We start from the raw sequence: 144,179 nt of genomic DNA on the forward strand, positions 1-144,179 counted from the left end.
TATCTGTTTCTCAAAGGTTGACATTGTTAGCACCAGGGAATGTAGGCACCAAAGTCTGTAAGTGGTGGCAAATCCTTGCCTCCTCAGGAGAAAGAATTCCACCAAGTGACATAAGACAGGGGGAGAGAAGCAAGTTTTAGAGCAGAAGTGAAAGTTTTATTAAAGTTTTAGAGCAGAAACAAAAGTAAAAGCACATGGCTGGGTGTGGTGGCTCGCACCTGTAATCCCAGTGAGAAGTGAAGCCAGCTGGACTTCCTGGGTCCAGTGGGGACTTGGGGAACTTTCCTGTCTTACAGGAGGATTGTAAAATGCACCAATCAGTACTCTGTAAAACACACCAATCAGCAGGATTCTAAAGGTAGGCAATCTGCGGGGAGGATTGAAAAAAGGACACTCTGATAGGACAGAAATGGAACATAGAGTGTGGTGGGGCGGAGGGTGACAATAAGGGAATAAAACCTGGCCACGCCCCAGCCAGCAGTGGCAACCCATTCGGGTCTCCTTCCACACTGTGGCAGCTTTGTCCTTTTGCTCTTCACAAGAAACCTTGCTACTGCTCACTCTTTGGGTCTGTGCCATCTTCAGGAGCTGTAACACTCACCTGCAAAGGTCCCCAGCTGCATTCTTATAAAGTCAGTGAGACCACGAACCAACTCTGGACACACCAGCACTTTGAGAGGCCAAGGCAGGTGGATCATCTGAGGTCAGGAGTTCAAGACCAGCCTGGCCAATGTGGTGAAACCCCATGGCTACTAAAAATACAAAAATTAGGTGGTGGTGCATGCCTGTAATTCCAGCTATTTGGGAGGCTGAGGCAGGGGAATCACTTGAACCTGGGAGGTGAAAGTTGCAATGAGCAGAGGTCGCACCACTGCACTGCAGTTTGGGTGACAAAGACTCTCACAAAATAAATAAATAAATAAATAAAATAAAAAGTTTTAGAGCAGGAACAAAATTAAAAGTACACTTGGAAGAGGGCCAACTGGGTGATTTGAGAGATTCAAGTGCACGGTTTGGCCTTTGACTTGGAATCTTATAAGCTGGCAAGCTTGGAGGGTGTGTGGGGTGGTTGTATCCCTTCTCCCCTGATTCTTCCCTTGGGGTGGCCTGCCAGCACTTGGGAGGGGCCCCTGGCACAGTGTGTTTACTGAAGTGGTGTGCATGCTCACAAGGTATTTTTCTCTTACCAGTTGAGTGTTCCTAAGGGAGGAGACCACCCCTCATATTGTCTTATGTCCAATTTCTGCCTCCAAAGAGAGAAAAAGTAAAAACTAAACAGCAGAAATGAAATCCACAAGCAGACAGCCCAGTGCCACACCCTGGGCCTGGAAGTTAAAGATTGACCCCTGACCTAATCGGTTATGTTATCTATAGATTACAGACATTGTATAGAAAAGCACTGTGAAAATCCCTATCCTGTTTTGTTCCCATCTAATTACCAGTGCATGCAGCCCCTAGTCACGTACCCCCTGCTTGCTCAATCAATCATGACTCTCTCACACACACCCTCTTAGAGTTGTGAGCCCTTAAAAGGGACAAGAATTGCTCACTCGGGGAGCTTGGCTCTGGAGACAGGAGGCTTGCCGATGCTCCTGGCCAAATAAACCCCTTCCTTCTTTAACTCATTGTCTGAGGAGTTTTGTCTGTGGCTCATCCTGCTACATTTCTTGGTTCCCTGACCGGGAAGCAAGGTGATTGGCGAATGGTTGAGGCAGCTCCTTAGGCTTGAGCCTGCCCTCTGGAACATTCCTGCAGGGGACTCCGACCAGCCCTAGCGATGCGGATCCTGAGAGCGCTCCCAGGTAGGCATTTGCCCCAGTGGTACGCCTCACCAGAGCAGTGTGTGGCAGGCCCCTGTGGAGGATCAACACAGTGGCTGAACACTGGAAAGGAACTGGTACTTGGAGTCTGGACATCTGAAACTTGGCAAGACTAGTCTTTGGAACTTGCCCACTCCGTTTGAGTGGAAGCGTGGTCTGATCACGCACGGTGTGCCTTTATTGGCACTTTGGTTTTGGTTTTGGTTTTGACTTGGTTTGAACTGCTTGACAGGTCTGGTCTTGGGAACTTACCTAATTCATTTGAGTGGAAGCGTGGCCTGATCACCCATGGTGTGACTGTACCGGCACTTTGGTTTTTGTTTTTGACTTGGATTTCTTGATACTTTGGTTTTGGTTTTGACCTGGCTTGGATTTCTGGATACTCTGGTTTTGGTTTTGATTTTGCTTTGGTGTAAACTACAAAAGCGTGTGTGTGCCCTTTTTACCTATTCTTTGTTTTGTGGTGTGCATGTGGTGTGAGTGTGGTGTTTTGTCTTGAAGAAACATAGGTGAGGCACAAAGTAAGCCCACACCACTAGGAACTATGTTGAAAATTTTCAAAAAAGGATTTAAGGGAGACTATGGAATACTATGACACTGGGAAAACTTAAAACTTTGTGTGAGATAGACTGGCCAGCATTAGAGGTAAGTTGGCCATTAGAAGGAAGCCTGGACAGGTCCCTTGTTTCAAAGGTATGGCACAAGGTAACCTGTAAGCCAGGGAACCCAGACCAGTTCCTGTACATAGACACTTGGTTACAGCTGGTTTTAGACCTCTCGCCCCCAACACACAGTGGTTGAGAGAACAGCAGCATAAGTGAAAAAGGCAAGAAAAGACCAGCAGAGAGAGAGAAAAGAAAGAGACAGAGAGGAAAAGAGGCAAAGAGAAAGAGGAAGAGACAGCGAGAAAGAGAGAGACAAAGAGGGAGTCAAGGAGAAAGAGAGAGAAAGAAAGAGAGAGGCAGACAGAGAGAGGAAGAGACAGAGGCAAAAGGAAAGTCAAAGAGAGGGAAAGTCAAAGAGAAAGAAAGAGAGAAAGAGATATACAAGTAGTTAAGAAAAAAAGCCGGCCGGGCGCGGTGGCTCAAGCCTGTAATCCCAGCACTTTGGGAGGCCGAGGCGGGTGGATCACGAGGTCAGGAGATCGAGACTATCCTGGCTAACATGGTGAAACCCCGTCTCTACTAAAAATACAAAAAACTAGCCGGGCATGGTGGCGGGCGCCTGTAGTCTCAGCTACTTGGGAGGCTGAGGCAGGAGAATGGCGTGAACCCGGGAGGCGGAGCTTGCAGTGAGCCGAGATCACGCCACTGCACTCCAGCCTGGGAGACACAGCGAGACTCCGTCTCAAAAAAAAAAAAAAAAAAAAGAAAAAAAGCCATCTATACCAATTCTAATTTGGACAAAACAAGGTCTTACTAATAGCAAAGGATAATTAAAATCCCAAACTTACAAGGTTTTCAAGAAAAGTAAAGTTTGCTAAAAGTTAAGAGTGTAACATGTATTATAGTAGCTTCTATTCTTTTGGCCTCAGACAATCTAGTCCACAGACATAAAAACAGGTTTGCTTTAGAAAAGAATGATTATCATCTTTGGGGGAAAAAAAAAGGAATAAAAAGGAAAACAAGGGGGGTGGTGCGGAATTTATATAAAAAGAGTGTTATATGGTAAATTCTTGTCCTGAAATATATTAACTGGTTGTTTAAAGAAACAAATGTTTGTAATAAGTCAGAAAGTTAAGGCATGTTGAAAAATTGCCTGTAAAATTTGTAGAAAAAAAGTTATTTAAAAAAATGTGTGTTAATAAAAGAATTTATGCAAAAAATGTTGTATAATTTAAAACTAACTAGGCCTCCTGAATGTAAAACTATTGGAAAAAAAAAACAGGCCGGGCGCGGTGGCTCAAGCCTGTAATCCCAGCACTTTGGGAGGCCGAGATGGGCGGATCACAAGGTCAGGAGATCGAGACCATCCTGGCTAACATGGTGAAACCCCGTCTCTACTAAAAATACAAAAAACTAGCCAGGCGAGGTGGCGGGCGCCTGTAGTCCCAGCTACTCGGGAGGCTGAGGCAGGAGAATGGCGTAAACCCGGGAAGCGGAGCTTGCAGTGAGCTGAGATCCAGCCACTGCACTCCAGCCTGGGCGACAGAGCGAGACTCCGTCTCAAAAAAAAAAAAACAAAACACAGTTTATGTGCAAGGTGTATAAAAAAAGTAAAATATACCTTTAGTAAAAGGATTATAAGGAAGCATAAGAATGTACATTTTTACCTACATTAAAAAGTTAAAAAAATTATTGTTTTGAAGGTTTAAGCAAGTTCTAAAACGTTAATTGTAAAGAGAATTCTGTGTGTAAACATATTAGCTAAAGTTAAAGAAGTATTATCCAGTTTTTCTGTGAACTAGACGTTAAAGTAAAAGCATAACAGCTTTTTCTTAAAGTACCAACCTGCTCTTTAGCAAAAATTATAAAAGGTTAAAAAGAGTCTATAAAATCTTACCTTATAATCAAACACTAAAAATTAGATAAATGTGTCTACAAAGTTTTATTAAAATTAGGTTTAACATTAATAACACACTAATATAAAGATAAAATTTAGCTTATCTGGTATAAAAATCATACAAAAAGCATTATTAAATATAAAATAGTGTTTAGCTTTCTTTGGTCTAAAAATGAACAAAAATAGGTGCTAAAGGAAATTTCTCAGTAAAAAAGCACTAAGGACTATAAAGTCCACTGCCAAGGTCCCCACATTTAAAACAAAAGGTCAATTTCTTAGAAATTATATACTTGGTTTATCTTCCACTTTCTTTTTTCTCAAAAACTAAAAGTCTTTTAGCACATGTACCACACCTAGAATTTCCGGTAAACCAGCACTAGCCTGAAGATCACGTTCTCATCAAAGGGTGGAAAGAAGAAAAACTCGAGCCAGCCTGGGAAGGACCCTATTTGTGCTGTTAACCACCAAGACTGCTGTTAGTACAGCAAAAAAGGATGGACTCATCACACCCAAGTCAAGAAAGTGCCACCCGCTCCAGAGTTGCAGGCCACAGTCCCAGGGGAAGACCCTACCAAACTAAAGCTAAGAAAAATCTAACTTTTTTCATCTATTCTGTTACTCTTTCTTCTTTCCGTGCTCTATTGCTGACCATCTAGTTATTAACATAACCAAGTCAATTTTGCCTCGAACTATTGCATTTAATGCTTTTCTTGTTATACCCTGTGGGGACTTGCCAAGTCAAAGACAGTTTTCTACTTCAGAAAAGTACTTCTGTCCCTCCTGACTTTCCTCAGACTGGGCATTAGTAAACTAGGACCATTTAATCTGGGGAGATTTCAATAAAGACCCCATTGCCAAGGAGGAGTCTTGCCCCACGATGTAGAGCTTTCATGCCATAGTTGGTCCAACGTTCTGTGGACCACTAAAGAGCAAGGATGGACTGCCCCAACCAATTTTTGTAATTTCCTAAAACCATACATTCATTTTACTAGAGGATCATAGAAGTCAAAGACTTACAACAAACTTAAGCAATTAAGACAGGATACCAAGATGCAAATGCCTGGTTAAAATGGATCAAATATTCCATCTGCACATTAAACAAAAGCAATTATTATGCTTGTGCACATGGCAGGCCAGAGGCCCAGACTGTCCCCCTTCCACTAAGGTGGTCCTCCAGTTGACCATGCATAGGCTGCATAGTTGCTCTTTTCCAGAATTCTACAGCCTAGAGTAATAAGTCATTCCAAACTCTCTCTGCTATTTCCCGAAGTCCAGCACCTTGCGGGTCAGCTTCTGAGGGCCATCTAGCTTCTGTCTCCCAACACTAAGTTCACTTCGTGTCTCTCACAACAGGGAGGAAACTTAGCATTCCTTAGAGACCTGAAGGGATGTGATGAGCTTAAGAATTTTCAAGAGCTTATCAATCAGTCAGCCCTTGTTCATCCCTGAGTGGATGTGTGGTGGTATTGTGGTGGACCTTTACTGGGCACTCTGCCTAATAACTGGAGTGGCACTTGTACTTTAGTCCAATTGGCTATCCCTTTCACCCTGGCATTTCATCAACCAGAAGGAAAAAAAATGAGACATTGTAAAGCAAGAGAAGCCCCTTATGGGTCTTTCGACTCTTATGTCTATTTAGACGCAATTGGAGTCCCACGAGGAATACCAGATCAATTTAAAGCTTGAAATCAAATAACTGCAGGATTTAAGCCAATATTTTAGTAGGTGACAGTTAATAAAAATGTAAATTAGATAAACTACATCTATTACAACCAACAGCAACGAAGTTTTCATGAGTTAAAAGAAAAACTCATGTTGGACCCAGTCCTGAGGCTACCTGCCCTGACAAAACTCTTCACACTCTATGTGTCAGAAAGAGAAAAAAACGGCAGTTGGAGTTTTAACCCAGACTGTGGGGCCCTGGCCAAGACCAGTGGCCTATCTCTTAAAACAACTAGACAGGGTTTCCAAAGGCTGACCCCCAGGTCTAAGGGCCCTAGCAGCAATGGCCCTGTTAGCACAAGAAGCAAATAAACTAACCCTTAAGCCATATAAACTAACCTAAAGGCTCCCTATGCTGTGGTAACTTTAATAAATACCAAAGGACATTATTAGTTAACAAATGCTAGATTAACCAAGTACCAAAGCTTGCTATGTGAAAATCCCCACATAACCACTGAAGTTTGCAACACCCTAAACCCCACCACCTTTCTCCCGGTATCAGAGAACCCAGTTGAACATAACTGTGTAGAGGTGTTGGACTCAGTTTATTCTAGCAGGGCTAACCTCTGAGACCATCCTTGAACATCAGTAGACTGTGAGCAGTACACGGATGGGAGCAGCTTCGCTAACCCCTGCAAAGTGACTCTGAAGAAGACAACAAGCCCTGCTCCAGTCATACCTGGAAACTGACTGGTCCACGCACAGCCAAAGCATGAGGAAACTCATTGTGGGACTCATTTTCCTTAAAATTTGGACTTGCACAGTAGGGACTTCAACTGACCTTCCTCAGACTGAGGGCTGTTCCTAGTGTATACATCAAGTCACTGAGGTAGGACAAAAGGTTGCTACGGTCCTATTATTTTACAGTTATTATAAGTGTACTGGAAATCTAAAAAGAACTTGTTTGTATAATGTCAGTCTATACAAGGTATGTAGCCCAGGAAATGACCAACCTGATGTGTGTTATGACCCATCTGAGCCTCCCATGACCACAGTTTTTAAAATAAGATTAAGGACTGAGGACTGGTAGGGGCTTATAAACGATACGAGTAAAGTGTTAGCCAAAACAGAAAAAAGAAAGGGTGCTCAAACAAGTCACCTTAAAATTTGATGCCTGTGCTGTCATTAATAGTAATGTTAGGAATAAGGTGTAGTTCTCTTAATTAGAAAAGAGGCTATATGGCAGAAAATAAGTACATCTGTCATAAATTAGGACTGTGTGGAAATAAATGTAACTACTGGTCTTGTGCCATTTAGGCCACTTAGATAAAAAAAAAAAAAAAAAGAAAAGGATCCAGTCCACCTTCAGAAAGAAAAAAATGGCCCTTCCTGTACCAAAGGACAATGTAACCCCTTAGAGCTAGTAATAACCAATCCCCTGATCCTTGCTGGAAAAAAAGGGGAACGTGTAACCCTAAAAATTAATGGAGCCAGACTAGATCTTCAAGTAAATATTGTGGTTTCAGAAAAAGTTTATAAATGCTCTCCTGAGCCAGTATTTCAAACCTTCTATGATAAACTAAAAGTGTCAGTACCGGAAATTCCAGGAAAAACAAGAAATTTGTTTTTGCAATTAGCCGAGCATGTAGCCAAGTCTCTCAATGTCACATGCTATATATGTGAAGGAACTGTAATAAGAGATCAATGGCCATAGGAAGCCCGATAATTAGTACCTACAGACCCAGTTCCTGATGAATTCCTGGCCCAAAAGAATCACCCTGATCACTTCTAGGTCCTAAAAGCCTCAATCATTAGACAATACTGTATAGCAACAGTGGAGAAGGACTTCACCCTTCCTGCAGGAAGACAACATGGTGGAGTTCAAACCACACAGAGAAAAATCCATTCAGTAAATTTCCAAAGTTGCAGACCGTTTAGGCCCACCCAGAATCCCACCAGGACTGGACGGCCCCCACTGGGCTATACTGGATATGTGGACATAGAGCCTATGCTAAGCTGCCTGACCAGTGGACAAGTAGTTGTGTTATTGGCACTGTTAAACCATCTTTCTTCCTACTGCCCATAAAAACAGGTGAACTCCTGGGCTTCCCTGTCTATGCTTCCCGTGAAAAGAGAAGCATAGCTATAGGAAATTGAAAAAATGATAAATGGCCCCCTGAGAGAATCATACAATATTGTAGGCCGGCTACTCAGGCACAAGATGGCTCGTAGTGATACCAGACCTCCATTTACATGATCAACCGAATCACACAGTTATAAGCTGTCTTAAAAATAATCACTAATAAAACTGGCAGAGCCTTGACTATTCTGGCCTGGCAAGAAACTCAGATGAGAAATGCTCTCTATCAAAATAGATTAGCTCTCGACTACTTGCCAGCAGCTGAAGGAGAGGTCTGTAGGAAATTTAACTTTACTAATTGCTGCCTACATGTAGATAAGCAAGGGTAAGTAGCTAAAGACATAAAGATATGACAAAACTGGCACATGTGCCTGTGCAAGTGTGGCATGGATTTGATCCTGGGGCCATGTTTAGAAAATGGTTCCCAGCGCTAGGAGGATTTAAAACTCTTATAAGAGTTATAATAGTAATAGGAAACTACTTACCGTTCCTTGTTTGCTACCTGTACTTCTTCAAATGATAAAAAGCTTCATTGCTACCTTAGTTCACCAAAATGCTTCAGCACAAGTGTGCTATATAAATCACTATTGATCTGTCTTGCAAGAAGACATAGGTAGTAAAAATGAAAGTGAGAACTCCCACTATTGAGTGAGAGTCTCAAAGGGGGGAATAAGGGAGAAGACCACCCCTCATATTGTCTTATGCCCAATTTCTGCCTCCAAAGAGAGAAAAAGTACAAACTAAAAGGCAGAAATGAAATCCACAAGCAGACAGTCTGGCACCACACCCTGGGCCTGATAGTTAAAGATCGACCCCTGACCTAATTGGTTATGTTATCTATAGATTATAGACATTGTATGGAAAAGTACTGTGCAAATCCCTATCCTGTTTTGTTCTGATCTAATTACCAGTGCATGCAGCCCCCAGTCACGTACCCACTGCTTGCTCAGTCAATCGCAACCCTCTCACGCACACCTCCTTAGAGTTGTGAGCCCTTAAAAGGGACAAGAATTGCTCACTCAGGGAACTCGGCTCTCGAGACAGGAGGCTTGCCTATGCTCCTGGCCGAATAAACCCCTTCCTTCTTTAACTCATTGTCTGAGGAGTTTTGTCTGTGGCTGATCCTGCTACATTCCCAGAGAGAACTCATATGCCAGTTAAACTCCACCATTTTGTCTCTTAGGTCACATGCTTGAGCCTACTCGCCCAACTCCTGAGATCTAATTGGGAAGCTGATCACCAGTTTTGGGTTTTTCTATCTGTTGGGGAGACTGCCTTTCTCTGGCGCTGGGTGTGATCAATTACTATTTTAGACAGCTTAACAGCCTCCTGACCATCACCTGATGGTCTTCTGATATTCCTGGGTTTGGAGGTGGGGGCTCTCCTGACCTGCTCATGTCTGCTGCTACCCACTGTAACAACACTGCCAGGCAGGCTCTGCATCAGGAGACCCACTGTGGCTTCTGGACAACATGAGATAAAACCCAGGTTGCCGGGACCTTTTGCTTGTCAACTGGCCAGGAGTCGTGTAGCTTTCTTACTTGTGCCTCCTAAATCCCTTTCTGGGAAGGAGAGATGGAGGGGTACCGGTATTGTCCTCATTTTACCAAACCTCACGCCTAGTGCCCTTTCCACCATCCCTGGGGCCTTCCAGTAGAATCTCTGTGCTTGGAGAGAAAGGAGTACACAGTCTGAGGTTGGGTAGGGGATGCAAACATCCATTCATTCAACTATTTCTTGGGAACTGGGGCTGCCTGGGACAGGGAGACCTGGGACACTGTCCTAACGGAAGCCAAGACCTGGGGAAGCCCAAGTCGAACGCAGTTAATTATAATTGCAATTACAACTTCGTACTTGAGTGCTTTCAAGGGTTGCCGAGGAGGCGAGAAGGGAAAGAAGGGGCCACAGGTCTGTGGGTGTTGGGTTTGCTGTGTTAATCAGTTTCAGCTGGATGAACACTGCGAGCATGGGAGAAAGGGCGCAGAGAGAATGGCAGGAACCGTGTAGCCGGCAGGCCTAGCTCCCCACCGCGGGTTTGCGCCCACACCCTCTTCCTGGGGCTGCGCAGGCCTCACCTCCAAGGTACTCCACAGGGGAAGGCTCGGAGGTGCGGGTGTTCATGTCCTTGGGGCTGCCACGGCTGCGGTTGCTAAGCCCTTTTGGACTCACAAGCCTCAGATAAGTAGCTCAAAACCCAGGTTGGGGCAGGTGGCCTAATCTGCCGCGGCTCCCGGGTCCCGGGAGGCCCCAGCACCACGCGGATGATAACTGACAGCGGAGCCGACGCGATCTAGAGCGGGCCCTGGCTCAGCGCCCCCGCGCCCGCTTTCGGAGCCAGGACCGTCCCGCAGAGCAGCCGGGCCACTGACATGGCCGGGAAGGTCCCCTGCGCAACAAAGGCAGCCCAGGCGGCCCCAAGGGTAATGCCCGGGGTGACCCCAGTGCAAAGGGGAGTTCTGGGGGAGAAGCAGTCCGAGGCACCCGCCCCCAACTCCGGGGGCATTTATTTGAAATGTTAATGTTTTGAAGCCTCCCCTGGGCCCAGATCCGTCTCCTAGAAAGCAGGCAGAAGCCGCTGTGGGATTACTAAACTAACCGCCTCTGGCTCGGGTGCGAACCCGGTAAACATGTGTTGGTGTAAGCTAGAGAGGCCAGTGTACACAGATGAACCGGGTAAATTATTACACACCCCGACCCCTCGCCTTAAAGTATCCTTGGTGCACCAATTCCAGGAGTTGAAGTTTCTCCGGGCCACAGACCTTTATTTGCTCTTGTCCTTTACACCCTCCGCCCCCGCACAGGAACCGCGGAATCCAGGTCACAGGTGGGGGCAGGGAGGCCCGGGCGGGGTGGCTGCTGCGCAGCTCTGACAGAGCCCAACCCTGGCCCCGCCCGGGCCGCAGGCCTCGCCCAGGTCCTGCTGGGTGGCAGCCCGGCCTGCACTCAGCCGCCAAGTCTCCGCCACGCCTCGGGACGTCCTTGGGTAGCCCGGACCACGCGAGGTCGGGTGTCGCTGGCCCGGAGGCCGCCGGGCCTGGGGAGGACACAGAGGGTGTCACAACGGGAGCTTTTTAGAAACCTTGGAATGCGTTTCACTGTCCACATTCGATAGTTTGTCGAGTTATTGCCAAAATTATCTAGTCAGATCCTTTTCCCAGCTCAGCTGCTGGCGATGGTAATCATACCCGCACACACTTTGGGCGCGCTGAGACTCTGCCGGGCGCTGTTCCAAGTTCTTCTTATGGATTAACCTGTGATGAGGCGACCAAAGTCAGTCATCTGGCTTCTTTCGAGAACTGGCAGGTCACCTGCCCTCCACTCGACTGGTGGGGTGAGAGTAAATTGGGGCGTGCTCCCCTGTTGGATATGGGGCCCGAGCTGCGCAGACATGATTGCCAAGGGCCCGGGGCTCCCGTGCTGGAGAGGGGCTAGGTAGGGCGTCAGGCACCGTCTTGATTCTGGAAGATTTTTTAGGCCCCGCTATAGTTCTCCAACTTCAACATTCTCTAATCCACGAACTCCTCCAAGCTGCCTGAGCTTCCAAAAGCTTTCGCCTCAAGCTGGGAGAGCCCAATAGAGTGATCATTTTTCAACCAAGGGAGCCAACACTCATACATAATGAAGCGAGTTACACAAAGGACAGAATTCTTTCCCACTCTCCTGGGAGAGGCCCCTCAGCTCAGGGAATATGCAGGGCTGCCCAAACGACCCAAACTATGGGCCAGGTTAGGGGCGCATCAGAGGAATGGGGGCAAGCCGAAGAGCTCCTCTGCCCACTCAGAGGCTGGAGTTCCTCACACGAAGAAACCTCCACCCAGGTTATTCCTGAGCACTTCTCAGAAAGCACAATTCCTCCCTTTTCTTTGCCCCAAAGGCCAGTTGCAGAGCCCATGACCCAGCCGTGGGACAGGACGCTGTGAAGGGAGGAAGAGCCGCTTATGGTGGAGGAGCTCCCTTCAGGCCCCAGCAATACATCTGGATGCTGTCAAGAACCAAGAGGGCAGGGCAAGAAGAGACATGGGCTGGTTAAGACAAGACACTGTGACCTTGACTTCAACAACCTGGCCTGTTAGATCTCTGTCTGCCACCCTACCTTTGCTGCTCACAAATACCTGATCTCTCCCCAGGTCAAAGCTTCTCTACCTACAATTCCTCACTCCTCCTTGAATTTGGCTTCTTCTTCTAAACAGCTTTGAGTTATTGATCTTGATCCTCACTCCTCCTGGCTTGAGCCTCTGGCTTGAAATGACAACAGAAGGATGGGGTTCCTCTACCTGGCTTGATATTCAGGGCCCAGGACAGCACATGCTTCATGCCTGGAACCTTTGGAGAAAGATAGTTTTGGTTTAAAACCCTGGCTCTGTCACATTAATCAGTTGGGTGACCTTAGGCAAGTCATTTACCATTGTACAGTATTCCTTAAGAGTCCTATCAGAGAAGTGGTAGGATAATGCAGCTCTGATAAGGAGATGAGACATCAATGACAATGTAAATAACAATGTAAATTACAATGCAGGGAAATCTGCACTGTGGCTGGCAAAAAATAGGACTCAGTAAATGGTAGCCTTCTCCCTAGGTAAGAGTAGAGCAACTCAGCACCTAGGAGGCTGCTTGCCGTTGTTCTTTTATTTTAAAAAGTTCTTTTAGAGACAGGGCCTTGCTCTGTAACTCAGGTGGGAGTGCAGTGGCATGATCATAGCTCACTGCAACCTTGAACTCGGCTTACGAGATCCTCCTGTCTCAGCCTCCTGAGTAGCTGGAGCTTGCCTTTGTTCTCACACTCTCTCCCAAGGCTCCACAATATGGAGGTAGAGACCATGACATCAGTAATGTTGCTGCCACCTCCACCTCCACTCAGTCATGCCCTGGAAGTTAAATACCTGAAACTGTATGGCCATGGCATCCTCGCTTGGGCAAGCAGCATTCAGAGGCAGATTGGCTTTCAGAGCAGGTGACACCCCAGAGGCCTCTCTCCTGACGTCATTGTGGGCAAGCAGTCAGGGAGCAGGGCCTCACTGCTGGGATCTTGCTCCTAACTGGGTGTCCTGCTGCCTCTCACCCAGGAAGTGAGCCCAAGTAGATTTTCCCTGACATTCAATAGCCTTGTTCTGCTTCCACTGTTTCCATCTCAAGGTTATTAATTCCTCGCCCACTCATGGCTATCATAATTCTTTTTCAACATTTCCAAGATTAATATATAGACCACCCCCCCCCTTTTTTTTTCTTTTTGAGATGGAGTTTCACTCTTGTTGCCCAGGCTGGAGTACAGTGGAGCCATCTCCACTCACTGCAACCTCCGCCTCCCAGGTTCAAGCGATTCTCCTGCCTCAGCCTCCCAAGTATCTGGAATTACAGGCGCCAGCCACCACACCCAGCTAATTTTTGTATTTTTAGTAGAGATGAGGTTTCGCCACCTTGGCCAGGCTGGTCTCAAACTCCTGACCTCAGGTGATCCGCCCGCCTTGGCCTCCCAAAGTGTTGGGATTACAGGTGTGAGTCACTGCACCTGGCCCATATCCATCTTCTAAATTCTTACTAGAAAGAAGCACGAAAATGACAAAAACATATGTCTGCTTTGCTGTATCTTCTTTTATTTTTTTTAAACCTTTTTTGAGATAGATAGGGTCTAGCTCTGTTGCCCAGGCTGGAGTGCAGTGGCACAATCATAGCTCACTGTAACCTTGAACTCCTGGGCTCAAGTGATCTCCCACTTCAGCGTCCCAAGTAGCTGGTGTTAACAGAAACATGTTAACGGTAGAGTGTCCATGTTCTTGGTGTCTTGAACAAAGAATTGGACAAAAAGCACTAACACAGCAAGGAAGGAATGAAAGGATTTATTGATAATCAAAGTACACTCCACAGTGTGGGAGTCGGCCAGAGCATGAGGCTCAAAGACCCCATTACAGAATTTCTGGGAGTTTATATACTCCTTAGAGGATTCCACTGGTTACTTCGGGTACACCCTATGTAAATGGAGAGGATGAAGTAAAGTTACAAAGTCATTTACGGCGTATGCCCTATGGAGAGAATATTTCCTGTTATAGCTAAAGTATGAATTGGCCTTATGTTCCCTGCCTCCAGACCCTATCTTCCTGCCTCATTGTGACTATAGGAACATGCCACCACACCTGGCTACTTTTTTTGTTTTTTTTTTTTTGAGACAGAGTCTTACTCTGTTGCCCAGGCTGAAGTGCAGTGTCACAATCTCGGCTCACTGCAACCTCTGTCTCCCAGGTTCAAGCAATTCTCCTGCCTCAGCCCTCTAAGTAGCTAGGACTACAGGTGCGCACTACCATACCCGGCTAATTTTTTTGCATTTTTGTAGAGACGGGGTTTTATCATGTTGATCAGTCTGGTCTCGAACTCCTGACCTCAAATGATCCACCTACTTCTGCCTCCCAAAGTGTGGGATTACAGGCATGAGCCACTGCACCTGGCCTAATTTTTTTTTTTTTTTTTTGAGACAGAGTCTCACTCTATCGCCCAGGCTGGAATGCGGTGGAGGGATCTTGGCTCACTGCAAGGTCTGCCTCCTGGGTTCATGCCATTCTCCTGTCTCAGCCTCCTGAGTAGCTGGAACTACAGGCACCCACTACCATACCTAGCTAATTTTGTTTTTGTATTTTTAGTAGAGATGGAGTTTCACCGTGTTAGCCAGGATGGTCTCAATCTCCTGACCTCGTGATCCGCCCGCCTCAGCTTCCCAAAGTGCTGGGATTACAGGTGTGAGCCACCGCACCTGGCTCTAATTTTTAAATTTTTAGTAGAGACAGGTCTCACTATGTTGACCAGGCTGGTCTGGAACTCCTGGCCTTAAGCGATCCTCCCAACTTGGCCTCCCAAAGTGCTGGGTTACAGGCATGAGCTATGGCACCTGGCCCGTATCTTCTTTTAACATAGAACTGGTGGAACCAAGGACTAGAGGATGACTGATTCATTTATGTGAGGCTCCACAAGTGCAGAGGGAAAGGGAAGTTCTAGACAGAGAGGACTGCATGAGCTGGGCATGGAGTCAAGTAGTCTGGCCCAGCTAGTCAGGAGAGGAGGGAAAGAGAGGTATGGCAGGGTAGAACATAACCATAAATGCCAATGCAAATTACTTATGCCTATGGGATATGAACTTATTTCCCATAGATAGTGGGGAGCAAAATATTTTCTTCTTTTAGGAGAGGGAAGTGATTTCTCAAATGTATGTTTTAGAAATATCATTCTGGGGACTGTGCAAGAAGAGTACATTCATTTTTAAAAAATAGACTTTTTTAGAACAATTTTAGGCTCGTAGAAAAACTGTGCACATAGTACAGAGTTCCCATATACCTCCCTCCCCAATCCCCTTCCCCAGTTTCCTCTATTATTTATTTATTTATTTTGAGATGGAGTCTTGCTCTGTCACCCAGGCTGGAGTGCAGTGGCACTATCTTGGCTCACTGCAACCTTCACCTTCCAGGTTCAAGTGATTCTCCTGACTCAACCTCCCAAGTAGCTGGGACTACAGCCGTGTGCTACCATGCCCAGCTAATTTTTTGCATTTTTAGTAGAGATGGGATTTCGCCATGTTGACCAGGCTGGTCTCGAACTCCTGACCTCAGGTAATCTGCCCGCCTTAGCCTCCCAAAGTGCTGGGATTACAGGTGTGCGCCACCATGCCTGGCCAGTTTCCTCTATTATTAAAATCTTGCATTAGTGTGGTATATTTGTTAAAATACTGATACATCATTAACTTAATTTACATCAGAATTCATTCTTTGTGTTATATAGTTCTATGGGTTTTGGCAAATCTATAATGCCATGCATCCACTGATACAGTATTACAGGTTTTTTTTTTTTTTTTTGAGATGGAGTCTCACTCTGTTGCGCAGACTGGAATGCAGTGGCGTGACCTCAGCTCACTGCAACCTCCAACTCCCAGATTCAAGCAATTCTCCTGCCTCAGCCTCCCAAGTAGCTGGGATTACAGGTATGCACCACCATGCCTGACTAATTTTTGTATTTTTAGTAGAGACGGAGTTTCGCTATGTTGGCCAGGCTGGTCTTGAACTCCTGACCTCAGGTGATCTGCCCACTTCGGCTTCCCAAAGTGCTGAGATTACAGGCATGAGTCAGCGTGCCTGGAGTATAACAGAATTATTTCACCACTCCCTAAGTCCCCTGTGCTTCAGGTATCCATCTCTCTTCTCCCCTCCTCCTGAACCCCTAGCAACCACTGATCTTTTTACTCTCTCCATTGTTTTGCCTTTTCCAGACATCATATACAGTAATTGGAATCATATCGTATGTAGTCTTTTCAGACTGGCTTTTTTCACTCAGCAATATACATTTAAGGTTCCATATCTTTTCATAGCCTGATAGCTCATTTCTTTTGGTAAATTCATTTTTAATATTTTTCTTCAACAAATATTTACTCAGCCTTTTTTTTTTTTTTTTTTTTTGAGACAGGGGCTTGCTCTGTCACCCGGGTTAGAGTGCAGTGGCGCAATCATGGCTCTCTGCAGCCTCAATCTCCCAGGCTCAAGCGACCTTCCCACCTCAGCCTCCTGAGTAGCTAAGACTACAGGCATGTGCCAACACACCTGGTTAATTTTTGTAGAGACAGGGTCTCACCATCTTGCCCAGGCTGGTCTTGAACTCATGGGCTGAAGCCATCCATCCCGCCTCGGGCTCCCAAAGTGCTGGGATTATAGGTATAAGCCACTGTGCCCAGCTACTGAACTTTGATATCAGGGCTGCCAATATAAATATAATGCAAGTCACAAAGGTAACTTAATTTTTTCTAGTACCCACATTAAATAAAGGTAAAAAGAAACAGGTGATATTAACTTTAATAACATAATCTATTTAACTTGATATAAAAAATCATTTCAACATTTAATCAGTGTAAAAAGTATTGAGATACTTTATTTTCTTTTTTTGTAGGAAGTCTTTGAAATCCAGTGTGTGTTCTACATTGTCAGGATTTCTCAACTTGGACTAACTATATTTCAAGTGCTCAGTGAACGCACAGCTCATGGCTACCACATTGGACTGTACAGCCTGTTCTTGGTGCTGCGCATACAGCAGAGAGCAGAATGGACAAGATCTCTGCCTTTACACAGTTGACATTCTAACGTGGAAGATAGATAATACAGAACTAGACTGGGCGTGGTGGCTCACACCTGCAATCCCAGCACGTTGAGGGGCCGAGGCGGTAGACCATTTGAAGTCAGGAGTTCAAGAACAGCCTGGCCAACGTGGTGAAACCGTCTCTACTAAAAATAGAAAAATTAGCCGGGCAGTAGTGGCACAAGCCTGTAATCCCAGCTACTCAGGAGACCGAGGCAGGAAAATCACTTGAGCCTGGGAAGCAGAGGTTGCGGTAAGCCGAGATTGTGCCACTGCACTCCAGTCTGGGTGACAGAGTAAGACCCTGTCTCAAAAACAAACAAACAAAGAAGTACGCAGGCTGGGTGTGGTGGCTCACAACTGCAATCCCAGCACTTTAGGAGGCCCTGGAGGATTGCTTGAGGTCAGAAGTTCAAGACCAGCCTGGGCAATGTAGTGAGACCCCCCCGATCTCTAAAAAAAATCAAACATTCATTTTTTGAATTTTTCCCTAGGTGTCACTCTTGCCTGTAGTTCCAGTTACTCAGGAGGCTGAGCCTGGGAGGGCAAGGCTGCAGTGAGCCATGTGTGTCTGCACCACTGCACTCCAGCCTAAGTGACAGAGGGAGACCTTATTTGGAAAAAAAAAAAAAAAAGAGAGATAATTTGGGAGAGTGGTATGTGTTAATAATACACCAGTGTTATGATAAAGACTGGGAAGCTGCTTCAGATTGCCTAGTCAGGAAAGTCTTTTGGAGGCTGAGACTCCAAAAAAGGAGGCATTATCAATGGGAAAATCGCTAGTTGTTATCCATTATTTATTGTCACAATGCTGTATAACAAACCACTCTAAAATTCAGAAGCTTAATATAATAAGTAGCTATTATTACTCATGAGCCTCCAGGTCATCAGGACAGTTCTAGTCCCAGGTGGGCTCACATCTACATCTTTGGGTGGCTGCAGGTCAGGTGGGTTGCCATGCTGCTCCTGGCTGGGCTTACATGTTTGGGGTCTGCTGGCTGTTCATAGGTCAGGGAAGACTTCAGCTCTTTTCCATGTGGCTTCTCATCTTCCATCAAACTAGCCCAGGCCTGTTCTCATGGCAGAAGCAGGGATCCCAGAGAGAACGTGGAAGCATTCAAGGTTTCTTTAGGCTCAGACTCAGGACTTTATCACTTCTGTCATTTTCTTTAGGCCAAGGTGAGTTAAAATCTAGCTGAGATTCTGGGAGAAGCTGCCAAGTCACATTGCAAAAGGTGTGGCTATGGGGAGGAGTGAGTGGAAAATTCAGGCAATTTTTGCAATTAATCTCCCATATTACTTTAAAAGTTTTCAATTCTACCGGGAAGCGATAGCAATTCTAACTTGTACAGTATGTGCCCAATAAAATAGCCTCAAAATGCAGAAAGAAAAATAGAACTACAGGGAGAAATGAAAAAGATTACTCCTATAGTGGGAGGTTTTCATGCATGTTTTGCCATTATTTATAGGTCGAGCAGACAAAAAAAATTATTAAAGATATAGAAGAGCTGAACACTATTATTATTTTTGAGAAAAAGTTTTGCTCTTGTTGTTCAGGCTGGAGTGCAATGGTGTGATCTTGGCTCACTGCAACCTCCACCTCCTGGGTTCAAGTGATCCTCCTGCCTCAGCCTCCCAAGTAGCTAGGATTACAGGTGCCTGCCACCTGCCTGGCTAATTTTTGTATTTTAGTAGAGATGGGGTTTCATCATGTTGGCCAGGCTGGTCTTGAACTCCTGACTTCAGATGATTCGCCGCCCGCTTTCACCTCCCAAAGCGCTGAGATTACATGTGTTAAGCTGTACACAATTTTTTTTTTTTTTTTTTTTTTTGAGACGGAGTCTCGCTGTCGCCCAGGCTGGATTCCAGTGGCGCGATCTCAGCTCATTGCAAGCTCTGCCTCCCAGGTTCACGCCATTCTCCTGCCTCAGCCTCCCGAGTAGCTGGGACTACAGGCACCCGCCACCACGCCCAGGTAATTTTTTTTTGTATTTTTAGTAGAGATGGGGTTTCACCGTGTTAGCCAGGATGGTCTCAATCACCTGACCTCATGATCCGCCCGCCTTGGCCTCCCAAGGTGCTGGGATTACAGGCATGAGCCACTGTGCCCGGCTGCTGAACACAATTTAAAGCTTGAATTAATTCAGGTATTCCGTCAACAAATATTTATAGCACACTTTCTGTGTGTGAGGCACTATTCAAGGTGTGCTTGGCATATAAAGTGAACAAGTCAGTCATCTGCGTCCTCATGGAGTTTATATTCTTGTGAAAGGAAATAGATAATAACCAAGTTCATACACAAAGCAAACGTAATGACTATGTTATGGAGAAAAGCAGCAGGGAAAAGGAGATACAGGGTGCTGGATGACCTTAAATAGCATGGCCAGGGAAGACACTACTGAGAGAGACACTTGAGCAAAGACCTGAAAGCATGGAGGGAATGAGTCATGTATGTCTCTTGAGGACTAACAGAGGGAACAAGTATGAAGAGGGCCCGCAGGCAGGAGCTGGTTTGGCATGTTCTAGTAGTAGTCAGAGGCAGGCCTGGCAAGGTGGGAAGGGATAGGAGTATTCAGGGGCCAGATCATGCAGGGCCTTTTTGCCGTAAGAATTTTGGATTTTAGTCTTAGTGATAGGAGGACCCTTCAGGGTCTTTGACTAGGGGGGTATCATACAGTATTAGGGGTGAGGATCCTGGATAAAAAAGGGCTGTTTCCAAGACAAGGGTCACGAAGCCAGACTTCTTCAAGGTTGCTCATACCAGTCCTTGTCAGGCAATGTGCTCCTAGAGAATTTCCTTTGCTTTGTGTTTCATCTACCTAGACAGCAGTGTATTCCCCAAAGGATGTCACTATCTCCAGAGAACATATTCCAATTATCCTGGGAAATAAGATAACTGAGATTATAAGAGTACTCATTTTCTCAATTTTCAGAATGAAAACCTATCCAAGGCAAGAACTAAAGGTCTCCAGAAAGTACTCCCTTCCCCATTGTGATATCCCAGTTAACACTTTATTAGAGCTACCAGGTTATGTGAAACTGTTGATAGTTTTGCCACTTTCAAGATATAGGCAGGGGCAGTGGCTCAAGCCTGTAATCCCAGGACTTTGGGAGGCCAAAGTAGGTGGATGGCTTGAGCCCGTCAGTGCAAGACCAGCCTGGGCAACAAGGTGAAACCCTATCTCTACCAAAAATACAAAAATTAGCAGGGCATGGTAGCATGGACATGTAGTCCCAGCTACTTGGGAGGCTGAGGTGGGAGGATGGCTTGAACCCTGGAGGTGGAGGTTGCAGTGATTGGAGATCGTGCCACTACACTCCAGCCTGGGCGACTGAGCGAGACTCTGTCACAAAAAAAAAAAAAAAAAAAAAAAATGCAGCCAGGCATGGTAGCTCACACCTGTAACCCCAGCACTTTGGGAGGCTGAGCCGGGCAGATCACAAGGTCAGGAGGAAAAAATAAGCTGGTTGTGGTGGTGCGTGTCTGTAGTCCCAGCTACTGGGGAGGCTAAAGCAGGGGAATCGCTTGAACCTGGGAGGCAGAGATTGCAGTGAGCCGAGATTGTGCCACTGTACTCCAGCCTGGTGACAGAGCGAGACTCAGTCTAAAAAAAAAAAAAAATGTGTGTGTGTATATATATATGTATATAATCTTACACGAAAGAAGGAAATAAATGGGTGCTTTTATTCAACAAGTATTTATTGAGCACCTACTCTGTGGCAGGCAGTCTTCTAGGTGGTAGGGTTGTAGCAGAAAACAAGACAGGCAGAGATCCCTGCTCTCAGAGGGAGCACAACATGTAAGATAAACATGCAGAACACCTGGTATGTTAGATGCGAAGATAAATGCCCTTAAGGAAAGTAAAGCAGGGACAGTGACATTTAGGAGTGAGGATGTTGCAACAATTTAAAATAGGTTGGTCAGGGGAGATTCATTGAAAAGTCCCATCTGAGTCAAAACCTAGAGGAGAGGAATTGAAGCAGGCTGGCATCTGGGGGAGTTGTGGGCAGAGGAAATAGGAAATACAAAGGCCCTAAGGTGGGGAAATAGCAAGGACTCAGGTGTGGGCAGAGCAGAAAGTAGGGGCTGCATGAGCAAAGGGCAGGGCCTGGCCCACACCTTGTAGAGCTTTGTAACATAACCACAACATGCAAGTGTACAATTTAACATTTTATTCCACATCTTATGGCAAAGAAAAATTGACTGCTACCAATATGGTAGTTTCTGACCTCTAGTTCCCTAAATAGAATTCTGTAAGTTGTAATACACTTTACTACACATTATCAGAAAAAGACTAAAAGTTCTATTTAGTAACTCCAATTCTGACAGTTCTCATGTCTGGGCTAGAACAAGCGCGTGGCAATGGCAGAACAGATGTCTTCTATTTTCTTTGCAGGATTTTCTTTTTTCAGAGGAAAGTACAGGTATGGGCCCACTCAAGTGGGGCTCCAGGTAGTAGGGGGTTCTGTCCTCACCCAGGCAGCAAACAGGAGGGCAGAAGCCCCTCCAAGGGTACTACAAACTTGGCTCCGATCCATGATTTCAGTTTCTGACAATTAACAACTTTCAGTGGGGGAAAGAAAATCAGGTATCTGAGAGCTTGCACAGAGGCATTCTAGCAAAACCAAAAGCATCTACTGGCCACTTGATGTTAGTGTGAAGATTCTCATGAAATGGAGACAACCATTCTAGGGGTTGAGGGTGGCCAGGGGGATGGGCAGAGGGTGAATCCTGAGCTGAGAGAACTAAGAAAACAAAAACAATACAACAAAAAGCTGCTCAGCCATGTGTTACCCATACTGGAGTCCTGTTTGCTTATTCTGGTGTGGAACCCAGGGCCCTGGTAAGGGAATGAGGTGACTCCAGGGCATTTGCTGCCTCAGTGGAAGCAGGGAGGTAAGGGGTTAAGGTGGTAGTACAGCCTGCAGGGCCAGGGGTCTGAACTCCCTCCAGGAGGGACCCAAGAGGTGTCTTTAGCCTGAGCCACACAAGGAAGGGTACAGAGCCCAGAAGAGCTCTGCTTAATATTCATATAGTAAGTTTCCACAGACTAAATACACACACACACACACACACACACTTGTTTACTTCTCAAATCATGTACCACTTTCTACCAGATTCAAGAACATCCATAAGTACTAATGGGTACCCAACCATTAAGAAAAAGTTTGACTCCCTCACTAGTTGTAATATACAAGTCTTCCCATTTCCTTACCTGTAAGATAAGGAAACAGCCTAGCAACTTACCTGATGCATAGGAGGTTCTTAATCATCTCCCTTCCTCTCCCTCATCCTAACGAAAAATACTAGATTGCTGTCAAATGCTATGGGTATACTTTAAATCGGTGCTTGTCAAACTTTAATGTGCAGCCCAATCAGCTGGGGGAATCCTGTTAAAATGCAGGTTCTGATTCAGTGGAGCTGGGGTGAGGATAGGAATTATGCGTTCTTCACAGGCTTCCAGGTTATGCTACACTGCTGATTGGGGATCCTTCTTTGAATGGCAAGAATTTGACACTACTAAGTTCCATTACTTAACACAACCATCTCACAAAAGCCCTCAAAAGGCACCACACAGTCTAAACAATGAGCCCTTCCACTTCAGCTTCATGCAGGCACTGACCCTGCCAGTGTCCAGCACTAGAGAGGCCAGGCATAATACATATATCCTTTGGTCTTGGGAGGTTCACAACACCCTCCTACAGGAAGATCTTGCAATTGTCTCCTTACCTCTTCTGGTTTTTTGATCTTATCTTTTCCCTCTGATGATAATTACCCTTTAATTACCATCCACTACCTTGTCATCTAAATAATTATAGTAAGTGCAGCCTGCACCTCTGCCAGAGATCTTTAAACAGAATAAAAACAAGTTCCTAAATTGCCAATTAAAAAAAAGAGACAAAACTGACCCAAATAAAACAGTCATGTGCATCCCACCCACAGTGGAAGATATGGACTTGTTATTCATATAAACTACAGAAGAAGTTGGTTTATTTTGAAACAAGAAAAAATACTGACTCAGTATTTGGGAAATTGTAAATGTCAGAATATAAATTCTGCAGTCAGGTAGGCAAAACAATCCAACCACACTAAAATCCACCTCAAATTCCTCTTGGGAAAGGCTGCAGGGTCTCTGAACTATTTTTCCTTTATTTGGAGTTTCCCCGATTATACCGGAGGGAGCTGGATAACTTCTGGGTGCATTAAAAGCAAATTATCCATTTGTGGAAGAAGGGCGGGCTTCTCACTGAAAGCAATTAGTAGTTTTCTAATTTCCCAGGTGGGTCTCCATTAACCGCCTAACAAACATCAAGGCTGTCCGAGTCCGACGAATCATGCACCTCTCTTAGGGAGAACTGGTTGTGCTATTCTTTAGAATGCTGTTTTCTCATAGTAGCCTTTAAAAAAAAAACTTACCAATTTTCTGAATTAGGTAACACATTAAATGGGGAAAACCTAAGACAGCACAAAAAGGCGCACAGCGAAAAATTAAGACTCCTTCCTCCCTTGCATCCGCCACCTCACTGTTCTCCCTTGAGGCAATCACTGGCTTACTTCTCTAAACTTTTTATTATGGAAAATTTAATATACACAAGTAGAGAGATTGTATGATGAGCGCATGTGCTTGCATCACGCAGCATCAACGATGAAAAACGTCCTGCCAGCTTGTTTTATTCCTCTCCCCCAGTTTTCACAGGCGTATTTTACACTCCTGACACCAGATCACTCTACCTGTCAACATATCAGTAGGTCTTAAAAAAAAAACAAAACTATAACCACATTACCGTTACCACACCCAACAAGGTTAATGATATTTGCTCAATACCATCCAATATTCTCGGGGCCACTTTCAATCGGTGACGGGCAGACGGAGTTAGAGGGAGGACTGCAGGACAGGAGGGGCGCGAAAAAGCGCGGGGCAACGCTGCTGGCGGCCTCGGGTGTCCGGCGCCTCGCAGTCCCGCCGTCGTCACCTACGCCGGGCCAGGACCTGCCAGGCCAGGTCGAGGGCGGCTCTGGACCACGCGCTCCCTGCCTCCGCGCTCCCGGGCGGCGGCCCCGGCAGGCCCAGCGCAGCTGCACAGCCCGCGGTCCCCAGACACCGGCGGGTCCCTGGAGGGGAAGCGATTGATACAGCTGCCTGCACTGCGCCACCCGCTCGGCCGCCCATCCCCGTGGCACCTGCGTCTCCCGGCGGGGCCGGGAGCTAGAAGTGGCTGCCGAGACCAGGAGGGCCAGGCCAGCCGCCCGCTCCCGCGCCCGCTCCCGCGCCTGGTCCTGGGCAACGCGACCTCGCGGACCTGGACTACAACTCCCGTCGGGCCCCGCGGTCAGGCCAATGGCGGGCGCCGGAGCATGCGGAGCGCAGCGCCTGCGCGGCGGTTTGAGTAAGCGGCTGCGTGATTGGCTGCGGGGTCGGGCGGCCGCGCGGGGACTGTGGGAAGCGGAGTGACGGAGCGAGCGGCTGTTGGAGGAAGGAGGTGGGGGCCGGGAGCGCAAATGGCGTTGAGATGGTTCAGGGCCCTGTTCAAACTCCAGCGCTGACCATTCACCGGCGGAAGCGGCGGCGCAGGAGGCGGCGGCGGCCCAGCAGGGGCACGTAGCGGGCTCTGGCACCAGCTCCGGCGGCGGCGGCCAGCGAGAGCTAGGCCCGAGCCCGGCCGGCGGCGCTCGAGGCGGGGAGGGAAGTTGCGGGGCCGCCGCTCCTCCCCCCCCCCCACCGGGCTTCCTATTTACCGAAAGCGGAGCCCCTCGCCTCTCTCGGCTCTCACCAGCCGGCCCTGCTCTCCCGCGCGGGGGTTCCGCGCCCGCCCGCGGGCCGTAGGGAGCGGGAGAGGCGGAGGCGGCCCGTGGCCAAAGCACCCGCCAGGCGCCGAGGGTAAGTGAGGTGTCGGGCGGCCGCCTAGGCCGGGAGGGAGCCGGGAGGGTGGGGGAGGCAGAGGCTGGGAGCGGGCGGTGGAAGTCTAACTGCCTCGCCCACCGGGCCGCTGAGGAAGTTGAGCAGGGGAATGACCTGAAGAACTCTCTTTTTCCCCTTTTATTTTCCTTTTTCGGAGTTCTTTTTCGGGCGACTGCTGATTGACTTAGGTCCCCAAACCCAGTCAAGTGTGTTGATTTCAGCCCCGAGTCCTTTCCCGTGGTTTCATCCGCCCCTGGCTGCCACTGGGGCCTTGCACTGCCCTAGGGATTTGGTGGCAGAGGCTTCCGGGGCGTCGAAAGCGACCTCCCTTTCCTGGGCGGCGCGGGTTGGGAGGAGAAAAGTTGCGTGAGTGTCCAGTCCGAGGGGTCCACCGCGCCCACTGCCCGTGGCGCCCCGGCTGTCCCCAGGTGAGGATTTCTCGATAGTCAGGTTTGTCCCGTCCGCTTTCCATCCTTAATGGAAGCCCCTAAAGCCTTTGGGGATCGGGAAGACGCTAGATTAGGGTGGGAGTGAAAAATAAAGGCTTTTTTTTTTTTGGTTTTCTTTAATCAGCGCAGTTCCCTGAAAATTCGACCTGATTTTGGGCTAGGGCAAAAGCCCAACAACCGAAAAGATTTAGTCGTGAATCATTCTTTCGTTTTTAGTTAGGACAGTCTTTGGAGTTTAAAGGTTGAGCAGGATCGTGTACTTGAAACACTTAAAATTTAATTTCAAAGACGTCTGCACACTTATTTTGGAATCTAGTGCTTTATGCTTACATGCCATTGCAACAGTCTGCAGACTTAAAGACATTTTATTGTGGGAAACGATAAAGGCAATCAGGAAGAGATACTATATAATGAACTCCTCTGTACCCATCGCTTGGATTCAGCAGTTAATATACAAAGTTATTTCATCTGTACACTTCTCATTCTTTAATGTTGGAAAATCGCTGACGTTATTTCATCAGTATTTCACTATGTATTTGCAAAAAACGTGGTCTTTTGGCACGAAATTATTATTATTATTTTTGAGATGGAGTTTCGCTCTTGTTTCCCAGGCTGGAGTGCAGTGACGTGATCTCAGCTCACCGCAACCTCCGCCTCCCGGGTTCAATTGATTCTCCTGCCGCAGCCTCCCGAGTAGCTGGGATTACAGGCATGCGCCACCACGACCGGCTAATTTTCTATTTTAGTAGACACGCAGTTTCTCCATGTTGGTCAGGCTGGTCTCGAACTCCCAGCCTCAGGTGATCTGCCTGTCTCGTCTTCCCAGAGTGCTGGGTTTACAGGCGTGAGCTACCGCGCCCAGCCAGCACAAAATTATTTTTTATCACATAAAATAATTAAGTCCTTAGTGTCAGATATTCATCTGCAGACTTTAAACTTTCAACAGTGAATGCCTTGGGGTTCTAGAACCATTTTAACAGTGAGTTTTTCTGATGTTGACATAAAGGAACTCAAGTCTAGATTTTTGGTTTGGCCTTTGGTTAGTATTTTTAGATGATTAGCACATAAGCGTATCGAAAACATTTCAACTTTGTTGGTGTATATATGTAAGCACACTTACAGACCTGCAGGATCTCAGCTTTACATTCTTGAAAGAATCAAGAGAATCGACTTTTAGTTTGTTGTCCGTGGTAGTTGCCCAGTATCCTGTTGTGTTTAGGCTGTACTTAACAAGAAAGGGAGTAAGACTTCTTAGTGTTAGAGCTGCAGTAGAAGATGAAATAGATCTCCTTCAGGAACACTGTTTTCTCTTAACACAGATATATATGATGACTAAATTATTATTTTGTTAAATTAAAATTGTCTTCTCACCAAACATCGGGGGATCTACTACAGAATATATATAAAACTCAGACAGTGACTCATTGTAAGTTGTAATAATTTAAGTTAAGGGAAAACACAAGTGTAGCTCAAAACATATTCAAAAGTATAGGTCAAATATAATTTCAGTTCTTGTAGTTTTCAAAGTAAGAAGATTTTTCATCCCTTAGGCCCTTGTTCACTTTTTAAAGTTATATTCGATGTATTGATGTTTGAACTGTAGAAAGGTCAAAGTGTAGACAAACGGATAAGGATTGATCATGTTTAAAAAGTACTGTACCTTTTTTTAATAGGCACAGAACCAATGCAAGTAACTTGTTTTAAAAAATGTTTGACTCTTGATTTTCTGCCCTAAAGATTTTTTTTTTGTCCTGTGAAGTAGATAAATCAGGTAAATCGATTTGCCATTTATAAATCGAAGAGAAAAATAAAGGTTATATGTTTCTATTCCTGTATTAATCCATGAAACAGTGTAATATGCTGGAGCTCACTAGCTCCAGAAAATGTAACTCAGCAAATGAGCACAGCACTATCGGGACAAGGCAGATAGGATAAGGATAGTTTCTTTCCCTTAGGGAAATGACCATCTAAGGAACATTTTTTAAGTCACAGCCCGAATTACATTACACCAAGAAGCAGAATCTTCAGGATTGGGTTAAAAGCTGCAGGTTGTAAAACATGAGAAAAAGCACCATTTTGGGGACCTTTTTTCTCCTATGAATTAGTGCCATGAAATTTCAAAGAACTAAATTTAATCAAGTATTGGATATTTCTGAGGCCCTGAAAAAAATTAACATTCTGTGCTTAAGATTTTATATAGGTAATTACCCTATATAGATTATTATAACATCACTGCAACCTCCATCTCCTGAGTTCAAGCAGTTCTCCTGCCCCAGCCTCTCAAGTAGCTGGCATTACAAGCGTGTGCCACCACTCGCAGCTAATTTTTTTATTTTTAGTAGAGACAGGGTTTCACCATGGTGGCCAGGCTGGTCTCAAACTCCTGGCCTCAAGTGATTTGCCTGCCTCGACCTCCCAGCCTCTATACAGATTATTTTTTAAGGTAAAAATGATGTTTATAAGAATAGCAAGTTGATTCATTTGGAGCTTAATACGTTTCAAGTTAGCTTTGTGGATATCGTATTATAAGTTGGTTAATCATTAAGTTTTTTTACTTTGTAAGTAGCATAAGAATATGTACTCATTGTAGAGGAAAATTGACATGGAAGCATGTAGAGTAATAAATCAGCCTTTCTTTATACCCCTTCCTCATATTTGTTTGTTTAAAAGTCTGTGGTGATGTCAAAAGTCATGAGGGAATAATCCCTAGGTTTTTATTTTTATAGCACTGTTTAACACTTGTTGAGTATTTGATGATTATATGTTTTCTTAAATTTTTTTTCACAGAATATGAAACTGGTGTCAAAATGACATCCAGATTTGGGAAAACATACAGTAGGAAAGGTGGAAATGGCAGTTCAAAATTTGATGAAGTCTTTTCCAACAAACGGACCACCCTTAGCACAAAATGGGGAGAGACTACATTTATGGCTAAATTAGGGCAGAAGAGGCCCAATTTCAAACCAGATATCCAAGAAATTCCGAAGAAACCTAAAGTGGAAGAAGAAAGTACTGGAGATCCTTTTGGATTTGATAGTGATGATGAGTCTCTACCAGTTTCTTCAAAGAATTTAGCCCAGGGTAAGGGTTCCTCTTACTCAGAATCTAGTGAAGCTGCTCAGCTGGAAGAGGTCACTTCAGTACTTGAAGCTAATAGCAAAATTAGTCATGTGGTGGTTGAAGACACTGTTATATCTGATAAATGCTTCCCTTTGGAGGACACTTTGCTTGGGAAAGAAAAGAGCACAAACCGAATTGTAGAAGATGATGCAAGCATAAGTAGCTGTAACAAATTAATAACTTCAGGTAAGTTTTGATTTTCTTTATTCTCAGCCAAGAGGGCTTCATGCAAGCAACTTTTAAAAATGATTTAACTTCTAAAATACATACTGTGTTTTCTTTCTGCACTTAGGATAAATGGGGACTATTGATAGTTTTGTAAAAGACATTTAAGAACTTTAAAGAAACCAGTTGGAGGTTGAAATAATAAAACAACTTGGATATTAATGTTTATAGACTGTTGCTCAGGGTACATTTTGGGAACAGTCATACGTTTCTAACCCCGATTCCAATAAGAAATATCTCTTTTTGTTGTGTTAGGATCACGGAGTATCTCATTTCTATTACTGTGGAGGATTTGGATGGTTATTGTTAATGAAAATGAGATGAGTACTTAAAATGAGGATTAGTTAACAATGGTAGACTCTCTGCCAAAACTAGCTCAGAAAGATTAAGGAGGTATTGAGTGGAGACATTAAAGAATTGAACTTGATTCCAAATTGAGATTAGTTTGGGGCCAGTAGCAGCTTGTATTGATAGATTTATTTATTTTGAGACGGAGTCTTGCTCTGTCGCCCACGCTGGAGAGCGGTGGTGCCATCTCGGCTCACTGCGCGCTCTGCCTGCCAGGTTCATGCCTTTCTCCTGCCTCAGCCTCCCAGGTAGCTGGGACTACAGGGGCCCACCACCACGCCCGGCTAATTTTTGTATTTTTAGTGGAGACAGAGTTTCACTGTGTTAGCCAGGTTGGTCCCGATCTCCTGACCTTGTGATCCGCCTGCCTCGACCTCCCAAAGTGCTGGGATTACAGGCGTGAGCCACCGTGCCCCGCCGTATTGATAGATTTTAAACCACAAAACTGGTTGTATTTTAAAAATGTTAATTTGTAAATAGAGCATCTAGTACTCTCTCCTAAAACGATACATTTTGTTCTGTCTCCTGTAAGGGATTTGAGATTTATAATAAGTGAAAAAGGTACAATTAACTAAAAGACTGAAGAGCTAATATTGAGGGTGGCAGGGAAGAGGTGGGGTAGAGAAGTGGGAGCACTCTATCAGCATTAGGATAAGGGTGGCACTATACTGTAATTGAAAAGAAACCTTAGTTCTTGACATCTTGGCAAAGTTTAGCAATAATGAAAGGTTATAAAAATCTTCCTTTGAAAGGAAGTAAACACAAACACAAAACTTTGCTGTACTGAATTCTTTTTTTTTTTTTTTTTTTGAGACGGAGTCTTGCTCTGTCGCCCAGGCTGGAGCGCAGTGACCAGATCTCGGCTCACTGCAAGCTCCGCCTCCCGGGTTCCCGCCATTCTCCTGCCTCAGCCTCCCGAGTAGCTGGGACTACAGGCGCCCGCCACCTCGCCCGGCTAGTTTTTTGTATTTTTCAGTAGAGACGGGGTTTCACCGTGTTAGCCAGGATGGTCTCGATCTCCTGACCTCGTGATCCACCCGTCTCGGCCTCCCAAAGTGCTGGGATTACAGGCTTGAGCCACCGTGCCCGGCCTGTACTGAATTCTTAAGGGGAATTTGTCCTTTGAAGGTTAAGGCACATGAAACAGTACAATGTACTGGGCTTTGCATAGTTTTACTAAAAATGTTGAGCATTTTTTCACTCTTTCTCTCACTCTTGGATGAGACGATGAGCCAGCTGTTACTGTCATTCCTTTGATCCTCCGGGTTAATTCTAATTTGGCTGTCCTTACTGCTTTGCCCACATTTCTCCTCAGGCGTTGTTGGCAAGTTTAGGTTAAATTTCCATTAAAAAGACGGCATAAAGGGCCTGTGCAGTGGCTCATGCCTGTAATCCCAGGACTTTGGGAGGCCAAGGCGGGTATATCACCTGAGCTCAGGAGTTCAAGAGCAGCCTGGCCAACGTGGTGAAACCCCATCTATATTAAAAATACAAAAAATTAGCTGGGCGTGGTGGTGGGTGCCTCTAATTCCACCTAATAGGGAGGTTGAGGTGGGAGAATCACTTGAACCCAGGAGACAGAGGTTGCAGTGAGCCAAGATTGTGCCCCTGCACTCCAGCCTGGGCAACAAAGCAAGATGCCATCTCAAAAAAATAAATAAATAAATAGCATAAACAGCATGAAAACTGTTTTCAGGTCAGCTTCTAAAAATACATAAATGTATGTTAAAATCATCAAACTTTGACACAGAGTCTCACTGTGTTGCCCAGACTGGAGTACAATGGCGCCATCTTGCCTCACTGTAGCCTCTGCCTCCTGGGTTAAAGTGATTCTCCCACCTCAGCCTCCGCAGTAACTGGGATTATAGGCACCTGCCATCATGTCTCGATAATTTTTATATATATATATATATATTTTTTTTTTTTTTTTTTGAGACAGAGTCTTGCTCTGTCGCCCAGGCTGGGGTGCAGTGGCCGGATCTCAGCTCACTGCAAGCTCCGCCTCCCGGGTTTAGACCATTCTCCTGCCTCAGCCTCCCGAGTAGCTGGGACTACAGGCGCCCGCCACCTCGCCCGGCTAGTTTTTTGTATTTTTTAGTAGAGACGGGGTTTCACCGTGTTAGCCAGGATGGTCTCGATCTCCTGACCTCGTGATCCGCCCGTCTCAGCCTCCCAAAGTGCTGGGATTACAGGCTTGAGCCACCGCGCCTGGCCAATTTTTATATTTTTGTAGAGACAGATTTTCACCATGTTGGCCAGGCTGGTCTTGAACTGACCTCAAGTGATCCGCCCACCTAGGCCTCCCAAAGTGCTGGCATTGCAAGCGTGGGCCATCGCGCCTGGCCCCTCAAACTCTTTTTGAACTAAAATGAATTTTAACTGAGCTCTCATTTTATATATGAAGCTCAAAGAGGTTAAGTCACTGTCCAAGGTCAGCTAGTGGCAGAACTGGAATGAGATTTGTTTATTATCAACATATTGAGCACCTACTGTTTGTCAAACCACTGTGCTAGGCTCTGCGAATGCTATTCTGCTTGTGTTTGTTGTTCAACTGACATTTCTTTTTTTTTTTTTTTTTTTTGAGAGAAGTCTTGCTCTTTTCCCCTAGGCTGGAGTGTGATGGCACTGTCTTGGCTCACTGCAACCTCTGCCTCCTGGGTTCAAGCAATTCTCCTGCCTTGGTACCCCCGAGTAGCTGGGATTATAGGCACCTGCCACCATGCCTGGCTAATTTTTGTATTTTTAGTAGAGACGAGGTTTCACCATGTTGGCCAGACTGGTCTAGAACTCCTGACCGCATGTGATCTACCCATCTCGGCCTCCCAAAGTGCTAGGATTATAGACATGAGCCACTGTGCCCGGCCTGACATTTCTTGATGTTTTCAGATAAACCAAAACGTGGGGTGGGTGGGCTGGAGGAAGGAAGATGACACTGTACAAGTGGTGAAAGTCCTCAAGGCTAACTCCAGCTTCCTTAAGTGTGTGGTCTTTTGAGGGATGGCGCATCACTGGCAGGCAGGGACCCTGATGGCAGAGCGTATTAATAAAGATGAACGTTTAGGTAAGGGGGAAAGGAATGTGAAAGTATTCAGAAGTAATTGTTTCTGTAGCTTTGCGGACAATATATCTTTGTGTTAAATCTGTTGTTGGAAGTAGGTTGGAGAGACCAACCAGCTAAGTGGGATAATTGCTTCCCAGTCTATGTAGCTAAATTGTAGTTCTAATGCTGATACTGTGACTGACTCTGAGTTCAAATTCCATTTTAATTGGTTTGTGAGGGGAAAATACATACTAAAATACAGGCAAATAGATGTTCAGGAACATCTTGTCCATCTTCCTCCTTCACAAAGGGTCTTTTAGTGGTCAGGGAATGGTATAGCACTATGAATATTTCTTTTTTTCTCCTCTCCCTTCGTCATCCAGAGTTGCAACAACCTTGGCAGCTCCTTGTAGGATAAGAAGTGAATTTGAGGGAGTGCATTTAATTTTTATGGTAGTCTTCTCCTGTCTCTAATGTGTGCGAGTTAGTTGTTGTTATAAACCATTTATAAGTTTGTATGTTTGTAAGTTTGTTATAGTTGTGGGGATGCTTTTGCACTTCGTGACCTTTCCTTTGTCTCTCCCCTCTAAACTGGTCATTTCTCTTGTGCCTAGACTGTTTTCTTGCATTATGTCTATCAATTTTTGTTGCCTTTACTCTCACTCAGAAAACCTTGTAATTTTAATTGAAATTTAGAAACCGAAACCTAAATTTTTGATAAAAGAGGCCTCTGTAAATCTCAAGGGGTTCCTAACCTTTTTTGCATTAGAGACCCTTCTGAGAATGAGTTTCGAATTCTTTTCTCCAGATGCAAGTACTCATATACCTACTTGGGTCTCAGAAATCTTAGCAGTCTTTTGCAGATCATGGTTAGGCATTTTATTTAAGAACCTGTTGCAAATTTTTTTTTTTTTTTTTTTGAGACGGATTGTCGCTCTGTAGCCCAGGCTGGAGTGCAGTGGCGCGATCTTGGCTCACTACAAGCTCTGCCTCCCGGGTTCAAGCAATTCTTCTGCCTCAGCCTGGCAAGTAGCTGGAACCACAGGCATGCACCACAACGCCCAGCTAATTTTTGTATTTTTTTTAGTAGAGACGGAGTTTCACCATGTTGGCCAGGCTGGTCTCGAACTCCTGACCTCAGGTGATCTGCCCGCCTCAGCCTCCCAAAGTGCTGGGATTACAGGCGTGAACCACCGCGCCCGGCCACCTGTTGCAAATTTTAACAACTCGTTCAAAGTGCACAGATGAAGTTCCATCATATCTTTCCAATGGAGTGTTGAGTGTCCCTGCTCGTTCATCTTATTTTTTTGCTGTAGAATTATATCACATTAGTGAAAAGGGCTAACCCAGGCTCAGAATTATTATGTCATTTGACCTGGCATTACGTTTTTAAGTGCATCTCTATCTATAGGGGAGTATATGGTTGATTTTTTTTTGACACTGTTAAAATTCTTTAAGTACTTTTATAAAAATGGATAGTACTTTTAAAAATTGTGTTGCGGGTGCGGCAGCCCATGCCTGTAATTCCAGCACTTTGGGAGGCCGAGGCAGGCAGATCAGGAGGTCAGGAGTTCGAGACCAGCCTAACCAACATGGTGAAACCCTGTCTTTACTAAAAAAAATACAAAAATTAACCAGGTGTGTTGGTGCATGCCTGTAATCCCAGCTTCTCAGGAAGCTAAGGCAGGAGAACTGCTTGAACCCAGGAGGCAGAGGTTGCAGTGAGCAGAGATTGTGCCACTGCTCTCCAGCCTGGGTGACAGAGTCAAACTCTGACTCAAAAAAAAAAAAAAAAATTGTGTTTCACTTGAAGAGGAAACATAGGATGAGGTCACTATGAAACATACAATAGCCTGGCGCAGTGGCTCACGCCTGTAATCTAGCACTTTGGGAGGCTGAGAGGAGTGGATTGCTTGAGGTCAGGAGTTCGAGACCAGCCTGGCCAACATGGTGAAACCCCATCTCTACTAAAAATACAAAAAAAGCCGGAAATTGCTTGAACTGGGGAGGTGGAGGTTGCAGTGAGCCGAGATCGTGCCACTGCACCCCAGCTTGGGCAACAGAGGGAGACTCCATCTCAAAAAACAAAAACAAAAAACAACCCACAAAATCTACAATGGTTCCCATTTTCCAGACAGATGCTTGATGGGTAAGGGAACCAGAAACAAGATTACAAACTGAATAGGTACTTCAGGGAAGAGTCGTGTTGCTAAAATATCCTATTCCTTGAACAAGAAGAAAATGTTTATTATGAAACTTTTCAGGCACGCAAAAATAGAATGGTAAAAAAACCCTCATGTACTTGATTGTCCACCTCCAATATTTAGTATCTGGCAGATCTTGTTTCATCTGTTTTGCACACTACTCTCTCCACTTCCCATCCTTTACTCCCTGGATTTTAAAGCTAATTTCAGATTTCTGTTTCTATCTGCAAATATTTCTGTGTCTAATCTTTAATTTTGAAAACAGAAATTTCTGATTACGGTTGCTATTAAAGCCAGTCAGTTCTCAGCCAGGTGTGCCCATTAAAAATGACTGTTAGCAGGAGCTAAAGGTTCACCCTTCTAAGAGATCTCCAGGTAATCCTTAATGGTTTGAATCAGTGCTGTCTGTAGTAGAGGCAAAAAAAAGGTCTTCTTTTGCCTTTTATGCAAGGCTACTTCCATTTCTCCTCTTTGTTCTGTCTGCTACAGGTTTTTAATCTGGACTCTAAAGTGTGCAAAGACTTATATTTCGGCTTGGCACACTTTCCTTGCCAGTCAGCTGGGATTCAGTCTACATATCCTGCCAAATACTGAGAAAACTACAGCATAGGCTCTTAATTTGCCTGACTGGTTTTGTAGCCAATAAAATTTTTTAATTTGTTTAAAGCTGTAATGAGTATTTGTGTAAGTTAGAGGGATGGTATTGTCAGGAGATTTTTAACTTAGATTTAGAACTGAAGGTGATTTTTTAGAAAGGGAAATGAATTATTACTGAAAGTTTAGAGTAGTCCACGAACTTGTGACCTGAGATGAGATTGTCATTGGATAAACTATAGATGATTAATGAGGATTATTATTATCTTTTAAGTCCTGAAAGGATAGTATCAGCAAGAGTTACCTACCTTTATTTATTGCATGTATTTGTTGTGTAGAATATATTTAAATCATATCTAAAATCAGCTTCTTTTTAAGAGAAGTAGATAAGACTTATTATTTCTTTTTTTCTTTTTATTTTTTGGAGACAGGGTCTTACTCTGTCATCCAGGCTGGAGTGCATGGCTCATCGCAGCTTCTACCTCCTGGGCTGAAGCCACCTTCCCTCCTTGGCCTCCCCAGCAGTTGGGAGTATGGGGTGCACCACCACACTGGGCCAATTTCTAAATTTTTTTGTGGAGACAGTGTCTCAGTATGTTGCCCAGCCTTGTCCTGAACTCCTGGACTTGAGTGATCCTCCCACCTCCACCTCCCAAAATGTTGGGATTACAGGAGTGAGCCACTGTGCCCAGCCCTGTTATTTCTTAAATTCCTACTTTTACATATTAATTGATCCTTAATCACAACTGTATAAGGGAGGCTTTGTTTCCATTGTATTGAGGGTAAGGCACAGTTCAGAGGTTGAATAACTTGAACTGTTAAGTGGAAGATCTGGGAAACATCCAAAGTGTTCTTTTCATACAGTGCTGTTGTATTCTGATGTGAATGAGATTAATTTTGTCATCTTCAAAGCTGTACGTTTAGAAGAGACTGTCACTGTAAGAACAGTTTTATCTTGATGTTGGAAATAAAGTTGTTTTGCGAGGGCCAAATTATGGATTCCCTCTTGTCTCTGTTCAAGTAATTTTCTGCTTTTTTTTAATATTAAAGATCTGATTTTTTTTAAAGAGGTGGGATCTTGCTATCTTGCCCTGGCTGGCCTCAAATTCCTGGGCTCAAGCGATGCTCCCACCTCAGCCTCCTGCCTCAGCCTTCTGAGAGGCTGGGATTACAGGCATGCTACCTGGCTTAAATAATTTTCTTTTTTATAAGAATGATGGGCCAGGCATGGTGGCTCATATCTGTAACACCAGCACGTGGGGATACCAAAGTGGGAGGATGGTTTGAGCCCAGGAGTTCAAAACCAGCCTGGTCAACATAGTGACATCCCATTTCTTCAGAAGAAGAAAAATTAGCCCGATGTGTCGGGGTACACCCGTAGTTCCAGCTTCTTGGGAGACTGAGTTGAGGATCACTTGAACCCAGGAGTTCAAGGCTGCAGTGAGCCATGATTGGGTCACAACCTGGGCGACACAGCAAGATACCATCTCAAAAACAAAACGAGAATGATGACCAAACTATTTTTAATACTTACTGAATAAAGTTTTTGACTTGATTTTTATAGATATTTTCTATTTCTTATTTTCATATGTGTGTATACAAATGGAAATTCGACACTATGTAAATTATGAAAGAGGCATTATAATTTTAAGTAAATTCATTTTGTTCTAAAGCAGAACTTTTGTTTCTTACTCAGATATTCTGAGTAAAATGAGTATTATTCTCAAGGTTTGTGTATTAACAAAAGCATGGGAGACCACTTAACAAATTTCTTCTCAGATCTAGTTTGAATACCAGCTATGGGGTAAAATAAGAAATTTATAAACATAGCCTCTGTACTTTAGAGTTATTGACTTCTGCTGGTCATGATAAAGAACTAACATGATGACAACACTTTTATATAATACATTGTGCTTTTCTGAGCATTTTCCCTAAGTATTCTATGCTTTTAGAACTTGAAGCCAGACAGCCAGGCACGGTGGCTACGCCTGTAATCCCAGCACTTTGGGTGGTCAAGGCAGGTGGGTCAGGAGGTCAGGAGTTCGAAACCAGTCTGACCAACATGGTGAAACTCCGTCTCTACTAAAAATACAAAAATTAGCCAGGCGTGGTGGTGTGCGCCTATAATCCCAGCTGCTCAGGAGGCTGAGGCAGGAGAATCACTTGAACCCGGTAGGCAGAGGTTACTGTGAGCCAAGATCACGCCCTTGCACTCCAGCCTAGGTGACAGAGTGAGACTCTGTCTCCATAAAAAAAAAAAGTAATCCCATCCCTTTGGGAGGCCGAGGTGAGCAGATCACGAGGTCAGCAGTTCGAGACCAGCCTGGCCGACATGGTGAAACCCTGTCTCTACTAAAAATACAAAAATTAGCCAGGCATGGTCCGGGCGCCTGTATTCCCAGCTACTCTGGAGGCTGAGGTAGGAGAATCACTTGAACCCAAGAGGCGGGGGTTGCAGTGAGCCGAGACCGCGCTATTGCACTCCAGCCTGGGCGTGCAGGGTAACTTGGGGGGTTTAAGGGAGCTGGAAAGAGTTCAGATAGATGTTACTTAAAGTGGGAGAGTGAGCTGTCTAGAGACAAAGTAGAATTCCTGGACATTATTGAGGCCTTAGTTGAAGTTGGTGTTACTGAAAACACATGGTCACTAATCTACCTAGTGTGTGAGTATGTTTTTTCTCTCTCCTTTAGTAGGCCCCATTACCTGGAACCTGGACAGAATACAGAATATTGGATAGGGTTATTAGAATTATCCTCAATAGACATTCTGTCAGTCAGCATGTGGAATGAAGAGAGAGAAGCAAGGGAATTTAGGATATTATTGCCCAGAGAGTGATTGAGAAGATTAGACTGTGGAATTTAAAATGCTGAGTGCCTGGACAGGGCTAATGAATAGGAGAAAGAGGAGAAAAAGGGTAGTATACTGAGAATCTGCTTAAGTAAAAATGAAGAATGGGAGTACTGGCACAAGCAAGTTGGATGGTTGGTAGGTTATGATTAAAAAAAAGTGGGTTGCCGGGCGCGGTGGCTCAAGCCTGTAATCCCAGCACTTTGGGAGGCCGAGGCGGGCGGATCACAAGGTCAGGAGATCGAGACCACAGTGAAACCCCGTCTCTACTAAAAATACAAAAAATTAGCCGGGCGCGGTGGCGGGCGCCTGTAGTCCCAGCTACTCAGGAGGCTGAGGCAGGAGAATGGCGGGAACCCGGGAGGCGGAGCTTGCAGTGAGCTGAGATCGCGCCACTGCACTCCAGCCTGGGCAACAGCGTGAGACTCCGTCTCAAAAAAAAAAAAAAAAAAAGAAAAAAAGTGGGCTATCTGATTTTAATGTTTAAGAAGTAAAGCATTTTAGGATGTACAGCAAGCTTCTGGATGAAACTGGTGGCTGAGATGGAATGCGGGAGATTGTTGATGATGAGATAGGTTAAGAAACTGGGAAGTCAGGGTTGGAATTTGGTGGAATTCAGTGTGATAGCAAAATTGGGATGGAGTAGATTATAAATATGGTGTAAAATCCTTAAATACATGAACAGTGAATAAGAGGTTGAATAAGAGGTTGTTAGATGACAGGTATTAGGAAGATTGGAGGGTAACTAGCACAGCCTCAAAAGAAGGGGCTTTGCTTTATTTATTTATTTATTTTTTGAGACTGAGTCTCGTTGTTGCCCAGGCGGGAGTGCAGTGGTGCAATCTTGGCTCACTGCAACCTCTGCCTCTCGGGTTCAAATGATTCTCCTGCCTCATCCTTCCGAGTAGCTGGGATTACAGGCGCCTGTCACCACACCTGCCTAATTCGTGTATTTTTAGTAGAGACTGGGTTTCACTATTTTGGTTAGGGTGGTCTTGAACTCCTGACCTCAGGTGATCCACCTGCCTCGGCCTCCCAAAGTACTGGGATTACAGGTGTGAGCCACCGTACCCGGCCACTACTTTTTTTTTTTTCTTAAATCTTTCCTTGTTTATTTTTGTTGTCTTTTTATTATTATTATTATTATTATTTGTTTAGTCTTACACAGGAAAATCAAAGAAGCCAAGAAGGGGCTTTTATATAACAGGGTGGAGGAGTAATCATTTTATAAAGAGGCTCTGGAGAGTCAGCATATCAGTGTCCCCAAACTGTCCTGCCCTGAAATAGCAGGGAGGGCTGCAGGAGAAGAGGCACCCTTAGTCAAGTGTAGGGCAAGGAAGTGGTAGAAAGGATGAACCCCAGGTATCCTTTTAATTTTTTTTTTTAGAAGCAAGGTCTTTCTCTGTTGCCCAGTCTGGAGTGCAGTGGTGTGATCATTGCTCACTGCAACCTTAAACTCCTGGGTTTAAGTGATCCTACTGCCCCCACTTCCTGAGTAGCTAGGACTATAGAAACGTGCCACCACGCCCGGCTGCTTTTCAAAAGTTTTTTTTGTAGAGACAGTCTTACTCTGTTATCTAGGCTGGTCTCTGACTCCTGGATGTAAGTGATCCCCCTGCTTTGCTCCCCCCAAGTGCTGGGATTATAGGCGTGAGCCACCACACGTGGCCAATATTGACATTTTAAAATATAACATGCAGTTTAGGTGTCAATAGTGATTTTCTTTAACTTTTTTAAGTTGTAAAATAAAACATACAGAAAACCGCACAAAAGAGGTCTAGCTTAATTAATTATTAGAAGAGGAACACTCCTGTAACCATTACCTAGGTTAAGAAATAGAATTGTGCCAGCCACTCTAGAAGCTCTTCCATGCATCACTTCCTCACCCTCAAAGTATTTATTTTTTTTTTGGAGACAGGGTCTCACTCTGTTGCCCAGGCTGGAGTGCAGTAATGCAATCATATTTCTCTGCAGCCTCAATCTTCTGGGCACAGGTAATCCTGCCTCAGCCTCCTGAGAAGCTGGGACCACAGGTGTGCACCCTCACAGTCAGCTAATTTTTTTGATTTTAGTAGAGAAGAGGTCTCGAACTCCTGAGCTCAAGCAGTCCTCACACCTTGGCCTCCCAAAGTGTTGGGATTCCTGTCATGAACCACTGCTTCTGGCCCATAATTATTTTCTTGCTTGCAAATACCATAATTACCTGCTGTTCGTTCTCTTTTTAAAAATTTTTCTTTAATAATTTTTCTTTCTTACAAGTCCCCATTATGTCCCAGAAACTGTTCACTTTTGTATGTTTTAAAAAATACAAGAACATGCTCTTTAATAGCTAGAATATAGTGTTCCTTGTTCTTTTTGAAATTGTATTTCTATCCTACTTCCCCTTCAGAATTTTATCCTAATGATTATGGTATTTATGTTTAGTCTTTTAGTGGTCATCTTTTTCATAATTCTTGGTACAAAAATATGTATATGCATTTAAATTCAAATTATTTATGTATTTATTTTTCTTTTTTTGAGACGGAGTCTCACTCTGTCGCCCAGGCTCGAGTGCAGTGGCGCGATCTCGGCTCACTGCAAGCTCTGCTTCCCTGGTTCATGCCATTCTCCTGCCTCAGCCTCCTGGGTAGCTGGGACCACAGGCGCCCACCACCACACCTGGCTAATTTTTTTGTATTTTTAGTAGAGACAGGGTTTCACCGTGTTTGCTAGGACGGTCTTGATCTCCTGACCTCGTGATCCGCCCGCCTCAGCCTCCCAAAGTGGGAGAGGATTACAGGCATGAGCCACCACACCTGGCCTAAATTCAAATTTTTAAGAGCTGCAGTCGGGCCTGGTGGCTCATGCCTGTAATCCTAGCACTTTGGGAGGCTGAGGTAGGCAGATCACTTGAGGTAAGGAGTTTGAGACCAGCCTCGTCAACATGTTGAAACCCCATCTCTGCTAAAAATAAAAAAATTAGCTGGGAATGGTGACTTGCGCCTGTAGTCCCAGCTACTCAGGAGGTTGAGACAGGAGAATCACTTGAACGTGGGAGGTGGAGACTGTGCCACTGCCTCATTGACAGACCAAGACTCTGTCTCCAAAAAAAAAAAAAAAAAAAAGTTGGACGCTGTGGCTGAAGCTTGTAATCACAGTACTTTGGGAGGCTGAGATGGGAGGATCACCCAAGTCTAGGAGTTTGAGACCAGCCTTGGCAACATAGAGAGACCCTGTCTCTACAAAAAAAAAAAAACAAAAACTCCACAGCTTTTAGGAATTTTATGTGACTGTAATGCTGTAAACTGTTTTAAAAATGATTCTGTACTACATCATGATCACAGTTACCAGTGCTTACTTTTTTTTTAATCAAATGCTCTCTCTCTGTTAGCAGAATATTTGATCAAACTTAAATGCTGTAATTTATGAAACTTGAATGCTGTATAAATTAAGGGTAAAATTTACTGGAAATGTATCTTTTTAAGAGATGACTGGGCTTTTTTCAGTTAGTTTATATATATATGAATGAGTATTATTGCTAAAGTATATAAAGGTTTTGGACAAAAAAGTTTTTTGGTATCAATTTTATTCCTATTTTTTGTTGTTTGTTGTTGTTGAGATGGAGCCTCGTTGTGTTGCTCAGGCTGGAGTGTGTGGCTACTCACAGGTGTGATCATAACACAGCAGCCTCAAATGAACTGCTGGCCGCAGTACCCTGGGTAGCTCTAGGTGGGACTACAAGCACGTACTACTATGTCCCTATTATTCCTATTTCAAATTTTTTTTTTGTTTTTGAGACTGAGTCTTGCTGTGTTGCCCGGGCTCACTGCAACCTCTGCCTCCCAGGTTCAAGCGATTCTCCTGCCTCAGCCTCCCAAGTAGCTTGGACTACAGATATGTGCTACCACACCCGGCTAATTTTTTGTATTTTTTAGTAGAGATGGGGCTTCACCGTGTTAGCCGAGATGGTCTCCATCTCCTGACCTTGTGATCGCCTGCCTCTGCTTCCCAAAATGCTGGGATTACAGGCGTGAGCCCCCGCACCTGGCATCCTATTTCAATTTTTTAATATGCGTAAATGTTGAGAAGCCATAAATTCATAAAATAAAGATAAGAATGGTAAGAATTTTGTTATAGCAGATTCTATTATTTGAATTCTTGCATGCCACAAAGCATGTGGTAATCATAGAAATTCATTGTAATAATGAATCAGGTCTTTTCAATTCTGTGAAATGCAATTAATTTAGGAAACTACCTGACATGAAAAGGATTTGTTACCCACACATGAAAGTTTTACTTAATTGTGAAGTACAGAAACCAACAGTCTATCACGTTATCAACAATCTATCACATTATTTCTTTATAGTTCATGTCAAGAGTTGGAGAAATGTACCATATAAGATTAGGGATAGGTGAGCGATACGCTGTTATTAATACTTGTAATGTGGGAGAAGAGTGATTGGTTAATGCCAGGTGGGTTGGCAAATCAGTTTTTGGAACAGTATACACCTGGAGGTTGGGGATTTAGAAGTGAATTTCCTTAAAACGCCATTGTACCTATATTTGGAAAGCCCTTGTATAGGCTTTCCACAGGCTGTGTTAGTGGGAGTTAAGGGAAGGTTGCGATAACCTGGACTGTTCTGTGTGGTGGGCCAAGCTGAGTAGTACTTTTGAAATTGTTTTTAGTTTAGTGTTTTTTCTTTAAAATTGCATGTAAATTTTGTATTTTATAGGTATGCCTTACAAAATATAAAATGTTTTGGATTACCAATTGTAACGCTTTACCGTTTTTTTGTTTTTTGTTTTTCCCCAAGACGGAGTCTCACTTTGTTGCTCAGGCTGGAATGCAGTGGCGGATCTTGGCTCACTCCAACCTCTGCCTCCTGAGTTGAAGTGATTCAACCAGCCTCAGCCTCCTCAGTAGCTGGGATTGTGCAGCACCACTCATGGCAATTTTTTGTATTTTTAGTAGACATGGGGTTTCACCATGTTGGCCAGGCTGGTCTCAAACTACTGACCTCAAGTGATCCACCCGCCTTGGCCTCCCAAAGTGCTGAGATTACAGGTGTGAGCCACAGCGCCTGGCCTTAACTATTTTAAAAAATAATTTTTATCTTTCAAATCTTTGAGTAAAGATTTGCTCACTTAGGAAGATGTGCCGTGTTTTTCCTGTGGCCTTTCAGGTGCCTCTGGTGATCAGCCACATGACCATATTAACAGTGAAAAGTGAATTCCCTTCCACTGAACCAGTGCTGTTAACGGTCTGTTACACAGTCTTTAGTAGGTACAGCATGTGTGTCTATATTTGTGTTCTTAAAAACACACACAAATGGGAGCATATATGCATATATATATTTAGTGTATTATGCCTTTAAAAACACTTAATCTTTTAAGATGTTTATTGTAACATAAGGCAGATCTATAAATATTAATAAGATTATAATTAAAATTATAATCTTATTTTAATTATACTCTGATATAGATTATTATAGATTTATTTATACATTGTTACAATCTTACTGATATTTATAGATCTGCCTTGGGTTTTTTAAAGCAGTTTCATAGTTTTCCGTTGTAGTTTCCATAGTACTATAACTGGTTTTAGTTTCCATTGTAGTTTCCATAGTACTATAACTATAGTTTCCATAGTACTATAACTGGTGTCTTACAGATAGTTTGGCTGTTTCTCGTGTTTTGCTATTACACATAATGCTACACAATATTATTATATACACATAAATGCTACACAGTATTACATACACATGTGTATTAATATATTAATATATTAGTATAATACACATGTATAATTATATTAATATATTAATACATGTGTAGTGTATTAATACACGTGTATTATATACACATAAATGCTACACAGTATTACACATAAATGCCACTTCAGTTTTCTCTGGAACGACCATTCATTGTTATTTGCTTTAACCTTTCTGATATGTTTTGTGCACATACAAGCAATACAGGCAGTTCCACATATCTTTGTGTACATGTGTGCCTGTGTATTTTAAGCCACAAAATTAAAATCCACGAAATGATAATTTGCTGCTGTTTTGTACCTTACTCTTTCTCATGTAATATCTGGGTGATAATACCATATCAGTTTTCTTTTTGGCCCTCTCCCTACCCTTTGAAAAAATACTGTTGCATGTTGTCAATTTCTGTATGTGCTATAAATTACACACGAATATGTCTTTGACCATTATGTCCCATGTCTGAATATAAGGGTAGGAGATGTTTCTTAAGTGGCATTGAAAGGGCTTATATTTATTTATCTTTGAGATGGAGTCTCGCTCTGTTGTCCAGGCTGGAGTGCACTGGCGTGATCTCGGCTCACTGCAACCTCTGCCTCCCAGGTTCAAGCAATTCTCATGCCTTTGGAATTACTGCGTGAGCCACCACGCCCAGCCCCTGCCCTACTTTTATTTTTAAAACAGTTTATGGCTGGGCTCGGTTTCTCATGCCTGTAATCCTAGCAGTTTCGGAGGCTGAGGTGGGTGGATTGTCTGAGGTCAGGAGTTTGAGACTAGCCTGGCCCATGTGGTGAAACCCCGTCTCTACTGAAAATACAAAAATTAGCTGGGCATGGTGGAGGGTGCCTGTAATCCCAGCTACTTGGGAGACTGAGGCAGCTTGAACCTGGGAGGCAGAGGTTGCAGTGAGCAGAGATCGTGCCACTGCACTCCAGCCTGGGAGACAGAGTGAGACTCCGCTGCAAAACAAACAAAAAACCCAAAAACACACAAAAATACCTTTTATTTGCACATGGTTCAATATGGTGTTGGTTAACAACTTCCCTCCTAGCACATTTCCTTAGCCACCTCAGTTTTCTCTGGAACAACCATTCATTGTTATTTGTTTTAACCTTTCTGATATGTTTTGTGTATATACGAGCAATACTGGCAGTTTCGCATATCTGTATGTACATGTGTGCCTGCGTATTTTAATCCACAAAATTAAAATCCACAAAATGATGATTTGCTGCTGTTTTGTACCTTACTCTTTCTCATGTAATAGCTTGGGGATAATACCATATCAGTTTTCTTTTTGGCTCTCCCCCTACCCTTTGAGAAAATACTGTTGCATGTTGTCAATTTCTGTATGTGCTATACATTACTTAGCCAATTCCTTATTAATGTCAGACTTTCAAGTTGCTTCCAATTTTTTTTAATAAGTTGCCTTATTTTTCAGAGAGTAAATACCACTCAATAGCCATGTAATCAACAACTAGTAATGTAAGCCCATTGTCCTTTATCTGTGGAATGAGATAGAGGTTCACATTTCGTTATCTGAAATCGTTGGGGCCAGATGTGTCTTAGAATTTAGAATTATTTTGGATTTTGGAAAGTTTATATTAACTCCCCTATCAGGATCTAAGGTGGTGTTCTCTATTCAAATATAGTGTTTCTTCAGAGGAGAAAATACCTTCCCTAAGTAGGGTAAATACTATAAACAGCCTCCCTTTGGTTGGGGTCGGGTTTTGCTTCCAAGTGTGCTGTGAGAAAACTTTTTACTTTTTAGAGCTTTTTGGATGTTGGAATTGTGGGAAAGGGATTATGAATATGGCAGTAGTACCTACCTGATGGTTGCTTTGAGATAAATTAATGGAAAGTATTTAGAATAGTACCAGGCGTATACTGAGGGCTTATATAAATATAGTTCAGCTTTGTTTTACTTTGAGTTTTGTGAGTGAAATTGAGTATCCTTCATAAGTTATTTAATTCATTATATGTATTTTAATGAATTGCTTCTTTGTGTTCCTAGCTTCTGATTTATTTATTTTTGAGGCAGAGTCTTGCCTTGTTGCCCAGGCTGGAGTGCAGTGGTTCTATCTCAGCTCACTGGAACCTCCTCTGCCTCCTGGGTTCAAACAATTCTTGTGCCTCAGCCTCTCAAGTAGCTAGGACTTGGGAGTGGGTGGCAGGTGCCACCACGCCTAGCTATTTTTTTTTTGTCTTTTTAGTGGAGACAGGGTTTCGCCATGTTGGCCACGCTGATCTCGAACTTCTGGTCTCAAGTGATCTGTCCACTTCGGCCTCCCAAAGAGCCAGGATTACAGGCCTGAGCCATTGTGCCTGGCCCCTAGCTTCATTTTGTACTGGGACATTGGATTTACTGATATGTAACGATTCTTAGTATATTAAGGAGTTTACCTTTTGTGTTTCCCTAGCAACTCATGATAAGCATTTTTCATGTGTATATTCTTGATGTCATTATAATTTCATTGGTGACAGCTGCTCAAATTTTTTTTTTTGAGACAGTCTTGCTTGTCACCCAGGTTGGAATGCAATCTATAGTGGCCTGATTATGTCACACTGCAGCCTTGACCTCCTACTCGGTAATTCTCCCACCTCAGCCTCCTGAGTAGCTGGGACTAGGCATGCCTCACCACGCCAGGCTAATTTTTGATTTTTTTGAAGAGACAGGGTTTCGCTAAATTTCCCAGGCTGGTCTGGGACTCCTGCGCTCAAGTGATCTTCCTGCCTCAGCCTCCAACAGTGCTGAGATTTACTGGCATGAGCCACTGTGCTCGGCTCTGAAGCTGCAGTGAGCCATGATCACACCACTGTATTCCAGTGTGGGTAACAGAGTGAGGTCCTGTCTTGAGGGGAGGAAAACCTATTGGGTAGCATTAAACATTTTATAGTGAATCTGTCCATGTAAAGCATCCCTCTCACCTGTATTTGATGATACTAATTGAGATTTGTAAATAGATTTTCTTAAATGTAGATATATTTTGTAGAAGTAATTTTATTGTTTGTCATAGAGTATACATTTTGCCAGTGTTTTTCTACAAGTAAGTGTTGAGGGAATTAATAATAATACCAGTTGGAATCATATTTGTATCTCATTTGGAAAGGTTATAAAAATGTTCCAATAGTAAAAATTGAAGGCAACAAAAATGAATTCTCCACATATAAGATGAAGAGGCAGGCCAAGGATTTGTTACTGGCTGATATGCATAAATAGCCACTATTAGCCATTTAACTAACACACCAGAACTACTGCTAAAAATTCCTTGAGGTTATATGGCTTTTAGGATTAGAAGAAAGAACAGAAATAGCTAGAGAAACCTGATCCTATGGGCAGGCTTCTAGATAGAACTAGCATACCTTATGGGCAGCCCTATCCCAAATAAATAAAAACATTGGTAGAAGGTTTTTCGGTTGGTTTAGATTTTACTGAATAATTTTTAATTTAAGCATCTTTATTTGAAAAGCCCTTAATACCCCTAAGAAGGTTTGGCTGAGTCATTTGCATGTCATTCTGAATGGATTCCGTTGCTTAACCCTGCTGAAATTTCTTGTGAGTTGATAATTTTAAGGGACTTGATTGCCTGAGGAAAGGTCAATAGAAGACATGAGAGCTATATACTGAAAAGATAGGAGAGAAAATGTCTGATATGTAAACGTTAATTTCTTCACAACCTAAAATTGTTTGCAGTTCTTTCGAGATTGATCATATACTATTGATTAACCACATGTCTGTTGTTTATTAACTTTTATATTGATACCACTCATGTTTTTATCCTTTGACTTATTTTTACAGATAAAGTGGAGAATTTTCATGAAGAACGTGAGAAGAATAGTCACCATATTCACAAAAATGCTGACGACAGTACTAAGAAACCCAATGCAGAAACTACAGTGGCTTCTGAAATCAAGGAAACAAACGATACTTGGAACTCCCAGTTTGGGAAGAGGCCAGAATCACCATCAGAAATATCTCCAATCAAGGGATCTGTAAGAACTGGTTTGTATGAATGGGATAATGATTTTGAAGATATCAGATCAGAAGACTGTATTTTAAGTTTGGATAGTGATCCCCTTTTGGAGATGAAGGATGACGATTTTAAAAATCGATTGGAAAATCTGAATGAAGCCATTGAGGAAGATATTGTACAAAGTGTTCTTAGGCCAACCAACTGTAGGACGTACTGTAGGGCCAATAAAGCGAAATCCTCCCAAGGAGCGTCAAATTTTGATAAGCTGATGGATGGCACCAGTCAGGCCTTAGCCAAAGCAAACAGTGAATCGAGTAAAGATGGCCTGAATCAGGCAAAGAAAGGCGGTGTAAGTTGTGGGACCAGTTTTAGAGGGACAGTTGGACGGACTAGAGATTACACTGTTTTACATCCATCTTGCTTGTCAGTTTGTAATGTTACCATACAGGATACTATGGAACGCAGCATGGATGAGTTCACTGCATCCACTCCTGCAGATTTGGGAGAAGCTGGTCGTCTCAGAAAAAAGGCAGACATTGCAACTTCTAAGACCACTACTAGATTTCGACCTAGTAATACTAAATCCAAAAAGGATGTTAAACTTGAATTTTTTGGTTTTGAAGATCATGAGACAGGAGGTGATGAAGGGGGTTCTGGAAGTTCTAATTACAAAATTAAGTATTTTGGCTTTGATGATCTCAGTGAAAGCGAAGATGATGAAGATGATGACTGTCAAGTGGAAAGAAAGACAAGCAAAAAAAGAACTAAAACAGCTCCATCACCCTCCTTGCAGCCTCCCCCAGAAAGCAATGATAATTCCCAGGACAGTCAGTCTGGTACTAACAATGCAGGTAAGAATTTAAAAAAATATATATAGTAAGTACAGTAGTCCCCCCCTTACCTGCAGTTTCACTTTCTATGGTTTCAATTACCCAAGGTCAACCACATTCTGAAAAGAGGTGAGTACAGTATGATAAGATAAAGACCCCATTCACATAACTTTTATTATAGCATATTGTTATTCTGTTTTATTCTTAGTCATTGCTAATCTCTTACTGTGCTTGATTTATAAATTAAACTTTATCATAGGTATGTATATGCAAAAACATAGTATATACAGGTTTTGGTGTACTATCCATGGTTTCAGGCATCCACTAGGAACTGGCATGTATCCCCTATTGATGGCGGGGGGACTACTATAAATGTGTTTTTCAGGCTTAAATCAACACCTACATAGTTTCTTCCTAGATATTCAATTTTAACTTGTTGTATTTATTAAAAGTACCTATTTAGAACTATCTAAAGGTACAGCATTTTAAGTGTTAATGATCAAGTCCCAAGTTTTAAGGAACCAATTTGTAGATTGGAGAGTCGTCATACTTTGAGTGTTAATTTAAGCTTTAGCACTTGAGAATTTTAAAGCATGTATGTATATGGGGCAGGGACACCAAATATCATGATGTTTCCACTTGACAAATGCAAATGCAGTGAAGACATAGATTAGATTTTGGACCTTTGGAACTATACTGATAACAAATGGTTATAATGAGGGAAATACCAGAAGATTAGAATTTAAAAACTCTTTGTGGTTGGCTGAAAACTAATAAACATTCAAAACACTCTCAAACCATCTTAAGTTGGTTCAATAAAATTGAAAAGTACCAGGTAACTATGCATTCACTCTTAACTGTGGAAATTTAATTTGTGTGGAGATTGTAGACCCGGTAATGACTAAAGGTCCTCAAGGAGTTCAGTCTCCACTGTGAGAGACAAACAAATGAAGTAGGTTAGCTCTGCTATAATTAAGTCATTACCTGACAAGGGCTTTGTGAGGTGGATTGACTGTCTAGTGAGGAAGAATTTGTGAAAGCTTCTGGGATACATGGTTTCTTAACCAAATATAGTTTTTCTGGATTGCTTTACATATTAAATCTTTTTTTCCTGGTAGGGCCACAGAAGTGTCATTATGGTAAATTAGAATTACAATAGTATTTTAAAATACAGATTCTCTTATAGAATATAAGTCATTCTTGAGATTACCTGCCATTTTGCTTTATTTGGCCTAAAAATAGTTTTGCTTAATTTATTCTTCAAAACTAGACATACACAGGAGTACCCCTAGAGGCTCACCCCTACCTTCTCCGAAAAAAAAGAAAAAATACATCCAGTGTCGTCTTTGAATCTTTTCTGGAGAATGGAAGTTTGCCGCAGCCTTACTATAGTCACTTAAGATCTGGCTGGGCAGAACAGCTAGGCATTTGCTTCCTCAGTAGAATGATAAATACTGCTATACAGTACCAGTGCCCTTGTCCTGCTGCAGTTTACTTATAAGCTTTTATTCTAATCTGGATAGCAAGTTATCCCCTGCAATTGAAAATCTGTGACTGAAATTTACATCTTGGGTAATAAAACTTTTAAAGATTTAAAATGTGAAATTAGACTCCCTTTGAGAAACTTGAAGTAGATGCTAAATAACATTTGACAATTAGAGGCCATTTGGTTTATCCACCCAAAGTTGAAATTTGAGTCTTCATACCATATGTGAAACAGCAAAAAATTTTAAGCATTGGGATACAGAAAAGTCTTCCTATTTTTCCTATTTTGTTTAGCTTAGAAAAAGATACCTATTTTTAACCAGTTGGGAAATAAACTGATTTTTTGGTTTGTTGTGTTTGAAGACCAACAAATCATTAAACTTTCTTGTATTAGGTCATTTTAAATCTCTTGCCAAGGATAACTGTCCTCCTTATCTGGTGTTTTAAATGTGGCTTTTGTAGTTGCCAGCAGGCATTCTTTGAAGGCCAACGTGATTTAGTGGATTTAAAGTTCTGAAAAATGTTACAGGTAGATACCGCATCGTGTTTTGTATATGTATAAACTATACCATTCCAGTGGCAGTATCCATAGATATCCAGCAGTTATGTGACCTCTCGGAAGTAAGAAAATTATTTGGGAAAAGATTTGGTTTTTCCATTTAACATAAAATAAGACCAGAACACATACACAGCAACCAGGTTTATGATTTCTCTCGGGAGGGGCAAGCAGGAAGGGAAAATGGCAGAATGAAACTTCTTATTCTAGGGAGTATTTTGTCAACTCTGTGGTGCTCTGATTCCTTTATTCTTTTCTTCCCATTTTCATTGATTCATATATATATAATCTTGATAGGTTTTCCGGTAGGTAATTTGAAATATTAGTAAGCTAGATAGTTTTGATTACTATTTCAGAAAACTTGGATTTTACAGAGGACTTGCCTGGTGTGCCTGAAAGTGTGAAGAAACCCATAAATAAACAAGGAGATAAATCAAAGGAAAATACCAGAAAGATTTTTAGTGGCCCCAAACGGGTAAGTAAAGCACTATCAGTGATTTTTATTATTTATTTGTTACTGGAGGGCTCAACTCTTTATTTTTTATTTGAAAGTTACTAATAAACATAGCAACTGTCTTTCAAAGGATATATGGAAGTCCTTTTTTCAGATGTAACCATTTTTTAAAAATTGTAAAATATACATATTTTTTGAACCATTCTCAAGTGTATAAATCAGTGGCATTACTTTCACGGTGTTATGTAACCATCACAATTATCTATACCCAAAACCTTTTTATCATATCCAACAAAAACTCTGTACCCATTAACCAATAACTTCCTCCCCCACCCCATGCCTAGTCAATAGTATTCCACTCTGCTCTAGGAATGTGCTTTATCTAAGTATCTTATATAAATAGAATCATACAATATTCATCATAAAGCAGATACAAAAGGACAAACATTGTATGAATCTGGTTTATTTCACTAAGCCTGATTTGTCTAAGGTACATCTGTCTTTTACTGTATGTCAAAATTTCATTCCTTTTTATGGCTGAATAAAATTCCATTGTATGTGAGATATATATGTGTGTGTGTATATATATATAAAAGAATAATATTCCATTGTGTGTGAGACAAACATACCACCACCACACCCCCACACCTTCCACGTTTTGTTTATCTATTCATCTGTTGATGGACACTTGGATTGTTTTTACCTTTTGGCTACTGTGAATAATGCTGCTGTGAAGGGTGGCACACAGCTATATTTGTTTGAGTTTCTGCTTTTAGTACTTTTGGATATATACCTAGGAGTGGATTTCCTGGGTCAATATGGTAGGCCTGTAACTTTCTGAGGAACTGCCAAACTGTTCTCTGTGATGTCTGCACCATTTTACATTGCTACCAGCAATGTATGCTACCAGCAGTGTATGAGGGCCCTAGTTTCTTTTTTTTTTTTTTTTTTTTGAGACGGAGTCTCGCTCTGTCGCCCAGCCCAGGCTGGAGTGCAGTGGCGCTATCTCGGCTCACTGCAAGCTCCGCCTCCCGGGTTCACGCCATTCTCCTGCCTCAGCCTCCTGAGTAGCTGGGACTACAGGCGCCCACAACCGCGCCCGGCTAATTTTTTGTATTTTTAGTAGAGACGGGGTTTCACCGTGGTCTCGATCTCCTGACCTTGTGATCCGCCTGCCTCGGCCTCCCAAAGTGCTGGGATTACAGGCGTGAGCCACCGCGCCTGGCCTATGGGCCCTAGTTTCTTCATATCCTTATCAGCACTTCTATTTTCTGTTTTTTGATAATAGCCTAATGGGTGTGAAGTGGTATCTCATAGTGGTTTGATTTGCACTTCACTAATGACTAGTGATGTTGAGCATTTTTTATATGCTTACTGGCTACTTTTGTATCTTTGAAGAAATGTCTAAGTCCTTTGCCCAGTTTTTGCTTCTTTGTTTTAGATGGAGTTTCGCTCTTGTTGCCCAGGCTGGAGTGCAATAGCACAATCTTGGCTCACTGCAACCTCCGCCTCCTGGGTTCAAGCGATTTTCGTGCCTCAGCCTCCCAAGTAGCTGGGATTACAGGCATGTGACACCATGCATGGCTAATTTTGTATTTTTAATAATGGGGTTTCATCATGTTTGTCAGGCTGGTCCCTAACTCCTGACCTGAGGTGATCCACCTGCCTCGGTGTCCCAAAGTGCTGGGATTCCAGGCGTGAGCCACTGTGCCTGGCCCCTTGCCCATTTTATAATTGAGTTTTTTGTTTTTATTGAGTTGTAGTAGTATGTTAATCCTTATCAGTAATAGGATTTACAGATACTTTCTTCTATTTCATTAGTTGTTTTTCACCATATTGATATTGTCCTTTGATGCAAAAAAGTTTTTAATTTTGATGTTCAATTTATCCTTTTGTTGTCTGTGCATCTGGTGTCATATCCAAGAAATTGTTGCCAGATCCAGTGTTACGTACCTTTTCATTTATGTTTTTTTCCTATAGTTTATAGTTTCAGGTCTTTACGTTTAGATCTTTGTTCTGTTTAAGTTAATTTTTGTATATGGTATAAGGTTAGGGCCAACTTTATTCCTCCTCCTCTTTTTTTTTTTTTTTGAGATGGTCTCACACTTACCCAGGCTGGAGTGCAGTGGTGTGATCACTGTTCAGTGCAGCCTTGACATCCTCGGGCTTAGGTGATCCTCCCACCTCAGACTCCTGAATAGCTGGGACTATAGGCGTGTATTTTGATACCTGGCTAATTTTTGTATTTTTTGTAGAGATGTGGTTTCACTTTGTTGCCCATGCTGGTCTTGAACTCCTAGGCTCAGGCTCTCTGCCTACCTTGGCCTCCCAAAATGTAATATGGTCCAGCATAGGTATTGAGAATAATTTGATTTCACCTTTTTTGTAAAAAAATTCTTTAAATAGCTTGTTAATAGTATTCTGTTATTTAAAGTTAAAATTAGAGATTGTCAGTACCTTTTATTCTTGTAGATTGAATTGCTTTTAAGTAACAAATGAGTGTGTTCAATTTTTATGGCCTTATTTTTCCTATTTTACCTAAAGAGCCCATTTGGGGATCTTTTCAATGTAATTGTGCTATGGTTTTGCACTCCCAGGTGCTTAGGTGAGACTTTGGATTTCTAGAAAACTGTATGACTTCACAGTGATACATGTAGTTGTATTTTAACAACCTTTTTGAGTAATTTTGGATATTCTTCTACAGTACTACCCCAAAACTCAATAAATGGGAGTCTCTTGATGATTAGTTGCAACTTGGAATCTGAAACCATGCCAGTAACCTTTCATACCACTGCATTAAAATCTGCTGCTTTGTCTTGCATTTTGAATGGGCATTTACCCATACATGCTTTATAACATCATGTACTGGTCACTTGCAAAATACTGGTTACGATGAATTATGCAAATCTTTCAAATGATGACACATTTCATTATACAGTATCAAAATACCACTGTCAAACTCAGAAAAGTTTGTAAGTACTGAGAACCTGTCAAGTTCACAGTGGTAGATACAAGTTCTTTAATTTTTTTTTGTTGTTGTTGTTGGAAGCAAAGGAAAACAACTGATGGTAACAGATTTACTCTTTGTTTTCGAGAAAATGCCTGCCACATTCCCATGTTTGAATCAGCACAGTTTGTCGATCTTTCCAGTAAAGAATGATGTTTGAGAAAAAAGTAGCTAGTTTGGCTTGCAACTTAAACAGTGGTAGTTTTTTCTCCATACAACCACTGTACTTTACATGCAGCAGAAGTGTTTTATGCATACTTGTTTTGTCACAGAGATTATTAGTATATTCAGGGATAGAGATTTAATAAAATTAACCATCTTTATTCCTTCATTAAGGGCTTTAAGTGAAACTGGCATTTTACTTTTTGACTGCTACATAGTATGTAGCAGTTCAGAAGTCCTACCTTTATTGGTGCTAAGGCACCAGCAGTTTTACCCACCATTGCTTTTGCACCATCCATACAAATGTCAATCCAGTAAAAAAAGCCAGATAACATCTTTATAAAATTTTTTTTGAGGTGGAATTTTGGCTCTGTTTTCTAGGCTGGAGTGCAGTGGCACGATCTCAGCTTACTATAGCCTCTGCCTCCCAGGCACAAGCAATTCTCCTGCCTCAGCCTCCTGAGTAGCTGGGACTACAGGCAAGTGCCACCATGCCTGGCTAATTTTTTGTATTTTTAGTAGAGATGGGATCTCATCATGTTGGCCAGGCTGGTCTCGAACTCCTGGCCTCAGGTGATCCACCTGCTTCGGCCTCCCAAAGTGCTGCAATTACAGGCGTGAGCCAATGCACCTGGCCCCATCTTTAAAAAAAAAAAAAAAGAAAAAAAAGAAAGGAAAAAATGTAGTTGGGCATAGTGGCTCCCAGCTACTTGGGAGGCTGAGGCAGGAAGATCACTTGAACCCAGGAGTTCAAGGCTGCAGTGAGCTATGATCACATCACTTCACTTCAGCCTGGACAACAGAGTGAGACCCTGTCTCTTAAAAATAAATAAGTTAAATAAATAAACTAAAATTTGAAATATACAGAAAATGTGAAAGAGCAGTAAGATGAATACCCATATCCCTCTGCCTAGATTGATTTCCAATTAGCATTTAACCATAATTGTACATGGTCCCTTCCCTTTCTCGCTCTCTATAATACGTATTTACTGTATAATATATAATATTTATATTAAATATAGATAGTCTTATTTGCAAGTTTATTATATTAAATATATATAAGGTCTATTTGAAAGTAAGTTGCCTGCATTTCTTAAGAGAAAGGTCTTATACCTGTGGTTATATAACACTTAAGTCAATTCCTAATAATTCTTTGATATAATCTGATAATCACTGTGTATTCAGTTTTCCCCATCTTCAAAATGTCTTTTCATATTTTTTTTTTCCAAACCATAATCATTTAGTTATGTCTCTTTTAGTTTTGAACAGTACCCTCCTTTGAAAAAAATTCCCGTTGGCCCTGATGTTTTTTCTTTTCTTTTTGTTTTTTTTTTTTTTTGAGACGGAGTCCCACTCTGTCACCCAGGCTGGGGTACAGTGGCGCCGTCTCTGCTCACTGCAAGCTCTGCCTCCTGGATTCACGCTATTCTCCCGCCTCAGCCTTGTGAGTAGCTGGGACTACAGGTGCCTGCCACCACGCCTGGCTAATTTCGTTTTTGTATTTTTAGTAGAGACCTGGTTTCACCGTGTTAGCCAGGATGGTCTCGATCTCCTGACCTCGTGATCCGCCTGCCTCAGCCTCCCAAAGTGCTGGGATTACAGGCATGAGCCACTGCTCTCGGCTGGCCCTGATGGTTTTTTAAGAGCCTAGGCTATTTGTCTTACAGAAAGTTCTACATTCAGAATTTATCTGATTGTTTCCTACTGATGTCATTTAACTTGTTACATCACTGCATTAAAGTACCAGAATTTAAGTCTGGAAGTTTGATTAAATTCAGGTTAGACTTTGTGTGTGTGTGGGAGGGGGGAGAGACTATTTCACCGGTTGCATCATGTATGATGCTTTACATCAGAAGTCTCATGACATCTGGTTACTCCACTCTTAGCATTGTTTGATCACCAGCTCTCTCCAGAATATAAGTACATTTCTGCTTTTATAATTTAGTTAGGAAACTTCAGAATGCTAGTCTGGTACCACATGCATGCCTATTCCCCATTGTTGTCTTACCTCATCATTTTTGTATCCATTGTTGAGCTTTGCCTACATCATTTATTGCTCGAGTTACAGAATGATGAATTTTCTAATCATTATTTCTTACACATTTAATAGCTGGAATTTTGTAAAGAGGAACCTTCATCTCTCTTCCTTCTTCCCGTCTCCTTCCCACTGTCTCCATCACTATAAATTCAGTAATTTCTGCTTATTGGATAACATTTTTAGTTACGTTATGCTAAGTGAAGTAACTCAGACACAAAGAATATTAAAAATGGCATGATTTTACTTGTGTGTCAAACTAAAAATAGTTGAATATGTAGAAACAGAATAGAATGGTGGTTACCAGGGATGAGGAGGGGGAGGAAATAGGGCAGTGTTGGTCAGACAGTACATACTTGCAGTTACATAGGATGAATAAATGTAGCTATCTGATGTATAGTAGCAGACCTGTAGTTAATAACATAGGATATTTGCTAAGAGAGTAGATTGTAGGTGCTCTTAACACACACATAGGGTAACTGGAAAGTGATGGATGCTTGTAGTAATCACTGTGTATATTAAAGCATTATCTTGTGTGTGAAATATATGCAATAAAAATAAATACTAATTACTAAATGTTTTATAGTTGATTTTGCTTTTTTTTTTTTTTAAGTTGAAGTTGTTTTAGATTTGGCCAATGTGAACCATTTCAAGCTGTCTCTTGTATCCTTTTGAAATAACCTGTCATCTTTGAGCACTTCCCTTGCCTTCTGTACGATAAGATGGCTCAGGCTCATCTTGTAGATTCCCTGTTAAGTCATGGAATCACGTGTTTTTCTAGAAACTTGGTTCTGTTTGTGGATATTAGTACTCAGAAACCGAGATCTGAGTGCTGAATGTGTTCATCACATCAAGGGCCTTTGTTTGGACAGAGTTACGAGATACGTTGAAAAATGAACCATGAGTTTATGTTATTGATAGTTTTTTTTTTTTTTTCAAATTTATTTATTATTTTATTTTTTTTTGAGACAGAGTCTTGCTCTGTCACCCAGGCTGGAGTGCGGTGGCATGATCTGGGTTCACTGCAACCTCCGCCTCCCGGGTTCAAGTGCTTCTCCTGCCTCAGCCTCCCGAGTAGCTGGGATTACAGGCATGCACCACCATGCCCGGCTAATTTTATTCGTATTTTTAGTAGAGATGGGGTTATTCCATGTTGGTCAGGTTGGTCTCGAACTCCCGACCTCAGGTGATCCACCCGCCTCAGCCTCCCAAAGTGCTGGGGATTATAGGCGTGAGCCACTGCGCCTGGCCTTCAAATTTAACATCACAGAATTGTATACTTATTTGCTTTATCCTACAGCATACATATATATAAAAATAATTCCAGCGACATGAGCAATAAATATACTGAGTGAATTTTAATTTCTTTGCAATTTGTTTTGTCCTTAGATTATAGTTTACTTAGGATGAACAGTTACGGTAGTGTGTTAAAATTTGTTGAAATGATTTTATTTTGTCTGCTTATGGTTAATTCTATATTCAGTTGAGGTCGTTTGTACCTATTTGTGTTCTGTTTTTTTAACTTAGTTTTGAACTTAATGTTGGAGTAATTTCTTTGCTACGAACATAGCTTAGAAGGCAGCAGTGTACATGTACTTGACCTGATTACGAAGGAATCTATCTGGCCTAAAGTAAATCAGGTCATGGCAACTGAGTCAGCAGCAGACCTATTTACTGTTAATGGATGCAACGTGATAGTGTCAGAAAATTAAGAAAATTATTGCTAATTTATAAAACAAAAAGAGCTATGGGACTGAGCTTATTTGAAAAATGTAATATGAGTAAAATTGTGTATGTGTTTTTTTTGTTTGTTTGTTTTTGTTTTTTGAGATGGAGTCTCACTGTGTCGCCCAGGCTGGAGTGTGGTGGCACGATCTCGCTCACTGCAACCTCTGCCTCCTAGGTACAAGCAATTCTCCTGCCTCTGCCTCCCAAGTAGCTGGGATTACAGACATGCACCACCATGCCTGGCTAATTTTTGTCTTTTTAGTAGAGATGGGGTTTCACCTGTTTGCCAGGCTGATCTTGAACTGCTGACCTCAAGCAATCGGCCCACCTTGGCCTCCCAAAGTCCCAAAGTGGGCCTCCCACCGCGCCCAACCAAAGCTGTGTCTTAACAAGCTGTGTCTTAACATAGTAGCGCCCCCCCTTTTTTTTTTTCAAGGCAAAGCCTTTATTCATTTTAATGTTGCACAAGTGTAAGGAACATATAATCTGGATTTATTAACTTTAGGTAACAGTAATTTAAAAGATAGAGAAAGGTCTCATATTACAGAAATTTAAAAATTGACTACAATAAATGGTGAAGAAAACTAACAATAGAACAGGACAACGTTCAAATAGGTCATACAATTAACAAATGGGGCCAAGAGATCAACGTATATCCCATGACATCTTTCATGCAATGTTTCAGCTTTTTTTTCCCCCAAACATAGAGGCCAATTAATTCAAATTAGCCCTATTAAGAATATTAGTTTGTTTCCTTCTGAAATTAATATTTGAGTGGAAAATGTATTAACTCATGGTTTCCTACTGAAGTTTAAGATTCCACCAGATGTTGCTCAGATTTAGACAGTGCTAGAATAAGATACTACTGGGTGATTATTTCGAAGTATGAACTACAGGTAAAATCTGAAAGGACATCATAAACATTATTTTCTAATTTAAAAGACATAATAAATATAAATGAATTAACTCACATAACCTTCTTACAAACAAAACTAGAAGAAACACAGCTTTTAGGAGCCAACTGCAGTTGATTTCATGACTTAACAGGAGCAAGATCTTAGATGTAGCCCTGACGTTTTATTCCCAGAAGAGCCTTACTTAAGTAAATGCCACAGATTTCTTTATGTATGAGAAATTAGGATTTATGGAAAGCTCAGTTCTCCAGGGAAGTTTTACATAAGTTACCTCACGTGTACCGGGAGAAAAAAAAGGACGGGACGAGATAGGTGGGTATAGGAAATGTTCTCAGCAGTCATTCCAGTCTCTCTTTTCTTTTTGTTGTTGTTGTTTTTTGAGACATGGTCTTGCTTTGTTGCCTAGGCTGGAGTGCAGTGGCATGATCATGGCTCATTGCAACCTCAGCCTTTGGAGGGTAGCTAGTGCCTGTAGCTGTGACTACAGGCATATGACACCACATTTGCTAATTTCTGTATTTTTTGTACAGATGGGGTCTCATGTTGCCCAGGCTGGTCTTGAACTCCTGGGCTCAAGTGATTGCTCTCTTTGGCCTCCTAAAGTGCTGGAATTACAGGCATAAGCCAATGTGCCTGGCCCATTCTCTGTTATAATAGAAGCACCCTTGTGTAGTTGGTAGGCCAGTGGGAATATCTGGATTTTCTGGCTCTCTAATCTGATTAGATTTAAGAATACCAGTGGCCCCATTTCCAGGTGGTAAAGAGGTAGTCTATGACTTGTAGTGGCAAGAGTTTTCCTCCTGCTCTATCACACTTTTTCAGCCTAAGCACTATTGATATTTTGTACTGAATAATTCCTGGTTTGGAGGCTGGCCCTGTACATTGGAGGATATTCAGCAACATCCCTGGCCTCTATCCACTCGTTGTCAGTAGCATCCCCCTCTTGCCTAGTTGTTAAACCCAAAATGTCTTTAGACATTGCCAGATGTTTCCTGGGGAGTGAAATGCATCCTCCCATTGATGTATATGTATGTGTTTGTGACTTGATAGTAATTTCAGATGTGATGCCACTTACTCCTAAATACCTAGTTTGTACTTTCTAAAAACAAAAGCACTTTACTGTACTGCCACAGAATACCCATCAAAACCAGAGTTAACATTGATGTAATCCATTGTCTAATCCACAGATCCCATTCAAATTTCAGCAATTGTCCCAGTAATGTTCTTTACAGCAGAACAACTAAACCACATCCCCATGTCTCCTCAACAAAGAACCCATGATCTAATCCAGAATCACATGTTTTTTTTTTTTTTTTTTTTTGAGACGGAGTCTTGCTCTGTCACCCGGGCTGGAGTGCAGTGGCCGGATCTCAGCTCACTGCAAGCTCCGCCTCCCGGGTTCACGCCATTCTCCTGCCTCAGCCTCCCGAGTAGCTGGGACTACAGGCGCCCGCCACCTCGCCCGGCTAGCTTTTTGTATTTTTTAGTAGAGACGGGGTTTCACCGTGTTCGCCAGGATGGTCTCGATCTCCTGACCTTGTGATCCGCCCGTCTCAGCCTCCCAAAGTGCTGGGATTACAGGCTTGAGCCACCGCGCCCGGCTTAGAATCACATGTTAAATGTAGTTGTCACAAGTCTCTACTCTCCTTCAGTCGGCCATGGGATCTGTGTTTCCTGGTCTTTTCATGGTTTTTACATCTTTGGGGGAGTTAAGGCCAGTTATTTTGTCGAATGTCCCTCAGTTTGTGTTTGATGCCTTCTCATGATTAGACTCAGGTTAGATAGTTTTGATGGCAATACAGAGGAGATGCCATTTTCTTGCTGCATCACATCAGGTAGTACTTAATGTCAGTTTGTACCATTACTATTGATGTTAACTGATCACTTGGTTAAGATGGTATTTATCAGGTTCGTCACCTTTCCTCATTAGACTTTCACCCACTAGTTTTAGCATTGATTCTTGCCTGAGTCAGTTTTTACAACATTGGTTGCCAAATGTGATTTCCTAATTATAGTATTTGTTCTACAGTTATTAGTATTTGGCCTTCTAGTGTAAGGTAGATATTTTCTTCCCCTCCATGTAGGTTAGAATGTATGCATGTATTTTTGTATGTATTCATTCAATTATTACAGTATGAACGTGGATTTCTACTTTATTCAGTCATTTTTTACTGTATTTATTTAAATCATACTTCTGTCATTAGTTTGATCTTCTTAGATTTGGTTGGTGAATGTTCCTTCAAGCTGACTTTGATGTGTCCCACTATTTTGCATTTCCTTACTTACTGACATTCTGTTTTCTTTAATTTTAACGCTTCATGAATTTGTGTGTCATCCTTGTGCAGGGGTCTTGCTAATCTTCTTGATATCGTTCCAGTTTTTGTATATGTGCTGCTGAAGCAAGCACCTTACTGACATTCTAAGATGTTCCAGGCTCATCCTATACTTTCCCAGTCCTGGAGTCAGCCATTTCTTCAAGGATTCCTGTTTGCAGTTCATGGAGAATGGTATTTAGAAATAAATATTTGTTCACTAGGTATGATTATTTCTTCTGAAGTGTCATTGCTGCTAGGGTCTCTTTGAGTAGACAGCTAGGAAACATGTAAAAATATGCATATACTCTTTCATATACAGACACATGCCTATTTCATGGTCATTCTGTGTATGTTCAGAACCATGAATTCATACTAATATTTCTGATACCACGTTTTATTCTAGACTTCTCATTTTCCATATTTTAATTCCCTTCACCGAGAGAAATCTGGTTTCCATTATCCTCCATATGTGTTCTTATTTTCACAATCCTCATGTATGTAACCAGTTTCTTGACTATGCCGGCCATCTTCCTCACCTTAGTTCTGCTGACATAGTCTGGCCAAGAGGTCCCCCTTCCCTTTACCTACCCCTCTACCCTGTGTTAGAAAGCATTAACTCTTAAGCATACTTGTCTGTGAGAATTTTCTTTAACGTCTCCCAGGAATATAGAGGAGTTGTTAATATCAAGATTGAGGGCTGACTGTAGGAATACATGCCTCAGAAGATGAGGAGGGTGAAGAAGAAAACTTGTAGTAAAAACATAGTTGAGACAATGATTCAGAAAAGTTGTCACTTGCTGGTGAGAAAAGGAAAGATAGGATTTGATAGATTGGGTTGAAACATACATGGATTTAAGTACCTATTGTTTCTAGGTAAGGTTTTGATCATTGAGCAGTTCTTGGTGCTTTCGTTCATGAAATGTCATCCAGTTTCTGATTTCTGGCTGTAGCTTCCCTACATGCCATTATTTGTAGCTGTCATATGTGTGCTGATATACTTAGATTATTTCTTCTGCTTGCCCTGCTTGTGGTTTGATTTCTACCTTTTCATTTAGCTGCTGCGTGTCATCCCTGCTTGTAAGCATTCATTGTCTGTATAGTCAGCCTGACTATACAGGTTTTCAGTGCTTGTGGGGTTGGTTGTGTTTTACTTGGGATGTTGGCCATCTTGTTGTGCAGTGAAGACTGTTGCTGGGTCATTGATGAAACTAACCATAACGTCAATCTCAGTTTCAGTTCTCAAATATTTAATACCTTTACGTTCTTTTTTGTTGTTATTGAGACAGGGTTTCACTCCTGTTGCTCAGGCTGGAGTGCAATGGTGTCATCATGTCTCACTGTAGCCTTGACTTCCTGGGCTCAAGTGATCCTCCTGCTTCAGCCTCTTAGGTAGCTGGGACTACAGGTGCACGCCACTGTGTCCAGCTAACTTTTTTATATTTTTTGTAGAGATGGGATTTCACCATTTTTCCCAGGCTAGTCTCGGGCTTCTGAGTCTAGCCATCTGCTGGTCTGGGCCTCCCAAAGTGTTGGGATTACAGACATAAGCCATCATGCCCAGCCTGTACCTTTACTTTCATCATTCCCCTGTGGTTTAAAGCTAGGCCCTTCTGGCACTATCTTTTGTCTAACTCTTTAAGGAACATTCTGGACTTAATTTTTTCTTCCCATCTGTCCTTCAATATGACACTGGATAGTGGGCTTCTGGGCAATTAAAATTTATCAGTATAAATCATGGTTACATATTTAGTTGTTTTAGAATGTTACAATTACATAAACCTGCAGTTTTAAAGTTGGATATAGCTGTATACTTTGATAAACTTCATTTTTTGTTTCATAAAATGAGTTTATACAGGTTGTCAACTTAAGTAGCAAAATCTTACAATTGAAGAGACTTTAAAGGACAAGTACTCCCACATCTCACCCAAGAACAAATGTTCCTTCCACACAGTAGCTTCCTTTAGCAGTTAGAACCCACTCTCATGAAATAGCATATTTTTCTGTCAGAACAGTTTTACCCAGTGTTACCTTTGTTCTATGTATAGGAACTCACTGACCATCTTGAGATCCAGTCATCATGTGGTATTGTGAGATCCACTATATTCTCAAGTACTAGAAACCTGTATTAATTGATATGAAGCCTGAAAAAAAGAGTGACTGTAGCAATTGGATTGGTGATGAGGGAAACTGGCAAAAGTGTGGAAGTTAATAGCAGCTGCCATTCATTACAGCTCTGGGGTGGGTGATCCAAAGAGTTGTTGAAGCTGAGCAGGTTCTGGCTGGGCCTGGGTATGGAAGAGAGGGAGTCGGTTTTAGGTGCCTTTTTTTTAATCATTGTTTTTATTTAGTGTTTACTACATGACTTTCACTGTGCTAGGGATACAAAAAGGAATAAGAAGAGTATCTTAAAAAGGCAGAATTGTTTTTTCCTGCTGGAATTTTGAGCAGTCTTAGTATTTCCTTAGTGTGTTTGTTCCAAACCAGAAGCATTATTTCTTCCTTTTATATAGGTAATATTTAACTTAAATAATAAACCAGATAATTAAAATCTTTGATCTATGTAAGTAGGCTGGGTGCAGTGGCTCACGCCTTTAATCCCAGCACTTTGGGAGGCCAAGGTTGGCGGATCATGAGGTCAGGAGATCGAGACCATCCTGGCTAACATGGTGAAACTCCATCTGTACTAAAAAAAAGTACAAAAAATTAGCCGGGCATGGTGGTGGGCGCCTGTAGTCCCAGCTACTTGGGAGGCTGAGGCAGAAGAATGGCGTGAACCCGGGAGGTGGAGCTGGCAGTGAGCCGAGATTGCGCCACTGCACTCTAGCCTGGGTGGCAGAGCGAGACTCCGTCTCAAAAAAAAAAAAAAAAAAAAAAGGCAAAAGTTAAAAAGGCTTAGGAAAATGTAAATTATTTTCTCTCTGTGATCCAATTCTTGTGCTTTTTTTCCTTTAATACTTTATTCTGGAAGGATTTTAATAAGGAATGAAAGTACAGTTAATCTTTTTTTTTTTTTTCTTCTTTGGATGCAGAGTCTTGCTCTGCTGCCTAGGCTGGAGTGCAGTGGTGCAATCTTGGCTTACTGCTTCTTGGGTTCAGGTGATGCAACTGCCTCAGCCTCTTGAGTTGCTGGGACTACAGGCGGATGCCACCACGTCCTAGGGCTAATTTTTGTATTTTTAGTAGAGACGGGGTTTTACCGTGTTGGTCTTGAACTCCTGATCTCAAGTGACCTGCCTCCCTCGGCCTCCCAAAGTAATGGGATTATAGGTGTGAGGTACCACGCCCTGCCTAATCGTATTTTCTTTAGTATAGGTGCCTTTAAAGTTTGAAAGTTCAAAGTATTTTACTATTATTTCCCAGGAAATGAGGCTTGAAATGAGAAAATGTGGCCAGGGGTTATCAAGAGCTGGAAAGCACTGACATCCATTTGATAGTTAAAGATGGGAAGGATTGAGGTAGGGGTTAGGAGGGTGGGTAGGGGGGAGATGGGGGGTGGGGAGAGAGAGAGAGAGCGAGCGCGCGCGCACGCGTATGCCTGTGTGTGTGTTAGGGTGTTTATAGTTTGGAATTTCATTTGTTTTTCCATTTTGTACTACAGTCACGCATTACTTAATGACAGGGATACGTTCTGAGAAATGCGTCATTAGGCGATTTCATTGTGCAAACAGAATGTACTTAGACAAAGCTAGATGGGAGAGCTTACCACACACCTAGGCTTTATGGTGTAGCCTGTTGCTCCTGACATGTTGCTGTACTGACTATTGTAGGCAATTGTAATATAGTGGTAAGTATTTGTGTATCTAAACATAGAAAATGTATAGTGAAAATACATATAAAAATGGCACACCTATATAGGACACTTAACCATGAATGGAGCTTGCAGGATTGCAAGTTTCTTTGGGGAGTCAGTGAGTAAATGTGAAAGCTTAGGACACTAGTGTAGCCTTTTAAACACTGTACATGTATGCTGCACTAAAGTTATAAGATAATAGTTTCTTCAGTGATAAATTAACCTTAGTTTACTGTAATGGCTTGTTTTGTTCTTTTTGCTTTTTGTTTTGAGACAATCTCCTATCACCTAGGTTGGAGTGCAGTGGTGTGAATGCTGTTCATTGCAGCCTTTACCTACTGGGCTCAATTGACCCCCCCACCTCAGCCTCCCTAGTAGCTGGGACTACAGGTGGACACCACCACACCCTGCTGATTTTGTATTTTTTGTAGAGGTGGGGTTTCGTCATGTTGTCCAGGCTGGTCTTGAACTCCTGGGCTCAAGCGATCCTACCCACTTGGCCTTCCAAAGTGCTGGGATTACAGATGTGAGCCACTGTGGCCAGCCAGCTTACTGTAACTTTTTAACATTATAAACGTTTTAATTTGTTTAAAACTTTCTGGCTATTGTTAGTAACACTTAGCTTAAAACAAACACACTGTACTACTGTACAAAAATATTTTCATTCTTTATATCTTTATTCCGTAAACTTTTTTCTATTTTTAAAATTATTTTTAATTTTGCTGTAAAAGTTTTTTTGTTGCCTGGGTGCGGTGGCTCACGCCTCTAATCACAGCACTTGGGGGAGGTTGAGGCAGGTGGGTCACCTAAGGTCAGGAGTTTGAGGCCAGTCTGGCCAACATGGTGAATCCCCATCTCTACTAAAAATACAATTAGCCAAGCATGGTGGCAGGAGCCAGGATCACGCCATTGTACTCCAGCCTGGACAACAGAGCGAGACTGCCTCAAAAAAAAAAAAAAAAAAACCCACCAAAAAAACATTTTTTGTTTAAAACTAAGATACACTAGCCTAGGCCTATCCAGAGTGAAGGTCATGATTCTAACAGTCTTCCACCTCCACATCTTGTCCCACTGGAAGTTCTTCAAGGGGCACTAACATACGTGGAGCTGTCATCTCCTATGATGCCAGCCTTCTGGAATAACTCTTGAAGGAGCTGTCTGAAGCGGTTTTACCGTGAACTTTTTTTTGTTTTACAAGTAGATGGATAATACTCTAAAATGGTTAAAAGTATAGTAAATACATAAACCAGTACCTATGTTATTGTTGATAGTCATTCATTGTCAGGTGTTACTGTATCTAATTGTATGTGCTATACTTTTTTTTTTAAATGAGATGGGAGTTTTTGCCCTTATTGCCCGGGCTGGAGTGCAATGGTGTGATCTTGGCTCACCACAACCTCTGCCTCCCAGGTTCAAGCGATTCTCCTGCCTCAGCCTCCTGAGTAGCTGGGATTACAGGCATGCACCTCCACGCCTGGCCAATTTTGTATTTTTAGTAGAGGCGGGGTTTTTCCATGTTGGTCAGGCTGGTGTCGAACTCCCAACCTCAGGTGATCCACCCACCTTGGCCTCCCAAAGTGCTAGGATTACAGGTGTGAGCCACCACACCTGGCCTGTATGTGCCATACTCTTATAGGACTGGCAGTGCAGTAGGTTTGTTGATGAAAGCATCACCACAAATACTCACCTAATGCTTTGTGCTAAGATGTCACTAAGCATTAGGAATTTTTCAGCTCCATTAAAATTTTATGGGACCGTTATATATGCAGTTTGTAATTGACCGAAACCTTGTTATGTGGTACATGACTCTGTAAAGTACATTATTATTAACTGTAGTTACCATGCTATAAGTCAGATCTCCAGAACCTAATCATTTTATAATGGGAAGTTTCTACCCTTTGACCAAAATCCCATTTCCCCTACCTGCCAGCCCCTGGCAGCCACCTTTCTACTCTTCATTCCTATGAATTTGACTTTAGTGAATCCCTACTTTTTCCCCAATGGTTTATAATCTGTTACTGTACTTAATTATTCGGGGCCTAAATTTGTCCTAATTTGGCTAGTAGAGCCTCATCAAGCTGGCTGTTTGGTTCCTCTGCCATGTCCCCATCATTCTATGAAAACTTCTTTCTTCCTGGTGTAATACAGTGTTCCAGGTTCATCTTATACCTGGTCAGCTGTAGCCTTGGGATCAAGTCCATTCTCTGAGGAGTAATGATTCTCTTTAGTGGAGAATGGTATTAGAGATTATGATAATGGGCCCTAGGTGTGTCCTTTGCTACTTGGCCCTTTTAGCAAACAGGCATAGGAAACATGCACATATACATATATTACATATATGCATATATATTCACATACATTCACATACAAATATACCTTCACATGTATATGTGGATTCATGCCTATGCACATAAGTTATCTAGAAATTATGAATTCACACTGATACCTTCAGTATCAGCGCATCCTCACAGGATTATTTCTTGTCTTCTGTCTTTTTCACAGTGAGAGCCCAGGGTTCTTTCTGGCCTTATGTCTTTTTCACAGTGAACAACAGCAACACCTTTACTCAACCTGTAATATATCTAAATAGGTACGGAATTGCTTTGCCCATTACACTACAATAAGTAAATTTACAAAAATTTTCAGGAATTGTTTGGCAATTCTGTACTTACCCTCCTCCATCCTGCCAAAGATTGAGGGTATAAAGTCAAATAATGTGTTCACAAATTACTTGGGATTATTTCTGCCTGCCTGCCTCTTTGATTGGTCAGTGCTTTGGGTTGTTTGTCTGGCTTCTCTTCACAGTATTTGCTGTCCATGTGAAATATGAGTAGATTTCTTTGTTCTGGTTTGCTTTAAGTGTTGGGGTTTTGTGTTTCCATTCTTACCTTTTTTTTTTTTTCCAAATATGTACAGCATTATAAAAGTCAAAACTATATAAAAAGGTAAGTTTAATGAGGTCACTTCGTCTGAGATCTGTTCCAGTCTGTCACCCACCCTTGTAGGGAACCAGTTTTATTGTTTTCTGCTTTTTTTTTTCTGTGTTTCTTTTTTATATAAAAATAAACAGACTAAAATTTTTCAGCCGGGCACAGTGCCTCATGTCTGTAATCCCAGCACTTTGGGAGGCCAAATCGAGACCAGCCTGACCAACATGGAGAAACTCCGTCTCTACTAAAAATACAAAATTAGCTGGGCGTGGTAGTACTTGCCTGTAATCCCAGCTACTCGGGAGGCTGAGGCAGGAGAATCGCATGAATCCGGGAGGTGGAGTTTGCAGCGAGCCAAGATCGCGCCATTGTACTCCAGCCTGGGCAACAAGAGCAAAACTCCATCTCAAAAAAAAATTTTTTTTTCTTACATAAAAAGTAGCATCTATATGTTCTGTTTTGCACTGTCTCTCCTTTAAAATTTAGTAATATTTCTTGGAAATCACTCTATATCAGTTCATATAGATCTTCCTCAGTATATATTTTTATAATTCTAAAAAGTTGGTTTTAGATTTTTTTTCTTTAGTTTCTGTCTTCCTCCTTACATGTTGACTGTTTATATCTTTTACATTGTTTCTTTTTAATGTTGTATGTGCATAGTTTACCCACATCCAGTATTGGCAAAATTTTATATTTTCAGCATGTCCTGTTATTATTTGTTTCTAATCTCAATTTACTGTTGTTCAAAGGTGGCGCTTTGGATTTGGTTCAGATGTTGTAAAAGAAATCACAAATTAGTTTTTAATAGATAGCTTATTTTTCTCTGGCTTACCAGTCTCTGGTTGTTTATCTCTGGACAATTTTCAAATTGCTGCAGTGTAGGGGACTCAGGTTTCCCTTGTGTGGTGGTGTTCTACCTTTTCTAGACTGTTGATTAAGATAAAGGAGCTAGAAGGGAGGGCAGTGAACCATCCCTAGAAGCCACAACCCCAGAAGGTGTACCTCACTTCTCTTCACACTTCATTGACATGAGCTTAGTCACATGCCCATGCAAGCATCAAGATATTGAGAAATCTGTGTGAGCATGTGTCCAGCTAAATGTTCTTAAAGGAAAATGAAGGGGAGAATGGATATTCTCGAATCACAGGTGGTGGTGTCTCAAGATATTTACAGCTTCTGTTTTTTTATTTCTAAATTTGATAATCATCTTTCTAATACAACTTGTCAACAATATTTAATGGTATTTTTAGTTGTGAGAACTGTTATTTTAGCTGATTGTGGTCATGGCTCTCATACTAGTGTCTTGGTTTTTAATTGTTGAATTATAGGCTAAGTTATGTTCTCACAAAATGCCAACTACTGCATTTTATGTTTTTTTGCACGAACTTTTTAGAACTTACAACCAAGTTATGCTATTTCCTGGTGATATTCTGAAGTGACAGTTACCTACTTTTAATAAAACCGTGGCTACCAATTAAGCTTTGAAGTTATACTCACAGTAGTGGTGTGCATCATTCTTCATGAAGACCGGAATTGACAATTTCTTCATAAAAATGGCAGCTGTCTTTTTAAAAGTCATTACTACCTGTAGTACGCAATTGATTCAGGCAAAGAAGAAAGACTTTGCAGTTTTATTTCTCCCTATTAGCTGTGGATTAGATTTCTGCACAGTGTTTCATATTGAATATTACAATTTCTAGTTCTTGATAGTACAGACACTGTTGGTTTTAATTTAGGAGTTTCTGTAGTCTTCCTTCAAATAATTCAATACTCTGAATATTTAACGTGTGTTATGTTTTTTGTGTATTATTATGCTTAAAAGGAAGTTGTAAAGAGCTGAAAGATTCTTTGTAAGACTTTTCTTCTTCCTGCTTCTGATTCCAATTGTCTTTTATACAAATCCTTTAAAGAAATTTTTGACAATCCAGATCCAAATTGTTTTTTCTACTTCCCCCTTTTGAATTGCCAGTAAAGTACTGTGCATACATACACACACAGTTATGCATTGCAGTACTTCTTCAGAGTTCATTTAGTTCTACTTCATGCTGATTGATTAAATTACTGGTGATATCCTTGGGTGGGTAAGTCTGGGTGAATTCTGATCAGCTTACTATTTTTGTCTTCATATAGCACATAGTTTTTGAAATGTATAAATAAATTTGCTCTTGTTGTTTATAAAGTATTTATGGCTTAAAAACATTCCTTTTTTTGGCCAGGCGTGGTGGTTCACGCCAGTAATCCCAGCACTTGGGAGACCGAGGCGGGTGGATCACCTGAGATCAGGAGTTCCAGACCAGCCTGGCCAACATGGCAAAACCCCGTCTCTACTAAAAATACAAAAATTAGCCAGGTGTGGTGGCGGGCGTTTGTAATCCCAGCTACTCGGGAGGCTGAGGCGGGAGAATCACTTGAACCCTCGAGGCAGAGGTCGCAGTGAGCTGAGGTTACAGTGAGCCGAGGTTGCACCATTGCACTCCACCCTGGGCAACAAGAGCGAAACTTTGTCTCAAAAACAAAACCAAACCAAACCCATTCCTTTTTTTCCTCCTTTTATGACACAGCCCAGTGAGTGGGGGATAACATAATGTTGTCACTTTTTTTTTGAAATGGAGTGTAACTCTGTCATCCAGACTGGAGTGCAGTGGTACAGTCTTGGCTCACTGCAACCTTCATCTCCCAAGGCTCAAGTGATTCTCCTTCCTTAGCCTCCTGGAGTAGCTGGGATTACAGACGAGTGCCACCACACCCAGCTAATTTTTTTGTATTTTTAGTAGAGATGGAGTTTCACTATGTTGGGCAGGCTGGTCTCCGGACCTCAAGTGATCTGCCCACCTCAGCCTCCCAAAGTGCTGGGATTACAGACACGAGCCACCATACGTGGCCTTTTCCTCTGATTTATAGTTGTGATTCAGTAATCCAATCGGTTAACAGCAACCTTTGTGGTGTTACTGTAAAAACCCATTTTTGTCCATTGTTTTTATAGAAGCTATATTATCTCTCATGGAGAAATGCCCCATCAGTTTGTCACTGGAATATTTTTTCCTTAGCTTTAATGGAATGTCACATTTGAGGTTTTTCTTTCTTATGCCCTTGGAGCACTGAATATAAAAGAATAATATATTTAAGATTACTACTAGTATTGAAATATGCTAAAATGGATCTGAATATTTAGAATGTTAGATTATTATTATGAACTTTTTGCTTATTTTGTTCTAAGTATTTTTCTCATTAATTTACCTAGCAAACAGAATCCACCCTTTTTTTTTTTTTTTGAATACAGGATCTCGCTCTGTCACCCAGGCTGGAGTACAGTGGTGTGATCTTGGCTCACTGCAGCCTCCACTTCCTGGACTCAGGAGGTGATCCTCCCACCTCAACCTCTTTAGTAGCTGGGACCACAGGCATGTGCCATCATGCCCGGCTAATTTTTGTATTTTTTTGTAGAGACCGAGTTTCATCGTGTTGCACAGGCTGTCTCAAACTCCTGGGCTTAAGACATCTGTCTCCCTTGGCCTCCCAACTTGCTGGGATTATAGGCGAGAGCCACCATGCCTAGCCACAATATGTATATTTTTTAACACAGAAAAAAGTTTAGGAATTGGGTTTATATGCTGTATCTACTTTGCTTTGCTTTCTTTTCTTTTCTTTTTTTTGAGACAGAGTTTCACTCTTGTTGCTCAGCATGGAGTTCAATGGCACAATCTCAGTTCACAGCAACCTCTGCCTCCCAGGTTCAAGCAATTCTCCTTCCTTAGCCTCCTGAGTAGTGGGGATTACAGGCACCTACCACCACACCTGGCTAATTTAAAAAATATTTTTAGTAGAGACGGGGTTTTACCATGTTGGCCTGGCTGGTTTCAAACTCCTGACCTCAAACTCCTGATCTGTCTGCCTCGGCCTCCCAAAGTGCTAGGATTACAGGCGTGAGCCACTATGCCCGGCCTGTATCTGCTTTTTTGTTGCCCAGGCTGGAGTGTAATGGAGCGATCCTGACTCACTGCAGCCTCCACCTTCTGGGTTCAAGCGATTCTCCTGCCTCAGCCTCCCAAGTAGCTGGGACTACAGTGCCTGCCACCACACCCGGCTAATTTTTTGTATTTAGTAGAGATGGGGCTTCACCATGTTGGTCAGGCTGGTCTCGAACTACTGACCTCAGGTGATCCACCTGCCTTGGCCTCCCAAAATGCTGAGATTACAGACATGAGCCACTGCGCCTGGCCCTTTATCTGCTTTTCAAACAAGAATAAAATTAAGAAGATTAAAGACAATCCTGGTGATGCAATCAGAATGACTCTGTTAACTAGGCTGCTAAATGGTAAGGGTGACTTTTGATTTTCCATGGAAAGTTTATTGCTATATGATATTTTTACATATTTTGTACACACACAATCACTTTCATTAAGTGAAATTAGCATGTGACATACCACTGTTGTGTGCTTTACATACACAATTCACTTGGGAGCATGTGGAATTATTATACTGTTTTGGAATGATGTAAAGAGCTCAGTCAGTGTTCCTTTTCTGTCTTTCCCTGTTTCTTCCCCTCTCTGCTGTGCGTGTATGTTAGCCATACACAGATATTACTTATTTTAATTTTTAGTTAGTAAGATGTGTCTTCAATATCCCTCCTCCCGTAATAAACCCTATATTAATCTTGTAAGACTTTGAAATAAAAGTCAAGAAAAAGTTCTGATGGGACTACTTCCTTTAGATTGCTTATTAGTATTAAAATGGTAAAACATCAAAAGCTTTAAAACTAATAGTGTTACTGAATTGCCTTGTTCAGCAGCATAACCAATAGTTCCTTTAATATGACCTTTTAATATAAATATTCAGTTATTCTCTATGCTGTCATGCTTCAAGGACTTTTGAGATGAATGGACACATCAGTTATTCCATTTGTTTATCATATTTATTAGGTAGTTAGGCTATATATTTCTATTTTCTTATGAATGTGTTAGACTTAAACTGAGCAGCACATCATCACATAACAATTATTAATAATATTTAATACTTACAAAGCACTTTTTTCTTTTTTTTTTTTAAAGACAGAGTCTCACTTTGTCGCCTAGGCTGGAGTGCAGTGGCGCAATCTTGGCTCGCTGCAACCTCTGCCTTCCGGGGTCAACCGATTTTCCCGCCTCAGCCTCCTGAGTAGCTGGGACTACAGGTGCTCACCACCATGCCCGGCTGTTTTTTGTATTTTTAGTAGAGACGGGGTTTCATCCTGTTGGCCAGACTGGTCTCAAACTCCTGACCTCAGGTGATCCACCCGCCTCGGCCTCCCAAAGTGCTGGGATTATAGGTGTGAGCCACCACAGCCAGCAGCACCTATTCTTTCAGGCACTCTTACAGTGTTTTAATTTAGAACTTTGAGCCGCCCTAGTATTTTGTTGGCTGTGGAACTAGGTAACTAGATTATTACCTGTAGTCAATGCTTTTTAAAAAATAATTTCTCTTTTTGTTTCTTTAATTTCTTTAATTTTATTTTTTGTAAAGAACAGGGTCTTGCTTTCTTGCCCAGGCTGGTCTTGAACTCCTGGCTTCAAGTGATTTTCCTGCCTCAGCCTAGAGGGATGCTGCAATTACCAGCACGAGCCACTCTGCCTATCCCAGTCAGTGCTTTTTAAAAAGAAGTAAAATGCGTGAGCTTTGAGGCACTCGTTCTTGCCAAAAGGCTGTTGTTACCAAAGCCTGGACTCTGAGTATGCTTGAGGTACTAAAGGTAGTTCAAATCAGGGATCCATAACTAGCACACAAGTTATATAGTTGGTCTTTGAAAAGAATGGAAGGAATAGAGAGGTAGGTTTTAAAATTTATGTTCAGTCCACTTTATGTGTTGTGTCTCAGGAAGCCAGATCAAGTCATTGCATGAGTGCATAAATTGTTTCAGATTGCTAATGCTGCATCATGTTATGGAAACCTGGCATATAAGAATGATGGGTTTGTATACACAATACAAATAAGAGTTTTTCTACTTTGTTAAAGATAATATGTAAAAAGCTAACCATTAGTTCACACTAATGCTTAATGCTAATTATGTTGCTTCATTGCAGCTAGGAAGGGGAGATAAGTTTTTTAATGTAGATTTTTTGACGGTCTTGAAGTACGGTTTTCCACTTGTCTTCTTATTTTTGTGTTGTACTGAAAATAAGATTAGTTGCATAAGAGAAAATCTCTAATTTGACCAAACCATTTCTTTGAAGTTCAAAACATAATTTAGCATCACATTTGTAGAGGATAGAATGAGATGTGACCTTTCTATCTTGTCAGTCGTTGTAATTATGCAGTTTTCTCTTGAAAGTGAGGGTTTTGTTCTTTTACTTGATTTGATTTTGTAGGTTTACTGTCATTTATTCTCAGTTCTGAAATTCTGTGTTAAAACTGAAAATCCCCCTCTATAAGTTTAAGTAAATTGATGGGGCAGCACAATAACCTGAATTGATGTGAGGGACTTTACATCCTTGTCCTGCTTAGTGTGACATTTTGCTGCAGAAATCATGTATGTTTTTACATGGTACTTTCTTGGATCCCACTGTATCTTGGAATATGTGGTATATGTATTGTATTTACCTTGATAAAATTTGAGAACTCTTGAGTGGTGGCACACATCTGACTGCAGTGGTTTGCTTTAAATGAGTGCATTATCTGTCATAAACTGCTGGATTCCCATTGTTGGAATGTTGTGAGGCATGAATTGGTAGTAGGAAGAATAACGTTTTACTACAGAACACGTTGAACTATTATTATTATCATCATTACTATTTTTTAAATTTTTTTGAGATGGGGTCTTGCTTTGTCACCCAGGTTGGTCTTGAACTCCTGGGCTCAAAGTGATCCTCCTGCCTCACTCTCCCAAAGTGTTGGAATTACAGGCATGAGCCAGCATGCCCAGCCCATGTTGAGTTAAATGTGTTGATTACTTAGTCAGTAAGCCTAGAAAGAGGCTTACTATTTTTTTTTTTGAGACGGAATCTCACTCTGTCACCCAGGCTGGAGTGCAGTGACTCAGTCTCAGCTCACTGCAACCTCTGCCTCCGGGTTCAGGTGATTCTCCTGCCCCAGCCTCCCAAGTAGCTGGGATTACAGACGCCTGCCACCATGCCCAGCTAATTTTTTTAATTTTTAGTAGAGACGGGGTTTCACTATGTTGGCCAGGCTCGTCTCAAACTCCTGACCTCAAGTGACCCGCCTTGGCCTCCCAAAGTACTAGGATTACAGGCATGAGCCACTGTGTCTGGCCTAGGTTTACTTTCAAGTGCCATCTTTTCTTGGTTAGTCATAGTTGCACAGAGCGTAGTTACTGATTTTGTGACCTAGTACTACAGAGATTATATTTGCCATAGACATGAGAATAGGAACTATCGTGGGACTATTCCCAGTATCCATCCTGCTGTTTCTAGGACATGTTTATGCATATAAATTATTCTTTATGATTTTTAGTTTATTGAGAGTCTTTTAAAAGGATGGAAGCAGTTGATCTTTCTCTCATTTCTCTAGTCACCCACAAAAGCTGTATATAATGCCAGACATTGGAATCATCCAGATTCAGAAGAACTGCCTGGGCCACCAGTAGTAAAACCTCAGAGTGTCACAGTAAGTGAACTGTACTTATTTATTTTGTGTTTTTTAATAAGCTGTACTTTAAACAATAACTCTTTTAATTCATAATTTGTAAATCTTTGACTTTTCTATTTAACGGTTTATTTTGGCCTTCTTTACTGAAACTTAGTAGTTTCAGTTTAATTCATTGGAAAACCGAGGATTGTCAATAAGATAGCAGAAATTCTAGTGCTAGGTTAAACAATGAAAGCCATAAAAAATAAGGCTCTTGTTACTCATGATCCACATTTCATGGAATTTATAGTATTTAGTGTTTAAGAGCAAGATTGTCCATATTTGATGTTTGTATAAGAGCTATATTGTATATTACATCCTGTATATATTTCTAAGTGGCTTTCAGTGCTTAATTTGCTTTTCAGAGGCAAATCTCTTCCTGTATTCCAGTAATACTTTTCAATCCAAAACATTAGGAAAAAGATTCTTAGCAACTTACTTTCTCCAGAATGACTGGTAATATCATACATGATTTCTAGGTTAACAGTAAAGCTTCACTCATCTGGAGTTATCAAGTAAATTAGTTCTTTATAACAACAAGAAATTTGGGGATAAAGTCTTTCTAAAGTATAATGTACAGTTCCCTGTTTTCTTAAACTGATTAGACTCCTTTCGATAGTATAAAGAAATCATTTTGCATATTAGTAGTAATATAGCATGCTTCTGTTATAGCTATTTGTTTCTACCCTAAACTATTTCACACTCTTGTGCTATTAAAATTCTTTTGATTCTGTCTAGTTTTTCTGTCCTGTCCCTTTCTGCTTATAAAAGCTATTTTTGCATGCAATTGTGGTTCTTTAGTCTTTCTAATGGTACTAGAGACAAACGACAAATGTGAAATAAAAAGTTTAAAAAAGACCAGAAGGAATCCTTGAGTGGTTCTTCTGTGTGCAGACCAGACATATGTCTTACCTGTTAGTGCATGGAATTCAAAGTATTTCTAAAGACCTTTGAGAGGCCTCCCTGCTCCCCGCTTTTTGAAAAGCTTTATTTACTTTTTTTGGAAGCTGAATTTGCCAGATAGATGAGATGTTCCTATTTTTATATATTTATTTAGAACAACTAATTTAATACCTTTATTAATAGGTGAGGCTGTCTTCAAAGGAACCAAATCAAAAAGATGATGGAGTTTTTAAGGCTCCTGCGCCACCATCCAAAGTGATAAAAACTGTGACAATACCTACTCAGCCCTACCAAGATATAGTTACTGCACTGAAATGCAGACGAGAAGACAAAGAAGTAAGCAGCCATATACAGTGTTTACTGCATGTTGATAGATTTTTGTATGTAACATTTAGCCTTTTAATATCTTCAACAAGTATCAGTATACTGATACTCAGTTTTGAACCACAAACTTCTTTTGTCCTACCATCATTGTTCTAAAAATATTTTTGTTGCCATCTAAGGAACTATTTTATGCACTTATGTAAAAGTACAGTGAGCCCATTGTTTTAAATATGCTAGTTCCTAGTTAAAAAGGGGTGAACTTTTTTTTTCTTGGCAGTTATATACTGTTGTTCAGCACGTGAAGCACTTCAATGATGTCGTAGAATTTGGTGAAAATCAAGAGTTCACTGATGACATTGAGTACTTGTTAAGTGGCTTAAAGAGCACTCAGCCTCTAAACACACGTTGCCTTAGGTAAGATCTTATTTGTATATTTTATAATTATGTGCATGCCATATTAAATTTTTTCAACTAGATGTTGTCCAAAAAGCCAAACATTTTTTATTTTGTTATGATGGGGAGTATATATAGCCAGTGATATGTTAAAATGCTATCCATTTCTTTAGAAAGAATTTGATTCTACATGATAGAGGGAAAGCTGGGTGGTGAGAGCCTTTTTTTAGCATAGCATAGGCTTCAGTTTTCAAGTGCTTAAAAAAAAAAAAAAAAGCATTATGCTAAAGCATCTTTTTGTCCTGTATGGTGGCTCATACCTATAATCCCAGCATTTTGGGAAGCCAAGTTGGGAGGATCGTGTGTGTCCAAGAGTTCGAGACCACCTTGGGCAACATAGTGAGACCCCATGTCTACAAAAAATAAAAAATTAACGAGTCATGGTGGCATATGCCTGTAGTTCTAGCTACTTGGGAGGCTCAGGTGACAGGGTGGTTTGAGCCTGTGATCATGCCATTGCTCCAGCCTGGGTGATAGAGTGAGGTGAGGCCCTGTCTCCAAAAAAAGAAAGAAAAAAATAGCAGAAAGAAATAAAGTAAATAACTTTTTAAAAAGATATTTTAAGTTCTTTTTACCTCTGATGTTTAAGTAATAAATTAGATTTATTTAAGCATATTGTGATCTGAGTGCTTACATTTGCACCCAAATGCTCAAAATAAAAAGATGATCTTTTGTATTTCCTAATGGATTGATTGAATACTATAATTTTGATTGAATTTTTCAGTCATTTGTAGTATATCCAGTCAAATATAATTATAATTTTTATCAGAAGTATTATGAAAGGCAGTTCAGATTTTAAGCTTTTAATGGTAGTAGTAATGTAAGGAATGCACTAAAGACAGTTACGTTATTTTTTTAAAATACAGTATACCTAATCATGCACTAGGCATCAGTATGTTTTTAATAGTGTGTTTTGCCTATGGTTTTTATATTGTGATCATGTATGGGCAGTGCTTTGACCCTTTTACCCCCTTCCTATTTGCTGGTTTTGGTATTACACAAACTAAAAACTAATGTACTAGCTGTTTCCAGTCCCCCTAACCTACTCTATTTTCTTGTAGTGTTATTAGCTTGGCTACTAAATGTGCCATGCCCAGTTTTCGAATGCACCTGAGAGCACATGGGATGGTAGCAATGGTCTTTAAAACCTTGGATGATTCCCAGCATCATCAGGTATTTTTAAGTTTCCGAGATTGAGAAGCCTTATATTGAAAACTACTAGTCTATTTGGCTATCAAAAAATATCTTCACTGAATAGTCTATAAATATATCCTAATTACAGATTGAGTTCATTTTATTTGCTAAATTTGTAGTGCTTATGGCCAGAAGTTTTTGCTTAATACTTATTTTCTCATGAAAACATTTTTTCTTAATTTGTCATTTTATATTGTTAAAATTGTATTTTGTTATCTTAGCTAACGTAGTATATTGATACTGAATTCTGTAAGCATGATTTTCTCTATAATCAGAAAGCACTGAGAAGAATCTTTTAATATTATTTGATACTAATGAATGGAAAAAAACTGGTTCGGAAATGCAGCCCTAATTTTTTAGAAACGTTTTTGTCCAGTGTTGAATCTGGAACATGGCCTCATTGTGATAAGGAATAAATTCTTCATTTTCCTTGCCTTTGATGCTTTTGCTTAATAATAAACATAATAACAAAAGTTATTAGGTTTAACATTTTCCAAAATTAGAAGAGAGTAACCATCATTGCTAATTATTATCATTAGTAGTATTTTGAGATGGCCTTACTGTATTTTTGTTAAAGAAATTATGTTCTAAATACAGGTTAGGCGATAAATAATTTAATACTGCATCTTCTGGGCTGGGTGCAGTGGCTCATGCCTGTAATCCCAGCACTTTGGGAGGCCAGAGTGGGCGAATCACCTCAGGTTAGGAGTTTGAGATCAGCCTGGCCAACATGGCAAAACCCCAACTCTACTAAAAATACAAAAAATTAGCTGGGTATGGTGGCGGGCACCTGTAATCCCAGCTACTTGGGAGGTTGAGGCAGGATAATTGCTTGAACCTGGGAGGTGGAGGTTGCAGTGAGCCGAGATTGCACCACTACACTCTAGTCTGGGCGACAGAGCGAGACTCCTTCTCAAAAAAAACCCCAAAAACCTGCATCTTAGGAAACCTAAAGTAATGCACTTAACCCTGAGTGAGCATAACTCCTTTACTCAGTTGTAGCAGATACAAAATAATAATGGAGAAAAAGTGAGCACTAAGAAGTTAGTTCGTTAGCTAGGCACGGTGACTCACACCTGTAATCTCAGCACTTTGGGAGGCTGAGGCAGGTGGATCACTTGAGGTCAGGAGCTTGAGACCAGCCTGGCCAACATGATGAAACACTGACTCTACTAAAAATATAAAAATTAGCCAGGTGTGGTAGCATGCACCTGTAGTCCCAGCTGCTCGGGAGGCTGAGGCAGGAGAATCGCTTGAACCTGGGACACGGAGGTTGCAGTGATCCAAGGTCGTACCACTGCACTCCAGCCTGGGAGACAGAGCAAAATTCTGTCTTAAAAGAAGTTAGTTTGTCGCTAGGCAAGGTGGTGTGCATTTATAAGTCCCAGCTACTCTGGAGACTTAAGGTGGGAGGATCTCTTGAGCCCAGGAGTTCAGATCCATTTTGGGAAACCTAGTGAAACCTCATCTCTTAAAAACAAACAAAAAATAGAATTTGCTTTATTATGCAGTTAACAGTGAACTTAGACATTATAGTGTGTGATTTTAAGGGCAGTGGATCCCCAATGGCCTTTACTATGGCATCCTAATTTCCAAAAATAATTTGCTATATAAACATTTAATCAGACACCTGGTCTGATGCTTCTCTACTTCTGGGGGCTCAAAGTTTAAATCTTTAGATAGTTGCATTTTCTGTATATTGAAATAAGTGTAAGTACAGAATATCTCAAGTGTTGGGATATCCCAAATGTAAGACCTTTTTTTTGTATTCACATTTATCTAGAATATTTCACCTTCAGTATTTTTAGATTGTGTTAGTAGAGTGTCCTGGCCAGGTGCGGTGGCTCACACCTATAATCCTAGCACTTTGGGAAGCTGAGATGGGCAGATTGCCTGAGCTCAGGAGTTTGAGACCAGCCTGGGCAACATGTGAAACCCCATCTCTATTAAAAATGCAAAAAGTTACCCGGGCGTGATGGTGCGTGCCTGTAATCCCAGCTACTCAGGAGGCCGAGGCACAAGAACTGCTGGAACCCAGGAGGTGGAGGTTACAGTGAGCCGAGATCGTGCCACTGCACTCCAGCCTGGGCGACAGAGCGAGACTCCCTCTCAAAAAAAAAAAAAAAAAAAAAAAAAAGTAGAGTGTGCTGACTTAACTACCTGATCTAAGTGATTTTGAGACAGTTTATTAATGATTTAAAAAATTATTTGGTTCAACCAGAGTTGATTGGTTTATTTTATTTTTTTAAGTGATCCTCCCAACTCACCCTCTCAAGTAACTGGGACTACAGGCTCCTGCCACTATGCCAGGCTAGTTTTTGTATTTTATTTTGTTTTGTTTTATTTTATTTTTTATTATTTTATTTTATTTTATTTATTTTGAGATAGAGTCTCACTCTGTCACCCAGGCAGGAGTGCAGTGACACCATCTCAGCTCACTGCAGCCTCCGCCTCCTGGGTTCAAGTGATTGTGCTGCCTCAGCCTCCCGAGTAGCTGGGATGACAGACGAGCGTCACCATGCCCAGCTAATTTTTTTGTATTTTCAGTAGAGACGGGGTTTCATCATGTTGGCCAGGCTGGTCTTGAACTCCCGACCTTAGGTGATCTGCCTGCCCCAGCCTCCCAAAGTGCTGGGATTAACAGACGTGAGCCACTGCGCCCAGCCTAATTTTTGTATTTTTAATAGAGACGAGGTTTCACCATGTTACCAGGTTGATCTCGATCACCTTACCTCAGGTGATCTGCCCGCCTCAGCCTCCCAAAGTGCTGGGATTACAAGTGTGAGCCACCACGCCTAGCAATTGGTTTATTTTAAAGAAATCCAAATACGTGTATTTCAGCATCCTGGGTTTATATACAGATGCAAACATAGCTGTGTTTTCCAAGGGAAAAAATGTGTTAAGGGTTTGATATAGATTTAAAATTATTATTTAAATTATTGATTTTAAACTGAAATATGACTACTATGTCATAAAGAATAGGCTGGGCGTGGTGGGTTACGCCTGTAATCTTAGCACTTTGAGAGGCCAAAGTGGGTGTATCACTTGACCTCACGTGTTCAGAACCAGCCTCGGCAACATGGTGAAACCCCATCTACAAAAAAATAGAAAAAAATCAGCTGGGCATGGTGGCGTCTGCCGATTGTCCCAGGTACTTGGGAGGCTGAAGTGGGGAGGATTGCTTGAGTCCAGACAGACAAGGCTTCAGTGAGCTGATGTGGTGCCACTGCAGTCTAGTCTGGATGACAAAGTGAAACCTTGTCTCAAAAAGAAAAAAAATGAGGTATGTCATAATAGAATATATATATATATATATATATATATATATATATGCACACTCACACACACATATCTGTAAAAATGTTCTATAAACTCTTCGTTTAGCACAGAATAGCCAAATAAATATTTAACTCAGCTTATATTCTTCTAGCTATCAGGCATTCATATATGGATGATCCATTGAAAGGAAAATTTTAAGCAACAGCGTTTAATTTTTTAAACATGTTTCTTCAGAATATTTTTAGAGTGGGGCTGGGTGCGGTGGCTCACACCTGTAATCCCAACACTTCGGGAGGCCGAGCTGGGCGGATCACGAGGTCAGGAGATCAAGACCATCCTGGCTAACACAGTGAAACCCCATCTCTACTAAAAAAAAATTCAAAAAATAAGCTGGGCGTGGTGGTGCATACCTGTAGTCCCAGCTACTCAGGAGGCTGAGGCAAGAGAATAACGTGAACTCGGAAGGTGGAGGCTGCAGTGAGCTGAGATTGCACCGCTGCACTCCAACCTGGGCAACAGAGTGAGATGCCATCTCAAAAAAAAAAGAATATTTTTAGAGGGACCACTGAATAAAACATTTCTGAAGTTTCCAACATGGTTAGTAATATGTTTTAAGTGTTCTAACTTGTAAACAAAAGTCATTAACCATCTTATTTCCTGAGATGTCAGGAGTTGCTTACATGAACTTTTTTCTCTTTTCCTTTTTTTGGCCTGTGGAAGAATCTGTCCCTGTGTACAGCTGCCCTCATGTATATACTGAGTAGAGACCGTTTGAACATGGATCTTGACAGAGCTAGCTTAGATCTAATGATTCGACTTTTGGAACTGGAACAAGATGCTTCGTCAGCCAAGCTACTGAATGAAAAAGATATGAACAAAATTAAAGAAAAAATCCGAAGGCTCTGTGAAACTGTACACAACAAGCATCTTGATCTAGAAAATATAACGGTGGGTTTCTTCTTCCTTCCTTCTAAGATGAGAATTACTTTCATAAAGTCTTTGGTTAATTACAGCAGCTGTGTGACTGTGGGCAAATTATTTTAACTCTAACCTTGGTTTACAGTTTGGCAAATTTCTTAGGTTTAGATCTGAGCATAATTTCCTTCCTTGCCTGAACTTCCTAAACTAGTTTATCTGTGTTTAGGCTTTTTGCCCAGTAAATAGTTGCATTTTCTGTTGCATTTTTTCTAATCCTTTTCTCTTTATTTTTTATTTTTTAAGGAAAAAATGGGCCGGGCACAGTGGCTCATGCCTGTAATAACCAGCATTTTGAGAGGCCGAAGCAGGTGGATTGCTTGAACCTGGGAGTTTGGGTCCAGCTTGGGTGACATGGGGAAACCCCAGCTCTACAGAAAATACAAAAAAGTTAGCCAGATATGGTGGTGTGCACCTGTAGTCCCAGCTACTCAGGAGGCTTAGGTTGGGGGAATATCCTGAGCCAAGGGAGTTTTAAGGTACAGCGAGCCGAGGTTGTGCCCCTGCACCTCCAGCCTGGGTGGCAGAGTGAGATCGTCTCAAAAAAAAGGGTAGAAACTACATTTAGGCTATTAGGAATTTGAATTCTTTTTCTCCATGGATTTCAGGAATAAAAGTTTCAGAGGATTTACATCTGCCATTTTCTTTTTTAATATTTATTTTATAATAATAGTAATAATTATTATTTTTTGAGACAGGGTCTTGCTCTGTTTCCCAGGCTGGAGGGCAGTGGTGCAGTCATAGCTCATTGCAGCCTCAAACCCCTAGGCTAAAGTGATCCTCCCACCTCAGCGCCCCAAGTAGCTGGGACTACAGGTGTATACCACCATATCTGGCTAACTTTTGTATTTTTAGTAGAGGCGGGGTTTTTGCCATGTTGCCCAGGCTGGTTTTGAACTCGTGGGCTCAAGCGATCTCCCCTCAGCCTCTCAAAGTGTTGGGATTACAGGCGTGAGCCACCACCCCTGCCATAACTGCCATTTTCAATTGGCAAGCATCTATTTATTCCAGAGTACCTCAGGGTGTCTAACTGCTTCATGGGACTTGAAGAACCCTGAAGACACGACAAGGAAGATTCCTAGGCACCTCGCCTCCCCTGAGGTGGTATTCCTTATAATTTAGTCATGGCCAGTAGCTGCTGTTAATGCTCATCACGATGCCCCATGTGTGAGATGGCTATTCCATTATTTTTTTTTTTTTTTTTTTTTTTGAGACGGAGTCTCGCTCTGTCTCCCAGGCTGGAGTGCAGTGGCCGGATCTCAGCTCACTGCAAGCTCTGCCTCCCGGGTTCCCGCCATTCTCCTGCCTCAGCCTCCCGAGTAGCTGGGACTACAGGCGCCCGCCACCTCGCCCGGCTAGTTTTTTGTATTTTTTTAGTAGAGACGGGGTTTCACCGTGTTCGCCAGGATGGTCTCGATCTCCCGACCTCGTGATCCGCCCGTCTCGGCCTCCCAAAGTGCTGGGATTACAGGCTTGAGCCACCGCGCCCGGCCGGCTATTCCATTTTTGCTTTAGTTCAGTTCTGCTTTCTTCTGACTTTTTACTTGTACAATCAATAATGTTTCAATGGTTTCTAGGCCAGTAGAAGATAATTGGCCTGTGATTTTGAAAACAAACAAACAAAAAGAATATTTATTATAAAGTAACCTGGTTTTCAGACATTTCCAACATCAAAACTATATAAACATTGGTTATTGTCTACTGGTTCACAATGGACAAGTCTATGCAAACGTACCCTCAAAGTCCAAGGAAGCTGAGAGGCCGAAGAGTGACAAATCCAGTGTTTTAGAAAGAAACATTTAATAGGGACTTACGAACAAAAGCCATATCTGTATCTCGGGATCCCTATGCCATTACACCCCACATCCAGGATTTATATGCTATATGGAAAGCGTAATTCAGAATGGATGTGTAGGGCTGTTGAAGTACACCAGGGTTGTTTGACGTAAGGGCAGGATATACAGTAAGTACCTGATTTTACATAAGGAACAATGGGTAAACTGGAAATTTTAGAGGCTTTCCTGAACAGATGTTAATTAATCAGAAGCCAGGCTGGGCGGTGTGGCTCGTGCCTATAATCCCAGCATTTTGGGAGTCCGAGGCAGGCGGCTCACCTGAGACCAGGAGTTCAAGACCAATCTGGCCAGTATGGTGAAATCCGGTCTCTACTAAAAATACAAAAATTAGCTGTGCATGGTGGTGGGTGCCTGTATTCCCAGCTACTTGGGAGTCTGAGGCACAAGAATTTCTTGAACCTGGAACCTAAGAGGCAAGGTGGAGGTTTCAGTGAGCTGAGATTGGCGCCACTGCACTCCATCCTGGGCAACAGAGCAAGACTGTGTCTCCAAAAAAAAAAAAAAAAAAGGCCAGTGACTCCACACTTACTTAACTGAAGACTGCAGCATTTGCCACAAAAATTTGTAGGATGCTTTGTGCTAGCCAGATGTGACTTAAGGCTCTTGCTCTATTCTCTAGTTACGGTGGAGGATGGGAGAGCAATTTAACTTTAAACAGCAAGGTACAAAACTGACATGTATTCAGTACTTTTCACTTTATAAGATTGTGGAGAGAGGTGGTGTGCTCAGATGGCAAATCATGAAGTCTTGCCCCTGTCGCCCAGGCCAGAGTGCAGTGGTGTGATCTCATCTCACTGCAGCCTCTGCCTCCTGGGTTCAAGCGATTCTTGTGCGTCAGCCTCTTGAATAGCTGGGATTACAGACGTGTGCCATCACACCCAGCTAATTTTCTTGTATTTTTAGTAGAGACGGGGTTTTACTATGTTGGCCAAGCTGGTCTCAAACTCCTGATCTCGGGTGACCTGCCCTCCTCGGCCTTCCTGGGATTACAAACATGAGCCACTGCACCTGTCCAAAATATCTGTAATTTTTATTTACTTCTATATTTTTAGTGTCTACTAATTTTTTCATGCTATAAAAGAATAAATTTGAGCCTATAATTTTTATTTGCCTGCATAGTTGGATGAATGTGCCTTTAGTTTTTTGTCTGTATTCGACATTTAGATTCATTTCAGGTATGCTGTTAAATAACATGATAAACTTGATAATTGGATTTGTCTTATATTTTGTTGAATTTATTAGGATGATAAATACCAGAATAGAAACTTTCCTACACTGTATTAAATAGTTTACTCATATGATTAAGCCAGAGCACAGTTGTCAATTTTAGGATTCCTCTTTTTCCCCACTAATGTTAGCTATTCTTGAATATTTTTGTTTTAAATTGTACAGTAGATTTACTATGTTGTTTTGTACAATGAATATCCTCTACACATTAGTTTTGTTACTAGTTGCTTACTTTCTTGAATATATTGGTATTGCTGATTTGCCATGAAAAGAGAATTTAAAATAGTAATATAGTCATGCTTTGTGTCATGACAGATATGTTCTAAAAATGCATTGTTAGGTGATTTTGTTGTTGTGTGAACATCAAAGTGTACTTACACAGACCTAGAAGTTATAACCTACCACACATCTCGACTGTATGGTAAAACCTGTTGCTTTTAGGGTGCAAACCTGTATAGCATGTTACTATATTGAACACTGAAGGCAGTTGGAACACAATGGTGGTAAAATTTGTGCATCTAAACATAAAAAACATACAGTAAAAATATGATATAAAAGATTTTAAAAGATACACCTATATGGACACTTACCATGAGTAGAGCTTGCAGGACTGGAAGTTGCTCTGTGTAAGTCAGTGAGTGATGAGTGAATGCGAAGGCCGAGGACATTATTGCACACTACTACAGACTTGATAAACACCATACACTCTGGCTCCCTTAAGTTTAACTCTTGACTCTTTTATAATAACACTTAGCTTAAAACACAAATTGTATAGATCTACAAAAATATTCTGTGAGCTTTTGTCTGCTTTTAAAATTATTTTTTAACTTTTAAAACTTTTTTTGTTAAAAATGAAGATGACACACACACTTTAACCTAGGTCCACACAGGGTCAAGATTATCAATATGGGCCGGGCGCGGTGGCTCACGCCTGTAATCCCAGCACTTTGGGAGGCCAAGGCGGGCAGATCACAAGGTCAGGAGATCGAGACCACGGTGAAACCCCGTCTCTACTAAAAATACAAAAAAAAAAATTAGCCGGGCGCGGTTGTGGGCGCCTGTAGTCCCAGCTACTCGGGAGGCTGAGGCAGGAGAATGGCGTGAACCCGGGAGGCGGAGCTTGCAGTGAGCCGAGATCGCGCCACTGCACTCCAGCCTGGGCTGGGCGACAGAGCGAGACTCCGTCTCAAAAAAAAAAAAAAAAAAAAAAAAGATTATCAATATGATTGTCTTCCACCTCCATATCTTGTCCCATTGGAAGGTTTTAGGGGCAGTAAAACTTGCATGGAGGTGTCATCTCCTGTGATAACAATGCCTTGACCTGGAATACCTTCTGAAGGACCTGCCTGGGGGCTCCCCTGCACTGCCTTGAAACTCTCTGGCTCTGTCAACCTGGCTGGAGTGCAGTAGCGCCATCTCAGCTCACTGCAACTTCCGCCTCCTGGGTTCAAGTGACCCTTGTGCCTCAGCCTCCCAAAGTGCTAGGATTACAGGTGTGAGCCACCTCGTGGCCTGTTGCTCTTATTTTCTGATTAGTGATTTGACTGTGCTTTAACTCTGAGGACTATTCCAGTTTTCAAATAAAATGCTTGAATAGTAGGCTGTTTTTACATGCTAGCTTATAGTATACTGAATATAGCCTAAAATATCAAAGAATCATTTTTATGCCAATAGAAACAAAACCATAACTTACTAAAAAGACTCGAGTTTTAATTATTAATATCACATTACCATCACCTTTCTTCTAAACAAAGAATGCCTCATTAGGCTTCAGCTTTGCCAGTATGACTCATGAATTAACACACCCGAACCAATCTAAATTACTCTTTGAGGGACAGAATGAAAAATGGGCACAATTGAATCTGTTTTTTGTGGTATTGGATTCTAGTTCTATATTTGTCACCTTGGAGAACTTTTTTTTTTTTTGAGACGGAGTCTCACTTTGTCGGCCAGGCTGGAGTATAGTGGCACAAATCTTGGCTCGCTGCAACCTTGGCCTCCCGGGTTCAAGCAATTCTTCCTGCTTCAGCCTCCCGAGTAGCTGGGATTACAGGCGCCCACCACCACGCCCAGCCAATTTTTGTATTTTTAGTAGAGATGGGGTTTTACCATGTTGGCCAGGCTGGTCTTGAACTCCTGACCTCAGGTGATCAGCCTGCCTCGGTCTCCCAAAGTGCTGGGATTACAGGCTTGAGCCACCACACCTGGCCGAGAACAACTTTTTTTAAAAGAAGTAGATTAAAATATTCTAGATCTCTTCTAAATGTGCAATCCTAAGGTTTTCACTGGTAATATCTGTTATTTGCGTTTCTAAATATCTAATTATTTTGCAGTTTTCAAATAGACCTGATAATGTAAACCATCATCTTTCGAAAGGGAGAAATTTAGGGAGAAAAATCAGATCTTGTCAGTCTTTGCTAGTTAAAGAGTGTTTATTTTGTTATGCCGAAGTTCCTTTATTACAGCAGGAACCAAATTGCTGTTTGTTGGGAAGTGGCTGTCTGCTTTAAAAAGAAAAACAACAGCCAAAGTGAAATAAAGAGCAATAAAAACTTTACTCAGACTGTGAATGTGGCTCTTAGCTTTTGTACCAGAAGGTGGTGGTCCTAAAGCATTATTTGTATACAGTTTTGTTATCATGGCCACATGATGAATATCTGAGCTGCTAAGCCTGCAGTATGCCCTTTAAAACTAGTCAGTCTGCAACACTAAAATGAACAAAAGATTTGTATGCAGAATAGACAAAATACACCGAATAATAAGAAAAGACAATCAGTCTTGAAGGAAAATATGGAAAGAATAATGAACAGGAGTCTCATATTAGAAACATAATATGTGAAAAACTGTTCAAGGTTATTGTAGTTGTAAAAATACAAACAAAAGCAATATGTTACCATTTTGTGTCCTCAGACAAAAATGTTAAGTGATAACTTGTGCTTTTGAAGATTCAGGGCAACTGACTTTGCTCCTGAGAGCATTACTTGTTAAATCCATTGCAGTAAATTAATCCAATATTGATTTACAGTTAAAAAATACATGTACCCTTCCACACTTCTATGCTGTAGAAATAAGAGTACCTATATATATGTATAATATTAAACTGATAGATGATAGACTAATAGCACATTTTCTCTATGAAAAGCTGGTTAAACTTTGTTCAATGTAGACTATTCTGATAAAATTGAAAATTAGTTCAATTTTATGTATAAAAGTAGTATTAAAAAACTACATGTAGCATGCAGTAAAGTTTTGTAAAGAAACAATTTCTAGACTTATTGCTGAAAGTTAATATTCATTAATGATGCTTCTGGTTTTTAGACTGGGCATTTAGCTATGGAGACATTACTGTCCCTTACTTCTAAACGAGCAGGAGACTGGTTTAAAGAAGAACTCCGGCTTTTGGGTGGTCTGGATCATATTGTAGATAAAGGTATGATATTCACATTTATAATGTTTTTATATATTATTTAAAGCCTGAAGAAAACACTCCATTGACATACTTCAAAAAATAATTGTGTCCGTTTGGAAATGTCTGGTTTTTTTTTTAGTAGCATCCTGCAAATTTCTAACATTTAAAGAAGCGACCTGCTGGGCGCGGTGGCTCACGCCTGTAATCCCAGCACTTTGGGAGGCCGAGGCGGGCGGATCACCTGAGGTCAGGATTTTGAAACCAGCCTGACCCACATGGAGAAACCCCGTCTCTACTAAAAATACAAAACTAGCCAGGCGTGGTGCTGCATGCTTGTAATCCCAGCTACTTGGGAGGCTGAGGCAGGACAATTGCTTGAACATGGGAGGTGGAGGTTGCAGTGAGCTGAGATTGTGCCATTGCACTCCAGCCTGGGCAACAAGAGTGAAACTCTGTCTCCAAAAAAAAAAAAAAAAAAAAGGCCATTAACATTTTGATATTGGGGGATTATGGAAACAAAATAATTACAGAGTATGATATATTTCAAAATCTCACAGTATGAAACCTAGAATAAAAAATGTTCAGAGAGGTTCCAGCATGTTCATAGCGTGTGTACAGATGGCTTCTAATATTAGTTAAAAGTATTCTGTTGGTAAGTATTGATGGTAAATACTAACTTACGTTTGTTTCTTTTCACCTAGTAAAAGAATGTGTGGATCATTTAAGTAGAGATGAGGATGAAGAGAAACTGGTAGCCTCACTATGGGGAGCAGAGAGATGTTTACGAGTTTTAGAAAGTGTAAGTATGGATGATTTGGCAAAAATTATTCAATCTTAATTGTGATTGTGTGTGTGAGAGAGACTGCCAAATATTTTATATACCCCTGGGGGTTCACTTCTGTTAATCCAGATAGAAATAGCAGTACTTTTTTTGAGCAACCAGTTAATAAACAAGCTAAATGAGTAGTTTTATATTTTAGGAGTACCTGTATTGTTGCTGCAAATGAAATGTTATGCTTGTTTGTTTATATATGCCAATCTTTTTTTAAGATTTTATTATTTTTATTATTATTTTTTGAGCCAGAGTCTCGCTGTGTCACCCAGGCTACAATGCAGTGGCCTTGTCTCAGCTCACTGCAACCTCTGCCTCTAGGGTTCAAGCAATTTTCATGCCTCAGCCTCTTGCGTACTGGGATTATAGGCGTGTGCCATCATGCCCTTCCAATTTTTGTATTTTTAGTAGAGTCAGGGTTTCTCCATGTTGGCCAGGCTGGTCTCAAACTCCTAGCCTCAAGTGGTCTGCCGGCTTTGGCCTCCCAAAGTGTTGGGATTACAGGCATTACACCTTGCTGGGCCCCTCCAAGCCCAGCTTTTTTTTTCCTTAATGTGAATTTCCTTAATGTGAATTTCTACTTGACTACATTGTAGATAACAATAGTGAAATGCAATCAAGTTTTATTTTTAAATTATTATTAGCATTTTGTTTATTTGACTTTTATTTGAGTCAGATTGTTTATAGGCGTGACTTGTCATAATATTTGACTTTGGAGAATGATACTGTTGAACTGCAGTAAGTATATTTTGTTCTTTGACTCTTATGAAGGACTTAACCCACTTCCGTGTAGATTAGAATTTATACTGCCAGCTAATTTCAGCATGCATAGGTTTGTTCACCAGGTTATTTTAAAAACATCTGTGGGGAAAATAGGCCAGGCATGGTGGCTCACGCCTGTAATCCCAGCACTTTGGGAGTCTGAGGTGGGCCGATCACGAGGTCAGGATATCGAGACCATCCTGGCTAACACGGTGAAACCCCATCTCCACTAAAAATACAAAAAATTAGCTGGGTGTGGTGGCAGGTGCCTGTAGTCCAATCTATTCGGGAGGCTGAGGCAGGAGAATGTTATGAACCCAGGAGGTGGAGCTTGCAGTGAGCTGAGATTGTGCCACTGCACTCCAGCCTGGGTGACAGAGTGAGACTCCGTCTCAAAAAAAAAAAAACAAAAAACAAAAACTGTGGGGAAAATAGTGTGGTATAAATTAAAAGCTCTGGCCAGATTAAATTGTAATCGCTCCATATGTCTTCTAGAGTGCTTTGGGTACAGTAGATAACAGATATTTCTTTGTAAAAATGTATTCTAAATGAATCTACTTATGAACTTTACGTTATTTGTAAGTTGAGGACTGCTCTATTCTGACATTCAGTGTGTTTGGCAATTTGTTACAGTGAATATATAGTGTAGAATATGTTAATTATAAATGAATAATTATAACAGTGATGTCTTAATTTTTTCGTAAAATATTAGCTTTCTTATTTTACATCTGGAACCTGTGGGTTGTGAAATTATTTCCTTAGGTAACAAGAACTGTTTCTTCCTCATTTTTATATCTTTTACGCCCCAGGCAGAATGTGGTGTTGTGAATGAATGAAAGTTTTGGATTGTCACAATTATCTCATATTCTTCCCTTTTAGGTAACTGTGCATAATCCCGAAAATCAAAGCTACTTGATAGCATATAAAGATTCCCAACTTATTGTTTCATCAGCTAAGTAAGTTTTTTGTTTATTAGTTAACAGTTAACATTGTTACTTATTTTGAACATTTGGATTGATCATAAATGAAAGAAATTTGGATTAGCTTCCTCCATGAAGTACTCTGTTGAGTTCTATGAATCAGTTCACATTGTGTAACGAAAGTTTGAAGAGTACAGATTTTGGACGCAAAATGAAGATGTGGATTCCAATTTGATAATTTCAGCTGTATCACTTTTGTAATATACAAACCAAACTCTTTACAAGGGGGGATAATAATTGTGTCTAACCCACCTAGGATTTTTATTACAATTGAATGAGTTAATTTGTATGTTTGTAAGAAATATATACTTAGTAGACATTTTAAAATATGTGTATATTAAAAATACATATAAAAACATTTTTAAAATTTAAATGACTTTAAAAGTATCTTTTGTATCTTATTTGTGATACATATTAATGAGTTACATTAGTTAATATGCAAAGCCTAGAACAATACTTGGCATATAGTAAATACTAAGCATTTTTCCTCATTCTGGTTTTAAATGGAGTTTTCTAGCCCTCTTCTTCTGCACTTTATTTAGACCTGTTTTTTCATATCTGTATGTAGCTTCTTCCATTCCACATTTCTTTCTTCCCACATTTCATCACAATTAGGCTAATGCTGTCACCTCTGCGCAGGTAAAATTCCCAAGTATGTCTCCAGTCCTGGTTTTATCTTATTACAGCAGCCTCTTCCTGATATCTCTGTCCTAGTTCTTGATATCTGCCCTAGTTCTCTGGCTTTTAGCCTATCCAGAACAATACTACTTGGAGTTAACTTTCTCCAAATCGCTACTTGAAAAAATAGTTTTAATTTCTCAAATCTCTGATTCCTTACTGTCTTTAGATATATGTACGACTTTCTTATTGAAGTCAGCCTTATCAAAGGCCCATTGCAGTCTTACTCTAGTTTATCTGTTTTTTAACCTCTTATTTTAGAGGAATTCAAATATAAATAGTGTAATAAACTGTAATGTACACATTATCAATCATGACCAGTCTGGTTTCCATCTATAACCCCATCCATTCCCTCTGCTGTATTATTTGAAACAAATCCAGGTATTTCATCCATAAATACTTAAGTACATAAGGTCTGAAAGAAAAGGACTCTTTTAAAAAATAAAACCTCAATGCCATTTTCATACCACACATTATTAGTTGCCTACTATTTTATGTTTAGGCAATATTCTAATTTTCAATAGTCTCAAATTTTTAGTTTCAATAGATTTTCTTAATCTGTAGGTTTTTAAAATCTCCCTTTTTGTCTTGGATTTGTACATTTTGTATCTTTCATTTGTATATTTTATTTATCTTTATTTTATTTATTTTTTTTTCTGAGCCCCAGCTGGAGTACAGTGGCATGATATTGGCTCACTGCAACCCCCGCCTCCCAGGTTCACGCGATTCTCCTGCCTCAGCCGGAATATGAGTAGCTGGGACAACAGGTGTGCGCCACCACACCCGGCTAATTTTTGTATTTTTAGCAGAGACGGGGTTTCACCATGTTGACCAGGCTGGTCTCAGGTGATCTGCCCGCCTCAGCCTCCCAAAGTGTTGGGATTACAGACGTGAGCCACTGTGCCTGGCCTATTTTATATACATTTAGCACTTTTTTTTTTTTTTTTTAAATAGATACAGGGTCTTGCTGTGTTGTCCCGGCTGGTCTCAAACTCGTGGGCTCAAGTGATTCTTCTGCCTTGACCTCCCAAAGTGTTGGGGTTACAGGCATGAGCCACTGTGCCTTGCCTATATTTAGTGCTCTTACCGCATGCATTCTGGTTGGTTGCTACCATGTTATTACCCTTCCTTACCAAAGATTATTGAAGTTAAATGTTTCTGGTTTCATTTTCTTTTTTAAATTGACAAGAAAAATTGTATATGTTGTTTCTGATTTAAAAATATCTCTTGTGTATACTTCATAACCTCTGGCAAGTACCTTGTAAAAGGAAGTATTTCATATGACAGATGCTCTTTCGTTGTGATTAGGAAAATCAGGCCACATGTCTTGGAAGTGGCAGTAGAGGTCAGAATTGAGTGTTTGTAAAAGAGCACTTATCTCTAGGTTTTTAAGCTTTTCAGCAGAAACCATAATCAATTCAGAGATAGCTTACAGAAAGATTAAATAACATATGCTGAACCTCCTTTCATCTTCAAAGCCCGAGTTTAGCCCAGTCTAAAAACAGTTGAGTTACCAATGACAGTATGGTAATCCTGACCAGCATTCAATACCAGAAGAACAAATTATTTTAGGTTAGACATGAGGAACACCTTCCTGACCAAATGGTTGTAAAATATTAAGAACTTTCACAGAATTTCCTCAGTATGTTTTAAAGGGCAACTAGGCATAGATTAGATACGGTTTCTAATTTTGTGTGATATATAATGCATGAAGAATCAACTGATAGAGCCAGCTTACTTGATTTGTATTAAACATAAAAATAGTGGACTTGATGATTTAAACAGTGTCTTTAGAAATACTAGATCCATTTAGGGATTATATTTCCTTGTTATTTTGGGTAGAATCTTGAGAATCCTTGGATGTAACTCATCCCCTTGGATAACTGTCAAGGAGACATGTCAGTTTGAATGAACTTAAATTAAAAAATAATGATTTATATTGTCACATTGGTAGTTAAGATAATAAAAATAATGATTTGCTCTAATGCGTATGAAATATTTAATACTTGTGTTTACTTTAACATTTGTTATGTAGTCATAACATTTACTACCTCAGAAGTGTCCAACATTAGCTCTTTAATCATTTGCACTGTTTGAGAAAGGGTTGTTGTCCGTCTCATATTGGAGAGATCAATAACATGCGAGACAATTTGGAAATAAAGAGATTACTAGTGGTAAATGTAGATAGTACAGATATAAACTTCTGCCATGAGTTTTTAATTTTAACGTTCCTTGGATAATTTTTTTTAAGGTATCATGTTTTTCCAAAATAAAGTGAAATTTCATCCGATAGCCTTTAGGTTCAAGTAAATAGAAATTTGCTGTGTACCTATTATTATTTACTATAATAGTCTATATTTTATTTCCTTTTAAGAGCATTACAGCATTGTGAAGAACTGATTCAGCAGTACAACCGCGCTGAGGACAGCATATGCTTAGGTGACAGTAAGCCTCTGCCTCACCAGAATGTAACTAACCATGTAGGCAAAGCAGTGGAGGACTGCATGAGGGCCATCATTGGGGTGTTGCTCAATTTAACTAATGATAATGGTAAGATTTTTTCCATTTTTTTCTCATTGAAAGATGTATATTACATGTGAAAACAAGTTATTTTTCTTTGTTTCTCCTTTTCTTAGGATAGTGATTTTTTAATTTGTCATAATGTACTTGACTTATTCATGTGTAGGTTTAAATTGCTTTTAAGAGTTGGTATTTTTAGAAGCCTAGTAGCTTAACCCGGAAGTATCAACAGTATGTTTCAATGGAGAAATGACTGTACAATTCCAAGTTAATGTCCATGTTAATAAATCTCCATTATTAGTGTTCTAAGGAAGAATCAATAACCACTTTCCTATATCCATTTCTTATTTCAGAGTGGGGCAGCACCAAAACAGGAGAGCAGGACGGTCTCATAGGCACAGCACTGAACTGTGTGCTTCAGGTTCCAAAGTACCTACCTCAGGAGCAGAGATTTGATATTCGAGTGCTGGTAAGTTGAAATGACTTTTTCAGAAAAATGAGTATCATATCTAGTAAGGTGTGCAAAATGTTAACCTGAGTTTGGGTTTAAGAACCAACCCTTTAATATATTTTGGGTTTTTTTCATGAATTTCCTTAAGAACATACTTTTTTTTTTTTTTTTTTTGGAGATGGAATCTACAGTGGCATCATCTTGGCTCACTGCAACCTCCGCCTCCCTGTTTCAAGCAGTCCTCTTGCCTCAGCCTTCCAGGTGCTGGGACTATAGGCATGTGCCACCATGCCTGACTAATTTTTGTATTTTTAGTAGAGATGGCGTTTTGCCATGTTGCCCAGGCTGGTCTCAAACTCCTGGCCTCAAGCGATCTGCCCACCTCAGCCTCCCAAAGTGGTGGGATTACAGGTATGAGCCACTGCGTCTGGCTGAATGTACTTCTTATTGTGCAAAAGAAAGCCATGAAAGACCCTATGTAAACATAAAAAGTGCAAAAGCTAAAAGTGACGGTTAAAAATTAAAGGAATGATTCTTTGGGAAAATTGGTGGGTTTTTTTGTTTTGCTTTTTTTTTTTTTTTTTTTTTTTGAGACGGAGTCTTGCTGTGTCGCCCAGGCTGGAGTGCAGTGGCCGGATCTCAGCTCACTGCAAGCTCTGCCTCCCGGGTTTTTACGCCATTCTCCTGCCTCAGCCTCCCGAGTAGCCGGGACTACAGGCGCCCACCACCTCGCCCGGCTAGTTTTTTGTATTTTTTAGTAGAGACGGGGTTTCACCGTGTTAGCCAGGATGGTCTCGAACTCCTGACCTCGTGATCCGCCCGTCTCGGCCTCCCAAAGTGCTGGGATTACAGGCTTGAGCCACCGCGCCCGGCTTTTTTTTTTTTTTTTTTTTTTTTTTGAGACAGAGTCTTAGTCTCTTTCCCAGGCTGGAGTGCAGTGACACAATCTTGGCTCACTGCAACCTCCATCTCCTGGGTTCAGGCGATTCTCCTGCCTCAGCCTCCCAAGTAGGTGGGATTACAAGCATCCAACACCACACCTGGCTTGTTTTTGTATTTTTAGTAGAGATGGGGTTTCCCCATGTTTGTCAGGTTGGTCTTGAACTCCTGGCCTCAAGTGATCCACCCACCTTGGCTTCCCAAAGTGCTGGAATTACAGGCATGAGCCACTGTGCCCGGTCTTTTTGCTTTTTTTTTTTCTTTTTGTCCTTTCATACTACTGGTTTTTAGCCATTTTATAGATGGTAGAACACTGATATTCAGCTTTTTAGCTACCAATAAAAATTGTGTATATTGTGTTTATTTGTTTTAAGCACTCATCTCTGATAATATGTGTCTTTTAAAATTTTTGAAGGGCTTAGGTCTGCTGATAAATCTAGTGGAGTATAGCGCTCGGAATCGGCACTGTCTTGTCAACATGGAAACATCGTGTTCTTTTGATTCTTCCATCTGTAGTGGAGAAGGAGATGGTAGTTTAAGGATAGCTGGACAAGTTCATGCTGTTCAGGCTTTAGTGCAGGTAAGCAACCACTTAAATACAAACTCATAACTGCAGTTTGTTGGATTTGTCCAATTTCTTTTATCAATTCCACCTTTTACCTCCTTTTCTTCCCTACCTGTTGCTGGCCCCTTCTGCCCCTCCCCCAGCCTTTTTAGTTAGAACTCCTGAAGCATGTCTCTGCTAGGGTCGAAAGGGACTGTTTTACACCTGACCAATTTTTAAATATTCACAGCGTCTAGGGTGAAAGCTTATTTTAAACCAGAATTTGTAACCAATTAAAAATGTGGTACACGGTGGTGCACGCCTATAATCCTAGCACTTTGGGAGGCCGAGGCAGGTGGATCACTTGAGGTCAGGAGTTCAAGACCAGCCTGACCAATATGGTGAAACCTCATCTCTACTAAAAATACAAAAATTAGCCAGGCATGGTGGCATGCACCTGTAATCTCAGCTACTCAGGAGGCTAGGCAGGAGAATCACTTGAACTGAGGAGGTGGAGGTTGCAGTGAGCCAAGGTGGCATGTCACTACACTCCAGCCTGGACAACAGAGGAAGACTCTGTTTCAAAGAAAAAAAAAAATGGTGTTGTGATTTCTCTGTAGATCAGTACACTGCTTAGAATGCATTCTTACTTTATTCTGCTGATTTTTCTCAACTTTTATAATCACTCCTTAAGTATTGTTACCAAAAAGCAGAGACAAAGGCACATTTGTTTTATTAATCAAATTGGGTGCGGTGCAGTGGCTCACACCTGTAATCCCAGCACTTTGGGAGACTGAGGCGGGGAGGATCACTTGAGTCCAGGAGTTCAAGACCAGCCTGGGCAACATAGTGAGCTCCCATCTCTGTTTAAAAAAAAAAAAAAAAAGTCAAGAATCCAGGCCCATCTCATCCACTTCATGTTCTCTAGTATTTATTTACTCATCTGATCTGTGTCCAGAACTTTGACCTTATGGACCATAGAAAGCTAGAAGTTCCTTTGTCACCTGTTCCCTTACCCAGTCTGGAAAGGGCAGAGTAGCTGAGCATGGGAAATCGTGAATGAGAATGTTTCTTTGAACCATTTAAAGTCATTTTTCATTATCCTCTTTTGTTCTCTATTATGTGTGATTGAATGTTGACTGTAGGTAAGAGGTAGTTAATCCCTAGGATTTTCTTCTTAGATTCAGGATACTCGGTCTTGACTAGCCTTGAAATTTTAGTTTATTTAAAATACAAAATTAAATGTGAAACTAGTGATAAATTGTCATTACTTATCAATAACAGTAATAGTAAATGGTAGTAGTAATTTACTAACAATAATTGGTAATAGACTACTTTTAGTCTCCAGATACCATTTAGAGATTTCATTTAATGCAAAAACCATTTTAAAATATTTGGCACCTCTCTCTTTGATCCCATCGACACATTTATTTTTCTGCTAAATGAAGCATTTCTTGACCAGGCTAGGTAGCTCACACCTATAATCCCAGCACTTTGGGAGGCCAAGCAAGGTGGGTGGATTGTTTGAGCTCAGGAGTTGAGACCAGCATGGGCAACATAGTGAGATCCTGTCTGTACAAAAAGTAAAATAGTTGATCGAGTGTGGTGGTGCATGCTCATAGTACCAGCTACTCGGGAGGCTGAAGTGAGAGGATTGCTTGGGCCCAGGAGTTTGAAGTTGCAGTGAGCCGTGATTACAGCACTGTGTTCTAGCCTGGGCAACAGAGTGAGACCGTGTATCAAAAACATTTTAAAAAAGTATTTTTTTTTCTGTACAGTTGACTTGTTTTTTGTTTTTTTGTTTTTTTTTTTTTTTGAGACGGAGTCTCGCTCTGTCCCCAGGCTGGAGTGCAGTGGCCGCATCTCAGCTCACTGCAAGCTCCGCCTCCCGGGTCTACACCATTCTCCTGCCTCAGCCTCCCGAGTAGCTGGGACTACAGGCGCCCGCCACCTCACCCGGCTAGTTTTTTGTATTTTTTAGTAGAGACGGGGTTTCACCGTATTAGCCAGGCTGGTCTTGATCTCCTGACCTTGTGATCCGCCCGTCTCGGCCTCCCAAAGTGCTGGGATTACAGGCTTGAGCCACCGCGCCCGGCCACAGTTGACTTGTTTTTAAACTTTTTATTTCAAAATAGTTATAGACTCACAGGAAGTTACAAAAATAGTACAAAGAATCTCATTTACCCTTTACCTAACTTCCTCAAATGGTGACATCTTATATAACTGTAGTACCATAGCAAAACCAAGAAATTGACATTGGTACATCACTGTTAACTGCACTGTAGACCTTACTTAGTTTCACCATTTTTCATCTGCATTCATTTATGTTTGTGTGTAACATATGTACCTCTGTTCAATTTTATTACATGTATAGATTAATGTACTCACTACTACATTGAGGTATAGAACCATCACCATAAAAGAATTCTCTTGTGCTGCTCACTGTACAGCTTACCTGCCTTCCCTGTCTCCTAGCTACCACCAACCTGTTTTCCATCTTTTTTCATCTCATTTTATTTTTTTCTATCATTCTAGTCCCTTTCTTTTAAAAATTGACTTTTCTTCAAATGGAACCTAGAAATGAATAAAAACTTACCGTCAGCCGCCTCACGAGCTGTATTTGAAGGCACAGATGATAGGTCTGCATTATTCACATAATAGGGGTTCATTTGCAGAAGCCACCCCCACACCCTAGGAGATCTCTGTTTGTGAGTTGTTTCAGGATAGTCTCAAATTTTCCTACTGTGTCTAATTGACCTGGGAATATCACTTCCAGTATTCCTCTTTTGCACTTAGTGTTATAGAAGCTTCTTGTCCTTCAGGGTGTCATCCTGTATCTTCTCTGGCTTTCCTTTATCTGCTATGGTTTATGGTTTGTCATTTTTAAATCAGTTTACAGTTTTTGTTTTTCGACTGTAATACCTTTTGGGTGATGGGTTCTGTTACTCATTTTAGAAAATTGTGCTGCCTTGTACTCAGTTATCTTAAAGTATCAAGAAATGGCTTTTAATTCTGTTATTCAAAGATAGAGTGGAAAATTCCATGTTCATATTTATATCCTTTATGCTACTGGTAACGTTGGTCTGAATCCAGTAATTTTCAAATTACGTATCTTTTCAATAATGTTGTATAAATGGAATCTTACAGGTAGTTCTGATTACTGACATGAACTTTCCTCTTTCTAGCTGTTCTTACCTATTTATGGATCTGTTTATTTTTTAAAAACCAAACATAATTCACAAAAATAGTGAGGGAAAAAAAAGTCAGATCCAGAAAGGTTTAAACTCCATAAATGTATTTCCTAAAACATTACCATTTGTAACAGTTTTGTGTTTGTCCTGAGAAATCAGTGTTTGTGCATATATCAAAATAAATGTGGAGGCCAGACATGGTGGCTCATGCCTGTAATCTGTAATCCCAACACTTGGGGAATCTGAGGCAGGCAGATTGCTTGAGCCCAGGAATTTGAGCCTGGCCTAGGCAACATGGCAAAATTATGTCTCTACTAAAAATTAAAAAATTAGCCAAGTGTGGTGGCATATGCCTGTAGTCCCAGCTATTTGGAAGGCTGAGGTGGGAGAATCACTTGAGCCCAGGAAGTGGAGGCTGCAGTGAGCCATGATCCTGCCACTGTACTCCAGCCTGGTCAATGGGAGTGAGACCCTGTCCGAAAAGTAAATAAAAAATAAATGTGCAATGTGTTTTATATAAAGGGACTCTTACTGTACATAGTGTTTAGTCTATACCCACTCTTTGCGTAAAGTGTCTTCCTGAGCTTTTCATGTCAACACATAGGTTTATCACATTCTTTGTAATGACTGCAAACCAGTAGCTTTTTTATTTATACATATATACATAACATACATACATACATACATACATACATACCTACATAGTAGTCTCTTTTGCCCAGGCTGAAGTACAATGGTCCAGTCACAGCTCACTGTAGCCTTTACCTCCCAGGCTCAGGTGATCCTTTTACCTCAGCCTCCCAAGTAGCTGGGACTACAGGCACATGCCACCACATTTAGCTAAGTTTTGTATTTGTAGAGCTGAAGTCTCACTATGTTGCCCAGGCTGGTCTCAAACTCTTGCACTCAAGTGATCCTCCTGCCTTGCCTCCTAAAGTGCTAGGATCACAGGCGTGATCCACCATGCTCTGCCTTAGTACTTTATTTAACCAAACCTCTACTGATACACTTTTTGATTGTTTTGTGTTTAAGTTTTGTTACAAAAATTACAGAAATAAATACCCTAGCATCTAAATCTTAGGCCATACTTTTCTTTTTTAAATTTTTTTTGGAGACAGAGTCTTGCTCTGTCGCCCAGGCTGGAGTGCAGTGGCACCATTTCAGCTTACTGCAACCTCTGACTCCCAGGTTCCAGTGATTCTTCTGCCTCAGCCTCCCAAGTAGCTGGGATTACAAGCATGCGCCACCATGCCCAGTTAAGTTTTGTATTTTTAGTAGAAGTGGTTTCACTGTGTTGGCCAGGCTGGTCGCGAACTCCTGACTTAAGTGATCCGCCTGCCTCTGCCTCCCAAAGTGCTAGGATTTACACGCATGAGCCACCCTGCCTGGTCAGGCCATAAAAAGTATGTCTGTGAGCGTACTTTTCTGGTTTAGGAATTGTTGTGTCAGAATATATTGTACTGTATTTAAAGTTGATATGCCTAACTCCTCCCACCCTCATCACCAAACACATACTTCCTGTGCCCTCAATTTATACTTCCCCCTAAAACTTTTTATGAGTCCCCATTCCTTCATACTCTTGCCAAGATTTTTGCTAGTCTAACAGGTTCCTAGGTATTTTTGGTATTTCCTTAAATGGCATTTTGTACATGTCCAGAAACAGTGATGGTTCATTCTTTTTATTTTTCCAAAGCCCTTGCTGTGTTTAGCTTCCTTTTTTTGACCTTTTCAAAAGCAGTCATCCTTAAAGTTGTGTCTTCAGAGTAACCCACAACAACTCAGTTCTTTCTGAAGTCATAAGTAGGAGTCCATTATTCTCTTCTCATACATTTTTATCTCAGGGCTTGAAAATTATTGGGAAACCCAAAGAACTTTTGTTGTTTATATGTGCTTTATCTATCTATATTTATTGAATTAGAAATTAAACTGGGAGACATTACATTAGCTGTTAGAGCAGTGACATAATCACATGGCATGTAGATTCCAAAACTCCACTGTACACTCAGTGAAAGAAGAAAGAAGTCAGCAGACCTCTTAATATTATTATGAGTGTAATTTTGACCTCCTGTACTCCCTGATAGGGTCTTAAGGATCCATAGGGATTCTTAGACCAGTTTTGAGAATTGCTGTTCTCTATAAATGTTAACTTTTATTTTCTGAAAGATATTATCTTATATAATCTCTCTTTGAAGTTAGTATACCACTCTTCTGTATACTCAACAAATCTTTGGAGTCTACTTGGCATTTGATTTTCAGGCAATTCTTTTAGTAACTTGGAGCATTTCCCAATTCATGTCAGTGTTTTCTATGTGTCAGTACTGTACCAGCTCAGGGAAAATAAAGTAAGTGATGGCAAGGAATTTAGCATATTCCCCTTTGACTTAAGAATTTTCCAATTTTGTATTTTTTGCTTGAATTTCTTGTATTATGCAAATTAAGGGAAATTATTGAGACTCATTCTTCCAAGCAACCTGCGTCATTAGTAGATGACTTCATTGAATCTTAGCAGCATTTATACTTTTGTTTTGGCTTTCGATAGGATGTAGAGCAAAAGCTTTTACTTATACTCACCTCTTTTTACCACATAACCATCTTAGAGTTAGTGATACATTTAAAAGCAACTATAACTTTATATTTGCATATATGCATATTGATTGGCGATCTCTTTTTAATGATCTTCAAAAATAATTTTTATCAGCTATTCCTTGAGCGAGAGCGGGCAGCCCAGCTAGCAGAAAGTAAAACAGATGAGTTGATCAAAGATGCTCCCACCACTCAGCATGATAAGAGTGGAGAGTGGCAAGAAACAAGTGGAGAAATACAGTGGGTATCAACTGAAAAGACTGATGGTACAGAAGAGAAACATAAGAAGGAGGAGGAGGATGAAGAACTTGACCTCAATAAAGGTATATTTACTTTGAATGGTGTACTTACATTGAAGATAGTGGTTTGATTTTGTTTTTTTCTTCAAACCATTTTAATTCGCAGATTGTCTTAATCTGGCTATTACTTGAGGACCTCTCTAGTTCAATCCAGACAAGCTTTGATACTTGAGTGCTTGTGGTAGTTCTCCCACAGTGAGGAAGGTGCATGCCAATGGCAGGCATGCTAGTGACAGGAAAGATCCAGTTAAATCAGTCTTCCTTCCGGCGCCCTCCTTTCCTTTACTCATCTGTGAAGAGACACATAGGAGACATAATGGAATTTTTTCAGTTTTCAGTTTTTGAGATTGTTTTTTCAGCTTCACTATAAACTTGAAGATCTGTTGTCATAAATTATAGTAATAGTTCTCAAAATGTAAGTGCTAGATGGGAAACAATAAGAAATATACTGTAGGCTGGTGGCTCACACCTGAGCCCAGCACTTTGGGAGGCTGAAGCAGGAGGATTACTTGAGGCTAGGAGTTTGAGACAATCTAGCAAGACCCCATCCCTACGAAAAATTTAAAAAATTAGCTTGGCATGGTGGCGCAAGCCTGTAGTCCTGGGTGCTCAGAAGGCTGAGGTTGGAGGATTGCTTGAGCTGAGGAATTCAAAGTTACAGTGAGCTACGATTGCACCACTGCACTCTACCCTGGGTGACAGAGTGAGACCCTTTCTCATTTAAAAAAAAAAAAAAGATACTAGAGGTAATATCTTCACCAGTCATACATTACTGAGTATCTGCTGTTGTCAGAATTTGTGATACAACTTTTGCCATTCATACGAGTTCTACAGAATAGCCATTTGTAACTTCATATCACTAAGGTTATGAATTTAAGTTCAGTCAGCCCTCCATACCTGTGGGTTCCACATCCACAGAGTCAGCCAACCACAAATCAAAAATATTTGAGGAAGAAAAAAATAATACAGGTTAATAAATAATATAGTATAACAGCTATTTACATAACATTTACATTGTATTAGGTATCAGAAGTAATCTAGAAATGATTTACAGTATGCCAGAGGATGTGTGTGTCTTATATGCAAATACTGCACCCTTTCCTATCAGAGATTTGAGCATACGCCAGTTTTGGTATTGGAGGGTGCTGGCATCCTGGAACCAATCCCCGCTCGGATGCAGAGGGACGACCATAATGTGTTCAGTTTTACATCACTAGGAAGCAAGCTGCCGCAATGTCTCATTCTGAGCCTTTTCTCCTATTACTCCCACTTCTCCACAAATCTGATACCATTAGTTCTAATATTGTAATACTTTTCCTTTTTCTCAGTTACTAGGTTTTGATGCTTTTCTTTTTTTGGCGTAATAACAGTTTTGGTTCTTTAGCAGTCTTTTAAAAAGTTACAGCTTTATTGAGATAGAATTCACAGACTGTACAGTTCATCCTTTAAAAGTGAGTAATTCAGTAGTTTTTCATATATTCACAAGGTTGTGCTGCCATCACCACTAATTCCAAATACTGTTTTTATCACCACTAAAGGAACCCTATACCCATTAGCAGCCATCACCCCTATTTTCCCGTCCTCCCTGGGCGCTGGCAACCACTAATCTACTTTCTGTGTCTATGGATTTGCCTGTTTTGGACATTCCATTTAAAAAAGAATCATACAATATGTGGCCTTTTATGACTGGCTTCTTTCAGCCAGCAGAATGTTTTCAAAGTTATCTGTGATACAGTATTTGTTAATACTGTATTCCGTAGACAAATAATATTCCATAATATTGTTATACCATAGTTTATCCATTTGTTTACTGATGGACATATGAGTGGTTTCTGCTTTTTAGCTTTTTGAAGTTATCTACAAGTTTTTTTGTAGACATGCATTTTCTTTTGGATTTATACCTAGGATTTGGAATTGTTGGATTGTTTGTAACTGTGGGTTTAACATTCTAAGAAAATGCCAAATTGTTTTCCAGCGTGGCTGCACTATTTTACATTACCATCAGCAATGTATGAAGGTTCCAAGTTACTTGTATTGTAAAATAAAATTTTTAGTCATCCTAGTGGGCGTGACATGATATCTCATTGTGGTTTGATTTGCAGTTGCCTGGTGATTAATGCTGTTGACCATCTTTTTCATGTGCTCATTGGCCATTTGTGTATCTTGTTTGAAGAATTCTCTAAGTCCTCTGCCCAGTTTTGTGGGTTTTTGTTTTTGTTGTTTTTGAGACAGAGTGTTGCTCTGTCGCCCAGGCTGGAGAGCAGTGGCACAATCAGGGCTTACTGTAGCCTTGACTTCCCAGGCTCAAGCGATCCTCCCACCTCAGCCTTGCAAGTAGCTGGGGACTACAGTCGTGCACCACCACACCCATTTAAGGTTTTTTAATTTTAGTGGAGAGGAGGTCTCACTATGTGGCCTAGGCTGGTCTCAAACTCCTGAGCTCAAGTGATCCTCCCGCCTCAGCCTTCAAAAGTACTGGGATTATAGGTGTGAGCCACCACGCCTGGGCCCTTTGCCCAGTTTTAATTGGGTTGTTTTTGTTGTTGAGTTGTTAAGAATTTTTTTGTATGTTCTGGATACTTGACCCTTATCAAGTTCATGATTTGCAAATATATTCTATCATTCTGTGGATTATCTTTTCAGTTTGTTAATTGTTTCCTTTGTAACACAAAAATTTTAACTAAAAGTTTTATGGTTTCAGCTATTCTTTTGGATCCTTTTTTCATTTTGATTTAATTTTTGTTAAGTTGTGGATATCCAGTTGTCCTAGCATCATTTGTTGATTTGTAGCTGTTTTGAAGTAAAGATAACTAACAGAATGGTTGGTTTTACAATTCTCAACTCTCTCAGCCCTTCAGCATGCCGGCAAACACATGGAGGATTGCATTGTGGCCTCCTACACAGCACTACTTCTTGGGTGTCTCTGCCAGGAAAGTCCAGTAAGTACATAGTTCAGTGATGTTTTATGTATCTTTGAAAGATTCCAATGTAACAGCTTCATACCTTTACCTGTTTCACTTACTTATTTCTTCAGTGTTTCCCCTTTAATGTCCAACTTATTCCACAAAGGCTATTGGCTGGTTATAGGGTTATTTAAACTGTTTGTTTTCTATGGAGGAAAAATGGCAAGAAAATGTGTTAACATTTCCAGTAGTTTTATTTAAATTACCTAAATAGTTTTAAAGTAAAAACTTTAGTACAGTCTCTATTGGAAAGAGAATGTGTAGCATTTTTTACATGCTAATCCTTTCCAATATACTTACTTTATTAAGTAAGCCTTACTTACTTTATTAAGTAAGGCTTGGAGTGGAGTAAATTAAATTGATTTTCACTTTTTAAAAAGTGAAATAAAGTTGATCTTTATGGCTTTGTTAGAAAGGATGTGCCTGTCAGAGTTAGGCTGTTAAAGATATAAGAAAAAGCAGTTCTGGAAAACAAGCTAGTCAGTCCTTTAATCTCATGAAAAAGGAAGAATTACACACATGAAATCAACTTAAAAATCAAGATAGTGTATAATACTGAAAACTACTTGTTGAGATTTTTAAGGTACGTCCCAAAGGTCAGAATACATTAGGTCTAATGAAAAAGCTCTTGTGGCTGGGTGTGGTGGCTCACGCCTGTAATCTCAGCACTTTGGGAGGCCGAGATGGGCAGATCACTTGAGGTTAGGAGTTCGAGACCAGTCTTGCCAACATGGTGGAACCATGTCTCTACTAAAATATAAAAATTTGCTGGGTGTGATGGCACACACCTCTAATCGCGGCTACTCAGGAGGCTGAGGCGCAAGAGTTGAATTGCTTGAATCCTGGAGGTGGAGTTTGCAGTGAGCCAAGATCACGCCACTGCACTTCAGCCTAGGCTTCAGAGTGAGACTGTTTCAAAAAAATAAATAAGAAAAGAAAAGGCTCTGTTTGATGGATGAATCTGTTCAGATGCCTTTGGTTGGAGTAAAAGAAGGGATAGTGTGAAACCTGTACTCATCTGGCTTAAACAAGATGGCAGAGTCTAATTTGGGTGATGTCAGTGCCTCACTGAGGTCATCAGAGGCTCGAATCATTTCTGTCTTTATTGTTTTTCTGTATTTTTTTGTAGAGACAGGGTTTCACCATGTTGCCCTGGCTTGTCTCGAACTCCTGGGCTTAAGTGACCCTCCTGTCTTGGTTTCTCAAAGTGCTGGGATTATAGGTGTGAGCCACAGCGCTCACCCCATTTCTGTGTTTAAACTGCTGTCTTCCACATGTTGTCCTTTGCTAGCTCTCATGGTCCCATGCTAAGCTAGGTGTCTCACCAAATTAAATAATGCCTAGCAGTAATAGGTGCCTCTTCCTCTAGGTTCTTTTTTTTTTCCATAGGTACATTGGCTAGAAATATGTATCTTTTTAAGACAACTGTTTATTTCCCCTTTGGGACCCCATGCCACTCTAACCCCTCACCAGGTAGACTTCCTTATCTTGGCCAGCATCGGGTCACAATGCTTTTGTCTGAACCAGTTGCTGGCCAGGAACATGGGATTACTATGAGTGGATTAGATCATCAGGATTCACTTTGGAGAAATACGAATGTCTAGACAATCAGGCTGAGTCAGCCCGAAAGTGGAAGGTAATGACTATGGGGATAGTCTGCTGCCTTGGGAAAAACAAAGATGAGGAGTAAAACTGTTGAAGAAGGACACGGCAGAATCATTGTGAGTATTCTCTTTAAGATGGGGGGGTTGGGCATAGGTGGATTATTGTAAAGCCAGAGTTTGAAATGGAAGGCAGATTGTTTTCTAAGAGCAAGGGCATTGAGGGAGCAAGAAAGAGTGGAGACCTATAGAGTGGGGGTTAGTTTCAGTAGGAAGCAGGGGCCATCTCATTTTGAAGCTGGAGGACTGGAAGAACAGAATAATGATAAATGCATGGCTTCATTTGAGCAGGAACTCATGCTGGCTCCTTGTACTTGGGCCCATCTACCCAGCCACGTTTCCTTATTTTTGCCATCTAATTCTTTGTATTGCCTTTTTTTTTTCACTTTCTGTAACTAAGTCCTGTGTGTTTTTTCTGAATCCATCTTGTCCATCTCTTCCATACTTATATTTTAACCGACCTAAATACACGAGCCCACTCTGTGTGGCCCCTCTGGGTACCACCCATTTCAGGATCAAGACCAAAGTTCTCATCATGGCTCTGGAGGCCCCGCAAGATCTTTATATCCCTTTTTCTTATTTGCAGTGACAAGATTTTAAGAGCAAATCAGAAACACATCACACACAGGAGAGGAAGAAGAGGCAGGCCTCAAAAGCAATGAAAATAATATTTAAATGTAAAGATTTTTAGATACTCTGTTTTGTACACACTATAGGTTTAGTCATATTTCAGTCATATTCTTTCTTACATAATCATTCTTGAAATTGTGTTATTACCACATGTGATTTATCTTGGGTCATCTTTCCCATGCTAATTCCTATTTGTGTTTGCCTGTATCTATCTTGTCTCTAAAGAGAGAATGTTCTTAAGTTGTAGGCAATGTTGTGAATTCAGAGAGCCCCAGATTTGTTTGTTGCCTTGGAGATTATTATGATTAACACCAAAAAGCTAGCTGATACCACAAAATGTAAAGGAAGTTTGGTTTGCCTAATGTGTAAGTGAAAGAGATAGACAAGAAAGCATGTGGTTGTTGCAGCAAATGCCGCTTTGTGGTCTGATCCTGTTTTCACTTGCCCTTCATGACTTCTCACTTTGCATCTGGTGCATTGCAGTGGTCAGTCTTCTCACTGCTCTTCCTGCTTTCTTGCCCGTCCATTCCTGGGACATTGCACATTGCCACCAGAGCTAACTTACTTCAGAGCACTTGCTGATCACATAGCTCCTTGCCCAGTCTTCCTTGGCTCACAGCCAATAAGGGGACTAATGGCTGTTTAATGTTGCAAGACCCTGGACTTAAGACTGCTTCTCCAATTTCCAAACTTACATACCCACTGGATACTTTTAAAATTTTTCGAATAGGCCATGCTGTATCATGCCTTTTCTTTTTGTACCTGCTATACTCTGTTAAAAAATGCAGTCACTGTCCCTCCCATTGCCTCAGAAATGCTGTATGTTATGTTCTGTAGTGTGTTGACAGAGAAGGATTTGATTTGGATTGAGGGAGTTGCATCCAAAACATAGGAGCTAATCATATATTCTCTATTATAGAGGTGTACTTTTGTACTGAGCAGTTCTCCAGAGACACTTTAGCCACTACTCTGCCCACTACTGTGATAGCTTTTGGTGGAAGGATCAGTTTGAATGTAACTGATACCTTCAGCACATGAGTACTTTAGCAGTTTTTTGATTAGATCTTTTCTGAAGCTGTATTCATCTCATTATTTTGCCGCTTTCTAATTTTGCAAGTACCCTGGCATGAGAATAGAAAAAAGGGGGAGGGTAGTGGCAAATTTCTGAAGAGAAATATGTTGTCTCTCCTTTTTTGCCCCCGCTAACAAAAGTCAAATTGGAAGTTTTTGTGTGTTTTACTGTTGTTTGGTTGGTTTTGTTTAACCTTTACCTTGTGTCCCCAAACTTGGGACAGTATACTTTCTTTTGCTCCTTACTACAGGTGAACCTTCCTAAAAGGTCTTTTCTTTTTATTCTCCCTAAAACATTTAAAGCATTCTTTAATGTAATGAAATAGTTTTTTAAGCAGGTTGTGTAATGTTTTCCATGTAACAGATTGGTTTATATATAGTTTGGCTGCTTCTTGCTAATAATGAAGGGTTTTCTCTCCTGATACTGTCTGAGAATCTATCGTAAGTGAGGTTAGATTACCTTTGGAAAGATGCTTCTAGTTAATTCCTGTCCTATATAATTAGTTGAATTCATCTGTGAAGCGTGTGAATTTTTCTTTCATCTTTTTATTTCATGAGCAGCTTTGTGAGTACATTCTCAAGTCTAAAGTCCTCACCCTCTTCTCCTATTCCTCTGGGGCCCCCAGTGAAACATACACATACATTAAACAGTGCAGTTTGTTATTTCAGGCCTTTTTCTTTGCATTTATGAAAGTAGGCCAGCATGCTGCCTCACGCCTGTAATTCCAGCACTTTGGGAGGCCAAGGCGCGTGGATTACTTGTGCCCAGGAGCTCGAGACCAGCCTGGCCAACATGATGAAACCCCATCTCTACTAAAAATACAAAAATTAGCCAGGCGTGGTGGCACGTGCCTATAATCCCAGCTACCCGGGAGGCTGAGGCATGGGAATTGCTTGAACCCAGGAGGTGGAGGTTGCAGTGAGCTGAGATTGCACCATGGCACTCCATCCTAGGTGACAGAGTGACTGTTTCATTAAAAAAAAAAAAGTAAATGTGCACACAAATGTTTATTTGTAGCTTTTGCCAACTTTGCCTTTCTCCTTTCTTTCTGGGGGTGTGGTAGGAAATCGACAGCACGCAGAATGAGTGTGGAAAGAGAATAACCACGTGTTCCAAGGATCTTGAAAATTTACACCGAGATGTGTGTCAAAACCAACAATATTGTACGAGGTGCAGTCTCATGTTTTCTGCCAGCTGACCAACATTTCTTGCTCTGTTTCCTCAGATCAATGTAACCACTGTGCGGGAATATCTGCCAGAAGGAGACTTTTCAATAATGACAGAGATGCTCAAAAAATTTTTGAGCTTCATGAATCTCACTGTAAGTAGCTTTTATGATTTTAAATTTAAGTATAATACATTGACAGTAGACATAAAAATACTATGGCCATAGTAAGTGGGAGCAAAAAGGGATTTTCTTCTGATTTTAATAATTGTGTTCTATTTCTTCAAGGTAATTATTGCATGTTATGGCAAATAACTATCAAACCCACAATTTAATCTCGGTGTACTTTGATTTGTAGTGTTCAGTTTAGTAAATCTAGAGGTAAACTTTTATTTTTACTTCTTAAAATCTGTTAAATATTAACTGTTACTTCCTTTCGCCTTCATCCCCCTTTCAGTGTGCTGTTGGAACAACTGGCCAGAAATCTATCTCTAGAGTGATTGAATATTTGGAACATTGCTAGCTGCTTTACCTTTGCTTCAGGTGCTCGGTAATGCTGGAGCTATCCTTAGACAAAGAAAAGTCAAGTTATGAAAGAAGTCCTTGAAGATGTACCAAGAACATTCATCAGTATCATTCGTGTTTGGATTTTTAAGGCCACCTGATTTCTTCGTCATGCATTCGGCATTTGCTAAATGACAGTTACTACATCAATCTGCAACTATCAAAAATGAGGGAAAAGGTTCAGGCTGTTAACAATTCCATGCAGTATTTAAATACATTTACTTTGGCAGAGTTTATGCCCTCCCCTTGTTTTCTTGCTTTATTCGGAGCAAGTTTGAAGGGGAAAATTTGTGCTGCTGTTAGTGCAACTGCTGTGTATGTTGAGCCACTGTTGTCATGCCAGCCAGGTGCAAAGGCAGCTTAGCTACTGAGGTAGCGAATGTTCTGAGGACATTCTCGACAACAGCTTAGTTCCTTTTTCAGGCTCATTTGCTTTTGCTTTTTTGTTGAATGATTCCAATCGTAAATAAAGCTTTTAATAATTTTGTGAATTTTTTGGTTGTTGTTCCCTGAACTACTGTCTATATTTAAAATTAGATGGAATCCAAAGATACATGGGATTAATAGTATATTTTTTTATTCTTGATTAGGTTTGGGTTATTGAACTATTTTTTACTTTTGAGACCACAACCATATTCAGTATCATACCGTAATGTGTCATGCTGTAGACACAAGAAAAACAACAGTTTGAGGGAATATTGTATAAGATGATGTGCCCTGTTAAAGGAAGAGGCAAAATAGTCAAACCCAGGGTAGTTTACACTTAATGCTAGAGAGGCTCTTGAAACATTATTAGGTTTTGAGGAAAGACTCTCTAGATATATTTTCTAATGTTCAGTACAATAAATATAAGGAAGCTAAAACACCAATGTGGAATTCATGTTTTCAGATAACATGTATATTCTTCTATAGAGCGACAGGATCAGTTGCATAAGCGCAAAGCCTTAAATTGCTGGTTTAGAGAAGACCCTTTTTTCATTCAGATCCTTTGTTCATAGAGCGGTTATTTGGAAAACAGTTATGGAACACAAAACATTTTATAGATTTAATATAACATTGCAAATTTTTCTTGTATTTTTCAGACCACTGGTTATACTTTTTTTTCCCCCTTTTCTTTTTTATTGATTGGGCCTGAATACAGGCTTTCTAGAGATCTTTTTCATTAATACTTTTAAATACCTTTCAGGTAGTACACATCATGTTTCTTCATTGGATTTGTAAAACTTGAAGCCATAAAAATATTAGTTTGGTGTGTATTGGGGAAAATAGCTAAAAGTCTAATTTTTACCCATTTAGACTTTGTTATTTCCTTGTATAAAGTGACAAATCGGGGCTCTTGTATCAGTGCCAGCTGTAATGTTTTTAAATGCAGTGGCTGCCTTCTGTTGTCTTCCTATTTTTGATAATGCAGATTGTTGGGAAATCTATAAGGAAGTAACTGATTCCAGGCAAATTGTTTTCTTCCTTCTACCCACCCCGACCCCTACCCATCACCTCTTAAGAACATACAACGCCAGTGTAACGTGGGAACCATTGAGATTGTATTTGCCCTGAGTATTAAAGCTGGCTTAGCAAAATACTTTTAAAAACATATTGGTAAATGATACCCATAAAACTAGTTATATTTTATTTTAAAATGCAAAATACATTGGTATTTATTAATCATTGGATTTAGGGAAAGGGACAGATTTTTGGTGAACCTGACTTGTGGCAGATGGTAAGGAATATTATAAAACATTTGGATGAGAACAATCAGGGCGAACTACATTTTTCTGTTACACTGGTAATCATTTGAAAATTGATTTACCTCAGTGTTTAACAGTTTTTGTTTTGTTTTGTTTTTTAAATAATAACTAATTGTCAAGCACTGATAAGAGATGCAGATTTTGGTGGGGGGAGGTGGTGGGGGAGATAATCACTTCACCAACTGCAGTGCATTTGTGTGTTTTTAACCCTCAGAGAACTCTGCATTTTAGGGTACTTGAGGCTGACTTGCAAATTAACTAAAAGTTTTAAAGTAACCTTTTTTTCCATTGTAAATATTTCTGTAAATACTACCAATTGGAAATTAGAACAGTAGAGTACTTTTCTGAATCCAATCCTATTTTTATTTTATACAGTATTTCTCAGCTGTGATCTTTGGAGCAAAAGCCAACGGCAGGAAAAAATAGTTTGTACCAGTTTCATGAAGTATGTCTTTGGGTTTTTGTAAATAATTTTAACTCAAATAAAATTGCTACTTTCAATACACATGTTGTCTTTAACATAAGTCTATTGGAGGACAAAAGTGTCACAAACTTTATATATAGCTGACTAATGGGAAATACACTATCACTTAGCACACATTTAACCAATTTTCGTTAAATATTTTATTTCTCTGTTTTTAATAATACTTATCTGAATATAATGTGAACTCAACAACTCAGGCCAATTAGGGACTGGATTTTCAGTTAGGCCCTTGACATACTGTTTTGATTTAGGTATTTTTTGCTCCTATGAGTATGATCCAGACTTATTTGCTTCTGAGGTTTTACACTGCTTTTTAGTTTTTTTAGTTTAAGTTTTCTTCTTAATTGTCAGTCCTTAGGCCTCCTGCATTTACAAGTAGATTCCTCAACTACTTTACTGCTTTACTGCTTTTAGCCACAAAACTAGATTGAAGGATCTCTCCTGGGAGTTTCCATCTACTCTCCCCACTTATAAAACATGAGTATGTAAGAGTGGTTTCAGGATGCAGGCTATGGATATAGAAAGACAAATCACACATAAAATTTGAATCCTTTTTCTGATACATGTTTATTGACTTTGAGTAAATTCTTGGAGCATTAAGCCTGTTTCCTCAAAACAGGAAAAGTAGGGATAGTACCTACCTCATGGTTGTGAAAATTAAGTAAGTACATACGAAGCATTAGCACAACATTCTAAACTTAGGATGACCGGGCACAGTGGCTCATACTTGTAATCCCAGCACTTTGGGAGGCTGAGGTGGGCAGATCACTTGAGGTCAGGAGTTCAAGACCAGCATGGCCAACATAGTGAAACTGGTCTCTAATAAAAATACAAAAATTGGCCAGGCATGGTGACGCACACTTGTAATCCCAGCTACTTGGAAGGCTGAGGCAGGAGAATTGCTTGAACTCAGGGGCGGAGGTTGCACTAAGCTAAGATCGTACCACTGCACTCCAACCTGGGAAACAGCAAGATGCCGTCTGAAAAAAATAAATAAAAAGTAACCTTAACTTGGCAATGGTAGCTTTTATCGTCTCACTGTTTTCTATCAGAAAGGTGAAATACTCTAAACAATGGGGTAGCATATTGTTATATTACTGAGGTCAGTGGGGCTTGGGTTACTTTAACAGCACCTCTACAATTGCTGTTTTCAAATTGATCTTGTTAATAGCTTGTTCATGACTAAGAAGGAGGGAATTGAACACACTTCAGTATTAAAGTATTTTAAGCATGGGAGTGCGGCGCGGTGGCTCATGTCTGTAATCCTAGCACTTCAGGAGGCCGAGGTGGGTGCATCACAAGGTCAAGAAATCCGAGACCATCCTGGCCAACATGGTGGAAACCGTGTCTCTACTAAAAATACAAAAATTAGCTGGGCGTGATGGCGCATACCTGTAGTCTCAGCTCGGGAGGCTGAGGCAGTAGAATCGCTTGAACCCGGAAGGCGGTGGTTGCAGTGAGCCAAGATCGCGCCACTGCATTCCAGCCTGGGTGACAGAGCAAGACTCCATCTCAAAAGTATTTTAAGCGTGTCCTTCAGAATTTTTCTTAGATGTAGAAGAACGGGTTGAAAGAGGCTTGCACAATTCCCTGTCATGGTCTCCTGACATTGGATGTGTAGATGAATAACTTTATGGATAATGTCTTTGAACAAAGAATTTGAATAAATACTGAGTGTTTTGGTCAAACCTCTTTCCCTGTTTAACCTTTGTGTGCAGTTTGAATACTCCAAATGCCATGTACTGGCTTAAGGAGCCAGTTTATAAAACCACATCTGTATACTGCCTAGTTGTTAGTTATAAGAACCTGTCTTGCTATCTAGAATTGTATTACAGCGAATGTAGGTAAATGTAACTATCCTCTTGCAAAAATTGTTAAGTAGATTGTCATATATTAAAGGTGCCTATCATAACCCCTAGAGTAACGAGTAAAATATAATGCAGACACATATAGCTGGAGCTGCCAGAGGAAATTAAAAGAAACACTGGAAAATATTGATTAATCAGAGGAAGGCAGGGAAGGAGTAACTAACAAAAACGAACAAGAAAAGTAGAAAACAAGAAGCAGGACAAATATAAATAAGCAAAACATACTTTCCCTGTAAGGAATAAGCCAAAGATGTCCACTAAGCCTAATGACATGAATACTTATATTAAATGTAAATACACTAAAAGGCAGAGATTGTCAAACTGAACAGCCAAGAGACACTAAATACAAATATACAAATGGTATGAAAGTAAAAGGATAGGAAAAGATGTAGCGTGCAAATACTAATCACAAAATTGGAGTGGCTGTATTATCAGACAAGATGGGCTTTAAGACAAGGGAATATAGATGAAGGGGAAAGGGTCTCTAACAGGAAGAAATAACAATTCTGCCTGTGCATCTAATACCTGATAGACCTTTTATACTACATGCAGTTAAAAATTTAAAGGAGAAATAGACAAAGTGACATCATAGTTTGATATTTCACCCTTTGGAATAGGATACATATATATATGATATATATCAGTAAGGATAGAGAAGCTCTGAATGACAGTATCAACTATCTTTACATAATTGACATTTATAAAACATTACACTGAGCATATTTTTCAACTGCACAAAAAACTTGCACAGACCATCTGATGGGTCATAAAACAAGACTCAATGAATTTAAGATGACTGAAATCTTAAAGGGGATATATCTTCACCCCAGGGAATTAAATCAAAAGTCAATACAATATCTAGAAAACTTTGAAAAATAATACACTTCCTAGTAGTCGTTGAAGGGGAATTAGAAAGTTTAATGATCTGAATGACGAAATACAACATATCAAAATTTGTAGAATACACTTAAAGCAGTGCTTAGAGGAAAATTAAGAAGGCTTAAATTATCCTAATTTCTATGTGAAGCTAGATGAACAATTAAACCTAAAGTAAGTCGAAGGAAAAAAATATGAGCAGAAATTAATAAAAGACAAGTAATAGAAAAATTTTACCAAAGCCAAAAGATGATTCTTTGAAGTTAATAAAACTGATAAATCCTTAGCAAGACTAATCAAGAAAGAAAAACACCCAAATTATCAACGTCAGAAATAAAAGATGGAATACAGATGCTATAGGCATAAAGGGATAAATAATTTTAAAATTTCTGTAATTAAAAGATTTTTATTACTTAATAGAGACAAAGTCTTGCTTTGTTGCTCAGGCTGGTCTTGAACTACTGAGCTCTGATCCTCCCACCTTGGTTTCCTAAAGTGCAAGCATTACAGACGTGAGCCACCACACCCGGTCAGATAAAGAATTTTATGAATAACTTAAGCCAGTAAATTTTACAAATTAAATGAACAAATTCCTTGCAAAACAAACATACCAAAACTGACTCAAGGAACAGAAAGCCTCATTAGCCCTATATTCAAAACAATTGAATTTGTACTTTAAAGTCTACAAATAAGTCCTGTCCCAGAAGACTTCATTGATGCATCACATGAAACACAAGGAAGAATTAATATCTGTCTTACACAGAAAGTAGAGACGGGAATACTTATCAAATCAGTGTATAAGGCTTACCTATATATCCCCAATACAAAACGCAGACAAAGATATTGCAAGGAAAAAAATAGCAACATTTTATAGATGTAAAATATTTAACAAAGTATTACAAAATCAAATCCATTACTATATAAAAAGTATAATACATCACAACAAGGTATTTTTCAAAGGAGTGCAAAATTGTTTTATTATCCTTCAGATACAGAAAAACAATTTTCCAAAATGCAACACCTATTCATGGTTAAGAAACAAAAAAGCAACAATGCAGTGCCTCATGCCTGTAATCCCAGCACTTCGGGAGGCGAAGGCAGATGAATTGCTTGAGCCCAGGAGTTCGAGACCAGCCTGGGCCACATGGCGAAACCCCTTCTCTATAAAAAATACAAAATTAGCCAGGTGTGGTAGTGTGCGCCTGTGGCCCCAGCTACTTGGCAGCTACTAAGGCAGGAGAATTGCATGAGCACAGGAGGTTGAGGCTGCAGTGAGGCGTGATCACACCACTGCCCTACAGCCTGGGTGACAGAATGAGACTCTGTCTCAAAAAAAGAGAAAGAAATAGGAACTAATATTGATCCCCCGCCCCCCAGAAGAGAGCATGTATGAAAAGTGTACAATATAATTAAACATGGTGAGTCACTGAATACTTTCCTCTGAAGAGCAAAAACAAGGCAGAAGTGTCCAATATCAACACTTCTACTTCGTTTAAAAGCAGAATTGACAGGGGGATTCTAAAATTCACATGCAAATACAAAGGACATAAAATAGTAAAAATAATCCTGAAGAATAACAAAGCTGGAGGACATACACTATTGACCTTCCAGTTTCACGATGAAATCACAATGGTCAAGACCATGTGATATTGGCATGAGGACAAGATCAATACGATGAAGGCAGAGCCTAGAAATAGGTCAACAGATACAAGGTCAACTGATTTTTGACAGAGGCACTAGAGCAATTTAATGTAGAAATTAAAATATTTTTAACAAATGGTTATGAAACAAGTGAATATCCATATTTTTTTTAAAAAAACCTTGACCCTTACCTCATGCTAAACAAAAATTAATTCCAGATGGATCATAGATCGCAATGTAAAAGCTAAAACTATAAAGCTACTATAAAAAGAAAGCATGAGGCCACGCGTGGTGGCTCATGCCTGTAATCCCATAACTTCGGAAGGCTGAGGCCAGCAGACTGCCTGAGCTCAGGTGTTGGAGACCAGCCTGGGCAACACAATAAAACCCCGTCTCTACTAAAATACAAAAAATTAGCCGGCCGTGACAGTCTGCGCCTGTAGTTCCAGCTACTTGGGAGGCTAGGGTGGAAGGATCACCTGAGCCCAGGAGATGGAGGCTGCAGTGAGTGGAGATCAGGCCATTGTACTCCAGCCTGGGAGATGGAGCCATACCTCGTCTCAAAAATAAAATAAAAATTGGTCGGGCATAGTGGCTCACGCCTGTAATCCCAGCACTTTGGGAGGCCCAGGCAGGTGGATCACGAGGTCAGGAGACTGAAACCATCCTGGCCAACATGGTGAAACTCCGTCTCTACTAAAAATACAAAAATTAGCTGGGTGTGGTGGCTCGTGCCTGTAATCCCAGTCACTGGGGAGGCTGAGGCAGGAGAATCGCTTCAACCCGGGAGGCGGATATGTTGCAGTGAGCAGAGATCGCGCCACTGCACTCCAGCCTGGCGACAGAGTGAGACTCCATCTCAAAAAAAAAAAAAAAAATTGAAAAACCCCTAAATTACAATGAGATGCTATTGTATATTCAGTAGAATTGCCAGTTCAAAAGATGACAACACCAAATGGTGGCACATGAACAACTGGAACTTTTTTTTAATACTGTTGGGAATGTAAAATTGTAACACCATTTTGGAAGGGTTTTGTCAATTCCTTGTGAGGTTAAAGTTATACCTGTCTGGACTGAGTGCACTGGCGCATGCCTGCAATCCCAGCACTTTGGGAGGCGGTGGCAGGAGAATCACTTGAGGCCAAGAGTTCAAAACCAGCCTGGGCAATGTGGTGAGACCTCATCTCTGCCATTGTATGATTGATTGATAGAGATAGATAGATAGATAGATAGATAGATAGATAGATAGATAGATAGATAGATAGATAGAGATAGATAGGTAGGTAGATAGATAGATAGATAGATAGATAGATAGATAGATAGATAAAAGCTGGGCATGGTGGCACATGCCTGTAGTCCCAGCTGAGGCAGGAGGATTGCTTGAGCCGAGGAGGTTGAGGCTACAGTAAACCGCGATTGCACCGCTGCACTCCAGCTTGGGCCACAGCTAAATATATATATATCTGTCCTTCAACTTAACAGTTTCACTTTATCCAGGAGAAATGAAAATATTCAACAGAAAAAGTTGTGGAAAATGTTCATAGTCATTTTATCAACAAATAGCCAAACACTGGAAACAACTCGAATGTCCATCCACAGACAATAAACAAATTGATAGAATCATGCAATAATATACTACTTAGTAATAAAGAGGAATGAATTACTTTTTAAATCAACAACATGAAGAAATTTTACATTCATAATGCTGAGTGGAAGAAGCTGAATTTTCAAAATACATATAATACAGCCATGTGCAGTGGCTCACACCTGTAATCCCAGTGTTTTGGGAGGACAAGGTGGGAGAATCGCTTGAGACCATGAATTTGAGACTTATAATATGCATCAATTTATACAAAATTATAGAACAGGCAATATTATCTCAGGTGAAAACATTCAGAACAATTTATTTAAAAGACAGTAATAAGCAGTTAAATGAAAACTTCTATATGCTTAGAAATGTAAAAAACACAACCCGATAACTCATGAGTTAAATCAATTATAATTTTTTTGTTGTCGTTGTTTAGACGGAGTCTTGCTCCGTCACCCAAGCTGGAGAGCAGTGGTGCGATCTTGGCTCACTGCAACCTCCAGCTCCTGGGTTCAAGTGATTCTCCTGCCTCACCCTCCCGAGTAGCTGGGATTACAGGTGCATGCCATCATACCCAGTTAGTGTTTGTATTGTTAGTAGAGACAGGATTTCACAGGTTGGCCAGGCTGGTCTCGAACTCCTGACTTCAAGTGATCTGCCCACCTCAGCCTCCCAAAGTGCTGGGATTTACAGGTGTGAGTCACCACACCTGGCCATAATTTTTTTTTTTTTTTAAATTAGAACTAGGCTGGTGACAGTAGGTCACACCTATAATCTCAGAACTTTCAGGAGGCTGAGGCAGGTGGATCACCTCAGCCCAGGAGTTCGAGACCATCTTGGGGAACATGGCGAAACCCCATCTCTATGAAAAATACAAAATTAGCCAGGTGTGGTGGCATGCGCCTGTATTCCCAGCTACTTGATAGACTGAGCAGGGAGGATCACTTGAATCCAGGAGGTACAGATTGCAGTGAGCCCTGATTGAGCCACTGCACTCCAGCCTAGGTGAAAGAGTGAGACCCTGTCTAAAAAAAAATAAATATTTTAATTTAAAAAATAAATTAGAACTGGATGATAATGAAAATAAAATATATCAAAAGTCATGATGCAGGGCTCAGTGACTCATGCCTGTAATCCCAGTACTTTGGGAGGCCGAGGCGGGCAGATCACTTGAGGTCAGGAGTTCAAGACCAGCCTGGTCAACATGGTGAAACCCTATCTCTACTGAAAATACAAAATTAGCTGGGCGTGGTGGCACATGCCTGTAATCCCAGCTACTTGGGAGGCTGAAGTGGGAGAATCGCTTGAACCCGGGAGGCGGAGGTTGCAGTGAGCCAAGATGGTACCATTGTACTCCAGTCTAGGCAACAAGAACAAAACTCCGTTTCAAAAAAAAAAAAAAAAAACAGTCATGGGATGCAGCAAAATTTTTTACATGCTTATATTTGAAAGACGGAATGACTAAAATTGTAAAGTACATATTATTCATCTTAATGACAGAGTAAGAACAATAGAATAAACTCTTAATAAGTAGAACAAAGAAGATAATGGCAAATTTTTAAAAATTGGTGAAAAAAGGATTTTTTGAAAAGTCTAAATTTTGAGTATGCTGACCAAGAAGGAAGAATACAATACAAATTACAAAAGTAAGTATATAAAAATCAATACATGTGGGCCCGGCGTGGTGGCTCACACCTGTAATCCCAGCATTTTGGGGGGCCGAGGCGGGCAGATCACAAGGTCGGGAGTTTTTTTTTTTTTTTTTTTTTTTTGAGACGGAGTCTCGCTGTGTCGCCCAGGCTGGAGTGCAGTGGCCGGATCTCAGCTCACTGCAAGCTCTGCCTCCCGGGTTTTTACGCCATTCTCCTGCCTCAGCCTCCCGAGTAGCCGGGACTACAGGCGCCTGCCACCTCGCCCGGCTTTTTTTTTTTGTATTTTTTAGTAGAGACGGGGTTTCACCGTGTTAGCCAGGATGGTCTCGAACTCCTGACCTCGTGATCCGCCCGTCTCGGCCTCCCAAAGTGCTGGGATTACAGGCTTGAGCCACCGCGCCCGGCCGTGAGTTTTGTTTTTTTTTTTGAGACGGAGTCTCGCTGTGTCTCCCAGGCTGGAGTGCAGTGGCGTGATCTCGGCTCACTGCAAGCTCCGCCTCCCGGGTTCACGCCATTCTCCCGCCTCAGCCTCCCAAGTAGCTGAGACTACAGGCGCCCGCCACCACGCCCGGCTAGTTTTTTGTATTTTTTAGTAGAGACGGGGTTTCACCATGTTAGCCAGGATAGTCTCGATCTCCTGACCTCGTGATCCACCCGCCTCGGCCTCCCAAAGTGCTGGGATTACAGGCTTGAGCCACCGCGCCCGGCCAAGGTCGGGAGTTTGAGACCAGCCTGGCTAACATGGTAAAACCCTGTTTCTATTAAAACTACAAAAAATTAGCCAGGTGGGGTGGCACGTGCCTGTAATCCCAGCTGCTTGGGAGGCTGAAGCAGGAGATTTGCTTGAACCCAGGAGGCAGAGGTTGCAGTAAGCCGAGATTGAGCCATTGCTCTCCAGCTTGGGTAACAAGAGCGAAAACTCCAGCACAAAAGAAAAAAAAAAAGAAAAAATCAATACATGCTATCCTGTATGAAATAAATAAATAAATAAATAAATAAATAAATATTAAAAAGACAATATATGAGTACAGAAACACTAGAGATTTAAAAAGTTTTAACTAAATTCTCTGAATAAATGCATGCTAATGAATTTATGACTTAAATGAAGTCATATTCCTAGAACAATATAGCAAAAAGGAAAAACCTGGCCAGATGTGGTGGCTCATGCCTGCAATCCTAGTACTTTGGGAGGCTGAGGTAGGTGAATCACAGGAGGTCAGGAGTTCAAGACCAGTCTGGGCAACATGGTGAAACTCTGTCTCTACTAAAAATACAAAAATTAGCCTCATGTGGTGGCATGCGCCTGTAATCCCAGCTATTTGGGAGGCTGAGGCACAAGAATCCCTTGAACCTGGGAGTTAGAGACTGCAGTGAGCCAAGATCATGCCACGGCACTCCAGCCTGGGAAACAAAGCAAGATTGTCTCAAAAAAGAAAAAAAAAAAACCCGACACAAAAAGGGATAGAGTTTTATAATTTCTCAAGAAATTGAATCAGTATTATTAAAAGATTTCAAAACACACATGACACGAAGTCCATGGTTTTGAAAGTAATTTCCACTAAATTATCAAGAAATAATTTCAATCTTATACAAATTCTTCTGGAGCATTGAAAAAGAGGGAACTCAGAAACTCCCCTAAATATTCAATGAAGGCTATATAATGATAAACATAAGAAAAGGACAAGAACAGAAAGACAAATTCCAGGGTAATCTCCTTAATAACCATAGATAATAAATTCCTTTACAATATGTTAGAAAATTGAGTCCAGAAATGTATAAAAAGCTAATACAATGTCCAAATTGAATTCATCACAAGAATGCAATGGTGAATTAACATTAGAATAATCAACAAATGTAATTTATCACATAAATGAAGAAAATAATGAGGTTTTCTCAGTGAAAGCACAAAAAGCATTTAATTAATTTTAAATAATATTCAAAGATAAATATACAAACTACACAAATTAAATGATTAAATAAAAGAAAGTTTTAAAGATTGACACTAATTACATAAATTCTTTTTTTTTTTTTTTTTTTTTGAGACGGAGTCTCGCTCTGTCGCCCGGGCTGGAGTGCAGTGGCCGGGTCTCAGCTCACTGCAAGCCCCGCCTCCCGGGTTCACGCCATTCTCCTGCCTCAGCCTCCGGAGTAGCTGGGACTACAGGCGCCCGCCACCTCGCCTGGCTAGTTTTTTGTATTTTTAGTAGAGACGGGGTTTCACCATGTTAGCCAGGATGGTCTCGATCTCCTGACCTTGTGATCCACCCGTCTCGGCCTCCCAAAGTGCTGGGATTACAGGCTTGAGCCACCGCGCCCAGCCAATTACATAAATTCAAAGATACTCAAAGAACAAATGTTTTAGCAGAGTAGGAATAGAAGCGAATTTCCTTGAAACAATTGAAGGTATCTATTTAAAACCTACAGAAATATTCTACCTTAGTAGTAAAATCTTAGCAGCATTTGCTTTAGAATTAGGAATAAAACAAGGGTTTCCAATGAGAGTACTCCTATTTAAAACAATAACAGAGGTGTCAGCTAATGTGATAAGATAAATACAGACATAAAAGTGAAAAGATGAAATTAAACCTGAAATTATTTGCAGATGATATGATTAGCTATATAGAAAATCCAAATTTATAGAGAATTTGTTAGATATAAAAAGACAGTTTAGCAATATGGCCAGACGTAATTTCAGAAAAAATAGATGACAAAAGAATTCAGACCAACCATCTTGCTAAAGACAAATCACTGGAAGAAATATTTTTTAAAAGTCTCTTAAAAATGCACTGAAGCCGAGCGTGGTGGCTCACGCCTGTAATCCCAGCACTTTGGGAGGCTGAGGCGGGTGGATCACCTGAGGTCAGGAGTTGGAGACCAGCCTGGCCAACCTGGTGAAACCCCATCTGTACTAAAAATACAAAAATTAGCCAGTGTGGTGGCTCAAGTCTGTAATCCCAGCTACTCAGGAGACTGAGGCAGGAGAATTGCTTGGATCCGGGAGGCGGAGGTTGCGAGCTGAGATTGAGGAGTGCAGTGGCACTCCAGCCTGGGCACAGAGTAACACTCCAGCTCGAAAAAGAAAAAAAAAAAAGTAGGCAAAAGATTTCAACAGGTACTTCAGGAAAGAAAATACAAGCAAGATAAACAAGTGCAAGAAAAAAATCCTAAACATCATTAGTCTTTAGGGAAATAAAGATTAAAACCATGATAGTGTATAACTCATACATATTAGAATGTCTAAAATTAAAAGACTGAACACACCAAGTGTTGGCAAAAAGGTGAAGCAACTGGAACTTTCTTTTTTAATTTTTATGGATACATAATAGTTTTACATATTTATGGGGTACATGTGATATTTTGATACAAGTGTACATTGTGTGATGACCAAATCAAGGTAATTAGAATATCCATCAACTCAAACATTTATCATTGCTTTGTGCTGGGAACATTCTAAATCTACTCTTGTAGTTATATTGAAATATACAATAAATTATTGTTAATGATAGTTGCCCTATTGTGCTACCACTCAATGTTATTCTTACCATCTAACTATATTTTTGTAGCACTAATCACATGCTTTAATTCCGTCATCCATTAACCAGCTCCTTTTTATCCTCCCCCAGTGCTGTGCTTTCCAGCCTCTAGTCGCCATCATTCTACTATCTACCTCCATGAGATCAATTTTCTTAGCTCCCCCATCAGTGAGAACATGAGATACTTGTCTTTCTCCGCCTGGCTTATTTCACTTAACGTAATGTTCTCTAGTTCCATCCATGTTGTTGCAAATGACAGGATTTTATTATTATTATTATTATTATTTTTTTTTTTGAGACAGAGTCTTGCTCCGTTGCCAAGGCTGGAGTTCAGTGATGTGATCACAGCTCACTGCAGCCTTGACCTCCCAGGCTCAAGTTATCCTCCTGTCTCACAATCCCAAAGTATTGGGATTACAGGTGTGAACTAGCATGCCTGGCAATGTTATTCTTTTCCATGACTGAATAATATTCCACTGTGTATCTATACCACATTTTCTTTTTCTTTTCTTTTTGTTTTATTTTTTGAGATGGAGTCTCACTCTGTCACCCAGGTTGAGTGCAGTGGCATGATCTCAGCTCACTGCAACCTCCACCTGCCCAGTTCAAGTGAGTCTCCTGCCTCAGCCTCCCCAGTAGCTGGGATTACAGGTGCATGCCACCACACCAGGCTAACTTTTGTATTTTTAGTGGAGACAGGGTTTCTCCGTGTTGGCCAGGCTGGTCTTGAACTCCTGACCTCAGGTGATCTGCCCGCCTTGGCCTTCCAAAGTGCTGGGATTACAGGCGTGAGCCACTGGGCCTGGTCACCACATTTTCTTTATCCATTTATCTGTTAGTAGACCCAGTGGAATTGTTGATTCCATATCTTGGCTATTGTGAACAGTGCTGCAATAAACATGAGAGTGCAGATATATCTTCAGTATACTGATTTCCTTTCTTTTGGGTAGATACCCAACAGGGGGATTGAACCGTTAATGGGTCTGTTACCTGATGTACCCAGCAAGTTAATACCCTGAGAATGTTAATATTCTTTGGGTTGCAGCAGAGAAAGAGGTTTAATTATAGGGTCACTGAACGAGGAGATGGGAAGAAAGTTCAAATGCCTTTCTCTGAGGAGTTTGGGGCTAAGGTATTTAAGGGCTCCGGAGTGAGCTGAAGTGTGGGGATCATTGGTCCAGGAGGGAAGGGTGAAGTCATAGGATAACATGAAGAAACGATTCTCATGTTGATTCTATTCCTCCGTGGGGGTCTTTAAACTGGTTGGCATCAGCTGTTTTGGTGGAATTGGGGATCTGAAAAACATCTTGAGCAATTCTTAAACAATAGCCTCATGATTTTAACATCAGTTCTGTCTCTACAGGAACAAGGTGAATGCAAATAGTCAGACTCTGGTGCTACAGGGACCTCTGGTTACAAGGACGTGGGCCAAAGTGCAGCCTGATTATAACTTCACTTCTGTCCAGAATTCTTCTTAACCCTGTGAGAATAACTACAGGAGTCCTGGGTCATATGGTAGTTCTATTTTTAGTTTTTCGAGGAATCTGTTTTCCACAGTGGCTGTACTAGTTTACGTTCCCTCCAGCAGTGTACCAGTTCTCCATAGCCTTGCCGGCATTGTCAGTTTTGGTTTTTGATAATAGCCATTTAAACTGGGGTGAGATGATCTCTCATTGTGGTTTTGATTTGTGTTTCTCTGATGATGTTGAGCATTTTTTTCTTTTTTTTTTCTTTTCTTTTCTTTCTTTCTTCTTCTTCTTTTTTTTTTTTTTTTTTGAGACGGAGTCTCGCTCTGTCGCCCAGGCTGGAGTGCAGTGGCGCAATCTCGGCTCACTGCAAGCTGCGCCTCCCGGGTTCACGCCATTCTCCTGCCTCAGCCTCCCGAGTAGCTGGGACTACAGGCGCCCGCCACTGCGCCCGGCTAATTTTTTCCATTTTTAGTAGAGACGGGGTTTCACCATGGTCTCGATCTCCTGACCTTGTGATCCGCCCGCCTCGGCCTCCCAAAGTGCTGGGATTACAAGCGTGAGCCACCGCGCCCGGCCCTTCTTCTTTTTTTTAATAGAGACAGGATTTCACCATATTGCCCAGGCTGGTCTTGAACTCCTGGGCTCAAGCAATCCTCCTGCCTCAGCTTCCCAAAGTGCTGGGATTACAAGCATGAGCTACTGCATCTGACCTAGTTTTTTTTTTTTTTTTTTTTTAATAGAGATGGGGGGCATTTTTTCATATACCTGTTGGCCATTTGTATGTCTTCTTTTGAAAGAAGACATTTGAAAAATGTGTAATCAGGTCTACTCCCATTTAAAAACCTGATTCCTTGTATTTTTTCTATTGGGTTGTTTAGATTCCTTATGTATTCTGGTTATTTTAGTCCCATGTCAGTTGAAGAGTTTGCAAATATTTTCTCTTATTCTGTAGGTTGTCTCTCCCCTTTGTTGATTGTTTCCTTTGCTGTGCAGAAGTGTTTTAGCTTGATGTGATCCAATTTACCCATTTTTGCTTTGATTGCCATGATTTTGAGGTCTTACTCAAGAAATCTTTGTCCAGACCAATGTCCTGAAGCATTTCCTCAATGTTTTTTCCTAGTAGTTTTATAGTTTCAGGTCTTACATTTAAATCATTAATCGATTTTGATTTAATTTTGGTATATGGCGAGATATAGGGGTCTAGTTTTGTTCTTGTGCATACAGATATCTGGTTTACCAGACACCATTTGTTGAAAAGACTGTCCTTTCCCCAGTGTATGTTCCTGCCACCTTTGTTGAAAATGAGTTGATTGTAAATGCATGGATTTATTGGAATTTTGTACTCTGCTGGTGGGGAATGTGAAGTGGAAGAACCACTTCGGAAAACACTTTGCCAGTTTCTTTTTTTCACTTTCTTTCTTTTCTGCTTTATTCTTTCTTTCTTTTTCTTTTCTTTTTTTTTTTTTTTTCTTGGAGAAAGGGTCTTGCGCTGCAATCCAGGCTGGAGTACAGTGACATGACCTTGGCTCACTGCAGCCTCAACCTCTTAGGTTCAAGCGATCCTCCCACCTCAGCCTCTGAAGTACCTGGGACTACAGGAGCATATCATGATGTCTGGTTAATTTTTTGTATTTTTTGAAGGGACAGAGTTTCACCATTTTGCCCAGGCTGGTTTCGAACTCCTGAGTTCAAGCAATCCACCTGCCTTGGCCTCCTAAAATGTTGGGATTACAGGTGTGAGCCACTGCCCTGGCCTGTTTGTCAGTTTCTTAAACACACACTGTCCATATCACCCATACATCTCACTGCTAGGTATTTACTGAAGACAAACGAAAGCACACTTTCATACAAAGACTTGCTGGTTCAGGATATTGATCATGGGGGAGGCTGTGCATGTTGCAGGCACGGGGGTACCTAGGAAATCTCTGCACTTTCCACTCAATTTTCCTGTAAAACTAAAACTACTTTTAAAAATTAAGTCTATTTTTTTTTTTTTTTTTTTTGAGATGGAGTCTCGCTCTGTGGCCCAGGCTGGAGTGCAATGGCTTGACCTCAGCTCACTGTAACCTCCGCCTCCTGGGTTCAAGTGATTCTCCTGCCTCAGCCTTCTGAGTAGCTGGGATTACAGGTGCACGCCACCATGCCCAGCTAATTTTTGTAGTTTTATTAGAGACAAGGTTTTACCATGTTGGCCAGGCTGGTCTTGAACTTGTGACCTTGTGATCTGCCCACGTCAGCCTCCCAAAGTGCTGGGATTACAGGCATGAGCCACCACAGCTGGCCATAATTTTTTTAAAAATTAGAACTAGGCTGAGCGTGGTGGCCCACACCTGTAATCTCAGCATTTTTGGGAGGTCGAGGCGGGTGGATCACTCTGTCCCAGGAGTTCAAGACCATCCGGGGCAACATGGTGAAACCCCATCACTATGAAATATACAAAATTAGTCGGGTATGGTGGCACGCGCCTATAGTCTCAGCTACTTGAGAGACTGACAGGGGAGGATCACCTGAACCCAGCAGGTGGTGGTTGCAGTGAGCCCTGATTGAGCCACTGAACTCCAGCCTAGGTGAAAGAGTGAGATCCTGTCTAAAACAATAAAATATAAAAAATTTAATTTCCTTAAAAAAAATTAGAACTGGATAATGAAAATAAAATATATGAAAAGTCATGGTGCCGGGCACAGTGGCTCACACCTGTAATCTCTACTTTGGGAAGCCAGGGTGGGTGGATCACTTGACTCCAGGAGTTCACGACCAGCCTGGGCAACACAGTGAAGCCCTGCCTCTACAAAACACACCAAAACATTAGCTGGGGTGGTGGCATGTGTCTGTAGTTCTAACTGCTTGGGAGGCTGAGATGAGAGGATTGTGTGAGCCTAGGGAGGTCAAGGCTACAATAAGCCATGGTCACGCCAATGCCCTCCAGCCTGGGAGACAGAGTGAAGCCAATGCCCTCCAGCTTGGGAGACAGAGTGAAGCCAATGCCCTCCAGCTTGGGAGACAGAGTGAAGCCAATGCCCTCCAGCCTGGGAGACAGAGTGAGACCTTGTCTCAATAAAAAATACATTGACTGGGTGCCTACTATGCGTCAGGCCCTGTTCTGGGCACTGGAATTGAGCAGTAATGAAAGACACAAAGCTCCTGCCTTCATGAAGCTCACATGCTAGCAGATACATAATAAAAATATGCTATCTGGCAGTGAGAAGAGGCGGTGAGAGGTAGTCAGATTCTGGGCATAATTTGAAATGGAAATGAGGGGTAATAAATGAATTATATAAAGGGAGGTGGTGTCACAGTTGTTCCGTGTTTGGTGCCTAGGAGCTCAGCGAAGGGAACTGAGCTATGAAAGGCTCATGGGTTACACACATGTTGGTGGGGAGGGTCTCTGGGTTTAGTTTCTATATATGATGTAGGAGATGCCTGTGAGACATCCAAGGGGAAAGGGTGGATGGGTGCCTGGATGTGTATGTTTAGGAAATGTTACGATTGAAGCTACAAATTTGGGAGTCATCAACACGTAGGTGGTGTTCCAAGTCATGAGTCTTGGTGGTCTTATGGGTTATTTCAGTGTTGGAGGTGGGCTTAGTTGGGCCCTCCTCCCTCATGAATGGCTTGGTGCCCTCGCTGCGGTAATGAGTGAGTTCTGATTGTATTAGTTCATGTGAGATCTGGTTGTTGAAAAGAGCCCAGTGCCTCCCTCCCTATTCTCTTGCTCCCTCTCTTACCATGTGACATCTCTGCTCCCTCTCTGCCTTTTGCTTTGATTGGAATCTTCCTGAGCCTTCACCAGAAGGAGATGCTGGCACCGTGCTTCTCGTACAGCTTGCCAAACTGTGAGCCATAGAAACCTCTTTTCTTGATTACCCACCCTCAGGTACTCCTTTATAGCAATGCAAAACAGATGAATGCACCTTCCTATAAAGAAAACACTTGGCCCGTTTACTTTTAGTGGTGAGTTTTCCAACATTTTAAGACAAAAGTAACAACAGTGCTATACAAAACTCTTTAAGGAAATAGAAAAAGAGGAAATACTTTTCCAACACATTTTATGAGACCCATTTGTCCCTGACACCAAACCCTGATGTGGACATTGTAAGAAAGAAAGATTGTACTGTAGTCCAATCTTTCATGGCTTGGATGTGAAATGGTAATAAAATGTTAGCCAGTAAATTACAGCAATATATAAAAATGTGGCTAGATGCGGTGGCTCACTCACGCCTGTAATCCCAGCACTTTGGGATGCCAAGGCGGGTAGATCACCTGAGGTCAGGAGTTTGAGACTAGCCTGACCAACATGGAAACCCTGTCTCTACTAAAAGCCGGGCTTGGTGGCAGGCACCTGTAATCCCAGCTACTTGGCAGGCTGAGGCAGGAGAATTGCTTGAATCTGGCAGGCGGAGGTTGCAGTGAGCTGAGATCACGTGACTGCACTCCAGCCTGGGTGACAGAATGACACTCCGTCTCAAAAAAGAAAAAAACAAAAAGTGAACACCTCACAACCAAGTTGCCTTTATATTAGGAAAACAACCCGTCGTCTGTGTGCACAAAAGCTTCTGCACACCCGTGATCTCAACCTGTGGCCCCTTCTTTTCCCTCCCTCACTTCTTGGTGGTCTTAATGGCTTGGAATAACCCGTAAGACCACCAAGACTCATGACTTGAAACACTACCTATGTGTTGATGACTCCCAAATTTGTAGCTTCAATCCTAGCATTTTCCTAACTGTATATATCCAGGCGCCCGTCCACCCTTTCCCCTTGGATGTCTCACAGGCATCTCCTACCTCATATGTCAAAACTAAATTCTGAAACCCTCCCAAACAATCTGTATGTAACCCATGAGCTTTTCATAGCTCAGTTCCCTTCATTGAGCTCCTAGGCACCAAACATGGAATAATTGTGACACTACCTCCCTTTATATAATTCATTTATTACCTTCTCACTTCCATTTCAAATTATGCCCAGAATCTGACTACCACTCACCGCCTCTTCTCACTGCCAGATAGCATATTTTTATCATATATCTGTTCATCATCTCTCTCCCCTGCTAGCATGTAAGCTTCATGAAGGCAGGAGCTTTGTGTCTTTCATTACTGCTCAATTCCAGTGCCCAGAACAGGGCCTGACGCATAGTAGGCACCCAGTCAATGTATTTTTTTTATTGAAACAGGGTCTCATTGTCTCTCAGGCTGGAGTGCAGGGTCGTGATCACGGCTCATTGCAGCCTTGACCTCCCTAGGCTCACACAATCCTCTCATCTCAGCCTCCCAAGCAGTTAGAACTACAGACACATGTCACCACCCCAGCTAATGTTGTCGTGTGTTTTGTAGAGACAGGGTTTGCTATGTTGCCCAGGCTGGTCATGAACTCCTGGAGTCAACTGATCCACCCACCCTGGTCTTCCAAAGTACTGGGATTACAGGCGTGAGCCACCGTGCCCAGCCCCCATCAATATTTTTACAAATAATGACCTCGAGTGTTTTTAAATACATCACACATCTTAAAAGATTGATACCATCTCCTTTGTAAGGATGTTGGGCCACAGGTACACATTCATAAACGGCGTGTGTGAGTGTAAATTGTTATAGCTTTTTAAAAAATAGACTTTATGCCAGGTGCGGTGGCTCACGCCTGTAATCTCAGCACTTTGGGAGGCCAAGGTGAGCGGATCACAAGGTCACAAGTTCAAGACCAGCCTGGCCAACATGGTGAAATCCTAAAATACAAAAATTAGCCGGGCGTGCTGGCTCATGCCTGTTATCCCAGCTACTCAGGAAGCTGAGGCAGGAGAATCACTTGAACCAGGGAGGTGAAGGTTTCAGTGAGCTGAGATCGAGCCATTGCACTCCAGCCTGGGCAACAGGACAAGACTCAGACTCAAAAAAAAAAAAAAAAAAAAAGACTTTATTACTTTATTTATTTATTTATTTATTTATTTTTGAGACGGAGTCTCGCTCTGTCGCCCAGGCTGGAGTGCAGTGGCCGGATCTCAGCTCACTGCAAGCTCTGCCTCCCGGGTTTACGCCATTCTCCTGCCTCAGCCTCCCGAGTAGCTGGGACTACAGGCGCCCGCCACCGCGCCCGGCTAGTTTTTTGTATTTTTTAGTAGAGATGGGGTTTCACCATGTTAGCCAGGATGGTCTCGATCTCCTGACCTCGTGATCTGCCCACCTCGGCCTCCCAAAGTGCTGGGATTACAGGTTTGAGCCACCGCGCCCGGCCAAAAAGACTTTATTTTTTAGAGTAGTTTTAGTTTTACAGCAAAATTGAATGGAAGGTGCAGAGATTTCCCAGGTACCCCCGTGTCCGCAGCACGCACAGCCTCCCCCACGATCAGCATCCTGCGCCAGTGCCGTGCATTTGCTACAATCAGTAAACATGACATATCATTGTCGCTCAGAGGCCAAGTTTACATCACTCATGGCCTCACTCATGGCCTTCTATGCTCTGTGGGTTTGAACAAATGTACAATGACATCTATGCACCATGTTAGTGTCATACAGAGTACTTTCACTGCCCTAAAAATGTTTTGTACTTCACCTATTTATCCTCCCTCAATGTGACAGCCTTTACAGAGGTCAATTTGAGGGTATCTATTGAAATTGTAAAGATGGGTATCTTTTGACCCAGAAATTTTTGTTTTGTAATCCATTGAAGAAAACACTTGTGTTGTACCCAAAGAATAAATATGACTATGTTCTCTGCAACATCAGAATAGTGAAAAATGAAAACTCCCTGAATGCCCCTGAGTAAGGAGATTGCTGCTGAACAAAGTGTGGCCCTTCTTTGCATGGAATATCACACAGCAGTAAAAAGAAAGAGCTGGCTCTTGTGCTGACAAGGAAAGAGAAAGTCATATTTTTAAGAGGGAAATTTAAGTGGCATAGTAATATGTACAGTGTGTTCTATCAGTTGAAGTATATATATAATTTCCATACATGCTTGTGAGTGCATAGATGGAAAAATTCTGAAAGGCTAAATATCAAACTCATAGTTATTATCTCTGGGGGATGAGATGAAGGGAGATACAAGGCAAATTGTGTTTATTCTGTATTGATTTGGATTTCTTTATCTCTCTCCCCTCTTTCTCTCTCTTCCTCATTTCTCTTTCTTTCTCTTTTCTTTCTTTTTTTCTTTCTTTCTTTCCTTCCCTTCTTTCTTTCCTTTCTCTTTCTTTCTTTCTTCCTTTTTCCTTCCTTCCCTCCCTCCTTTTTCCTTCCTTCCTTCCTTTCTTTCTTCTTTCTTTCTTTCTTTCTTTCTTTCTTTCTTTCTTTCTTTCTTTCTTTCTTTCTTTCTTTCTTTCTTTCTTTCTCTTTCTTTCCTTCCTTCCTTCCTTCTTTCCTTCCTTCCTTCCTTCTTTACTTCCTTCCTTTCTTCTTTCTTTCTTTCTTTCTCTCTCTTTACTTCTTTTTCTTTTTTTTGGAGACAGGGTCTCACTCTGTTGCCCAGGCTGGAGCACAGTGGTGCTATCATAGCTCACCTCAACCTAGAACTCCTGGACTCAGGTGATTCTCCCACCTACAGGAATATAGGCATGCACCTGGAACTACAGGCATGCACCACTATGCCCAGCTATTTTTTTTTATTTTTATAGGGACAGGGTCTCACTCTGTTGCCCAGGCTGGTCTCAAATTCCTGAGCTCAAGTGATCCTCCCACCTTGGCCTCCCAAAGCGCTGGGATTACAGGTGTGAGCCACCACACCCAGCCTGGACTTCTTTTAAATGAGAATATACTTATTCATTTCCTATGTATTAAAAATAAGTTGAAAAAGTCAGGAAAACAAATGAACAGACAAAAAGTTTAGCATTGTTATTTAGAAGGGGTCAGCAGAGGGTGCTGAATATTGAGCCATATCTAAATGATGACCTGCTTACATTCAAGAGCAGCTAGAAATCCACACTTAGTTTAATTAAAACAGTCCTGATAGCTCAGTGGAAACCTGACCTCTGTGAAGCAGATTATTATTCTTTATTGCCAGAGGCAGTGGATATAATAACCGTGTTATCTATAGCTAACAGTTCCTGAGTGGTTTACACGTAATGTGTATTTCAACAAGCATCATGCGAATGGGTTAATGCTAAAATGAGCCCACTCCTTCATTCTTTAGGAATATGAGCAAAATTAAGAATGGTTCTTGAATCCTTTTACTGAATGTCTTGATTCTCTAAAACAATCCTCAGCCAGTCACAGTGGCTCATGCCTGTAATCTCAGCACTTTGGGAGGCTGAGGCAGGAGGATCGCTTGAACTCAGGAGATCGAGACCAGCCTGGGCAACATAGCAAGACCTTGTCTCTACTAAAAATAAAACAAACAACAAAAAAAATTAACTAGACATGGTGGTGCTCCTGTAGTCTCAGCTACTTGAGAGGCTGAGGTGAAGGATCTCTTGAGCCCAGGAGGTAGAGGCTGCAGTGAGCCAAGATTGTGCCACTGCATTGCAGGATGGGTAACAGAACAAGACTGTCTCAAAAATAAGTAAATACGTAGCTGGGCACGATGGCTCACACCTGTAATCCCAGCACTTTGGGAGGCCGAGGCAGGTGGATTGCCTGAGGTCAGGAGTTCACAACCAGCCTGGCCAACATGGTGAAACCCCATCTCTACTAAAAATACAAAAAATTAGACGGGCGTGGTGGCACGTGCCTGTAATCCCAGGTACTCAGGAGGCTGAGTCAGGAGAATTGCTTGAACCCGGGAGGCAGACGTTGCAATGAGCCGAGATTATGCCATTGCACTCCAGTCTGGGTGACAGAGCAAGACTCCATTTCAAAATTAATTAAATAAATAATAAAATAATCCTAGAAAAGAGTGTCTAATAATGAAAATAGTCAATATCCAAATTAGTCTGTTCAGGGTATTTAAAGTGTTTAAAAACACCTGGAACAGGGGAGTAAGATGTGAGAATATGGCCATTGTCCGCTGATTAACAACCAAGACTTAGGAAGCAGCTGGTGAGACAGTCCAAGTCCACCTCTAAAGAAGATCAGTGTGCTTTGAAAACAGTTCCTTTAGCTGTCCGGTAACACTAACTGATCGCCTGATTGAAAACCTAAACTCTGAGAATAGAAAACAACAGAATTTTCACTGCGGGCTTTTCTCACAACCACCCTGAGGAATTAGTTGAGCTCTGAAATGGGGATGTACTAAAATGAAGTTATCACTTTCCAGTGAGACTGAGCTTTTTACTTTTGTAATCACAAGCCTTTGAAAGTGCTAAAAAAAAAAAAAAAAAAAAAAAAAAAAACCGGCCGGGCGCAGTGGCTCATGCCTGTAATCCCAGCACTTTGGGAGACTGAGGGGGGTGGATCACCTGAGAGCAGGAGTTGCAGATCAGCCTAACCAATATGGTGAAACCCCATCTCTACTAAAATACAAAAATTAGCGGGCATGGTGGTGCACGCCTGTAATCCCAGCTACTCAGGAGGCTGAGGTGGGAGAATCGCTTGAACCTGGAAGGCAGAGGTTGCAGTGAGCCGAGATCATGCCACTGTACTCCAGCCTGGGCAACAGAGTGAGACTCTGTTTCAAAAAAAGAAAGGAAGAAAGAAAAAGAAAAAAGAAAAGAAAGAAAGAGAAAAAAAGAAAGAAAGAAAGAGAAAGAAAGAAAGAAAGAAAAAGAAAGAAAGAAAGAAGAAAGAAAGAAAGAAGGAAGGAAGGAGAAAGAAAGAAAGGAAGGAAGGAAGGGAAAGAAAGAAAGAGCTAAAAAAAAGTTAAGGTGATTTTGGGGAGGACAATTGCAATATGAAATGAAAAATCAACACAAATCCTAAGGTATGTGGCTCTTGGGGTTTTATTTGAGGAGTTTTTTCCTGGACTCAACTGTCAAGATTGGGAGGGCATGACCATGTCAAGGGTCTGGCGTGTGCTGAGTGCTTTCACGTAACTTTTCTGGCATAACTTCTCCAACATCCTAGGAGGATGGGTGGGTGGTATCTGTGTTTTACAGAGAAATAAATCCCGTGTCATGAGCCTGGATTAGCCACCTGAGGTCACATGGGGGCAGGATCAGAATCTGAACCCAGGTCTGCTTGATTCCCACAGCAGCCAGGAGTCCCGAGACCCCATGCTGTCCTTCCTGGGTGGCCACTCCTGTAGCCCCTGCATACGCATTCCTGAATTTTTCTGTTTTATGGTTTTCCCTGTTCAGTTAAAGTTTGTTGAGGGCAGGAAGTCGGTTTTATTCATGTTTGAATACTCAGTGTCCTACTGAAACTATCTCAAAATGACTGTTTATTTTTATCTCAACCAATTACTAAAATAAATTCTGATTCCTTGTAGCAAGGATGAAACCACTTAAAGTTCTAAGGAAGAGAGTAATTAGAAGCAGGAGAATTTCAGGAGAGACAAATATATTAAGTAAAGAAAAATATATTAAGAGAATGGACCTCACGGGTTTGAGTGTTCTAGGAATCAATTCATGAGTCAATTGGCACCTCTTGATGAAGGGAAGATAAATACTTAGAAAAATAAGCAAATTATTAACTTACAGGAAACAAAGTTTCACGAGAAAATAAATGCAATCATAGTATAGTATACATGGTTCACTGGGTAATATTTACACAGTTGTAATCATGAAAGCTGAATACTGAGTACTGATCTCACCAAAACTTGTGATAGAACTTTATTGGGGAGATATGTGTGGGGCATAGGAGAGGGAAAATCTAGTCTTCGAGGGCAGACAGTCAATGGAAAAGTCAAGAAAAAGCAGTAGAAGCATATTGTTTAAAAATATGGAGTAAAGGCTGGGCGCAGTGGTTCACGACTATAATCCCAGCACTTTGGGAGGCCAAGGCAAGTGGATCACGAGGTCAGGAGTTCAAGAGCAGCCTGACCAACATGGTCAAACCCTGTCTCTACTAAAAACACAAAAATTAGCTGAGTGTGGTAACGGATGCCTGTAATCCCAGCTACTCAAGTGACTGAGGCAGGAGAATCGCTTGAACCCGCGAGGCAGAGGTTGTAGTAAGCCGAGATCGCACCACTGCACTCCAGCCTGGGCAACAGAGGGAGACTCCATCTCAAAAAATAAAATGAAATAAAACAATAATAAAATTAAAATATGGAGTTAAATCAACTGGCAGAAAAAAGCAGGTGCCAGGGCTGGAACAGGGTGCTTTCCGGGAACAGAGGTCAATGATGAACTGCAGAGCTAGGGAACCATTAGTTTTAATTGTAAGCATTTTCACGGTAAAACGTTTGATTTTTAAAGATATGCACACTTATTACTTCGATAGCGATAAAACTCAAGCTATAAAAGGAAAGTGAGGGGCCAGGCACAGTGACTTGTGTCTGAAATCCCTAGTCAGAGACTAGGGTGGCTGAGGCAGGAGGAGCACTTGAGGCCAAGAGTTTGAGACAAGCCTGGGTAGGATAACAAGACCCTGTCTCTACAAACAATAATTTTGAAAAGATTTAATCAGGCATGGTGGCATGAGCCTGTAGTCCCAACTACTTTGGAGGCTGAGGAAGGAGGATTGCTTGAGGCCAGGAGGTTGAGGTTTCAGTGAGCCATGATTGTGCCACTGTACTCCAGCCTGTGACAGAACGAGACCCCAGCTTTTTTTTTTTTTTTTTTTTGAGACGGGGTCTCGCTGCAATGCCTGGGCTGGAGTGCAATGGTGCCATCTTGGCTCACTGCAACCTCCGCCTCCTGGGGTCAAGCAATTCTCCTGCCTCAGCCTCCCGAGTAGCTGGGATTACAGGCATCTGTCATCATGCCCGGCTAATTTTTGTATTTTTAGTAGAAACGGTGTTTCACCATGTTGGCCAGGCTGGTCTCGAACTCCTGACCTTGGCTGATCCGCCCAAAATGCTGGGATTACAGGGGTGAGCCACCATGCCCAGCCAAGACCCCAACTCTTAAAAAAAAAAGAAAAAAGTAAAGTGAGTGGCAGCTGGGACTGGCTTTGGGTTGAAAACCACATCCTGAATTGAACCTTTAGACCATGGAAAAGTTTCTGAGGCACGTAAGCATGAATTTTTGCATGACTGGCCATGGGATACATCAAATAGTTTTTGGTAACTAAAGTGAAATAATAAAAAATAAATTTTCAGGGTTTCAGTACTATAGTTGTCAGTACTGTATTTACATAGCGCCCCATGGAAAATAAAACAAGACAAACCAAATATTACATAAGCACACACTGCTACTCTAACTTCTTCTGTTTTATGTTGCTGTCATCCAAGGAGAAAATTTAAGCACAGCTTTCATAAAAATAGCTTGCCTGCGCTGAACATGCGCTATATATATGCCAGAGTCTGCAGAAACCACATCCTGCGTTTAACCTTTGGATCACTGAACAGTTTCTGAAATGGTAAGCATGAATTACTGCACAATCCACCATGTCCAGACAGAAATAGTTTAAGTGGACTAATATTAAATATAGCATTTATTTTTAGGGTTGTAAGAGTGACAGAGAACCCATACACAAGAGAAACTAAAATGGAGTAAAGTAAACCATCTTACTTCAGCACCTGTTACTGTTCCAACGACTGCCTGATCATGCCTCTCCAGCCCAGGATGATGTTCTGAGGAATGTTTTTAATATTAATTGTGAACATTCACTGAGCACTTAGAGTGTGCCTGGCAGTCTTCAATTATTTATTTATTTTTTTAGAGATGGAGTCTAGCTTTGTTGCCCAGGCTGGAGTGCAGTGGTGTGATCTTGGTTTGCTGCAACTTCTGCCTCCCGGGTTCAAGCATTTCTCATGCTTCAGCCTCTTGAGTAGCTAGGATTACAGGTGCCCAAAACCATGCCTGGCTAATTTTCATATTTTTAGTAGAGACGGGGTTTCTCCATGTTGGTCAGGCTGGTCTCAAACTCCTGACCTCAAGTGATCTTCCTGCCTCTGCCTCCCAAAGTGCTGGGATTACAGTTTGTGAGCAACCATGCCCGGCCTGTCTTCAATTTTCAGATACCTCCAGAAGAGTTTATGTTTCAATTTTGGGTTTCCAGGTCTATGCGTCAAGAGTTCATAATGTGTGAACAGACAAACTCTTACCTAATTTTCAAGGCAGTGTGAAGTTAAAGAAACAACAGGTTTACTTTGGGCACTACCTGGAAGTGTATGAATTGTTTATAGCGGAGCATGTAGGTGTCTCATACACAGCAAATTAACATAATGCCATTTTAATCAAATCTTCTACCTGGTCAAATGATGAATACGGTGATATAATGTACTGAGGGTGAGCCACAGGTATGTACAGCCTGGCATGGGAGAAAAAAGAACAACCTCTTTACAGTGCCAGGTGCGGACAGCCCACAAAGGCCTGGTTTCTTTTATTTTCCTTTCTTTTTCTTCCTTTCTTTCTTTCTTTTTTTTCTTTTTTCTTTTTCTTTAAACAGAGTCTTTCTCTGTCACCCAGGCTGAGGTGCAATGGTGTGATCATAGCTCACTGTAGCCTCAACCTCCCTGGGCTCAAGCAATCCTCCTACCTCAGCCTCCTGAGTAGCTGAAATTACACACAGGCACCACCATGCCTGACTAATATTTTACTGTTTGTAGAGATGGAGTCTCACTATGTTTCCCAGGCTGGTCTTGAACTCCTGGGCTCAAGTGATCCTTCTGCTTTGGGCTCCCAAACTGTTGGGATTACAAGTGTGAGCCATGATGCCTGACCAGGCCTGGTTTCCTGACAGGTGATGAAGTGGATGGACAGGGCCAGCTTTCTGCAGGGCTGGGTTGCACCATGGTCCAAGTGGAAGCCAACGTCTATTGAACACCTACTAGGTGGTTTATGTGCACTGTCTCATTCATTGTTACTCCTTTTTTACAGCTGTGGGAACTGTGGCCTACAGAAGTCAAGGATCACAGCTAGCAGATAAGGGCCCAGTCCATGCTTTGCCTCAATTCTCCGAGTCTGGGCTGTAACAGCAATGCTTCCTGTGTCTGTGAGCTCACAGCTCTGAAGTGCACAGAATTTCCTGTCTGAGCACTGTGGGTGTTTCCTGAAATAATCTGCTGGGTCAGAGGCTGATGCATGCTGTCTGTGCAGTCTTTGACATTTATTTCTGTTTTGCTCCACCTCCGTTTGCACGGAGGTTTTGGATTTATGAAGATTTAGCTGGAATGGGAAATCCAGGAAGAAGCTGGGTGGAGTGGGAAAGTGTCAAGAGAAGCAACTGATTTTTTTATCTAACCTGGGGTTACCCAAGATGGGTTTTTTTTTTTTTCTCATTCTTAACAATGACAATAAAATATTTTTAGCCCAGCTTTAGTCTCTTAGACTGCACACTATCCCCATGCATTTCCTGAAGGCTGGTTCTCATAAACACAGACGACTCCTCATGCTGGTGTGGAGCTCAGCATCCTGGTTTTAGCACCTGTTTGTGTTTGTTATAGGGACAGTGGTAGCCAGTATCTGAAAGTTTTACAAGAGCTCAATGGGAAAGGAGAGGATGTGTTCAGGCAATTCTTAGTGAGCTGTTGAGAAGAGAGCAGAGTCAGAGATAACAGGTATCAAGGCCCACGCAGGGAGGGAGGTGTGTTGGATCCCCCAGCTGTAGTTGAACCACCTGAAGACACCACGTGGGGAAGGATAAGCTATGCCCACTGAGCCCTGCTAAACTCCACAGAATCATGAGTGACAAATGCTGTTTTGAGCAACCAAGTTTGGGTGTACTTTGTTACACAGCTATAGCTGACTGAGACAGATACTTATCAGGAAGAGTCAAAACGAAGGGTTCACAGATTCACAGGCCATGGTCAAATTCAAGTCAGCTAAACTCATGAGATGGAAAAGGTCCACAGAAGAAAGGGAGAGAGGCTAAGGCAGGAGCAGAGATAAACTGAGTCAACATGAAGGGGAAGATAAAGCCAGTTCTGTTTCCGAGGCATCAGTCAGATGGCCTGATCCTTAGAGGAGAAGTTGGCATGATGTCTGCATGTGGCCGAAGTTCAAATAGTATTTGTGGAATAAACAAATGAATTCATGAAGCAGTCTGCTTTCCTGTTCTACTTATCTTCATTTCATCAGCAAAATACATTCCTCTCAACTGTGTCACCTGGTTTCTTGTTTATCCTGTGAGTCATTTGTTTTTTTTTGAAGCAGAGTTTTGCTCTTGTTGCCCAGGCTGGAGTGCAGTGGCGTTATCTAGCCTCACTGCAACCTCTGCCTCCAGGGTTCAAGCAATTCTCCTGCCTTAGCCTCCTGAGTAGCTGGGATTACAGGCATGTGCCACCACGTCCGGCTAATTTTGTATTTTTAGTAGAGATGGGGTTTCACCATATTGTCCAGGCTGGTCTTGAACTGCTGACCTCAAGTGATCCACCCACCTCGGCCTCCCAAAGTGCTGGGATTACAGACATGAGCCACCGTGCCCAGCCCTGTGAGTCATTTTATGCTCCTAATAATACTTAATGTCTTTGCTATATTTGTTCACTGTGATTCAAGTGGCTCTCCTTAGGCCAAATGTCAAGGAGTCCAAAATTCTTATACAGGGAATGCTGGGGAGGGGAAATCTGCTTGAAAGAACTTGTGGGCCGGGCGCGGTGGCTCACGCCTGTAATCCCAGCACTTTGGGAGGCCAAGGTAGGCGAATCACCTGAGGTCAGGAGTTCGAGACCAGCCTCAACATGGAGAAACCCCTCTCTACTAAAAACACAAAATTAGCCGGGCGTGGTGGTGCATGCCTGTAATCCCAGCTACTCAGGTTGCGGTGAGCCGAGATCGCACCATTGCACTCCAGCCTGGGCAATAAGAGCGAAACTCCATATGAAAAAAAAAAAAAAAAAAAAAAAGAGAGAGAGAGAACTAGTGGAATGTATATGGTAGAATATACAAATCTTAACTGTACAACTCGATAAAACTTTTCATGTGTATACACAATGTAACCACCACTCAGATCAATATCTAGAACATTTCCATCATCCCAGAAGTTTCCCTCACGTTTCTTCTCAGGCAAGACCTTTCCCCACCAAAAGGCAATCACTATTGCAACTTCTACCATCACCGATTAATTAGAACATCATATATATAGAACCATACAGCATGTATGTGTCTGACTTCTTTTGATCTACATAATGTTGGAGATTCATGCATGTCACTGTATCAGTAGTTTGCTCTTTTTAATTGTATAATATACCACAATTTATTTACCTTGTTGGTAAACATTTAGTTTGTTTCCAATTTGGGGCTATTCTGAATAAAGCTATCATGAAGAGTTTCGTGTATGTCTTTTATAGATATATGTTCTAGATTGTTTCTAGTGTGGGGCTATTATGAATAAAACTTTCATGAACAGTTGCATGCATGCCTTTTATAGCTACACGCGCTAATTTCTTTTGGGTAAATAGGAGTGAAATTCTGGGTCATAGAGTAGGGCATATATTTAACTTTAGTAGATATTGTCCAACTGTTTTCTGAAATAGAAACATGGATTACTCTCCCTCTGACAATTAATGATAATTTCCAGCTGCTCCATAACCTTGCTAGCACTTAATATTGTCACACTTTCATATTTCAGCCACCCTGTCTGGTATGTGATGGTATCTCACTATGGTTTTCATGTATATTTCTCCCATGAGTGATGAGGTTGAGCACTTTTTCATGCACTTATTGGTTATTTGGATATCTTCTTTATGAAGTGTTTGTTCAAGCCATTTGCGCATTTTCTAATTGAGTTGCTTTTTAATTGCTATATAGGTGTTTTAAAATATATTTTGCATATTATATTTTGTCAGATACATGTGTTGCGAACATGTTCTCCCAGTCACTGGCTTGCCTAATAATGATGTCTTTTGCTTAATGTAAGTACTTAATTTTAACAAATCAAGATTTACCTTTAAAAAAAATATAGGCCAGGCACAATGGCTCACGCCTGTAATCCTAGCACTTTGGGAGGCTGAGGTGGGCAGATCACCTGAGGTCAGGAGTTCAAGACAAGCCTGGCCAACATGGTGAAAACCTGTCTCTACTAAAAATATGAAAATTAGCTGGGTGTAGTGGCATGTGCCCGTAATCCCAGCTACCTGGGAGACTGAGGTAAGAGACTCGCTGGAACCTGGGAGAAAGAGGCTGCAGTGAGCTGAGCTGAGATCACACCACTGCACTTCAGCCTGGGTGACAGAGTGAGACTCTGCCTCAAAAAAAAAAAAAAAATATATATATATATATATATATATGTATGTATGTATGTATACATATATGTAGCTTATGTGTTATAATGTAATATAGTGAATATGGCAAGCCTGCCCCAAACTTCAGCTCTTGAATGTGACCATTTGGAGCAGTATGCCTCTCCCTTATACCAACCCCTGCCTCCCTCTCTACTCTTCAGAGTAAGGTAACTACTACCTTAAATTTTGTGTTTATCATTTTCACGCTTTTAAAAATAGCATTAGCTAACATGACTGTATCTCTGCTATGGTCTAAATGTGTCCCCCAAAATATGTGAGGTGGGGCCTAATGGGAGGTGTTTAGGTCATTTGGGCTCTGACCTCATGATTGGATTAATGCTGCTATAAAAAGGGCTAGCATGCCAGGCGCTGTGGCCTGTAATCCCAGCACTTTGGGAGGCTGAGATGGGTGGATCACATGAGGTCAGGAATTCCATACCAGCCTGACCAATATGGTGAAACCCTGTCTCTACTAAAAATACAAAAATTAGTTGGACATGGTGGTGTGCGCCTGTGGTCCCAGCTACTTGGGAGGCTGAGACAAGAGAATCACTTGAACCTGGGAGGCAGATGTTGCAGTGAGCCAAGATCGCACCACTGCATGCCAGCCTGGGTGATACAGGGAGACTCCATCTCAAAAAAAAAAAAAAAAAAAAGAAAAGAAAAGAAAAGAAAAAAGAAAAGAAAAAAGGGCTAGCAGGAGTGGGTTTGTCCGCTTCCACCTTCTGCCGTGTGAGGATGCAGCGTCCCTCCTCTCTGGAAGACACAACAAGGTGCCATCTTGGAGCCAGAGATAAAACCTGCTGGTGCCTTGATCTTGGATTTCCCAGCCTCTAGAACTGTGAGAAATAAGTTTTTGTTCTTTATAAATAATCCAGCCTCAGATATTCTGTTACAGCAGCACAAAATGGACTAACATGATCTGTAAACAACATGTTGCTTGGTTTTGCCTGTTTTTGAGATGTATAAAAATAGTACCTTATAATGCACTGTCTTCTGAAGGATTCCTTTTTTTTTCCCCATTCACTTTTATGTTTCCGAGATTTAGCTTTATTGCTACATGTAGCTGTAGGTCATCCATCTCCACAGCTGGATAATATTTCATTACATGAAATTTCCACAGTTTATTTATGCAGTAGCCCATCCATGGAAATATGGAATGTTCTCAGAATTATTTTTTTTATTTTTATTTTTTTGAGTCAGAGTCTTACTTTGTTGCGCAGGCTGGAGTGCAGTTGTATGATCTTGCCTCACTGCCACC

The 144,179-nt window shown here is 41.2% G+C and overlaps 1 protein-coding gene, 1 long non-coding RNA gene and 1 other non-coding gene across 8 annotated transcripts; 1 reads left to right on the forward strand and 2 right to left on the reverse strand.

Annotated features, from left to right (window-relative positions):
* Positions 1–23,778: 23,778 nt before the first annotated feature.
* On the reverse strand, positions 23,779–24,525 carry LOC144331121 (uncharacterized). Its single transcript, XR_013398056.1, has 2 exons — positions 24,051–24,525; positions 23,779–23,956 (listed from the first exon to the last, which is right to left on the reverse strand). It is a non-coding gene; the product is annotated as an uncharacterized LOC144331121 (long non-coding RNA).
* Positions 24,526–24,673: 148 nt separating this feature from the next.
* On the forward strand, positions 24,674–113,193 carry WAPL (WAPL cohesin release factor). Of its 6 annotated transcripts, none has more exons than XM_077946438.1 (21): positions 24,674–24,800; positions 25,062–25,103; positions 25,509–25,510; positions 28,361–28,879; positions 47,492–48,517; positions 50,912–51,012; positions 75,373–75,468; positions 76,576–76,728; positions 76,994–77,130; positions 78,231–78,342; positions 82,363–82,590; positions 89,019–89,130; positions 89,811–89,908; positions 91,583–91,659; positions 94,736–94,911; positions 95,235–95,350; positions 96,687–96,851; positions 102,705–102,912; positions 105,739–105,827; positions 110,440–110,535; positions 110,837–113,193. In XM_077946438.1, exons 1-21 carry the CDS (start codon positions 24,736–24,738, stop codon positions 110,900–110,902), a joined length of 3,684 nt encoding a protein of 1,227 aa, XP_077802564.1. In that variant the 5' UTR covers positions 24,674–24,735; the 3' UTR covers positions 110,903–113,193. The 6 variants fall into 6 exon arrangements, with proteins under 6 accessions (XP_077802564.1, XP_077802565.1, XP_015002580.2 ...); XM_077946439.1 differs by having other exon boundaries at positions 24,674–24,797; positions 24,933–25,103; positions 50,894–51,012; XM_015147094.3 differs by lacking the exon at positions 25,509–25,510 and having other exon boundaries at positions 24,674–25,103; positions 50,894–51,012.
* LOC114670159 (U6 spliceosomal RNA) lies at positions 61,138–61,244 on the reverse strand. The gene has a single exon (XR_003719647.1). It is a non-coding gene; the product is annotated as a U6 spliceosomal RNA (small nuclear RNA).
* Positions 113,194–144,179: the final 30,986 nt, after the last annotated feature.

Source organism: Macaca mulatta, chromosome 9 (genome assembly GCF_049350105.2).
Source record: "Macaca mulatta isolate MMU2019108-1 chromosome 9, T2T-MMU8v2.0, whole genome shotgun sequence".
Lineage (NCBI taxonomy): Eukaryota > Metazoa > Chordata > Mammalia > Primates > Cercopithecidae > Macaca > Macaca mulatta.

Bases quoted from the DNA above. Each gene is read 5' to 3' on its own strand.
- WAPL (XM_077946439.1), top strand. From the start codon at position 24,736: ATGGTTCAGGGCCCTGTTCAAACTCCAGCGCTGACCATTCACCGGCGG. The intron at 77,131-78,230 runs GTAAGATCTTAT...ATTTTCTTGTAG, and splicing joins CTAAACACACGTTGCCTTAG to TGTTATTAGCTTGGCTACTA. The intron at 105,828-110,439 runs GTAAGTACATAG...CTGTTTCCTCAG, and splicing joins GTCTCTGCCAGGAAAGTCCA to ATCAATGTAACCACTGTGCG.